This window comes from Hyla sarda, chromosome 1 (genome assembly GCF_029499605.1).
Source record: "Hyla sarda isolate aHylSar1 chromosome 1, aHylSar1.hap1, whole genome shotgun sequence".
Classification (NCBI taxonomy): Eukaryota; Metazoa; Chordata; class Amphibia; order Anura; family Hylidae; genus Hyla; species Hyla sarda.
The window spans coordinates 174,116,933-174,232,218 of NC_079189.1; the positions used below are offsets into that span (position 1 = coordinate 174,116,933).

General features: G+C 41.3%; 1 protein-coding gene and 1 non-coding gene across 5 annotated transcripts; both read left to right on the top strand.

Annotated features, from left to right (window-relative positions):
• The first annotated feature begins 17,194 nt into the window (after positions 1–17,194).
• Positions 17,195–89,244, top strand: NDNF (neuron derived neurotrophic factor). 4 transcript variants are annotated; one of them, XM_056564201.1, is made up of 4 exons: positions 17,195–17,219; positions 81,049–81,237; positions 83,000–83,124; positions 85,390–89,244. In XM_056564201.1, exons 2-4 carry the CDS (start codon positions 81,050–81,052, stop codon positions 86,787–86,789), a joined length of 1,713 nt encoding a protein of 570 aa, XP_056420176.1. In that variant the 5' UTR covers positions 17,195–17,219; position 81,049; the 3' UTR covers positions 86,790–89,244. The 4 variants fall into 4 exon arrangements, with proteins under 4 accessions (XP_056420176.1, XP_056420168.1, XP_056420161.1 ...); XM_056564193.1 differs by lacking the exon at positions 17,195–17,219 and adding an exon at positions 55,344–55,687; XM_056564186.1 differs by lacking the exon at positions 17,195–17,219 and adding an exon at positions 55,345–55,692 and having other exon boundaries at positions 85,390–89,243.
• Positions 23,292–23,484, top strand: LOC130337287 (U2 spliceosomal RNA). Its single transcript, XR_008878206.1, has one exon. It is a non-coding gene; the product is annotated as a U2 spliceosomal RNA (small nuclear RNA).
• Positions 89,245–115,286: the final 26,042 nt, after the last annotated feature.

Here is a 115,286-nt window from a genome sequence, read left to right on the forward strand (position 1 = left end):
AGGTTTAAGACCACTGCGGCCTTCGACATCATCCAGCCCCCCTCTCACCCCCTTTAGTTCTGTACTCACCTCCGCTCGGCGGGACGTTAGGGTGCGCTGGTCCGGTGCTGCAGGACTGTCCGGTGGGGAGGTCGTCCGGTGGGTTAGTGGTTCCGGGCTGCCATCTTCACAGGTTGGATAGTGGTTCCGGGCTGCCTCTTCTCCGCGCTTCGGGCCCAGCCCCGGCATAGTCATGTTGCCTTGACGACGACGCAGAGGGACGTTCATTACCAACGTCCCTCTGCGTCGTCGTCAAGGCAACGCCTCTATTCCGGGCCCGAAGCGCGGAGAAGAGGCCCCCCCGGTGAAGATGGCAGCCCGGAACCACTATTCCTCCGGACGACCTCCCCACCGGACAGTCCTGCAGCATCGGACAAATGCACCCTAACGGGGGGGGGGGGCTGGATGATGTCGAAGGCCGCAATGGTCTTCAACCTGCGGACCTCCAGAGGTTTGAAAACTACAACTCCCAGCAAGCCCGGACAGCCGATGGCTGCCCGGGCTTGCTGGGAGTTGTAGTTTTGAAACATCTGGATGTCCGCAGGTTGAAGACCACTGTATCAGACATTGACAAGCTGCATGATGAAGGGGGGGGGGGCTGAAGACATGTGGTGAGGATGACAAGGGGATGATGAAGGGGGGGTGTGGGATGATGACAAGGGGATGATGAAGGGGGAGGGGGTGTGGGATTATGACAAGGGGATGATGAAGGGGGGGTGTGGGATGATGACAGGGGGATGATGAAGGGGTGGAGGGGATGATGACAAGGAGATGATGAAGGGGGGAGGGGATGATGACAAGGGAATGATGAAGGGGGGGAGGGGATGATGACAAGGGGATGATGAAGGGGGGGAGGGGATGATGAAGTGGGGGAGGGGATGATGACAAGGGGATGATGAAGGGGGGGTGTGAGATGATGAAGGGGGGGTGTGGGATGATGACAAGGGGATGATGACAGGCGGTGATGATGAAGGGGGGATGATGACAGGGTGATGATGATGATGAGGGTGTTAATGACGGGGGTCTGGATGATGACAGGGGGGATGATGTATTTCCCACCCTAGGCTTATACTCGAGTCAATAACTTTTCCTGGGATTTTGGGGTAAAATTAGGGGCCTCGGCTTATATTCGGGTCGGCTTATACTCGAGTATATACGGTAGTAAAACTTGTATCCCCCAAGAAATAACAATTCGGGAATATCTTTTCATATAGCTCTGTGATATAATCATTCTTAGGTCATGATATATGACCCAAGAATGAGGCTTGTACACATGTGTCCATGATAGGGAAGACTTTTATTTATCCATGGAACCAAACAATAACAGTTCTTATTAAATTATAGAACTGCACACAGAAGCCCCACAAATATTCCCATTTTAAAGAATCAATAAAGAGCAGAATTTTGAAACAATCTTTGATCTCTCCTTTTGAAGACACTTCATACATTTTACTCACGCGCCTTGTGCCAAAGCCATATGCCAGCAATATGCCTGCAGTTACATTTGTATGGTGCATTCTATTATTGCATTTTAATGAACAAGTAAATATGTAGTGAATATTTAGATAAATAGAGGTACAGTCCTTTTCTCTTTCCTGTGTGGCAGCCATAGTCCGATTCTCACAGTTCCTTTGTCTCCGTGTTAATTAATTGTTCCAATATGTGATTTGCGGATAGCATTTTGTGGTATATATAAAATGTTTATGACGGGTACAGACGGCCAAAGTACATCTCATGGGAAAGCAGAAAACAAACCAATGAGCTACAACAGTGGTTGTGTTGAGCCAAGAAGGATTGATCTAAATTACTTCTCTACGACAAACAAAAAGTCCTTTACTGTGTTTATATTTTAAGCTTGCTGCTGAGTTTTTGTTTGAAGTATTCATGAAGTCCATATTGTTGTAATAAGGTTTTATTATTCTGTGTAGCCAGATTACCAGTGGTATGTTCCAGGCCAGCTTCCTCCAGATGTGAAACAGAAAGACACTGGTAAGAAAGCAGCTGTGTTCCATAGACAGTTCAACTTGATGCTGTTTGATAAAGCTTTTTAAGAGACTTATATACAGAGGTAATATCTCCAAGTAACTGAGAAGGTTTATGTTCTGTATATTGCAGCACACTTCATCTTCAATTCAATATTTCCTTTCGCAGCAGAATTATATTATGGTATAGAGCTGCTTTTTCAGGAATGTGCCTTGGAGGCATCCACCTTGGAGGTCTAGTTTGTCTTTGTGCAGTTGGTCATTTTGGCAAGCAAGCTGTTTGGTTGGTTGTCCAGAGACCCATGGAAGAACCTAACATACATTTACCTGTGTATCTGTGTCTATGAAACACCTGGTAAACTGGAACAAAAAGAGGCTTTCATTGTTAAATCCTTTGAGTCTAAGATCAGACTGCTACCCAACTTACGTGGACAAGGTTCATCTTTAAAGAGTACCTGTCACCCAAGTAAACTTTTAATAGAAATTTTCTTATGTAATTATAATACACTTTGCTATTTAGTTGCTGTTAAAATTCTCAACCTTTATTAACCTTTTAATGTGATTGAAAAACGGCCACTAGGTGGCTCTGTTCTGTTCCCTGCCGCAAGTCAAACAGTTAGTTTGGTCTCCTCCCTACCAAACTCAGAAAGTGTGTGCAGGACATGGCGAGGCAAAGCTCTCGCAGGCTTCAGTGACGTCACGCCTGTTGGGGATTGCCCCTTTCTCCTGCCAGAAGCTTACACAATGTGAGCAAAAAGAAAGTTATGATACAGAGCTTTCTAAAGGGGTACTCCGGCCCAAAGACACCTTATCCCCTATACAAAGGATAGGGGATAAGATGTCTGATCGCGAAGGTCCCGCAGCTGGCCACATGATGGCCGCCACGTCCCCTCCCATAGACTTGCATTGAGGGGGCAGGGCATGACATCATGAGGGTGTGGAGTCATATTGTCATGATAATCTGTCCCCGTGGTCAGGAGGCAAAAGATTGTGAACCTCCAGTGCTTCTGGCAGTACTTACAGGTGGGTGCTGCATGCTAGATTGCGGGGGTCCCCAGCGGCGGGACTCCCGCGATCAGACATCTTATCCCCTATCCTTTGGATAGGGGATAAGATGTCTTGGGGCCAGATTACCCCTTTAAAGCTCTGACCTTTTTTTTAAGGGCAGGTGGGGTGTTAGGAGTAGTTAGGGAATATAATGTGAGTTAGTTTACAAAATATGGTTTGATGACAGGCACTCTTTAAAGAGGGTGTCTCATCTCGGTAATTGGTGGTATAGCAGAAAGCTTCCGATATGGGTAATGTATGCAGTTTGCATAACTACCTTTGACCTTAATATAAGTTGCGCAAACGGCATAACCTCATGGGCTGTTCTGTTTACATACCTCTGGGAGTTACATAATGAGCACTGCTTGCAGGACTATGCCATTTACATAACTCCCCTTAAAGTCCAATTTAGGGTAGGGTCACACTGGGCGGATACGCAGCTATCTGATGCTGCGAGAAATGTTCTGAGCAGCAGGAAATACGCTGCATATGCGCTAGGAGCAGACACTGGGCTTTCCCTGCTACAGCTCTGTGTCTGCAATATGGTTCAGGAGCCAGCCATGCGTCAGTTATGCTGGTGCGCTCGGCCAGACCATGGAACATTTTGCAGACACATGGCTGTAGCAGGAAAGCCCTGTGTCTTCTCCTATCGCATAGTGCATTTCCTGCTTCTCAGCAGATTTATCGCAGTGTCAAATACGCTATGTATCCGCCCAGTGTGACCCTACCCTAAAAGTGAGTCACGCAAATTGCATGACTTCCTTACTACAGTTGCTTTTGGCTTTCCCAACCACCTCTGGCTGCTGCAAAACAGGTCATAGGTGGCCTGAAAAAAGCCAATAAACAAGAGGGGACAACCATTTAATATATTTTGTTAAGAGCAATGCCTAAACTTAATAAAAAAAGAACAGTATTGTTCATCCTCTTTATATATAATCAATGTATAAACCATCTCCCTATCTTCTGTATTCCAATGGCAATAAACATGGAGGGGATCCTTAGTGATAAATATTAGTCAAAGATGCATAACCAACTCTGTTACATATTAATATTTTATAATTGTGTTTCTGATAGGACTGTAGAGGGGAGCTAGATTATGGAGGCCCCTGTGTAATGGCCCTTTTATTCTCCTTGTTCTCATCATATTCAGGTTGGGTTCAGCTTCCAGTCAGTATAGGTATGCTAAGTAAATGATATCACATATAGATAGACATATCCTGATTCAACTGTACACCCTGTCCTAGAATAGAATCTAATCCCAACAAGACTTTATGTAATATTTGGGTCCTATATTAATCAGAAATAAATGGCAAACATGACTATGAAAGATACATAAAATACCCATTTAATGATTCTGGAGCAACAATTCTGTGATTCTAAAATCGCAGCATGTGCCTGGTTGTTGTATACTATTGTACAATGCTAACTGGTTTCTACAACAGTTTGAAGCTTTAATTAGGAAAACATGTTCTGCTTGACATTTCCTGTTGACCTTACCGCTGAGTTCTAGAGTGTGACAGATAAGAGTAAGGCTACATGGAGCGGCTGCACGGCCAGCTGGATTTCTATTGATTGGTAATGGCCCCATTGTCATAGAGGTAAACAATGCTGTGGGGCCAATGTATAGACCATAGAAAGATAGAATGTGTAGGCAGATAAGAACCATTTGGCCCATCTAGTCTGCCCAATAATCTGAATCCTATCAATAGTCCCTGGCCCTATCTTATATGAAGGATAGCCTTATGCTTATCCCATGCATGTTTAAACTCCTTCACTGTATTTGCAGTGACCACTTCTGCAGGAAGGCTATTCCATGCATCCACTACTCTATCAGTAAAGTAATACTTCCTGATATTACTGCAGAAACCTTTGCCCCTCTAATGTAAAACTATGTCCCCTTGTGGTAGTTTTTCTTCTTTTAAATATGCTCTCCTCCTTTACCATGTTGATTCCCTTTATGTATTTAAAAGTCTTTATCATATCCCCTTAAAGACCCTTAATGACCTGACAGTTTGGCAAAAAAAGTAGTTTTTCCCACACCACCCTTGCAGTCTTAAAAACATTTTAATAACAGTATGTCAGCAGGATTTGGGCCACATCTCACAACACTCCTGTACTCAGCCTTTTATCTATTTGGGACACAGAGTACAGCTTTTGCAAGCTATTTATTCATATCTGATCTGTAAAAAAATTGTTACACGTATTAACAAATATCACACCCCTTCCTATGTATCAGTGGCAATTGCACCATTCCCAAGCACAATAATATATATATATATTTTTTTTTTCTTGCCTCCTCTCCTTCTTTGTCTACTGGGGGAAATTAATCATTAGTGGTAGAAGCTTTTTCTTTTCTATATTTAGTGCAAATTTTTGCGCAGTGAGTTACTTCGTGTCTTTTTTTGCGTCTTTTTTGAGCAAAAAGCAAGTAGTCTATTTTTTTGTATTGTGGAATGCATTTTGCAGTGGATACTAATTTATCATGTGTGTTTTTTTTTGTTTAGATGCACTTTTTTGTGCAAATACGTTTTTTTTAGCGCAAACATACACCACCAAAAAGGACACGTAGGAAAGTGTTCTAACAAGACAGCCGGGGGATGCAGGAGCCATCCCTCAACACTGCTAAATTACAACTGAGTCTGTCCCATGATGGGAGTAGTAGTAGTACTACGCTGAGGGACGGTGCTTGCACATCCCCCGGCTGAGGGACTTTTTTGGGACAGTTAGGACTACTACTCCCATCATGGACAGCCTCTGCCCATGATGGGAGTTATAGTCCAGGGGCTGAGGGGCAGATCGCATCGGTCATTTTTCAGCGACCTGCTGCCATCCGCATTTATTAACTGTACAAGCCGGCGGCACATGCTGCTCCACTGCGCTCCACGCCGGCTCCTGTATACAGCTGTCACATTTCATAATCCCCACCGGGAGACGGGAGCTCTGATTGGTGAATAGCTATTCACCAATCAGAGGGACGCATTTCGTTGTCTGTGATTGTAAAGTTAATAATTTTCCATAGACCCGCTGTTATCCACATTTATAAACTTTACAAGCTGGCGGCACATGCGGCTCCACTGCGCTCCCTGCCAGCTCCAGACAATTGTTGGTGTCTGCCTACTGTATCCTGTATATACATTCATCTATAGACAGCTGTATATACAGGATGGCGAACAAAGACTTAACCCAGAACGGCTCAGCAGCAACGTGGGTTAACTCTTTCCTTGCTGGGCTTCTGTATACTATACATGGGTACACTATGCACTCCTATATACTATACAGCGGGTGGAGGTAAGTAGTGATGCTCTGCACCCTGTATATGTATATGCTATACATCACTCCTTACGTCCTTACTCTCCGTGGGCTGGGCGCTCTGCATCCGACCCACGGAGTGGTACCCTGAAGGCAGTGAAAAAAATTGCCACAGGGTACAAAAATGACACACATCAGCAAAAAGGCTGTGACAGTTTTTCTGGCATTTTTGCTGGTGGACAAAAAAAATCCTGGCCTCAAGGCAATAGAACAAAATCCCAGTGTCCACGTTTCCTGTGAGGTGCAGCTCAGGGGTACAAATTGAACTGTGTGGAGATATAGAACTTTGCAAAAAATTTATCATGTGCCTTGCACAAGTATGGTAAATTTGGTGCAATTGTACCAAACGATCTACAAAAAACTTCTACCTGCACCAACATTGATAAACTTCCCCCTATGTTCTTATATGATCCTGTACAATTGATCGATCATTACAATCTTAGACAAGGGCCTATGGCAGGGCCAACAAAGGTAATTGGGTGATGCATAATGAAGGTACCTGAAAAATCCTATAATTGGGAAATTTGGATGGACATGATCAAGAAAAGATAACTGCTGATCAGTCATTATTAGCTGTTATATGCAATCGTGTGTGTGTTATAAACCAGGAATATTGGGGATGTCTGGAAGAAATATTTACAGGGCATAAGCCATTGTTTATACAGACATATGCTATTGCTCTATGTGGTCAGATGGGCCTGCATTGGTTCAGTTCTAATCAAGTGATTGGGACTAAGCTCCAATACCAGACACTACTGTACCCAGAAGTGTGATGTAGACAATGTAGGGGGCTGCCTTATTATACTGATTGCCAGACCCACACCATTAAACATTGAAAGACAACAATATTTAAAGGGGTAGTCCAGTGGTGAAAAACTTATCCCCTATCCTAAGGATAGGGGATAGGTTTCAGATCGCGAGGAGTCCGACCGCTGGGGCCCCCCGCGATCTCCTTAACGGTGTTCCGGCTCTCTGGACAGATAGCGAGTGTTGACCACCGCACGAAGCGGCGGCTGACACACCCTCTCAATATAACTGTATGGCAGAGCTGGAGATTGCCGAAGGCAGCGCTCCGGCTCTGCCATAGAGTTGTATTGAAGGGGCGTGTCAGCTGCCGCTTCCCGCAGTGGTCAACACGCCCCCTTCCCGCGGGTTGTCGGGGCCCCATACAGGAGATCGCGGGGTCCCCAGCGGTCGGACTCCCCCGCGACCTGAAACTTATCCCCACTGATATCTCCTTTAACTACCAGAAATCCCCTTCACGGAATGCAAAGTATAGCCCAGAACTCTGATGCCTCGAGATCTCATGCCAGGAGGTTCAGTAGTTTAATCATTTATGTCAGTATTCTTACTAAAAAGAAGCCTAAAATTTCCTAGAACTGGCATCATTTTACTAGAATCTGACTGATCTAAACTGTAACAATGAAGAAAAACATAACAATATGCTCAGGTAACACAGGTCATCTATAACCTCATACTGAACATTATCCAGGGAGGATGAATTGAAGATAATCTGTGAGTTAAGTATAATAGTCAGAGTTACTTTAAGACTAGCAGATGGAACAAAACTGCAGCACTGGAGTAGGGCCTGACATAAACAAAACATGATACGTTACAAATCCGAGCCCTGTAGTAGACCTGTTTATGTGAAGAATTCAAGCACATTGTCATTCTTCTGGCTCATGTAACCAGAAGCAGCATCTTATTTGTTTAGTTTATAGAATTAATGTGTTCCTTTAAGAATTCAGGCTCAATGACATTACTATATAAGTCGAGGAAATCTTGTATATGATTCACTAGACAAGCTGCAAAACAATGAAACATTGCATCCTGCATACTATATTTTAGTGTGGATATTTTGTGATATTGTATTATTAAAGGAAATCTGTCATCAGTGTCTCCTATACTAACCTATTGGTACAGACAGGTAGCGCAGGTGACACTGATGACAACCACACTTACCTGATCCTGTTCCATGCTGCTGTTCTCCCACTATCTTCCTCTGTATCTTGTATCATAGAGCATTGGTGGATCTTTCTGACGTCACTGCTGCTGTTTGCTAGCAGCGGACCCAGCATAGAACAGCAGTGGTGACATCAGAAGGCTTTGCTCATGCACCAAGTTTGCCCCAGAACAGAAGATAGCAGGAGAATGGAAGCACGAAACAGGATCAGATAGGTATGGTTGTCAGATGCGGGTGACACTGATGACAGATTCCCTTTCACCCCTTAATGACGCAGGACGTATATTTATGTCAAGCGACAGGTCCTGATATGTGAAGCGCGCTTCATACCCAGCAGGTCCTGGTTGCTATCAGCAACCATGACCCGCAGCTAATACCTGATCTGGCTGATGTCCAGTATTAACCCATTAGATGCCACGATCAAAGTTGATCGTGGCGTCTAAAATGGGAGAAAACTGTTGCCCGTTAGCTCATTGGGCATTTCGGGACTGCGGCGGTGAAATCGCGGCATCCCGAACAGCTGAGATGACAGCAGGAGGCTTCTTACCTTGCTTCCCGCTGTCCGATTGTCGCTCTGCTGCTCCATGCCTGAGATCCAGGCTGAAGCAGCAGAGCACCGATAAAACTGATCAATGCTATGCTATGGCATAGCATTGATCAGTGTCGATACTCAAGGTATTGCATACTATAGTTCCCTATGGGGGCTATAACATTGCAAAAAAAAAAAAAGTGTAAAAAAAATTGTTAATAATTGTGATTTAACCCCTTCCCTAATAAAAGTTTGAATCACCCCCCTTTTCCCATTGAAAAAAAAAATTAAACTGCACGGTCGAAAAGCGATCAAAAAATACTATAAAAATAATAATTGTACCGTTAAAAAAATTCAGATCACAGCACAAAAAATAAGCCCTCTTACATCCCTGTTTATGGAAAATAAAAAAAGTTATAGGGGTCAGAAGATGACAATTGTACACATACATATTTTGGTGCATGTAGTTATAATTTTTTTAAAGTATTAAAATAAAATAAAACCAATATAAGTTAGGTATCCTTGTAACCGTATGGACCTACAGAATAAAGATATAGTGTCATCTTTACCGAAAAGTGCACTGCATAGAGTCTGACGCCCCCAAAATTTACAAAATGGCGTTTTTTTCCCCAATTTTACCCCACAAATATATTTTTTTTCTGGTTTTGTCGTAAATTTTGTGGTGAAATGATTGATGTCATTACAAAGTACAATTTGTGGTGCAAAAAAAATAAGCCCTCATATGGGTCTGTAGGTGCAAAATTGGAAGCAATTCTTATTACATTTTTTAAAATGCCTCTGAAAAATAAAAGAATCAATCTGATTGGTTGCTATAGGTGACTTCACCACTCTTCCTCTACGCAGGCTTTGATAAATCTCCAAAATATCTACCGTATTTTTCGCCGTATAAGATGCACTTTTTCTTTCCCAAAACTGGGGGGGGGGGGGGGGAAAGGTTGTGCGTCTTATACGGCAAATACACATTAAAACCTGTCCTATCGCGGCGGTCCCTGCGGCCATCAACAGCCGGGACCTGCGGCTAATACAGGACATCACCTATCGGGGTGATGCCCTGTATTAACCCTTCAGACGCGGCGCTCAAAGCTGACCGCCGCGTCTGAAGCCAAAGTGACACTAACCCGGCTGCTCAGTTGGGCTGTTCGGGACCGCCGCGGTGAAATCGCGGCATCGCAAACAGCTTACAGGACACCGGGAGGGACCTTACCTATCTCCTTGGTGTCTGCTCCGTGCAGGAAACCTTGCATGGCCGGCGCTCTCCTTCATCGGTGCGAACACCGTCTCGTCATCCAATAGGAGTGGCATGCGTAGCGACGTGATGACGGCGACGGAGAGCGAGGATACCCAGCCGCAGAGACGTTCCGGAGTGACGGGGACACCCCGGGGACGCGGCAACAGCGATGGAGGGCGACATCCAGGGAAGCGGTGACGAGTCCGGAGCGGCGGGGACACGTGAGTATTACCTCCTATACCAGTGGTCTTCAACCTGCGGACCTCCAGATGTTGCAAAACTACAACTCCCGGCATGTCCGGACAGCCAACGGCTGTCCGGACATGCTCGGAGTAGTAGTTTTGCAACATCTGGAGGTCCGCAGGTTGAAGGTTCAGAATCTAGAATTTGATCCTTTAAAATTGGGTGCGTCTTATATGCCGGAGCGTCTTATATGGCGAACAATACGGTACTCTGTTTAACTTGTCTTTATTACTCTATATTGACAATTCCTTATTTATTGTTTTCTTTTCCTATTATTATTTTCCGGCCCTTCATTAAAGAGAGCCACAAGCCAAAATTGTTCAAGACGTCTTCCTGCAATTCTGTCCTTCCAAGTCATATGCGGAGAGGGGATTTTCAAAGTGATGAAAAGCGCTGGAGAGTCCCCTTATGTCTTTTAAGTCCTTAGTTAACTCTCAACTTAAAATCAGAAACAGACATAACCATAGATGTCAAAGTGAATTTGAGTATATAAAGTGCAATATGGCCCATGCGATGATGCTCTGCTCCCACTTCATGCTGCTGCTGACAATAATTAGTGGGAGCAGAAATGGAAATTACATGTGCTATACATCAACATACCCAACATATGAAAGGCCTTTCCCTTCTTAGACTCCTTCACACTGGGTGCATCAGAGGTTTCCATCAGGACGAGAACCTCAGACATATATTTTTAATGGCTGCCATAACCCCTTTAAACTTGTTGTGTATATAAACAGAACAAATGTTCAACACAGATAAAGTGCAGATGCATATGTCCTTTATTATATAAAACCATGAACAGTGAGGTACAAAACGTATGGTGTTTCAGGTGTCAGCCACCCTTATTCATACATACATTGGGGGACATGTATCAAAGATTTTACCCCTGTTTTGTGTGTATTTTTTTGCGCAAAATTTTGCGCAAGCCCTTTTTTTTGCGCATTTTTTTGCGCACGTTTTGGTAGAGCATGTCCTCCAGATGTGGCTGAATCAGGGTACCTTGGAGTGACATCTATAGTACACATGGATTTATTAACTGCGTACTTCTTGGGTAAGCTTATAGGCCCAGATTTACCAAAGGTTGTCTACGGTAGAGCTATTTTCCCATGTTTATTTGGGTGGTGGGTTTGACTAGCGTGCATCTTATTTATCAAGAAGGTGCAGCAGGATGATGAATTTTGCGCAGCTCTGATGTGGTGGAAAAGCTCTGCCACATACACTTTTTCTAGACACTTGTGAGGGAGGGAAGTAGATACTTACCCGGGTCCTGAATTTGGCAGGTTAGGTGTTTTTATTTACTTTCACAGAGCTGCCCTGACATTTTTACTTGCATTTTAGATGCTACAATCAAATTTGATTGCATTGTCTAAGGGGTTAAAGCCGGGCATCACCATGATTGGTGATGTCTGGCATTAGAGATGGGTCCTGGTCGCAGATAGCCACCAGGATCATCCAGCTATGACCCGCACTCAGCTCCTGAGTGCATGTTATAGAAGGGGAGTCGGGCTGTCGTCCACAAGAGGTTAAAGGTTGAATCGCGGAAGGTAGAAGTGATTCTCACGCCTACTGGTAGCTTTGCACCTAAAAAAGTACCTTTGCGCACAAAATAGCGGCTGTTGACAAAAGTCGCAAATGATAAATACGTGACCACTGCATGGTTAAAAATAAAAAGTTCTACGGGTAGGCAAAAAGAGTGAAACTGTCTTTATCAAAAGACGCATAAAAGTCGCAAAATATGCTGCTTGCGCCTGAACTGCGCCAAAGCATAGACAAAAAAAAATGGTCTAAAAGCAATGATAAATCTCCCCCATAATCTTCTATTTGTGTGTATGCAAGCATTGTCAATGACAATGTACTGTATATTATGCAGTTTGTATAGTTCATGTGCGATTTGTCCATGAATATAAATAACACATAACATTTTAATACTATGAATTTTAAGGCTATAAACAGTATTACAGACAGAAACACTAATTTCTAATGTTCCAGTAGGAATGTCAGAATCATAAGCAAACCCAACAGTGTTGGGAATGCATCATCCCTAATAGAGTTTAGCCAAAGTTTCTTATGAGATTGGTTCAGAGAAAATCCCACTTGGATGACTACAGATTTCCTGTTTGCAAAATATATTTGCAAGCCATCAAATCATCCAAAAATAAAAATAAATAATTGGTGTAGTAGGAAATCTAAGTTTTAAGCATAATAACCCTTTTAACCCATTCAATCCTCAGATCACCTCCATAATCAATGGTATTGAATCTGTGCAGAGAGCTATGAAACACAAAGAGTGCCATTGCCTACCAACCCAATAACATTCCCTAAACCGAGGCTAGATCATAAGGTAAGACTTTTAGAATATGTGCACACAATGTAAAAATAAATCTGCATGTTAATACCTATTTGGGTCCAAATAACCCTAATAGGTATTAACATGCAGATTTGTTTTTACATTGTGTGTAACAAACTGTTCCAAACACTGGAGCCTGCGCTGAGAGCTCGTGACATCATAGCCCTGCGCCCTCATGATGTCAAGTCCCGCCCCCTGAATGCAAGTCTATGGAAGGGGGAGTGACAGCTGTCTCGCCCCCTCCCCTAGACTTTCATTGAGGGGGTGGGATGTGATGTCATGAGGAGGCGGGGCTATGACATCACGAACTCCCGGCTCCAGCGTTTGGAACAGTTTGTAGCAGCAGAGAACCCCTTTAAGTAAAAAGCTGTTGGCTGTGCCTTGAGGAAGTGTTCACACATTCAGGTTTTTAATGATGATCATTACGATTATCAGACTAAGCCAGGAGCAGGGCATAAATAGAGGGCATGTATAAATAAAAGACTGAGGCTATGTTCACACACAATTTTTGGTGTAATTTTTTAACAAAAAAAAGTGTAATTTTTCTTTGCAGCCATCTTTTGATAAAAAATGGACATGTCTCTACCATCTCTTCTGCAACACGGCCAAATGACTGCTAGCTTGCTCTTTGTTTTTTAATCCATTCCTGGCTTTGGATTCAATATTGCGATTAAAAACCTAACCATGTGATCATTTCCCATATTCTCAGACCCATTAACTTATTTCTTGAATATTCTTCTCAGGCATTTAACCCAATCTAATACAAGGCTAATACCATGACTAGAGCAGGATCCTTGTTCTTTGTTTATTGTCTGACCTCCATTATCTAGTTTGCTACTGTGTAGATTTCAGGAGGTGAGATGTTGATCCAGAGATTCTGATAGCTGTTTCAGTTATGGTAGGGTCGCACATAGCGCATCCGCAGCTTATGCACTGCCGGCAGTCACAGAGAGACTGCAGAGCGAGCTTTTTGGTGCAACGGGGTAGTTCTATGTGTCAGCTCGTGACTGCCAGCAGGAAATCTCCCCTTATGAGTGGACACACATATATATAAACACATACTCACTCTGTGACTGCCGGTGTAATGAAAAATTCAGTGTTTTGCGATAGAATGTGATAGATGACTCAGCACTTTTCACTGCTGGACTACCGGCAGCCCATTCAGCATCAAATACGCTGCGGATGCGCTTTGTGTGACCTTACCGTTAAGAAGGAATTCCTTTCCCTGGTATGGGGCACTTAGCATCAGCCGCATAAGGTCATTACATTTAAAATGTGATCTCTATGGCTAAGACATTGGCAAGAGTATGCTGAAAGTTGGGATTTGAAGAACTGACCTGGGAAGGAAGTGTGGGTGGTTAAGGCTAAGGTAGTAGAAGCCCTAGGGCATGTGCCATTTGTGTCCTTCCTATTATCCACCTCAAAAGCCAGTATAGATGAACAGTGTGTAGGCCACTGTCTCAAGTTAGCAATCTGTGCTAAAAGCATGAAAATTGATAATAGTTGTCAACATTGTGTTTCTCATAGTGGATTGGTAAGGAAGGTTATTGACGGTAAGATTAGAAAAAGGTTAGCTGTGTTTCAGAGAATCACTCTTGTTCAACTGAATGGGAATGTGCTAAAATAACATACACAACCAATGCGAGATGTCTCTAGTGTTTCTAAAAAAAAAAAAAAAAAAGGCATTTAACCAAAAATGTGGGCTGAATAATTTATCCAAACTACATGGGGTCCATAAATCAGAACAGAAAAACCTATCACTGGAAACTAATGCTGCTTTCACACTATAAAATTCATCCGTTTTAAAGATCCGTTTGATGTTCCGTTATGAAAACCCTGAAAATCGGCCATTAACCCCTTAAGGACTCAGCCCATTTTGGCCTTAAGGACTCAGACAATTTAATTTTTACGTTTTCATTTTTTCCTCCTCGCCTTCTAAAAATCATAACTCTTTTATATTTTCATCCACAGACTAGTATGAGGGCTTGTTTTTTGCGCGACCAGTTGTCCTTTGTAATGACATCACTCATTATATCATAAAATGTATGGCGCAACCAAAAAACACTATTTTTGTGGGGAAATTAAAACGAAAAACGCAATTCTGCTAATTTTGGAAGGTTTTGTTTTCACGCCGTACAATTTATGGTAAAAATGACATGTGTTCTTTATTCTGAGGGTCAATACGATTAAAATGATACCCATTATTACGTACTTTTATATTATTGTTGCGCTTAAAAAAAATCACAAACTTTTTAACCAAATTAGTACGTTTATAATCCCTTTATTTTGATGACCTCTAACTTTTTTATTTTTCCGTATAAGTGGCGGTATGGGGGCTCATTTTTTGCGCCATGATCTGTACTTTTTTTTATACCACATTTGCATATAAAAAACTTTTAATACATTTTTTATAATTTTTTTTTTAATAAAATGTATTAAAAAAGTAGGAATTTTGGACTTTTATTTTTTTTTTCGTTAACGCCGTTCACCGTACGGGATCATTAACATTTTATTTTAATAGTTCGGACATTTACGCACGCGGCGATACCAAATATGTCTATAAAAAATGTTTTTTACGCTTTTTGGGGGTAAAATTTTTTATTGGGGGAGGGGATTTTTCACTTTTTTTTTACTTTTACTTTTACATTTTTTAAAATTTTTTTTTACACTTGAATAGTCCCCATAGGGGACTATTCATAGCAATACCATGATTGCTAATACTGATCTGTTTTATGTATAGTACATAGAACAGATCAGTATTATCGGTCATCTCCTGCTCTGGTCTGCTCGATCTCAGACCAGAGCAGGAGATGCCGGGAGCCGCACGGAGGAAGGAGAGGGGACCTCCGTGCGGCGTTATGAATGATCGGATCCCCGCAGCAGCGCTGCGGGCGATCCGATCGTTCATTTAAATCGCGAACTGCCGCGGATGCCGGGATCTGTATTGATCCCGGCACCTGAGGGGTTAATGGCGGACGCCCGTGAGATCGCGGGCGTCGGCCATTGCCGGCGGGTCCCTGGCTGCGATCAGCAGCCGGGATCAGCCGCGCATGACACGGGCATCGCTCCGATGCCCGCGGTTATGCTTAGGACGTAAATGTACGTCCTGGTGCGTTAAGTACCACCTCACCAGGACGTACATTTACGTCCTGCGTCCTTAAGGGGTTAAACATCCGTTAGAAAATCCCATACGTCCGTTAGAAAATCCCATTATAGTCGATGGGATTTTTACATTATCCGTTTTAATCCGTTATAGTCCGTTATTAATAACGGGCGTTATTTTGTGACGGGAGAATGAACGGAAGAAATAGTGCATGCACTATTTCTCCCGTTACTATCTTCCGTCACCAAATAACGAAATAGCCAACTTTATCCTTTCCTTAGTGCTATCCCCCCCCCCCATCTCTCCCTTTTGCTTTTCTTTTTTCCTTTTCTCCTTTTTCTTTGCCTTTTTTCTCTTCCTCTCTCCTTTTCCCCTCTTTTTTCTATTCTTATTTTTCAGTTTGGGCCTTCTTCCTATTTTTTGTTTTTTTGCATATATGTGTCTCTTACGGTATTTTTTATCTACAGGAATGGACACGACACAGTTTGCCAATTTTCAGGGCTCCTTTAATTCCTATGAAATTTTTATCGCAGTTTATTATGGATGGATTTCTATATTTATTCATATATTTTTCTTGCACATTTTTTTATGCAGATAATTACTATGAATTGCACGTTACATTATTCATCAGTTATATAATTTTGTCTCATGTGTATTCTATATATATATATATATATATATATATATATATATTGTAACTTTTATATATCTTATTTTTAGCTTTATTTAGCTTGCAGGTTGGTACATAAGGCGATATTATATGCAATTCCGTATATGCACATTATTTAATATTCATCATATTTTTATACCTTACTGCACTTATGCACTTTTCAAGTTTGCACAATATGAACTTTAATATTGTATATAGATTCATTTTTTTATGCATTTTTTCAACTTATTTTCATTTTCATTAATTTCTACGGTATTTTGTTAGTGATTTGCCACTTACACCCTTACACATATTTTTTACAGGGCCTTCTTTGTCTCCATAAATAAAAATATTGTCAATACAATTGAGCACTTAGTCACTCATTAGTTTTCCACCTTTTTTATTGTGTCTATCATGTTTAGTTTTTATGTTTTTTACGTGTTCTTTCACTGCTTTGTTCTCAATTATTCTTGTCTTTCTATTGTTTTTCCCCCCACTTCCATCCTTATCTGTTTCAGTATAGGCAGCGGTGTTGTCCATTTGCAGTGTTTTAATAAAGTTTGTCAGAGTGGCTTGGCTCTATGCATGCGCCGTCTGTTCTATCACACACAGCGTTGCCGACAGTTGCGCCAGCCTCATGCTGTGTGTACGTGGTGACGTAAGTGGGCGCACTCTGTCACCTGGGGGGGGGGGGGGGCGCCTGAGCAGTCCTGACAATGATGGCTGCCGCCATGATACGCACACCAGTATTCCCTCTCTGTAGGTAGTTGATCGACTTTCTTTCTATGTTTCTTATTGGTCATGATGCATATAAATACGTGTGTACATCACTACCCATGATACTCACTGATGAAGCATTAAGTGCAAAACGGCATAAGGGTTGACTTGCTGAGTGTGGTTAAGAGAGACCTGTCCTTGAAGTGCGGTGAGTTACCTGTGTGAAAGTCCCAAGTGATTGGCTGATTTCAGTTTATGAATCCAGAGACATGTGAATCGAGCAGGCTTTTGGTTGTCTAGGGTATGCTCTGTGATTCTGCGGGGACCTATTCACACTTGTTACTCTTTCCATCATGTCTTCTTTTTGTGTCCCTCATTGTCTTACCACTTAATGTATTTATTTATTGCTAACTGACACTTTATATAGTCTATAGTGTATATGCCCATACATGGGCTCTCTATGGAGGTGCAATAGTGTGATATGTGCAATATTGTGTTACATCTATTTGTGCAATAACAATTTATGTGCAATATTACTTATGTGGTATTTTCTCTACTTCAGCAAGTCTTGCAGTCTGACTGTTGCTGGTCTTTTTAATGTTTTTATCATGTCTGTATATATTTTTGTTCAATAAAGATTCCTATTGTTAAAACATGACTTAGGGTGCATGCACACCACATTTTCACTGTACAGGTGCTGGATCTGGCTGGGAGAGGGGAAAACCGTGTGCTCCCGTATCCCAGCCGGACCAACGCTAAAATCCATTTATTTTAATGAGCCGACAGGAGTCACTGTTTTACTCCGGTCGGCTCATTTTTGACCCGTATCCGGTTTTCTGACCGGACCTAAAAACGCAGTGGTCCCTTTCAGCTCTGCTGAGCTGCCAGGAAGTATTTCTGGATATTTTTGACCGCTTATCAGATTTGATTGCCATGTCTAATGGGTTAATATCGGGCATCACTGCGAACGGTGAGGTCCAGTATTAGCCAGGGGTCATGGCCTCTCCAAAATGCCAGGAACATTACAGCTATTACTGGGGTGACCCCGATTTAGAGCGAAGTTTTACACGTCCTCCATGCAGGTTTATTTTTGTGCCATTACTTTGCTACTTGCGCAAACTTTGTTGTAAACTGAATGTTTTCATTTTAGACAAGATTGTATATGCCAAATAGATCTTTCTTAACCCCTTAAGGACTCATGACGTACCGGTACGTCATGAGTCCGCTCCCGATCTATAACGCGGGGCCACGGCTATTAGTTAATAGCATTGATCACGGTGCCGCGCGCTATTAACCCTTTAGAGGCGGCGTTCAAAGTTGAACCCGCGTCTAAAGTGAAAGTGAAAGTATGCCGGTTAGCTCAGGGAGCTGTTCGGGATAGCCGCGGTGAAATCCCGAACAGCTTGCTGGACAGCCGTAGGGTCCCTAACTGCCTCCTCAATGTCAGATCGCCGAATGAGATCCAGGCATGAGCAGTCAAGCGGCAGAATCGTCGATTACTGGTTTCCTATGAGAAACCAGTGATCAATGATAAAGATCAGTGTGTGCAGTGTTAGAGGTCCCTATGGGAGCTATAACACTGCAAAAAAAAAGTGGAAAAAAAAAGTGAATAAAGATCATTTAACCCCTCCCATATTAAAAGTTTGAATCACCCCGTTTTCCCATAATAAAAAAAACTGTGTAAATAAAAATAAACATATGTGGTATCACCGCGTGCGGAAGTGTCCGAATTATAAAAAAATATCATTAATTAAACCGCACGGTCAATGGCGTGCGCGCAAAAAAATTCCAAAGTCCAAAATAGTGCATTTTTGGTCACTTTTTATATCAAGAAAAAATTAATAAAAAGCTATAAAGAAGTTCTATCAATGCAAAAATGGTATCCCTAAAAATTTCAGATCACGGCGCAAAAAATTAGCCCTAATACCGCCCCATACGCAGAAAAATAAAAAAGTTATAGAGGTCAGAAGAGGACAATTTTAAACGTATAAGTTTTCCTGCAAGTAGTTATGATTTTTTCCAGAAGTACAACAAAATCAAACTTATATAAGTAGGGCATCATTTTAATCATATGGACCTTGAGAATAAAGATAAGGTGTCATTTTTAACGAAAAATGTACTGTGTAGAAACGGAAGCCCCCAAAATTTACAAAATGGCGTTTTTTTTTTCAATTTTGTCTCACAATGATTTTTTTTTCCGTTTCGCCATAGATTTTTGGGAAAAATGACTGATGTAATTACAAAGTAGAATTGGTGGCACAAAAAATAAGCTAGCATATGGATTTTTAGGTGCAAAATTGAAAGAGTTATGCTTTTTTAAAGGTAAGGAGGAAAAAAACTAAATTGCAAAAACGGAAAAACGCTGAGTCCTTAAGGGCTAATATTGAAAAGGAAAGAACTATTTACTCAAAAATCAGGCAAATGTTTGAAAGAAAATACTTTCTTTATCTCTGTGTAAAGTTTTGCTTGCAAAAAAAAAAGTAGTATAAACTGTGGCTTGGACATTAAATATCCACATAGAATGAGAAGACCACAAAATTACACATAACTACATAAACATTATATATACTATACTTATGTTATGTAGATGTTGTTGGTTGCTCCTATGTAATTTCCGTAGATTATGTTTTAGGTAAATGAAGGAATTTCATCAAGTCATGTTATGTTATGTGTACACCAGTAAATGAGTCTTAAACATGTTGTCCTGAAGTAAAAAATAAATGCTACTTTACTCCATCGATTGCAACACACCTATCATGTCTGGTATTGCAGCTAAGCTCCTTTGAAGTGGACTGTGCAGGTTACACGGATGATAATGATACTTATCTATCTCCGAACCGTGGTCTTGTTTATCTGTTATCTCCTTGTTTGGGCATCAGACTTGGTGTGCAGGCTCAGCTTCTTGTTTGGGCAGCAAGGCACACCAAGCCTTGCTGCCCGAATAAGGAGGATAACGATCAAAGGGTACGATGGATCGGGAATAGGTAAATATTGTTATCATAAGTGTCATCCGCACTACCAGCCTGTACCAACCGGTTAGTGTGGGTGACACTGCTGACAGATCCCCTTTAACATTTTTGTAAATCTCTTCATTTACTAAAAATTACTTATTTTCCTACCGTTGTCTGTAACTTGGCGTCAGAGTCATTATTGCCCCTGTGCCTAGCCCAGGATCCAGCGGTATACCTTCGGGTGGTATTTAGGATAAACCACTACCTGGCTTCACAAATACAAGGGGTAAATTCCATCTGCCCCTCGGGTAATTCCATCTGCCTTACATCACACCCCATACCACAACTTTTGGCATCACGAACAGGACGCAGGTGTGCACCTTATGGGACAAGTCCTCCCCAGTCTAAACTGTGTCCAGTATTGTCAGAAAATCACATGCCGATGCAAATAAAATATGCACCAGAAAGTGTACTGGACTCTGTCAGTGGAAAGTGTTTTACCCGAGGCACTTCTGAAATAGAGGGGGAGGTGAAGAAAAGACTGTTGACCACCATTGTGAAGTGTTCAAGTACTGTGTCAACCAAATGCAAGATCAGGTCTGAAGCTATGTTGTGTTACAAAGTGTTGCCTGTACCTGCAAGGGTTAAAGATGTGCCGGAGAAGCGCACAAAAATGTCCCCCACTGGTCAGCGTCCCGCCCCTGTAAAGATCCCCTTGTTGCCGGGGGAGCTTAAGTCAGCGCCGCACCGCTGGCTCACTTCCGGCCAGCGGCCATTTTCCTGAAACCCTGCATAAAAGGAGAAGCGCGGCCTTATCCTCTCAGTTTGCCGGAAGTCAGCAAGTGGAGAAACATGGTGGAACAGGCAAGCACGAGGTCGGAGAGTCCCAATATGGTGCCAGAGGCCTGGAAAGTCGCCGCGGCTGCAGCGCAAGGAATGTTCTTTTTGGAACACAGAGTTAGCTGACCATCTCCAGAGGATCACCATCCGGGCTGAGGAGGCCTACTACCAAGTCCCGCTGGCTGAGGACGATGGAGGCTGCCCATAAACCCCGGCAGAGGGCACGCCGAGATCTTAAAGAGGATCATCACCTGTAAAGTGGCCCCCTTACCACCGGACCTGCGGGTCATGGGCAGGAATCCACACCAAAGAGTCAGAAGTGAGTACCCCGGCTGAGGCCGCTTTCTCTACCCCTCCTTCTACCCCTAGCCAAGAGCAAACCCCCCAGGTCCAGAAGTCTGCTGTACAGCCGTGGTCATCACCATTACCTAAGTGGTTGTTTGGCGATGAGCCTGGACTGATACAATATATGAGGGAGCACCTTCTTCCCCTGCCAGGGAAGTCCCATCCCTCAGTTCTGACAGTCCAGTCATCTACAGATGTGCCCAGGCCTACTCCTGTGGTCAAGGAGGTTTGGCCTAATCAGCGGGCACCAACTAATGTGCCTTGGCCTACTCCTGCAGAGGAAGTTTGTCCGGCCCAACAGGCACCAACTTCTATTCCCCCAGTGGTGCAAGCTGCTGCTGTACAAATGGTGGTCACCATAAGTCCCACCATTACTGAGTCTACCTGTTATAGGGGGCACAGTCCCGTGGACCACGTTACATGTCCCAGCCTCGGAAACAGTCCGACGGGTGAGGTTGGGATGGCAAATATCCAGGCTGAAGAAGTCTACCAGTGATAATTATGCTCTATCAGTTTGTCACTAACTTTGCTTTGGGAAGTACTTTTTTTGGGATAGGTTATGCAACATTCAAGAAGAAGTACCTGACAAACTTGTCAAGAAGTTTAGTCGTAACCATATACGTAAGAATGTGCCTGGCTTTTAGCCATGATTCTTTACTGAGAACTCAGAACGTACCAGAACTGTAGAGCGGTACTAGAAAAACTGTATACTGTTAAAGTAATATATTTTCATTTATATTTTTTGCGCAAGTGAATGCACATGGTGAGACCAAAATTGTGTCGCACAGCTCGTGCGACACTTTATGCACCACGTTTCACCGACATGAACCAGCATCTCTCCAAGTGGTTTTAAAAGTCAACAAAAGGGCGTGTTTTTTGAAAAAAGGGGCGTGTTCTGACAAAAGTAGAAAATCACTCCGAGTGTGTGTGAAAATACACATAAAAACGTGTGAGTTTGTTGACACCAGTCGGTAAAGTAATTAAAATGGAGTGTTTATGTTGAAAACCTTTTTATAGACCTTTGTATATTATTTAAACCCCTTTTTTTGGAAATGTATTTAATTATATCTGTTCATTACCTATTTTTATGACTTATTAACCTTTTAGTTTATAATTAAAACTTGTACATAAGACATCATGATCATGATTGTATTTATTGTAATCTAATATTTTTTTAATGTTTTTTCAATTACAAATTAACAGGTTTCAGGGTATATTACAACCAAAGATAAGTTTATCAAGGTAGCCCCAACCATAAAAAAAATTTTTTTGAAATACTGAATCATGCCCATTCCCTTTCACACAATTTAGCGTGTGCCACACAAATTTCAACCAGTGCGACACAAAATGAAATTAACGTGGGACAGATTAGTAAATCAAAGGGAATAGTACACGGAGTAAACCTGAAATTACTCCAAGATAAACACTCCATTCTTAGTAAATGAGGGCTAATGTGTTTGTACGAAAATGTTTGAGTGTACAGTGTCTTTTGTTCATGGCAATTTATATTGGAGGTATTCTGACCAGATCAGGAGAAGCGTAGCCACTACCTCACCGCCATCATAACTACCAGCTAGGTATAAGGAATAATGGTAGTACTGTTTACAAAGTTGTCAATATAACACATAGTCTAATTCAGTCAGCCTACATAATGTATTATATAAGCTTGTCAAATGCCTAGTTAGGACTGTATCTAACATGTACATTTCCAGTCCATAATTCACCTGTCTAACATTTTTCCTGTTCACGTGTACAGGGTACTCTCCTGGCCAGAGGGTTCCTCTAGAAATATAAAGTACGTAGAATGACAGAGTTGCTGTATATAAAGGTAACACTGGTATGTTATATAAAAACATGTATAGAGTTCTGGGGAAAAGTGGTTAGTGCCGAGGGGCCCAAGTAGCTAAGGCATCATGTAGAGAGCCTCAGGCAGCCTGATCTGACTCAAGTATATTAAATGTGATAAAAGTGTAGTTATATCGCTTCTCGGCCTTTTGGCTAAGATCAAGTGTAGTATCTGTTCTTATCAGTTTAATATCTGATACGTCCCCTATCTGGGGACCATATATTAAATGTATTTTTTCTAGAACGGGGGCCGATTTCGAAGCTTGCTTCCGTCGCCCTATGCATTGACCCGATATGGCAGTATCTTCGGGTACAGTGCACAAAAAAAAAAAAAAAAGTGTAGTTATAAGGGTAATGAATTCCACATGTTTATGTCCCGTTATTGAAAGGACATGTATGGACTGTCACGATGCCGGCTGGCAGGAGGTGGATCCTCTGTGCCAGAGAGGGATTGGCGTGGACCGTGCTAGTGGATCGGTTCTAAGTCACTACTGGTTTTCACCAGAGCCCGCCGCAAAGCGGGATGGTCTTGCTGCGGCGGTAGTGACCAGGTCGTATCCACTAGCAACGGCTCAACCTCTCTGACTGCTGAAGATAGGCGCGGTACAAGGGAGTAGACAGAAGCAAGGTCGGACGTAGCAGAAGGTCGGGGCAGGCAGCAAGGATCGTAGTCAGGGGCAACGGCAGGAGGTCTGGAACACAGGCTAGGAACACACAAGGAAATGCTTTCACTGGCACAATGGCAACAAGATCCGGCAAGGGAGTGCATGGGAGGAGATCAGATATAGCCAGGGAGCAGGAGGAAGCCAATTAAGCTAATTGGGCCAGGCACCAATCATTGGTGCACTGGCCCTTTAAGTCTCAGAGAGCTGGCGCGCGCGCGCCCTAGAGAGCGGAGCCGCGCGCGCCAGCACATGACAGCAGGGGACCGGGACGGGTAAGTGACCTGGGATGCGATTCGCGAGCGGGCGCGTCCCGCTGTGCGAATCGCATCCCCGACGGCCATGACAGTGCAGCGCTCCCGGTCAGCGGGACTGACCGGGGAGCTGCAGGGAGAAAGACGCCGTGAGCGCTCCGGGGAGGAGCGGGGACCCGGAGCGCTAGGCGTAACATGGACATTTTCACAAAAATGCTACATGGACTCATCTCAGTCCTTTTTATTCAGACCTTTGAAGGACATTTGACAATAGTGCCCCAGGAACTGTCAGTCTAGGCCCCAGTGGCAACTTCCAGTCATCCGCCCTCCAGGACTGGGCGCCGAGGATGACTGTGTTTAAGAGGGGGAGTGGCCAAGTGCAGGAGTAGTTATCCTGTACCCTTGCTGCCCTGTCTGGCAGCCTCCCTGCAGTGTCCCCTGGCCCCCCCTGCATCTGTTCTACTGTAATTGTATATTATCCCCTATGTTATGTATATAAGAATGTTGCATATTTAAAGGAGATATCCAGTGGTGAACAACTTATCCCCTATCCTAAGGATAGGGGATAAGTTGCAGATCACGGGGGGTCCGACCGCTGGGGCCCCCCGCAATCTCCTGTATGGAGCCCCGACAGCCCGCGGGAAAGGGGTGTGTCGACCCCCACACGAAGCGGCGGCCAACACGCCCTTTCAATACAACTCTATGGCAGAGCCTTCAGCAATCTCCGGCTCTGCCATAGAGATGTATTGAGGGTGTGTGTCGGCCGCCGCTTCGTGCGGTGGTCGACACCCGCTATCTGGCCGGAGAGCTGGGGCCCCGTACAGAGAGATCGCAGGGGGCCCCAGCAGTCGGACCCCCCGCGATCTCAAACTTATCCCCTATCCTTAGGATAGGGGATACGTTTTTCACCACTGGACTACCCCTTTAAGAAAGGTTAACATGTGATCACCAGTTGTCATGTGAGTTTTCATATGATTGTTACCCAGGAGGTATCAGTGACCAGGTGACTTAAGGATGACCAATGGGACCCCAACAGAGTCTCCCCCATCCTGGGAGGAGTTTTTTCTCGCTCTTAGTTCCTGAGTCTTTGCTGAGGTGCAGTCGAGCTTAAGAGTGTGTCTGGAGTCATAGGAGGCCTCAAGTCAAGTCTGCAGCCACAAGTTACAAGTCTACAAGTAAGCTAAAGTCACAGCTTAGTCTGTCTCCAGTCAAGTCAAGTCAGTCACTGTCATCCATTGTCAAGTCAACATGGCCTGCACTAAATTGTCAAAAACAACTGAAAGTCCCAGCAAGCCCTTGAGGTCTCTGAAGTCACTGGTCACCTCCATGGGCCCGGCTCCACTGTATAAACTGTACCATCTGTCACTCAGTAATGCTACCATTGTCCCGAACTTGGCGTTGGAGTCATTATTGCCCCCGTGCCTAGCCCAGGATCCAGCGGTATAACTTAGGGTGGTAAGGAGGATAAACCACACCTTGGCATCACGAATACAAGGGGTTAATGCCATCTGCCCCTAGGGTAAGTCCATCTGCCCTGCCTCACACCCCATACCACACCTATATTTGTTAGTGTCCAGAGGATTAGCACTTTCCATGCAAGGTAATGGGAATGGTTTTCGAAAGTGAGGATGGGTGGGATAGGGCGATAGAATGAGATACAACCTGTTAGTTTTTGATATTATGCTGAGAAGCAATTGGATCATTGTGCAAGATTGTAGATGTGCACCATGTCTGTCTTCTACATGAATTCACATTGTGTTTTCTATCCCCTCTTTTTTTTTTTTTTTTGAACATGTGTCTGCACTCTTCCCCACCCCCTCAGCCCAACCCTATATAAGTAGTAGTTAGCTACACATGGGCCATTTCATTCCTAGCAGCCTCCCAGAATGACTGGGAGAGCATCGTGAGTGAGCTGTAGCATCCTGTTCACACTGGTGTGGTGCTGTGCAGCGTCCGTTGCTGCCGTGGCACCGTGTCTGCGGTGGGGTGCGTGGCATTGGGGCCGCTCTGCCAGTTGGGTCGTTCCCCCTGTGGGCACTGGTGTCGCGGCGGTGGTGGTCGCCGCCCAGTGCTGCGCCATTTTATGCTAGGGACGTTAGGGACCCACTCTAAATAGGTGGCCTTGACGTGGCGAGTGGGCTTTGTACTTTTTGATCAAAAATGTATACTAACAACCTGTTAGTTTTTGATATTATGCTGAGAAGCAATTGGATCATTGTGCAAGATTGTAGATGTGCACCATGTCTGTCTTCTACCTGAATTCAGAATGAGATATGTCTTTGTATGCATTGTGAATTATGTCTGTCTATGAAAAACAATAAAAAAAAGTAAATTAAAGGGGTACTCCACCTCTAGACATCCTATCCCCTAGGGGATAAGATGTTTGGTTGTGGTGGTCCGGCCACTGGGACCCCCGCGATCTTCGGGCCGACACCCTGGGGTCCTGAACATTTATGTTCAGAATGCCAGCTATGCTGGGCTTCTGGTGGCCGAAGTTGTGATGCCCCCCTCCATTGAACTCTATGGGAGGGGGCGTAACAACTGTGGTCGCTCGTAATCCCGCACGGAGTGTAGGTCTTCCCCTGCAGTGGATTACTGGGATGCTGGGCTAGAGAACGCTGGGGGGTCCCAGTCGCCGGCGATAAGACATCTTATGCCCCATCCTTTGGATAGGAGATAAGATTTCTAGGAGCAGAGTACCCCTTTAAGGCTTCCCATCTCAGCAGCAGCAGGGTTTAGTCTAACTTTCTTTACTGTGTAAATTATTATCCCAGTCCAGCACAATGCTGTCCAGTGAACTTTCACAAGCACTATGTTATGACATATCGGAGAGGAGTATGTGATGTACTGTGCTGTGATTAACCAGATATGTAATGGAGGAAGTAGTTATGCTTGGCTTCTGGTGGCTGTAGTTGTGACACCCCCCTCCATTGATGTCTATGGGAGGGGGCATGACAACTGTGGTCACGAGATAAGATGTCTAGGAGCAGAGTACCCCTTTAAGGCTTCCCTCTTATCTCAGAAGCAGCAGGGCTTAGTCTAACTTTCTTTACTGTGTAAATTATCAGCCCAGTCCAGCACAAGGCTGTCCAGTGCACTTTCACAAGCACTATGTTATGACATATCAGAGAGGAGTTTGGGATGTACTGTACTTCTCTGTGATTAGCCAGAGAAGTAATGGAGGAAGTAGTTAAAGTATATGTGTACTACTGGCAAATACCTCTGCTCTGATCCTACCCCCTGAAATGAAGAGAATGAGAAATCGCTTGGCACCATGGAAGGGACTCTCAGGTGCCTAGTAACAACAGGGACCGCACCAAAACCCCATTGTCATCATTTTAAATGAGGGGTAATCTAATAAATGTGCTTTTTTTTTAATGATAGGTACGCCTTAAAAGAGTGCAGTAGCATGTAAAAATGTTTTTTTTTTTTTTGTAAACTTCATAGTAGAAATACAGCATCAAGTACCAATAACAAGACAAGTATAAAGTAAAAAACCAGAAACAAACAAAAAACAATGGACTCAAATAAACATGCTACTGTGATTTGTCATATATCACTGTTACTGAACATACTACTACTAGAGAGGAAATACCAACCATATCAGCTCCCTGGAAAAGCTGACGTTTCTTGCAATAACTTCACAAGCTATGATATCTGTTGCTATGGACACCCTAAACAAGCTAGCATGGGAAACGGAATCAACCAGATTACTACAGCAGGGAAATGTCCTTCTGAAAAACAATCTCACATTAAAGATTACACCTTTTTTCCCCTGACATTCCAATTGGAAAAAGGCATATATTTGGAAGCGTTACTGCTATAGATACGTAAGTTTTCAGTGTCTTTAGCTTCTACAAGACATTTACCTTAGCCAACTTAAAGGGGTACTCCACCCCTAGACATCTTATCCCCTATCCAAAGGATAGGGGATAAGATGTCTGATCGTGGGGACCCCCGCAATATAGCACGAAGCACCCACCTGTTACTTCTCCGGAAGCGCTGGAGGGTCTGGCTCTAGACCACGGGGACGGAAGATCGTAACGTCATGACTGCGCCCCCGTGTGACATCACGCCCGCCCCCTCAATGCAAGTCTATGGGAGGGGGCGTGACGGCTGTCAACGGATTTTTATCGAAAAATGCAGTGTAGAAACGGGAGCCCCCAAAAGTTACAAAATGAAATTTTTTTCTTCAATCTTGTCGCACAATCAATTTTTTTCCTTCTTGCCGTGGATTTTTTGGTAAAATGTCTAATGTCACTGCAAAGTAGAATTGGTGGTGCAAAAAAATAAGCCATAATATGGAATTTTATGTGCAAAATTTAAAGCATTATGATTTTTAGAAGGTGATGAGGAAAAAATGAAAATGGAAAAACGCTGAGTCCTTAAGGGGTTAAAATGTCCATATTCTGACCCCCATAACTTTCTTATTGTTCCATATTGTTTGCACCATGATCTGTATTTTTCATGATACCATGCAAATATGACTTTATGGACTTTATGATTTCTTTTTATTCCACTTTTCTGTAGGATGTGATGTGACCAAAAATCCTTAATTTTTTTTTTTTCTCTGTTCACAGTTCAGGTTTATTATTATTATAATTTAAATGTTTCACTTCTGCATGCTGCAATACCAAATATATATTACTTACATAGCAAAGACATAAATGCATGGGCATAACACAGATCCGTAATATAGGCAATCCATTTGTACAGCCTGCCAGAAGGTAGATCATAAAAGTGGATCCTGGAAGATAGGCATGGAACAGGTGAGGGGACCTTCGGCTGCATTATTGACTCATCACACCCCCGCAGGTCATTGAGGTCAGCCCACTACACATTGTTTTGCTCAAATTGCTTTGCATTGTAGTGTGAAAGCTTTCTGAGATCTGTAGTTCCACTGCTCACTGCTCAACTTTCTCTCACAGATGGCGACCACAATGCAGTGCATTATCAGTCTCTTAGAACCACCCCTATGCTGTCTTGGGAACTGTATGTAAGCAATAATTGGCACCCCTGTAGTCATGTGATCCCTCTGCTAGCTGCAAAATATTCTGGGCTACCCTAACATCATATCTCAAAACACCAGCTGACCCTACCTGCGCGCAGGTCAGGCAGACATAGCCAACCCTTCTACCATTGCAGGAGTGCGCCGCCATTACACAAACTACAGGACAACTAATAGTCACTGCCAACTTGTGGGGTAAAGTTCTACCAGTGACCCTGGTTGGATGAGGAATCCTGTTACTTCTACCTAGCAATACATATGTTGTAATTGTGGGATTGCTAGGTTGTTTTGCTTGCTGCTTGTTTTAATGAACCTCTCATGAGTAGTGTTAGAGGGTTATATATTTATCCCCGTCTGTTAATTTAAAGACACTTCCCTGATGATGTCGTTGTTACAAGCGATAGAAACGCGTTGGAAGAATATGCATCTTTAACGTTATATTTGGGGATCTATGATGTGCATACATGCTATAGTGCACTCCAGATAGTTTATTGACATATCTTAGCAGCTTTAAATAAGGATTGTTTTATATACCATAATATCAGCACTGTAATATAACACTGAACCTTTTTTTGAGCTTTTAGAGTAATTAGGGTATATTTTAAAAAGAGTACATTTTAAGCACCTTCTTCGCACTGGTAGGGTCAGCTGGTGTTTTGAGATATTGTATATTGCAAGAAGGCATAGAACAATGGTCATATGCAGGACCAGGACTTTATGTGCACAATTTTTGCTACCCTAACATCATCTCAGTGTTCATAAGAAAGCTATGGTTAAACTAAACCTCAACGTATTTCCTCCACGGCTGCCTAAACTTGTCTTATACACAAACCTGACACATCACAGATAGAGCAGAGAAACTGAGTTATGAGTTGTGGAAATGCAAATGAACATGTCATATTTATCATTGTATTCTACTTATAGAATAATGGGGGGTTTGTATGAAGGATTTGACACAGTTTTTTTTGACTGTGATTTGTCGCAATTTTCTTTATATGTTACTTTTTTGCGACAATCAGTTCCAAATGGTTTAGAACATTATCACTGATTTGACCGTGTAAGTCGTGATTTCAGCTGAAATCATGCCTTGGTGTAAAATTAGTTAATTGCATCTTTTTGTTTTGGCCCAATTTTGGTTGCAATCATGCACGTTAAAGGGTAGCTCCCAACATCCTATTTTTTTTTCTGTCCCTGCCTATTGCCAATCTATCCCTAACCCCTTCCCTGCTTTTAATTAAAATTTTTACTATATTAAAAATAACTTTTTTTCTGCCTGGTAGTGTGCTTACTACCAGGCAGACTTCCCCAGCAGGCACCACGTCACTGATGCCTGCTGGGGGTGGACTTCCGCCCTTAGTTTATCTACACAGGGTGCCCAAACAACAAAAAACATGGTCTCAAATGGCTGGAGGTGCTCAAACCCCAAATGCGGTCGCGCATTTATACTGGGGGAGCAGATCTCGCCCTTGTAGTCCGTTGCTAAGGGCGATCCCCAGCATAAAAATGCATACAATGGAGGATGCCTGCAGCGGACTACAAGTGCCACAATAGAATCCTACACCAGATAAACGGTGTGGATGTGTAACAATTAGAATACAATACAGGAATATGGGTGCACTACTGTGGTAGATGTATACAATGACATTGGCTATCCCTCAACACTGATGTTAAAAGGCAGCATTAAGGTAGCACCTGTGAGGCCAGGCACCCATATTAGCCAACTCAGGTGGGGCTTGCAGCTTGCCTCCCTCCTCCCATTGCATGTGTGCTCAGTCACGCTGGAGGGTATCTGGGAGGAAGTTGTGAGTCGACCGAATGCTGCCGTAATTGCCCACTGGCCCCTGTTTTGCTTATCAAGCACAGGTAGGATTAGCGTAGGTCTCGCACCATCTTGAGAAACCTTGGCGTTGGTGTGCGGGCTCTGGTGTGTCCTTCATATAAGGATACACTGGCGAATGTCTCAATTTTAACATCAGTGTTGAGGGATAGCCAATGTCATTGTATACAATGTCATTGTATAAGACGCATGGCCGGATCCTGCGGCTAATACAAGACATCACCGGTGATGACCTGTATTAACCCTTCAGCGAAAGTCGGGCGAAAGTCGGGCTGTTCGGGACCGCCGCGGTGAAATCGCGGCGTCCTGAACAGCTTACAGGACACCGGGAGGGACCTTACCTGCCTCCTCGGTGTCTGCTCCGTGCAGGGATCCCCTGCATGGCGGCGCTCTCCTTCGACGCCATCACATCATCCAATAGGATCGGTGTGCGTAGCGACGTGATGACGGCGACCTGATGACGGAGAGTGTGAATCCCACGGAAGAAGACGTCCGGAGCGTCGGGGACACCCCGGGGACGCGGCAGCAGTGATGGAGCGACATCCAGGGCAGCGGTGACGGGTCCGGAGCGGCGGGGACACGTGAGTACTACCTCCTATCCAGTGGTCTTCAACCTGCGGACCTCCAGATGTTGCAAAACTACAACTCCCAGCATGCCCGGACAGCCAACGGCTGTCCGGGCATGCTGGGAGTTGTAGTTTTGCAACATCTGGAGGTCCGCAGGTTGAAGATCACTGTTGGGTGCAGAATCTTTTTTTTCTAGATTTTGCACCTTTAAAATTGGGTGCGTCTTATATGCCGGTGCGTCCTATAGGGCGAAAAATACGCTGTGTAAGATTTACCTTTATGAACCTGGCAAAATTCAAAGGTCAGATTCAACACTTTTCAACTGCTGCCACACAGTCAGAAATTTTTGCCTGGCATTCTGGAGCAGGAGTCTCCGCCTTTTGTGGGGCTGCACTTGTGCCAAAATTACAAACTTGCGTGCGACAAATGATAATTTTGGCGCAACTACGCTCCATTTGACACAAAAAAAAACATACATAAAATCACACATTGCAACACCATTGATACATACCCCCCAATGTCCATACATATGCTCCATATTTTCTCAGCAAACATGACAGGCGAGGGCTGCAGTTTTGTGTTGCCGGAGATGGAGACATGGTGATGCATGACAACATTGTCATCTATGTTCCAGATTGATGAACTTCCTCTGCTATTGTAAACTGTAAGGGAGGGTTCTGTATTAGTGTAGACTTTATAGAGAGGTCCTGTGTGGTCTGGGGTGTCACCTATGGCATGGCTCTCCAGTCCATACATCATTTTTTGGCAGCCCGAAAACAGATAAAACAAACTATAAACATATCTTATTTCACGTCAGCGCTTATTCCCAATATCATTTCTGAAAGATTTTTCTTCTTAATCTTATTTGTGCTGTTATCATTTCTGATTGGTTCAATGATTCACATTGGCATAGAAATATGATGTAATGTGTGCTGCAGAACTCCTATTAGTTTTAACTAAATATTTAAACATACAATATCTTATGAGAAATGTTAAAGGTAATTCATTGTGTTATTATTTAAGGCTTTGTTCACTGTAGATTGTTGCAGATTGTTTTTCTTTTGTCAATTTTTTACATTTTGTAATAGCCTAAAAAAACTGCGTAAACAAAGGGCCGCAAACAAAATGTGGCCATTTATAATATGTGAATATGGCCTACATCAAAATACTTACCCCTTTTAGCTATATACTGTATGTATATATATATATATATATATATATATATATATATATGTATATACTGTGGTCCCTCAACATACGATGGTAATCCATTCCAAATGGACCATCGTTTGTTGAAACCATCGTATGTTGAGGGATCCGTGCAATGTAAAGTATAGGACAGTGGTCTACAACCTGCGAACCTCCAGACTGCGAACGGCTGTCCGGGCATGCTGGGAGTTCAAATTTTGCAACATCTGGAGGTCCGCAGGTTGAAGACCACTGGTATTGGAGGTTATACTCACATGTCCCCGCCGCTCCGGACCGTCACCGCTCGTCACCGCTGCCCTGGATGTCGCCCTCCATTGCTGTTGCCGCGTCCCCGAGGTGTCCCCGACGCTCCGGCAAGGCCTCTGCTTCCCCGACATCCTCGCTCTCCGGCGCCGCCATCACGTCGCTATGCACGCCGCTCCTATTAGATGACGGGACAGCATGCGCAGCGAAGTGATGACGACGATGGAGAGCGCCGACTATGCAAGGGATCCCGAAGAGGATGCGTAGGAGCCCCGAGGACAGGTAAGTGATCGTCAGCGGACCAAACGGGGCACCGTAAACGGCTATCCGGTGGCAGCTGAAGCAGTCAGCGCTTCCGGATAGCCGTTTATGTGATGGCCCCGACATACAAAAGCATTGTATGTTGAAATGACCGTATGTCGGGGCCATCGTAGGTCGGGGGGGGGGGGTCACTGTATATATATATATATATATATATATATATATGTGTGTGTGTGTTTTAATGTCACTATCTATATTTAAGGAGATCCTAAAATCTAGCAGTTTCCAAACTGATAAATGAACTTCACAATAAAGTGACATTACCTGTTCCACAGTTATCCTGACCTCAAATCCCATCCCCATATCCTGACCTCAAATCCTATCCTCCTTTCCCATCCTCACAGTTCGAGCAGTGATAAAGAGATTGTAGGCAGAAAATAGAAGGGGACGTGAATTTGAAAGGTGTGGCTTGTGTGAGGGGGGCATGGCTTGCAAGCCGGACTGACGCATTCCCCCATTGATGCAGACTTTGCAGGGTAAGGTGGGGCTGTACTGTGATAACGAGATTGTTGTTGAAGGTCCTGTGATATATTTGTTTCAGCCTTGAGCTAAAACAAAAAAAGGGCCAAAAATAGAAGGGATGTGGCTTGTGGGAGGGGTGTGGCTTGAGTGGGGGTGTGGTTTAGGGAGGGTGTGGCTTGTGAGGTGGACCAACACACTCCCCAGGAGATGCAGAGCAGAAGTTGTAGAGTACAAAAGTCCCATAGACTTGAATAGCACTTTAGACAAGATCACCACAAATGGGGGTAGGATAGGGTTAATTTAAGTCTGATATATTTTTAGCTGACATACAAGTAACATATGTAGCAAGTATTATCCAAATATCTCCATTCCGCCATTTGGAAGTGATACTGGAACATGCATTCATGCATACACACATTGAGTGAGGATTATAAAAACCTGTGCAGAGGAAAAGCAACCAATCGCTTCATTTATTTTTTTAAGGCCTATTTTTAAGGGCTCTTTTAAAAATAAAAGAAGCAATCTGATTGGCTGCTATGGACAACTGGGCATTTTTTCCCTGCAAAGGGAACAAGCGCCAACTTGAAAAGTGAAGAGAAAAAGGCTCAAATAATTTTCCCATTGTATGATGAAGATCATAAGGATAATGTGGAAATGTATCATCAGTGGAGATCTTTGCGAAACATCTGAAACCTGCTGCGCAAGTGTGTGGTTTTCCAAGATGCTGCGCTAAATTTCTTCCAAAGTCTTTAACCTTATGGCAGCATGGAAAATAAGGAAATGTGGCATATAAAACACTCCTGTGGTGGGCTCTGTGCACCCCATAGTTCCATTTCTCTGTTTTAAAAAAAATCATGTAGCTGCAATTCACCATTTTTGCCACTAGATGCCGCTACAGCCTTAAATCTAAAAGCAATCACTTCACAGTACAGTATACAATGTAATACCATGGGTGATCCTTGTATCAAACAGTAGGACAGACAACTTTTATACACCAAGATGTAACGTGTCATTTTTATGGTAAAAAGGGTGTGCTCCTTTTCTAAATTGGCGTTTTCCAAACAGTGTGTCTCCAGCTGTTGCAAAACTACAACTCCCAGCATGCCCGGACAGCCGTTGGCTGTCCGGGCATGCTGGGAGTTGTAGTTTTGCAACAGCTGGAGGCACACTGTTTGGAAAACACTGTCATAAATGATAGAAAAGGAAATGAGTTCAACTGCTGCAATGAAGACAGAATGGTGCCTGGGGGATAAGTTAATGCCTCTGAAAAGGAGAACTGTAGATGAGGTGCTGGTGTCTGCTGTGCAGGCGCTGCCGGCCTCTGTGCGCTCTCCGTCACTCCGCGCTGTCTGTACTTGCCGCTCCGAGGGTGACGTGACCAGGTGTTTGTGGAAGCTCAGCTCTCATCAGAGACATCAAACAGATATGGAGTTTATTCACTTAAGGAGTCGCAGGCATGTTTATTAACCGCAGGAGTCGAGCTGAACTCGGTCTTCAACATGGGTGGTATACGGCATTCTTTCAGCTCAAACCAAGTGAGATCCTATGTGGACCTACAAAAATAAAATGTACTCTAGACTTCGAAATAAATTCATCAGCTCTAGAGGTCAGGATTAGGGTACGTTCACACTTAATTCGAAAAAAAATTTGTGGGAAACAGAATGCCAATGTATACCATAGCGTGCCACCGCCAGAGTCACTTAAAGGGGTTTTGAATTAACTGGTGCCAGAAAGTTAAACAGATTTGTAAATTACTTCTATTAAAAAAATCAATCTTAATCCTTCCAGTACTTATTAGCTGCTGAATACTACAGAGGAAATTATTTTCTTTTTGGAACACAGAGCTCTCTGCTGACATCACGTGCACAGTGCTCTCTGCTGACATCTCTGTCCATTTTAAGAAAATACCCATAGCAAACATATGCTGCTCTGGTCAGTTCCTATAATGGACAGAGATGTCAGCAGAGAGCACTGTGCTCGTGATGTCAGCAGAGGTCACTGTGTTTCAAAAAGAAAAGAATTTCCTCTGTAGTATTCAGCAGCTTATAACTACCGAAAGGATTAAGATTTTGTAACAGAAGTAATTTACAAATCTATTTAACTTTCTGGCACCAGTTGATTTAAAAAAAAAATAAAGTTTTCCACTGGAGTACCCCTTTAAATTGAATTGCTAAACATAGTTTAAAAGTGTTGATGGTCCGCCCATCTGTGAATGTATCATACAGCGACCTAGCAATTTGAGTAATGGTATGTTCATTTAAAAGTTATATGTTACTCTGTACCTGATCCTGATAATGTGCATATAATTTGTATGTGTCTAGCACCTATATTCTCTCACAAATACCCTTTTCCCTTGCTCACTTAGTTTGCCATTCTGTGCTTTGGAAGGGATTCATCTTCCTCCCTTTGTCTGCTGTGCTGTGCTTTGTCTCTTTATCCAATCACTGCAGGCTGCTCTGCAACCCCCTGCTCCCTTTTTTTTGCATGTTTTAGTCTGATAGAACTGGAGTGAGCACAGATGAGTGCTAGTACTGCCTTCACTTACTGGACTTTGTCCCTGCCTGTACTTCAGCTGGGAGAAAGATGATGCTACAGCTAGACAGGATTATGTTCTGGATGGTATGGGGTGTTTTTTTTATAAGCAATGATTTCTATAAAAAGGAAATAATATTGTCTTATGAAGTATATTTAACATTTTAATGTGGTACCAAGATGTACAACATATAAACACTTTTTGAATCTGGCAGTGCCCATTTAAACTATAATCTTCCCTTATTCCATGCATGCTTACTCTTGAAGAATATCCAGGAGAAATCCCAAAGTCCAAGAGGAGTCGACCTTTTACCTGAATGACAGTAGGTTTATTGGGGGTTCAGTGATATAAACAGTTGTCCCTACTATCTGCCCTGCAGCTTGTGTTTGAATGTGTAGATAGGCTGTGTAGGCCGCCGGACCCTGCTGTCAGTTTTGCATCGGTGTCGACGGTGACATGGCCACCTGGAAAAAGAGAAAAGGCACTGTTTGCACTTTACAGAAGACATTCTGCCTGCTACTTTAATGTGGAAACTCTAATTTGTGCTTCAAACTAGTTTGGGGGTACTATCACTGTGCTTTTTATTAGACTGTGCTAGAATTGTTAGGTGTTCAAAGGCTTATGGCTGGGGAAGGGAGGAGGGTGCATAGCCCATATCAGTGGTCTCTAAACTGTGGATTTCCAGCTGTTGCAAAAGGACAACTCCGAGCATACTCAGGCAGCTGTTGGCATGCTGGGAGTTAAATTTATGCAACAGCTGGAGGCCCACATTTGGAGACCACTGGTCTATATTTTGAGGAGTGAAGTGCCTAACATATTGGCCCAGATTTATCAATCTGCCTGCACAGGGGCGGACACAGACAACAGAGGGCCCCTGTGCAAAGAATGTGCCTGGGCCCCCCCCCCCCCCCCAAAAAAAAAGTAATATGCCATAAAATTGCACTGCAACTCACATTAATCTGCATTAGATAGGCAGCAGTTCCCCCACATTAGGTAGCATAGATTCCCCACATTAGGTAGCATATATTCCCCACATTAGGTAGCATTGCATAGTTTCCCCACATTAGGTAACATAGCATAATTTCCCCACATTAGGTAGCGTAGCATATATTCCCCACATTAGGTAGCGCAGCATATATTCCCCACATTAGGTAGCGTAGCATAGATTCCCTACATTAGGTAGCGTAGCCCCACATTAGGTAGCGTAGCATAGCATATATTCCCCACATTAGGTAGCATGGCATAGATTCCCCACATTAGGTAGCGTAGCATATATTCCCCACATTAGGTAGTGTAGCAAAGATTCCCCACATTAGGTAGCATAGCATATATTCCCCACATTAGGTAGCATAGATTCCCCACATTAGGTAGCATAGCATATATTCCCCACATTAGGTAGCATAGATTCCCCACATTAGGTAGCATAGCATATATTCCCCACATTAGGTAACATAGATTCCCCACATAAGGTAGCGTAGCATAACCCCAACAAACAAACACACACACACACTCTCACTCACCCACACACTCTTACCTGGCCTGCACTACTTACATTTGCCCATGGGGACTTCCTGGCAGAGGTGCGCGCTATAAGTGACATCATCGCACGCTCTGCGCTGGACGTCAGCGTCCAGGTGCTTGCGATGACGTCACTCACTGCACGCACCTCAGCCAGGAAGTCCCCATGGGCAGATGTAAGTAGCAGTTTAGTGACTGGGCAAGACTGGTTTCCCTGTCATATGTGCACTGGCAGGGCTGCCATCAGAAATTTCGGGGCCCCTTACACAACTCAAGGCCTGAGACCCCCACCGATCACCTCGGTTGAAGTGGTTCTCCAGCTGTTGGAAAGCTAAAACTCCCATCATGTCTGGAGAGCCTCAGGCAATGGGAGTTGTAGTTTTGTAACAGCTGAAGAGACACAGATTGGACACAGTTTTACCCATCATCACTGCAGAACTTACAAGTGACTACAGCTCTGATGGGACAGTCATAAGAACACACAATGATGTCAGTGACCTGAGTGACGTCTTCTTTTCTTCTTCATCTCGTCCAGAGACCAGGTCTTCCCCCAGCTCCATCTTCTCTGCAGAGTCTGACATGCAGACATCATTGGCTCCTCACTGTCAGCAGATCCTCATCCTCTGCATGAAGACAGTAATCATTATAACCTTGCCAGAAAGTGTAACCTAAATAAAATACTGCCCCACACTGTACCCACTAAATATAATACCGCTATTCACTGTACCCACTAAATATAATACTGCCCCACACAGTACCCTAAATAAAATACTGTCACACACTGTACCCTAAATAAAATACTGCCCCACACTGTACCCTAAATATAATATTGCCAGACACTGTAACCTGAATACAATACTGCTGTACACTGTACCCACTAAATATAATACTGCTATACACTGTATCCACTAAATATAATCCTGCTACACACTGTAACCTGAATATAATACTGCCACACACTGTACTCCGAATATAATACTGCCACACATTGTACCCACTAAATATAATACTGCCACACACTGTACCCTGAATATAATACTGCTATACACTGTACCCTGAATATAATAATACTATACACTGTACCCTGAATATAATACTGCTACACACTGTGCCCACTAAATATAATCCTGCCACACACCGTACCCTGAATATAATAATGCTATACACTGTAACCTGAGTATAATACTGCTATACACTGTACCCACTAAATATAATCCTGCCACACACTGTACCCTGAATATAATACTGCTATACACTGTACCCACTAAATATAATCCTGCCACACACTATACCCACTAAATATAATACCTCTTATCCTCTGTGTCCTCATCATTCCTCATCACCCCCATAACCCCTGCCAAACCTCTCCTCAACACTACTATAACCACCCCCGCACCTCTCCTCATCATTACTATAACCCCCCACACCTCTCCTCATCACTACTATAACCCCCCCCAGGCACCTCTCATCACTACTATAACCCCCCCCCCCACACCTCTCCTCATCACTACTATAACCCCCGCACCTCTCCTCATCACTACTATAACCCCCCCACACACCTCTCCTCATCACTACTATAACCCCCGCACCTCTCCTCATCACTACTATAACCCCCGCACCTCTCCTCATCACTATTATAACCCCCGCACCTCTCCTCATCACTATTATAATGCCCCCTGGATATCTCACCACCCCCATAACAACCCCCTGCACCTCTCTTCACCCCCATAACACCCTCCTGCACCTCTTATCACCCCCATAACCCCCCCTGCACCTCTCATCACCCCATAACACCCCCCCCCTCATCACCCCCATAACACCCCCTGCATCTCTCATCACTCCCATAACACCCCCTGCACCTCTCATCACCCCCATAACCCCCCCTGCATCTCTCATCACCCCCATAACCCCCCTGCACCTCTCATCACCCCCATAACCTCCCAATGCACCTTTCATCCCCCCCATAACACCCCCTGCACCTCTCATCCCCCCCATAACACCCCCCTGCACCTCTCATTACCCCCATAACACCCCCTGCACCTCTCATTACCCCCATAACCCCCTGCACCTCTCATCACCCCCATAACCTCCCCATGCACCTTTCATCCCCTCATAACACCCCCTGCACCTCTCATCCCCCCATAACACCCCCTGCACCTCTCATTACCCCCATAACCCCCCCCCCTCTCATCACCCCTATAACACCCCAAGCACCAGTTCCCCTGCACCTCTCATCACCATTGTAGTCTGCAAACAACATAGCCCCCATCCAACCCCCCCCCCCCCCCCCACACACACACACCCCGTTCACTTACTCTGCCGGGGTTCGGTGCAGCTGCTGCTCCTGTCAGAGTGTCACTGCACGGGGAGGATCCGTCGGGAGGCTGCTGGACTGGAGATCGCGCCGGGACAGGTCAGGTGACTGGAGTAGACGTGCGTGCCTGCGCGGGGCACGTCGACTCCCATCAGCCCCTGGCCTGTCCGGCCCTGCCGTAGTTCTTAAGGGGCCCGCGCCCTAGAAAGAGCGGGCCTCATAGTCCTGCGGGCCCCCCAGACTATGAGGCCCGGTCATAGTTCTGACGGTTACCCAGCCAGGAGTCAGTGAGTGACAGTCGCAGTCACTCACTGACTAGCCGGAAAAAAAAAAGTACAGGGACGTCCGGGCCTCCCTGAAGCTCCGGGCCCCATACAAGTGTATGGGTTTACCCCCTGATGGCGGCCCTGTGCACTGGGTCCGATGGTAGGACCGGCCCAGCGTGTGAGGGCGGGCCGGGCCCCCTCCCACGCTGGGCCCCTGTGCAGCTGAACCGGCTGCACAGGCGATATGTCCGCCCCTGTGCCTGCAGCAGAAATAAAGAAAGGTCCTATTTAAAGAGGCCCTATGGCCAATCCCCCCAAATATAAGATGTTACTGTCATTAAACAGCTGAGGGTCCCCTGATCGCACACCTTTTACAGTATCTTGACATGCCCTTCTGTTACTGAGATTCCCAGCAGTCAGACCCCCCCCCCCACACGATCTACTGTATAACTTATCCCCTATCCATTTTTTGGAGGTTGGCCACAGGTCCCCTTTAAGTAAGACAGAACCTGCTTGTCATATTTCTGTCCTCTTAAATCTTAAAGGAGTATTCCAGGATTTTTTTTTATATCAACTGGTTCCAGAAAGTTAAACAGATTTGTTAAATACTTAGATTAAAAAATCTTAATCTTCAAATAATTATCAGCTACTGAAGTTGAGTTGTTCTTTTCTGTCTGGCAACAGTGCTCTCTGCTGACATCTCTGCTTGTCTCGGGAACTGCACAGAGTAGAATGGCTTTGCTATGGGGTTTTGCTTCTACTCTGGACAGTTCCCAAGACACGCGTCATTAGAGAGCACTTAGACAGAAAAGAACAACTCAACTTCAGCAGCTCATAAGAACTGAAAGGATTAAGATTTTTTAATAGAAGTAATTTACAAACCTGTTTAACTTATATAAATAAATATATATATATATATATATATATATATATATATATATGAAAGATGTTTCCTGGATAAACCTTTTAAGTAATGTGAGATGAAATAGTTGGTGTGGACTATGAAATCCATCATGTCTATACCTTGAGTCAAAAACTGTTGCCCAGTAGAAATGAAGACATTTCAGAAAAAAATGATATCCCAGTTCTTGCCTCCAGATGTCAATAAGTAAGCTAACTTTTCATACTCTGTAATGGTACACTGTAGTTTGTATACTTTCTTGGGTAGTAAAATATTCCACGTGTTTTATGGGTGTATTTAAATGGGATGATCTACTAAAAAAAAACACACGTGCAGCATTATGGAGCATTAGGTGCTAAGCTGAAGCTTCATAGTCATGTTTTATGAACATCAAAAAGAAGACATTTCCCTACTGGGACCCAGGATTGTCAATCCTACAGTTCATTATGGTCCCAATTAGTTCATTAGTATTCTAGTTAAAATAAATAAATAAATTAATTAATTATTAATTAATTAATTAATAGGGCTGGTGCACACATTTAACTCACAATGCAAAATCACATTTGCACTTCTATCTTTACTGGCTCTACAAGAGTTAACAGAGGGGAAGCCTGTCCACTACTGTTCCTAGCTGTGACCCCGACTGCCTGCTGTTGTGTTGCGGTGTGTCTCAGCTGAACAATCATTTTGTCATCATTTTGTAACTTGTGATATTGTTTGTAGAGCTGACATGAACGCTGGGCTCAGCTTCTTCCAGTGCATGCCATTATTGCTCAGAAATGTGCACATTCCAGTACAATACCGTATTTTTCACCCTATAGGACGCACCGGCGTATAAGACGCACCCAATTTATAGGTGCAAAATCTAAAAAATTAAAGATTTTGAACCCAATAGTGGTCTTTAACCTGTGGACCTCCAGATGTTGCAAAACTACAACTCCCAGCATGCCCGGACAGCCGTTGGCTGTCCGGGCATGCTGGGAGTAGTAGTTTTACAACATCTGGAGGTCCCCAGATTGAAGACCACTGTATAGGAGGTAATACTCACGTGTCCCCGCCGCTCCGGACCCGTCACCGCTGCCCTGGATGTCGCTCCAACGCTGTCGCCGTCGCTCCGGAACGTCTCTGCTGCCGGCCGGGTATCCTCGCTCTCTGTCGCCTTCATCAAGTCGTTACGCATGCCGACGCACGTACGCGACGACGTGATGACAAGGAAGGAGAGCGCCGGCCATACAGGGGATCCCTGAACGGAGAAGACACCGAGGAGGCAGGTAAGGTCCCTCCCAGTGTCCTGTAAGCACTAACCCAGCTATTCAGTCGGGCTGTTCGGGACCGCCGCGGTGAGATCAGGCTGTCCCGAACAGCCGGGTTAGTGTCACTCCCCCCTCAGACGCGGTGGTAAGCTTTGATCGCAGCGTTTGAAGGGTTAGAACAGGGCATCACCGTGATCGGTGATGTCCTGTATTAGCCGCGGGTCCCGGCCGTTGATGGCCGCAGGGACCGTCACGATAGGGGTGTATTCGCCGTATAAGACGCACCGACTTTTCCCCCCCAGTTTTGGGGAAGAAAAAGTGCGTCTTATACGGCGAAAAATACGGTATATGTGGATACAATTACAAGTCTAGTTTATTGGCCTCATGGAGGGTATAGTTTCACTGTCAGGACTTGTAAATATGTTGCGCACCATTAATATCAGTGTCTCTGTCTTACTGTTACACAACAGCAAGTATCACAGTTGAACGTGACTTTCATTGGTGTTTATGCTGGTAAATTAATATGCAACTTGCGAACCACAACAAATTTGGTTACAGTCATGTTTGTGTCACAAGTTGCCACATAGCCCCATTTACAATCATTAGATGACATTTCACAATGAGATATTGTTTCATGTCACATGACCAGTTTCACCCTGTAGCCCTAGCCTAACTTATGTTTAAAAAGATTTGGTAAATAGTTATGACATTTAATTACATAATGGCCCTGATTTACTATTGTAAACCCATCATATGTTGTCAGGTTGTGCACCAGAATCAGGCGCATTGCGCCAGAATTTGCGCCAGCATTCTGTCTCATTGCGCCAGAATTCTGTCTGTGCCAGAAATGAAAAACCCGACCAACTCTCCATTTTACTGAGAAAACCCAAAAAAGGGGCGTATCTGTCGGGAAAAAGGGGGCATGGTCACATAAAAGGGGCGTGTTCCCGACATTTTCACAAAAAAACACTACATATTTACTAAGGTTTCCACCGAAAATGTGATGGATTTGACCTGAGGAAATCCCGACAGATCAGAGCATGTGTAAAAAAAAAAAAGCAAAATGTATGGAAAGTGCAAAATGTAGGGAAAGATTAGTAAATACTGTGGAAAAAAATTTGTATGGAATTAAAACCTACAAAGAACCCTACACAACACTCTTAGTAAACCAGGGCCAATATGGTGCCACCTGGTGTTCACATTGGCCCTTATTTACTAAGAGTGTTGTGTAGTTTTCTTTGTGGGTTTTAATTCCCTACAATTTTTTTTTCACGGTATTTACTAAGGTTTCCCTACATTTTCCCCTTTCCCTACACTTTGCTTTTTTTTACACCTGATCTGAGCTGTCAGGTTTTCCTCAGCTCAAATCCACCACATTTTCTGTGGAAACCTTAGTAAATATGTAGGATTTTTGTGAAAATGCTGGGGACACACCCCTTTTCTGTGACCACGCCCCTTTCCCTGCCAGTGACACCCCTTTTTAGGGTTTTCTCAGTAAAATGGAGAGTTGGTTGGGTTTTTCATCTCTGGCGCAGACAGAATTTCTGGTGCAATGCACCTGATTCTGGCACTCAACCCAACAAAATATGTTGGGTTTACAATAGTAAATCAGGGCCGGTGTGTAGCTATGTGTACTTCCACCTACTGAGCTGAGTTTAGTAGGGCACCTACTCCATCCTTATCCACACAGCTAGTACTCTACATAGTGATCCTCTGTTAAAGTACAACTGTCACCAATTTATTCCCCCCCCCCCCGACTACTACCATGAAATTGTTAACTGTTAAAAACAATTGCAATGCAGACATACTTTTAGCTGCGCTTTTCCATACTTTATCAGCCCAAAAATCCTATTTTTATGCCGGTCAGGAACAGTCGAAAAGGTGTGGCTGGGGTTCGTAATGGCCCGTCACTGCCACATCTATTCTCTCTACATCAGCGCTTGGACCTCTGGGTCTTAGACACAGAGATCCTTAGCGCAAGTGCCTCTTATGTCCCAAACTTGCATGAGCCAGGTGACTTCATAGAGCGAGCGCTCGCTCCCACCGTCTGATGCTCCTATGCAGTGCTAGAGGCAGGGAGCGAACGCACTCTCTGCCTCTAGTGATAGCACGGACACATGGAGGCAGGGAGGAGATACAGGAAAGCAAAACAGGATGTGAAAGATGATTCATACTGTATATTGAAAATCACACGTGCCATATATTCCTTCCCCTTTTAGTCAATGCGTAGCAAAATCAGCGGCATATTTTTCTACCAATTTACTTTAATGGGTAGGAAAATACACATCAGCAAACACGCAGCAAAATACGGCACATGTGACCCTTCCCTAAAAGAGATATGAACAGTATTTCTGAAAGTTTGGTGTATGCACATATGCTTCATAGGATAAACACTTTCAAGTATTAATCTGAGTTTTGCTTGGCTCTTGCTTGACTCTTGTTACTATATGTTTTTTTTTTTTTTTTTTTTAACCAAAGCCAGGAAGGGATCCAAATATAAGTATAGGCATGTGCTGCCTTAAGGTGCAACCCATGTCCATACACTGTAAGTCAGAAAAGGGAGCAGTTAAAATGTTTGGCTGGCCGCAACTTAACCTCGCGGGGATGCCAGAAGCCGAACCCATGGCGGTCAACTGATTACCACTGCGGCTCCTTCCTGAAAAGTGTAATAGTGTGGTTTGTTCCACAACTGAATGTGTCAAGAATGTGACAATTTTTGAAAAAATCTAAGTACATTTTATAAATGTTTCACAAATTTAGCATGTCTGCTTAATATAGCCTGTCTTACGTATTTATGTCTACATATTTGTTTCCACAAATCAGAAGAGTAACAATAAGTGGTACAGAGACTGCAGCTGGGACCTGGTAAGGCCTAAAGGCCTGGTAAGGCCCAGTATTACAAACTGCATATGGTTGGTGGAACAGATTTTACAAAAGGGCCCATGAGTTTCAAGTTACCGTATATACTCGAGTATAAGCCGAGTTTTTCAGTACGATTTTTCGTGCTGAAAACACCCCCCTCGGCTTATACTCGAGTGAACTCTCCGCCCTCAGTGGTCTTCAACCTGCGGACCTCCAGATGTTTCAAAACTACAACTCCCAGCAAGCCCGGACAGCCATCGGCTGTCCGGGCATGCTGGGAGTTGTAGTTTTGAAACATCTGGAGGTCCGCAGGTTGAAGACCACTGCCCGGGCCTTCGTCATCATCCAGACCCCCTCCCCCCCGGATAATGATGACGAAGGCCTGGGCAGTGGTCTTCAACCTGCGGACCTCCAAATGTTTCAAAACTACAACTCCCAGCATGCCTGGACAGCCGGTGGCTGTCCGGGCATGCTGGGAGTTGTAGTTTTGGAACATCTGGAGGTCCACAGGTTGAAGACCACTGTTAAATCAGACATTGAAAAGCGGTGATGATGAAGGGGGTGGTGTGGGATGATGACAGGGTAATGATGACAGGGGGATGATGATGAAGGGGGGATGATGACAGGGTAATGATGAAGGGGGGATGATGACAGGCGGTGATGATGAAGGGGGGATGATGACAGGGTGATGATGATGAGGGGGACGGGGGTCTGGATGATGACAGGGGGGATGATGTATTTCCCACCCTAGGCTTATAGTCGAGTCAATAACTTTTCCTGGGTTTTTGGGGTGAAAATAGGGGCCTCGGCTTATATTTGGGTCGGCTTATACTCGAGTATATATGGTACATCTCTGGCACACATAAACGGTATTATTGAGCTATATACAGTATATATATATATATATATATATATATATATATATTACAAGATTCCAACTTCCCACATATTTTTGACAATATTTTGCCATGTAAAATTTTCTCAGTGGTGCTAAAATATGAAGCGGTACATTTGCATTGCCCACATAGCGATGTATTGGACAGTCAGCACTTAAGGGTACAAGTAGTGATGCTACTAATAAAATAAATAATGTCCAATGCAATCTATGTTTAAAGAATGATATTTTTGATAATACAGATGTAAGGATTACCATCATGTATGTTCATTACAGATACAATCATTTGGAGCCTATAGCTAACTTTACTATAAAAAAACACATACATGTGCGGACATGGTGGTGAACAATATAAAAACATTCTATTGAAGGGATGTTTACAGTACAAGAAAAGTGTGTTTTCCTGTCCCAAGCAGGTTGCTCTGTGTTTGCTGGTCTGGATGAGATCTGTCATCGTCTTTGTGTGTGAGGTTTGTTAGACTGTCACCAATAGGGCAAGTGGCCACATATTCTTAAAGAGACTAAGCACCTTTATATTCATGAAAACATTTCTAAACACTTCCAAACAACCAGCCCATATTTAGACTTGCTGATGCCTTAGGCTCGGTAAAGGACTAGGCCATAAATTAGAATTTTATGCTCACGCCAGTAACAAAATTCTTATTTTTTACTCGATTGAGAAAAAAACTTTAAGAAATAAAATTGTTTTTTAAGAAAAAAAAAAAAGAAAATAAAACGCAGAGCATGTTATGGTTTGAAAATAGTTTCCAATAATTTGCTGTAGATTTTAAAGGAACATATGGCTACTTTTTTGACCAAAACTTTATAAATTTATAAAACACACACAAGGAAAGGCAGCAAAAGAAAAACAAAGTAATACACTGTCTAATGGACTGGACACCCTTAAAATACTTTTTTTTTAGCTTTTAACTTGTAGATATGGCGCTGCCATTTACGGTAGGTATTTCCATGACTCAATTAGAAAAGTAAAAAAAGATTAAGTGTATAAACTGCTGACAGAGGAAAAAAACAGCACACAATTAATTTATGAATTTATCTATTTTTTAAGCATGTTGTACAATTTATTCATAAATAGTCTATACTTACCTGTTATATCTTCCTCATATTCAGTGCCGATGATACAATCCACCCATATTGTCGTGATACAATCCACCCATATTGTCGTGATACAATCAACCCATATTGCTGTTACTACCACTACCATATAGCACTAAGGCCAGTGATTGTCTACAGTAGTGATGTATACAGATACCCTATCACTGCAGCCATGTAAATAAAGCTGACTTGGAGGACTGGAAAGGCGACACTGGACGTGATGTGAGAGTAGGTTATTTGTTTAGTTTATCACTATTGTAGGCGCTGGCAATATTTTTCAATAATTTGGACAATCCCTTTAGGACGTGAATTTTTGCGATCAGTAGTTGCCAGAAGCCACATGCAAGTCTATGTGTCTTGTGGCAAGTTTCAGGCTTAGAAGTAGCTGTAAAAATGTAAACACACATCCTGCCACCAGGACCATCATCGCAGGTACGCTTTAGTGATATGCTTAACAGCAAGCCTCATGGACATAGACACAATAAACCTCTTTAGACCCTACTGTTTGAATGGGGATGTCTTGTAAGCATATTCTGTGAGCTTTATGACCTGTGGAGAGGACATTCTAAGGGGATGGGAGGCTGAGCTGCTATTGTCTTTTCCATAAACTGGTGTCACGTTTTATTGTTACATAGAAACATAGAATGTGTTGGCAGATAAGAACCATTTGGCCCATCTTGTCTGCCCAATAATCTGATTCCTATCAATAGTCCCTGGCCCTATCTTATATGAAGGATAGCCTTATGCTTATCCCATGCATGTTTAAACTCCTTCACTGTATTTGCAGCGACCACTTCTGCAGGAAGGCTATTCCATGCATCCACTACTCTCTCAGTAAAGTAATACTTCCTGATAATACTTTTAAACCTTTGCCCTGTTATGCTGTCCAGATCACTATTCCAGAAGCCTCCAGACAGAACAGGAAGTCTCAGCTTAGTTTTAGGCATAGTGGTAAGAATGGAAATTTCAGGATTGTTTCAGAATTTCAGGATTATTTCAAAATATAGTAATAGTATAGTAGAACATAAAATAGTATAGTAAAGTAGAACATTTGAAAAAAAAAAAAAAAAAAAAACAATCACTAACAATTTTAAAAATGTGTTTAACATAAAAAAAAACCCTTGATTTAAAGAGTACCTGTCACCAAATAAAACTTTTAATATAGTGTTCCTTGGGTAATTAGCAGACATTTTCCCATTCACTTGCTTTTAAAATTATGAACATAAATATGTTTAAAATGTAACATAAAAAACAGCCACTGGGTGGCTCTGTTCTGTTCCCTGCCACAATTAATACAGTGAGTTTGGTCTCCTCCCGGCCTGGCAGGAGTCCAAACTCAGGAAGTGCTTCTCTGCACTGAACTTGATTGACAACTGCACAGAAAGTGAAAGCTCCACAGATTCTCACCGAAAGCTGCACAAACTGAAGGCTGAAGGAGAGCCTCACTGATAGCAACACAGATTGAACATGCACAGAGCCTGAGGTCTTCTATTCAACACAGCACTGCTACCATGGGAGGGCTTCAGTGATGTCATGCCTGCTGGGAAATGCCCACTTTCTCCTGATGGGAGATTGCACAATGTGAGCTAGAAGAAAGGTAAGATACACAGCTTTTTAAAGCTCAGAAATTTTTCTTAAGGGCTGGAGGGGTGTTAGGAGTAGTTAAGGAACATAGCATGAGTTAGTTTAGAACAGTTTATTTGGTGACAGGTACTTTTTAAACAAGAGGTCCTTTTTTGATGACACATCCCTTTTAAGATGAGCTCTAATTTGTAGCACACACCTAGCTACATCAAACACCATACACCTACAAAGATACTCATTGCAGCATAAAAAAATTCAATTAAAACAATCTTTCTTGAAGTACAACATAAAAACTAATATTTATTGCTTAACGTAATTAAGTTAACCTGCTTTGTGGGAGGAGTCTGATCCAGTGAGATGCAGTTGGCAGCGTGCAAGACGTCCCCACCCTCTCTTTCCTTTTTTTCTCTACAGTCACTGTAAGGTTATCCCTCTTCTTTAGGATACCCTTCACGGCTGGCCAGGCACACCCCAGGCCTATTCATTCACCCAGTGGTACACTACACTCACGGTACATGTAACTTGACCACAAATAAGAATACAAAAATGACAATGGCAACTGGCAGTGCCAGGTTCTGAAACTGGACAACAAAGAGCAGTACAGGAATGCATAAAAACATCCACCCTGGGCATATGCATATATACAATACACAAAATGTATGGGCTTAAAGTGTCTGCTATATGAGATAAACCGCAGGTGCCATGAATATATTTACCCAAACATATACACAAACAGCGGCACTGTCCACAGGAGTAAGCTTGAGGACCACAGGGATGACACTTCCTTCTACCGGGGGTGCATCAAATACCACTGGGGATAAATGGTCACAATATCACACTATGTGGGCACAAACCTGGTTTATGTATTTAAACATATAATTTCATATTTAGAAGTAGAACTCTCAATATTAAAGATTTCTATGCCACATACTATGAAAATTAAAAAAATTATAATATTTTTCTAGTTCTAGTTCGAAACTATACATTCTACACATTTACTTATTTCTTTTCAGTCTTGACTACTATATTTCTCTTTATCTGCCCCAGGGCTGGTTCTGCCTATAAGCAAACTAGGCAACCGCCTAGAGCACCTTATTTATAGGGATGCCACTCGGCCCGCTCCAAGAAAGTTAGTGGCGTGTCAGCATCCAAAGCACCCACCACTCATCAGAAGCACCCGCCCAGCCAGCACCATCGTCGCAAACCCCTCTCCCCCGGTACCATAATAATTTGCATTCTTCAGCCTGCTGGAGGAGTGCAGTGCCACCTCCGAGGCCAGACAAGCAGGTCCTGACACTGCACCCGCCTCCATACATCCGCCCCATTTGGAGGAAGTTTGCTACAGTGTGTCACCCCAGTAGTAAGGTGGGGTGTGTCAAAGGGCGGGATCAAGGGGCAAAATTGTCTTTTGCCTAGGGTGACAAAAATCCTGGCAACGGCCCTGATCTGCCCCATAACTGCAGCTTCCCAGTTGTTTACAGCAAATTCAGATATGATACAGTATATAATTTCAGGTGAAAACATGCAAAGTAGTGGCCCCCACTCTCCATATTTACCATTTTTACCCTCAAATAACACTAAATAATACTTTCATATAATGACTACAGTCTACCCTTCCGTAAACAAATAACATCATAACAAAATTCTACAAAATACAGTGAAACTTCTCTTAAAAGACCACCAGAAAATGCTCCAATAGTGGTCTTCTATGGGGATGGTGTCCTCAAAGAAAATGGCCACTATGCACAATGTATAGTAGACTGAAATTCCATAACATGAAATCAGGTCTGGACAAGGGGGTGGTCTTTTAGAGAGGTGTTACTGGACCTTCATACCAAATCCAAATAATACTACCAGAAAATTTCTACCCTACAACTACCTATACAGTTGAGTGGAACCTTTTTCTGCTCCACTCTCTGGGTGGATGAACACGCAGCATTTCATGCTTTTTTAGCTGTATTTTTAGCTTTATTTACAACCTTTTTTGTGTGATCCCACACATTTTGAGCTGTACAACAGTTGTTTTATGGCTGAAAAATGACCCAAAAACTATTTGTGAACAAAGGCACAGTGGGGGAAATCTATCAAAACTTGGGCAGAGGAAAAAGTGCCTAGTTGCCCATAGCAACCAATCAGATCCCTTCTTATATTTGCCTCTGCAAAATGAAAGAAGCGATCTGATTGGTTGCTATGGGCAACTAGGCAACTTTTCCTCTGCACGGGATTTGATAAATCTCCACCAGGTTGGATCTGAGTTTCACCTAGTAAAAGGGAAGAGTTGGATTTTGCCCAGGTTGCCCCCTTCTCAGGCCATGTTCACATGGCAGAATGTCCGTGCAGAATTCCGCATGAATATTCTGCAGGTACATTCCATAACAGCAGAGTCCTATTGATTTCAATGGGATTCTGCTGCACTGTTCACACGGCAGAATTTTTGCCCGATGTTTCTGGCTCGGAAATTCAGATTCCAGCGTCATAGTCAAATGTATTCTTTCTGCGGGGTCCAAAAGGAAATGCATCACCGCCTATAAGATGGCACATTTCCGAGTGGTCCCTGTGGTCAAATGTGCAGAATGTCCGCACCTGTTTTTCGTCCGCACATTTTCAGCCTGTGTGAATATAGCCTTGGGGGTCCATTTACACGTGCATATTTTCTGCAGGAGATTCTGCTGTAGATTTGCTGTAGCACATTTTGCTACCCATTGAAGTCAATGGGCAGCAAAACCTACTACAGCAAATCTGCAGCAGAAAATACACACGTGTGAACTGACCCTAAGGGTACGTTCACATGAGTGGACCCACAGCGTATTTTACACTGCGTATCCACCGCATGGTGGCTTTACTTGTGCCTGGTTGGAGCCGCATTATGCTGCTACGAGCAGACACACTGAAGCAATGTGGGAGTTGCTGCGCATGTGCAGTGTACTCACACACATCACGGCCGCTGCCTCGATGTCTGAGTATACTGCACATGCGCAATATCAGTGAGAGAAGAAGATGGCAGCACTCACCAGTACAGTAGATCAGTATTTTCTTTATTTGAAGTGCAAAAGTGAACACCATGTGCGGCCGGACACGGACTCCAACATCGATCAGCAGAATACTGCCCATGCGCGCTGCAACTCGCCATTTTCAAGGTGTGTCGGCTCGTAGCGGCGTATTGCTGCTCTGAGCAGGCACATGTAAAGCCACCATGCAGTGGTCCTTCAGCTGCCGATCCGCAGCGTAAAATACGCTGTGGGTCCGCTCGTGTGAAAGTACCCAAAAACTTCTATGGCAGCATTTTCCAAACAGTGTGTGTTTTGGATGCGTTCCAAGTGACCACTCTAGGTTGATGTACTGCTGCAACTTAGATATACGTGCACGGAGAAAAAAACACATTGACACAGGACTGATTAAAAATGGTTCTCTGATTTATTGTATTGCGTACACACAAGATATATCCTTCAGTAGGGCGTAGCACATTGTGTAAGCATTCTAATTGGTTAGCAGACTACTTTAGGTAAGCATTGCATCATATTTTCTCTGTGCCAAAAGGGGATGGTCCCACAGGGCGTAATACAGGATGCAACCATCATCTAACAAAAACGATCTTCATTTTGTATCTATTATCCATAACGTGTTTCCAGCTGTTGCAAAACTACAACTCCCAGCATGCCCGGACAGCCGAAGGCTGTCCGGGCATGCTGGGAGTTGTAGTTTTGCTACAGCTAGAGACATACTTTTTGGAAAACACTATTCTCAGGCATAGTCCTTCTGTACTATGGTTAGTGCCAGGACATTTTTTCGAGGTCCTCAACATGACATTGTGTATGAGTCTCAACGTAACCAGTGAGCTATAGCATGAAAATGTTTCAGCTCCTCTCGTTCCGGGGTCATGGCAGTGAAAACGGGGATCATTTATTATTGCTATTAAGAAACGCATGCCTTAAGTACACAAATGGCAAAGGTGTAAGGAGTAGGTAGCAATTTCCATTAGGCAGTAAGTGCTTACATCTGATTCGAATCGCTCCACATCGGCTTCCCGTGATTGATCAGTGTTAAGGAGCCGGTGTGTAGGGGACCTGTTTCTCATTATCCAGCACATGCAAAGCCAAAGCTGGGAGACTTTACAGTATCGCCATACATCTTTGATCTGCTTTTACAATAATATAATCCGATTTGCCAAACTTAAACAATCTATTACGGATGGCTTAAAATTTATGTTTATGATTTGAAATAAAATGGCAGCAAGTTTAAATGTCCCCCCCTTCCTAGTCCAAGTCAATAAATTACACTGTAAAAATAAACTTGGTAATTTGTGTCTTATTAAAACGAAAAAAAAAATAAAAAGATAAAAATAACTCTATACACCAATTGTGAACCGCAACACGAGTGGCCAACAGATGCCTATTACAAGACATCCTCGTGCTTTGCAGCCACATTCCTAGTGATCCCAGATAAGACGCTGGATCAAACCTATATTTTCGGGGGGGTTTGTTGTTTTTTTTACTTCCTCTTTTGGCATTTTGTACATGCCTGCATATTTTAATAAATGCACAGCGACCACAGCTTTGGCTTGGCAGAACGTTTCTGAGACGGTTCGCGTTTGGTACGGTGTCTGGAAACTGCACGGCAAAGACTATTTATTCAAAAAACAACGTTGTTTTCTTTTCCTTTCCCGTGCTTGCAGTGGCTTCTTTTTTCAATACAACCTATGTTCCATCCTAAACTACACTGCCCTGAAAAGCAAACCGGTGGAATTACTTACATTCTAGTTTCACGTTCATCACCACGGCACGCTGCGTATGTTGAAAGGGCTTTAAAGGGGTACTCCAGTGAAAACCTTTTTTCTTTTAAATCAACTGGCTCCGGAAAGTTAAACAGATTTTTACATTTCTTCTATGAAAAAATCTTAATCCTTCCTGTACTTATTAGCTGCTGAATACTACAGAGGAAATTATTTTCTTTTTGGAATGCTCTCTGATGACAACACCAGCACAGTGCTCTCTGCTGACCTTATAATAATAATAATAATAAGTTTTTATTTATTTATTGTTGTCCTTAGTGGGATTTGAACCCAAGGCCCCAGCGGTGCAAGGTAGCAGTGCTAACCACTAAGCATCAATGCTGCCCTTAGCATACATCTGCTATGCACGGTTGCTAAAATGGACAGAGATGTCAGCAGAGAGCACTGTGCTCGTGATGTCATCAGTGTTCCAAAAAGAAAGGAATTTCCTCTGTAGCATTCAGCAGCTAATAAGTATTGGAAGGATTAAGATTTTTTTAATAGAAGTAATTTACAAATATGTTTAACTTTCTGGCACCAGTTGATTTAAAAGAAAAAAGGTTTTCACCGGAGTACCCCTTTAACTTGATCCTGACTACATATAGGGACAATTATCAAAGCATTTAGTAGATTTTTTTTGCTTAAAATTGTCGCAAAAAAAGTCGCAAGTGCGACTACTCTCTTTTTTTCTGCGACTTTTTGATTGTGCAGTGTCCTAAGCAAATAATAAAAATCTTGCTTACCAAAGCAAAAAGTGATTTTTGACTTGCAGTGGTCAGAGATTTATAAAGTGCGAAAGTTGCGAAAGTGCGAAAAATGTCACATGGCATGAAAAAACCTACTAAATTTACTCCAGCTCAGACATGGAGCAGAAAAAGTCACTACCAAAGTAAAAAATAAAAAATTGCTTACGTGAAAGAAATTTATCAGGCTGAAAGCAGTTGATAAATAAGTCACACATAAGCAAAAAAAATTGTAAGAAAAAAATAACTAAAAAGAGGAATACATAAGCAAACATTGATAAATGTCCCCCATAGAGAGGCACAATTTTTCGTGCACCTTGATAACGCTTTCGTGTCATGCATTCCTATGTAAAACCGAGAGAGAACCCAGTGACAAACCCAGCTGCTACACGTGACGGATTCTGCTCTGCTACATATGCTAAATGCAAAATGCTACGTCAAATCTGACTATAATAAAAGACATCCTAAACAAATATTATGAAAACAAATGAGCAATTGTTATGCGTCCCTGAAAGAGTGCGAGATCAGAAATTTGTTTGGCAAGTTGAGAGAGTTATTTTCTAAAACAAATCTTATAAAGTGAAAGGAGCCGATCTGTCAGAGCATTCTAGTCCTGGTAACCCTTTGTAAGCCTCACAGGCAGCCCCCTCTCCCTCTTGTGTTTTACTGCTTTCCTCTACTCCATCCTTTTGTCATTCTTAGTCTGTGGTGCCTGCTTGTGCCCCTGTCTTTGTTTTTATAGTGAAGGTGGGCTGGACTTCATACCATTCAGAAAGTGAGCAGGGAAAAGGGCAGGGATTGGTTCAGGCATCTGTACCCTCCTCTCTTGGTTAGTGGGTTAGGTGCATGGGATTTATTCACAGGGGAGGGGAGGCTCTATGCTCTGCTATTGACATTCAGCACCAATGCACTACAGTATTAGAGTGAGAGAGAGCAGATACCTAACACACAGCGCAGAGGCACAACAACTTTTCTGCAGAGCATCTATGCCAAGACCTACTGCGCCCTCTTACCAGTCAGGATATTGGATATCAGGGCACGCCAGCAGTCTTTGAATGCTATCGCTTTGCAGCTTTATGTAAAGTTTAAAGAGACTGAACAAAAAAAAAGACGTGTACAAACTGTGACTGTGTCAAACTTGCGATTTGAAGAGAATTTTGGGGTACGTCGGAGAATTCAGGGACAGTTTCAGTGACGTCAGTCGCATCTTAAAGTAAGGTAAGTGGCAATGTCTCATAAGTATATGATATATCTCAGGGGTGCGTTGGTTATTTTCATAATATCGCACGTAAACGCCATAGAGGATTGTTTGGATTTTACACAGGAGTACATGAAAACGTCATCGTAATGTAAAGAATAATATCAATACAAAACCGCGTTATAGCAAGACAGTCCGTAAATAAGTACACTCAGTTTTCTCATACATTGTTCTTTTTTCTTAAAACACTTTTTTGTACTGTAACTACAAATCCCTGTTATATACCGAGCAAGTATTATTGCTTATTCCTGTCTTTGTCTTTATATCTAGTTCACTGTATCAGCATCTTAGCCAAAAATACGTTTGCGATTTATGATGCGTCCTGTTTTTTTTATTTAATTTTTTATTATAAGACAAATTCGTGCAAATATTTCAAAGTTATTAGAAAACAAATAAGTCAAGTCGTGCTCCTCTACAATGAAAGAGCCAAGCATCCCCTCTCCGGAGCGAAGCCCAAGGGCTGGGATATGAGTGAAGGAATGACTGTCTGGCCATCCGTTGAAGGAGTTAATTGGTCTCTCCAAGTTCTTAGACCTTTGAAAAGTTCCTTGCAGAGCAGACCCAGGAAATTGCAGCTTTGATATCGCTGCCAGTGCACAAGCAGGGCCGCTTTATGACATGACTTGTAACTGGAGGAGGTATTTGACTTGTATGGTAAACTTGGCAGAAGACATGTCTACTTGATATTGCATTATTGTGGCTGGCTTTGAATTTTGGGTCTTGTTTGTTTTAATAATTCAGCTTTACGCTAAGGCTAAGCCTTGCTGCCTGTTCTAAGCAGATTTGTTTGTTAGGGATGAATCAGCAGGATGCTAAAGGTAGAGCTTGATCAAAAGAGATGGATTAGCAGACAAATAATCTCTTCGTAAACATGTCACTGAGCATTGGACATATGGCTGTCTTGTTCTCATAGTGTATCTCTTACATATAGCAATGACCTTATGAGTTGGCATGCTGTAATCCTGGGGCAAATCAATGCAGGGGTCATTTTGGCCATGGCTTAGAGTTACCTTGCTCTGTGTAATGTACCGGACAGGGAAATAATAAGGGGGCATCCCGAACATGATACACTGGGAGGCTGCAGGCTTTAGAGTATTAAAACACCCCTTCCAAATAAAGACGTCATTATATTCTCAGCTTCATCTGGTGATTTATTAACAGTAATGGATAAAACCAAGATCAAATCATTAAACTGTGCAATTCATTATATATATAGTATATTAAGACAATCATTTTCCATAAGCAACCATAAAGGCGAAACCTGATGTATAGGTATACAGGTGTAGTCTGCTTGATATTTTGGTTGTTGTTACTTGTTGGTTGTTGGTGTGGGATGTGGTTGTGCTACCTAGTATGTCATATATGTATAAGTAAAAGATTTACCTGTTAATGGGGTCATTAGAGCAGCGAGAGCAACCTTCATCTCCAACAAGTCCAAAGTTGTGTGTGAACATTGTTCTGGCTAAATATATATGTGTGGATGAATGTGTGTGTATTGTATATACAATTTCAATAAAATCATTAAAATTAAAAGAAGAAGAATGTCCAGCGCAATCGCAATCATTAAAATTGAATTAGATTTCCCCCCCCCCCCATTTCATCTTCATTAACACATGATATTCTTTCTGTCTAAATCCTTATATTTCTATTACGATATTGTATAACAGTCCCAGCTCCTACCAAGGAGTTGGTCTATAACAATATTTACTATAATAATAATTACAGTTAGAAATATTCCTTTTGACTACATTTATAAGACTTGATACAATATTGTAGTTTATCAGCTTGTGATTGAAAATATTAGTTACTTGACAGCAAAATCAAATGGTAATAATAGGACGTCTGTAGTAGATGGTTTACCTCGTTTTACTGGTGGGAAATATCTCTTAAAATTCTTGTTCTCTTTTCATGGTATAAAATAGGTCAGACATAGAAATTGAGTTCTAAAGGCAGATATATCATAACCCCATGCCAGCATCATGCTGTGCCCCTTTACCACCACTATGGGTCACTCTAGGGAAATATTTGGAACGCTTACTGAACTCGCACAATCTGGAGCAATGAAGTGTATAAGGGGTAAATAATGTGTTGTGAGGCAGCACAAAAAATGTTTTATCTCTGACTGTACTAATAACCCAAATAAAGTCAGCGGGAAGATAAATCCATTGTAAAAGTTAGGATTTTTAAAAGAAAGGTATATATATATATATATATATATATATATATATATATATATATAATCATAGAGTAGTGCATTTATATAAGCCACATTTCAACTTCCAGCATTTCTTTTATCTATTTTACGTGTAGACTAAGAGGCTAGCCAAAAAAAAAGCGGTTTCATACGAAGCCATTCTAAATATAGCGAATGGAATAATCCTAACCATAATGTCAAATAACTCATTCTCTTGGAGGCCAGGGCAGATAAATGCACTAAATACCCCTTGACACTGAATGGGTTAACCAGGGAGACATCACCAGCCGTAAGGTGAAACATTTCGGATTTTGCAGGCACTGTACGGAAAGGACAGCATATGACTGAACCTCAGATAATCTGGATTGTAATCCTTAAAACAATCACTTAGGTTGCAACAATTTCTATTATTAACATATAATAAAGGAGTCAAATTGTATAATAGAAAACAGTACAAACCTGATTTTAGTTTAAACTTAAAATAAATTTGAACCAAAATTCATAACAAAAAAATTAAAAGGAACAGCTTAAATGTTTACTGAACACCAGTGTAATGGTGGAAGGAAAGGGGGGTAAAATGTTGCATGTTAAAATTGTAGCTAATGCAATAAATAGTAGTGATGTGTAAAACTGCAGAAAACGCATCATGACATCAGAATGAGTTATACCAAATAACAAACTCAACTCTGCTACATGTGACAAAAATAACTCTGCACTGATAGATAGATAGAAACAATAGGGAAGCAGCACAGTCCAATGTGAAAAATAAGAAGTGGTGCACGCAGAGCCAGACCTTGGTCAAGGGTCCATATGGTATACAAAACTTTCATAAATCCGCAGCACTCCGGATTCCATAAAAAAGTGTTGTTTATTCGATAAACAAAGCTGTGACACTTTTGTTTATGGAATAAACTACACTTTTTTATGGAATCCAGAGTGCTGCGGATTTATGAAAGTTTTAGATAGATAGGTGGATAGGTAGGCAGGTAGGTAGATAGGCGGGTAGGTAGGCAGGTAGCTAGACAGAAATAAAGAAAGAAAGAGAAAGAAAGACAGACAGACAGACAGACAGATAGACAGATAGATAGATAGATATGTAAATCTCTATAACATACTCAGCTTTGCCACATCAGTCAAAATGCATATGCACCATTCTATATGTCATTGTTTTCCAAACAGTGTGTCTCCAGCTGTTGCAAAACTACAACTCTCAGCATGCCCGGACAGCCTTTGGCTGTCAGGGCATGCTGGGAGTTGTAGTTTTTCAACAGCTGGAGACAAAACACTACTATATGCTTATACATTCTCTAGTCGGTCGACACAATATCCACCCTTCTTCAGTCTTATCTTGGTTTCCGTATACAGCAGCTAGTTAAAGTCAATTTATCTACTGTATCTTGAAGAGGAAAAGAGCAGCCTATAAATAAAAGCTTTGCTCCTTTAGATTTCATTGTTTGCTTGGTGCATTTCTGAAATAGTGTCCCTTAGACAGACGTAGCCTATGATGTCACTGGGGGATAGAAATAGATGTCAATGGGCATTTTCACTGTCTCACTCCAGTTCCTTTTCAAAACATTAAGAAAAAAACTGCACGCAAAAGAGCTTCCTCTAAGCTTTGCCTGCAGCTTGTTTGTCCTGGAGACACTGCGAGGAATGAAGAAAGATGACATGCCCTTTACAAATCCTCGTGCGGACGCTAGAACATTATTGCCATTACTTAATCTGTTAAAAAATACTTCTTTGTCAATTTTGGGGGAAAAAAATGCGAAATTCCTCACTTAACCCGAAACAGAGTTCATATGATTTACTCTGAAAAAACTGTGTCTGTGCCAAGACATGGCATTAGGGTGGTAATGCGGTGGCACAGGGGGGGTGACGGTGTACTGTCTTGCCAGCAAAGAATTAAGTTGGTAAATCTTAGCACATAGCTCTGGAACTGAAGAACTGGGGATAAGAAGGGAATTGGAAAGTGCTTCGGAATCTGTTGGTGCTATATAAATAAATATTATTATTATTATTAGTATAGAATATCTGTGAAAATGGACGTTGTCAAAAGTTCTGTGGTGACTCCAGTTTTCCTAAAAAATTACCATATATTCATCTTGCCAATTTCCCCCTTCTTAACTACTATCTGAAGACATTTATTCAATAGACATTTTAAGGCGTTCTATGCAAAATCGGCAAAAGGGCCCCATGTGTCAATTATAATTCTGGTCTCTTATGGGGCAGATGTGCTTTGGGGCCCCCTTAGGCATCAGGACCCTGGTGTGACTTCTACCCCTGCACCCCCTATAGCTGCACCCTTGGTTCTACTTCATCCTGATACCTTTTACATATATGTATATGGCAATGACATGGGGAATTTTTCTTCCCAGTTGCTGTATTGACCTCTTCTTATAGCGGCTTTTTTTTTTTTCTTTATTCAACTTGTGTTGTTAAGTATGTTTTTAGTAGTGATGAGCGGCATTGCCCATATTCGAATTTGTGATATTTTGCGAATATATAGACGAATATTTGTCCTGTATTCGCGAATTTCACGGATTCGTTATATTCACATATGCGAATATTCGCTTATTCGCGTATTCGAGGAAGAAAACAGTGAGGGGGTGGGCAACTTTACTATTGTTTGCTAGGGATGTTGTTGATAACCTCTGACAAGTGTATTTGCATCATTCTAATAGGCCCACAAGTTAAAAGAAGGAATATGCAAATATTCACATATGTGGAATATGTGGAAAAAAGTGAATATTCATAATTTCGAATATATAGCGAATATATTCACAATATTCGCGAATTTGCAATATTCGCGATAAAAATTCAACACTAGTCTTTAGTACTAGAAACAGAAAATCACAAGAAAATGTGTTTATGTGTCGATGACAAGTAGCATCCTAATAATGTATTATCAGGACATCTACTGTATAGATTTAACCTTCATTCAGTGGATCTGGTCCAATTTCAGTTCCATGTGCAATTTGTTTTAAACATAAACTATTTATTTATTTTATTTATTTATTTTCAAGAAAATGTTAAGTAAAAAGTTTCACTATAATGTAACTCACCTCGCCCCCTTGTACCTACAGTACTGTCTGAAGGCCGTTGCATAGCAACAGCCTGAGTGACAGCAAGGTGACTGCTATCTCTGTGCTGAGGTCTCCTTGTAATGTGCTTGTCACCTTGCTAGGGGGAGCAATAGCTTTTTTTGCCCACAACATTATGTAGGCACAGCTATTACTGGCTTTCTATCTTCTCCTATAATTGATATAGGCACAGATAGAACTGTCTCCCTGTCTCTCTTTATAGGTATAGATAGTACTATCTTACTTTCTGATCCTATAAATGAACTAGGAACGGATAGTGTGATGATGAAGCTGCGGCCTCGCATACGTTCCCCTGGTATTAAGCAATGAAAGCTGAAACGTCGCAATAAAGAATATATTGTAAGAAAAAAGTGATAAACTGACAGACAAGTACTTTAGAAATTAAGCAGCTTTTATAATTGAGAGCAGAAACTGTAGCATCTTCAAAGGGACAAATGCTGCAGAAATAATTCACAGACCTTTCTGAACAGAAATGCTTTTTGTTATGGAGAACATTCAACCTAGCTATTGGTTAAGAAAGACATAGAGTTTGTTGGGTTTGAATTGGGCAAAATCATTCCAAATGTTGCAAACTATCTCTCCACTTTTGACAAGGTTTGGTAGGGTTACAATAGATATCTGCTTTGCATCTGTATCAGGAAAGATTTGTTATCTGTATTGTTCCTTTCTTCTATTATTCGTCTTGTTGAATGGAGAGGACCCTCCCTTCAGGATGCACAGGAAATCTATGTTTGCTGTTTGCGCTTGGTGTACATTGCCAGTGCTTTGTTTAGTGAGTCACATGGTATGATGGGAAAAGGCCAATGTGGATCACACATACACTACAATATGCTTCTATAGAGAATTATATTTAGTTAGCATTCGATGAAAGTATTAAAGGGGTATTCCACCCCTAGACATCTTATCCCCTAGCCAAAGGATAGGGGATAAGATGTCTGATCGCGGGGGTCCCGCCGCTGGGGACCCCCGCAATATAGCATGCTGCAAACACCTGTTTCTTGTCCAGAAGCGCTGGAGGGTCCGGGTCCCGTCCACGGGAACGGAAGTCTCTGATGTCACAACTCTGCCCCAGTGTGACGTCACGCCCCATCCCCTCAATGCAAGTCTATGGGAGGGGGCGTCAAGCCCCCTCCCATAGACTTGAATTGAGGGGACAGGGCGTGACGTCACACAGGGGCGGAGTCGTGACGTTGCAAACTTCCGTTCCCGTGGACGGGACCCAGACCCTCCAGCGCTTCCGGACAAGAAACAGGTGGGTGCCGCATGCTATATTGCGGGGGTCCCCAGCGGCGGGACCCCCGCGATCAGACATCTTATCCCCTATCCTTTGGATAGGGGATAAGATGTCTAGGGGTGGAGTACCACTTTAAGAAAAATAAAGTAAAGGACAATTATTAGACTTTGAACAGTGTTGGCCATAATCGTTTCCAACCACAAAATGGGTTTTGCAGCTCTACACATCATTGCGCAAAGTATGAATGAGTCAGGCCCTGGCGTGCATGGTAGATAAAAATATGACTCCTCTTTTAAACTGGAATAGCTGTGAGGTTACAAGGATGGTTTTCTTATTGAATGTACATATGTTCTTAGAACAAATTTTGCTTGTAAAATATAGTCCAGTTCAGCCAAAGTTTCATCATTGAAAGACTTTTTATGTAGCTGCCCTCTTTAGGTGTCAGATATTCATCTGTAATGACGTGGTTGAGTGCATTCGGGTGTTGTGTTGTACATCTGGACCGGGGAGTTAAAAAGAAAGAAGCCGGGTATGTTACTGCCAGGAGGCCTGTCAGCAGCTGTAGCCTGAAACTGATCTGCTACTTCCTCAAGTACCAAAGGTGGCACTTGTTAGAACATTTGATGCCAAGTCCTCCCCGAGAGCTAAGTGCGCCATATACTGTGCATTGGGGAATCAAGGGCTGCCAAGGGATTCAATTAAAAGGGTTAAACAGTCTTCATTTTGCTATGGGACTCCTTTTTTACTACATAAAATATGTATGTACTACACATATACTGTTAAATACAAACTTTACTTTGAAGGAAAGAAGAACAATGCAGACAGTGCTGTTTCTGCTGTACAAAATACCAAACAGGATAATAGAAATCCTAAAGGGGCCTGTGAACTCCAATATAAATAGAGCCCAAGTTTTACCAGTTGAAGGCTTCCAAGCCATACGTCCATATAGTTAAAGGGGTTATCCAGGAAAAAACTTATATATATATATATATATATATATATATATATATATATATATATATAAAACTGGCTCCAGAAAGTTAAACAGATTTGTAAAGTACTTTTATTAAAAAATCTTAACCCTTTCAGTACTTATGAGCTGCTGAAGTTGAGTTGTTCTTTTCTGTCTAAGTGCTCTCTGATGACACCTGTCTTAGGAACGGCTCAGAGTAGATGCAAATCCCCATAGCAAACCTCTTCTACTCTGTGCAGTTCCTGAGACAAGCAGAGATGTCAGCAGAGAGCACTGTTGCCAGACAGAAAAGAACAACTCAACTTTAGCATCTGAAAATTATTGGGAGGATTAAGATTTTTTAATAGAAGCCATTTACAAATCTGTTTAACTTTCTGGAGACAGTTGATGTAATAATATATTTTTTTTTTTCTGGAATACCCCTTTAACATTTTTAGAAGATACATAGAATAAGAACAGGTGTGGATGCTGTTTTCAAAGGAGCTTTTGAGTTGTTTTTGCAAGTTTTTTTCATTTCTCTTGATCTTTGTATCCTAGCACTGTGGTGGAAGGGAAAGAACTCAAGGTATTTTATAGCATGTGGTTATGGATCATCTACCTAATTCATGCGTTTTGCATATACAAGACGTGTCCTCTTCTGCTCCGTGCATGTGAGGAATGCCGGCATTAGAGACGTTATGCCCAGTTTAGAGCATTATTCTGTTAATCCAAAAGTAGAAACAGCATCAGAAGAAATTCTTTGCACTTACAGGTTTATTGGATGTTACCACCTATATATTTAATAAGTAACTTTTCAGGTGGATTATTATGTTCCTTGGAAATGTTGCTGTAGCATTGAGTTTAAGGCCTAGAATGCTACAATACGGCAATACTACCTGAAGAAGGGTATATAATCTGCCCAAAGCGTTGCGTTCATACATTGGCTACAAAAAAGAAGGTTGCCGCAGCACTCTTGGTCAGAAAATGGAGGCTCTTAGCGCACTTTTTGATCAAACTGTTTTCCCCATCCACCACGCGGAGGTGGCCTCATTTCGGATGGGACCCTATCACTCATTTCCCTCACCTCGGCTGGGAATATGGCCTCTGACTGGGTGACATGCAGGATTCACTTTCAATTTAAAAAACCTCCTGTGAAACAGCGAGGAGTGCACAGCTACATAGGGTGCCACTCATACTTTATTGCACAGCAAAAATAAAAAGAGAATTTGTATTTGCCACAGCAGCGTGCACCAGTGTATTAGGTAGTTGTGCTGGATATTTCTCTTTTTATTTTTGCTGTTCATACATTGGCTATTGCTCCAATGAACCCTAATAGCAAAGTCCAGTCTATACATTGGGATTAACATTTGAAAAGGCCATGCCCATACAGGCGTAATAGTGGTGTTCACCTCCTAAGGTTTATAGAGCACTATTCTGCACAAAGATGTAAAGGAATTACTTCATAAAAATGTTATACTTAAAGGTGTACTCCGCCCCTAGATGTCTTATCCCCTATCCAAAGGATAGGGGATATGATGTCTGATCACACGGGTCCTGCCACTGTGGACCCTCACGATCTCTCTACTGCACCCAGCATTCGTTTACAGCATTGGGTGCGTGCAGGAGGCTTGTGACATCACAGCTGTGCCCTGCTCGTGATGTCACGGCCACTTCCCCTCAATGCAAGTCTATGGGAGGGGCGTCACGAGCCTCTGCCATGCATCGCCAGTCATCTGGCACAGAGCGAAGTTTTCTCCGTGCACTGGATGTCTGGGGTGCTGCAGCCGAGATTGCGGGGTCCCCAGTGGTGGGAGCCCCACGATCAGACATCTTATCCCCTTTCCTTTGGATAGGGGATAAGATGTCTAGCAGCAGCGTACCCCTTTAAGGAAGTAGAACACCATTAATGGTGTGTGGTGGAGATGAGTTTCTAGGTGTCATTGAGCAGTTTAGCATTTTTACTCAGAAATATAATATCGCCTATAGGACATATAGACAGTAAACCTACATATAAAGACAGTAAACCTAGAAAAGTTATGAACCACAAAATATCCGCTTTAACATTAAAGATGCCATAAACACTAAAATAGGCTTTTGATCACACAGTGTACACTATATGTTCTATTGCACTTTTTTCTCTTTACAGTGTCAAGAATTTTATTTAACACATGCAAGTAATTACTATTATATGTAATTCTGTTATTAATACAATTGGAAACATAAACCCTGCAACTTTACACAGCACATTACTGGCAGGACAAGTACCGTTCTCCATGCATCCTAAACAAACAGAATTACCAGTGGCCAGTAGCCTCCATCCACAGCTATTACAGGGCTCTCTTTTGATGTGAACATATGGGATGGTACAGTTTTCAGGTTCGTGTCAGGATACAGACTCACTGATGTGCGGTTCACTACAGCCTTAAGCAGAGTTTTAGATTTTATCACTATTATGATTTTCAGACAACATTCTTGCTTTTCAGACATATTCAGAACAGCTGTGAAATGTTGCTGAGCTAGATATGATCAGTGATAAATTAACCCATTACATGTTCCCTTATTGCCACACGTTCTAGGCCTGGTTTTCTAAAGTGGAGCTGGTGACCTTGAAGTAGCACTTCTCTGCCGAATATAAAAAGTATTAATATAAAATCCTGACAATCCTGACAAACATTAACCAACCTAATAGGGCTTGTGTTTACTATGTCAGTGTGATATGAATCTGCTAGAAAACAACGAACCAAATGTACAACATATAAAGATCTATGGTGCTCCAGGGTTAGCTCAGTAGACCCACAGGGATCCGGTTGCAGAAGGCCTTGTGCTAGGGAAGCTACAGTGCAGATTCCATAACCAACACTAATCGTAATACAAAATTAAACAAAATGGGGGATGGAAGCATTTTACACATCTTTAGGTTTGTAATAATTTTTTTTTAAAAAGACACAAATTTGGCACAATGTTGGTTTTGCAATCTTTGTAAGACTTTTGTTCTTGAAGAGATTTTAGACAAGCCTGCTTACCTGAACGATTTGGCCCTTTAACTTTGCAGTAGTTGTAAATTTACCAAGAGCGACTTTTCTCCAATTGTCGCAAATTTTGCTTACAACTTCACAGAAGCTAAAATTCCACACGTGGGCATGTGCGGCAAATTTATCGCACCACATTCGTCTTTTTTGTTAATTGGGTACACATCACTTTAGTTAGTTTTAAAAATGTGTGTAGTTAAACACAAAGGGGGAGATTTATCAAAACCTGTGCAAAGGAAAAGTTGCCCAGTTGCCCATAGCAACCAATCAGCTTGCTTCTTTCATTTTTAACAAGGCCTGTGAAAAATGAAAGAAGCGAGCTGATTGGTTGCTATGGGCAACTGGGCAACTTTTCCTCTGCACAGGTTTTCCTTAATCTCCCCGAAAGTGATACATTTCCCCCAATGGACCAGATTTACTTTACTAAAAGCAGACACTTTTTAATGTTTTAATATTTTTATTTTTTGCTTTTATAGTGTTTCTTGGTCTGTTTTCACTTTAGTGATGAGATTGGTGCAATCGGGTGCAAATTGAACCATAATAGCGCCACTGAATGCATAAAGGCACACATAAAAACCAACCAAATACACTAACCAACAAGTCACGTCAGTAAAGCAACAGAATTTGCAGAATTTAATAACAAAGCATATGTAGAAATTTTATAACAAAGCATAACAAATTTGACAACAAAGCATATGTAGAGTTTAACTCCTTAACGACATAGGACATAAATGTTTGCCCTGATGCCCTGGTACTTAACGCACCTGGTACTTAATATATTCATTGCTATAAATAGTCCCTTATGAGGACATAAAAAGTGTTAAAAAAAATGTACAAAAAGGTTTAAATTTCTTTTTAAAATGCCCCTTTTTCCAACTTTATCCCAAAATGGGTTACAAAAAAATGAATAAACATATTTGGTATCGCCACATACGTAAATATCCAAACTATCAAAACATAATGTTAATGATTCCATACGGTGAACAGCATTGCTGCGTTTTTGTGACATCACATTCCAAACATTATAAAGTGGCGATTATAAGCAAAAGTGGTACCGAAAAAAGTACAGATCATGGCACAAAAAAGGAGCCCTCACATATCACCATATACAAAAAAAATTGGAAGTTATAGGTGGTCAAAATAGAGTGATTTGAAACATACTAATTTTGTTTAAAAAGTTTGAGTTTTTCTTAAAGTCGCACAATAATAGAAAAGCATATAACATGGGTAACATTTTAATCGTATTGACCCACAGAATAAAGAAAACATGTCATATTTACCATAAAGTGCACAGCGTGAAAACTAAACTTTCCAAAATTGGCAAAATTGTGTTTTTCTTTTCAATTTTCCCACTCAACTAATATTTTCTTGGTTGTGCCGTACACTCTATGGTAAAATGATTGATATAATAAGAAGGACAATTGGTCGCTTAAAAAAAAAAGCCCTCATATGAGTCTTTGGATGAAAATATAAAAGAGTTGTGATTTTTAGAAGGCGAGGAGGAAAAAACAAAAATGTGGGAATAAAATTGGCTGTGCTCAAACTATTTTACTAAATCTGAGCCAATGGATAATGAAACATTACAAACATATTAAACATATTGATATAAAATCGAAGTTTGGTTGCACAGTAAAGCTTTGTCTTTTTTGTTTTTAATCTTAATCCATATTCCGATCTATTGAACATATTGTCAAAGCAATACCGAAACCAGTAAATATACAGCTCCATGGCTCAATGCTTGGGCTTTTTTGGTAACCTCTACAGCTGCCGTATTGTGAAGAGTTCAGTCTTTAATGGAGTTCAGCTCATTTGCCACCTGCTATAGAACTGACCCGACATCCAAAGCCTGTTCTTATTTGTGGAGTGTAAAGCGAGGATATAACTATTCTCCAGAACACGGACTCCCAGCATGTGCATGGCTACAAGTAACAACTAGAGCGTCTCTCAATAAACTATCATCACATTTAGGACATTATTTTACAAACACTGGGGGAGATTTATCAAAACCCATCCAGAGGAAAAGTTGCTGAGTTGCCTTCTAGACAGGTTTTGATAAATCTCCCCCTCCCCCCCCTGTGTCTCCAGCTGTTGCAAAACTACAACCCCCAGCATGCCCAGACAGCCGTTGTCGTTTGGAAAACACTGCTTTAGGTGCATAGTCATCTAGGATTTTCAGGGGAAACAATTAAAATTACCACAGTTTTAAAGAGCTTAAGAAAGTCAAATACAGGATGGATTTAAAACGGTAAGTGCTCAGTTTTGGGACTGCACTCTATTTGTATCATGGCATTTGTAATCTGTTAGAAAACATTGGGGGGGGGGGGGGTATTTAAAGAATTTAGCACCACTTCTTTTTTGCTTTAGCTGTGCCACATTTGCTTAAAACACTATTAGCGCCAGATATTCAGATATTTAGCACCAGATTAGGTGCCCTGTTAGCCAGTTATTCCTAAAATGGGCATAGCTAGGCTTTTTGTGCTGTTAAAGGGGTACTCCGGTGAAAACCTTTTTTTTTTTTTTTTTTATCAACTGGTGCCAGAAAGTTAAACAGATTTGTAAACTACTTCTATTAAAAAATCTTAATCCTTCCTGTACTTATTAGCTGCTGAATACTACAGTGGAAATTATTTTCCGTTTGAAACACAGAGCTGTCTGCTGACATCATGAGCACAGTGCTCTCTGCTGACACCTCTGTCTATTTTAGGAACTGCCAGCGTAAAAGGAAATCCCAATAGCAGCTCTATGGGGATTTTCACTCGTCGAAAGTCCTCTCTAATTCCTCAGTGTGAACATACCCTTAGACAGTCTAGACTACCCAAAACTCCTGCAGTTTTTAGTGCAGGTTTTAATGCAAAAGTAAGAAGTGGATCCAGCGGTAGGGAGAAGTAAAAGTCCTTTCTCTATATTACTCTTTCCAGCTGGCCATACACATAAATAAAATATGTGATGGTCACATGTGATCTTTTTGGCAGGAATGTCTGACCATCTAATGTTTATGGAGGGCCTTCTGATTACCTTGACAGCTAATGTTGGGGAAGGAGAACGTTCATGTATCTTGGATTATAACTGCCAAGGTCTTTTGTTCTCAAGAAGATAAGCCACTGCCAGGAGAGTCTGGCAACAGCTTTCTCCCCTCTCCCAAAGTAAAACATGCACTTTTGTTCGGGCTGCATATGCATATGTATGGGGGATTGGGAGAGATCCACCCTTTTGCTTAAAGTGCAACTGTCTCCTAAAATAGGCTTGTGAAGCTGCACACACAGGGCATTATGGCTTCACAAGCCTATTCCTGCCATACCTATATTTATAAAGCAGACTGCTGTATATTCATAAAAATAGCCTCTGTTATCTCTCCAGGAGTTGGTTGAACAGTTGGAGAGGTGGTGCCCGGGGTCCACTATGCGCCTCTCTCCGCTTATATTGTGCTGTTGATGGACACACAGAGCTCACCTGTCCATAGTGGCCCTTTGTGCTTCTCCTGCGTGTGGGCCATCAACAGTGCATTGTAAGCGGAAGGAGGCTCAAGACCCACCTCTCCAACTGCCCACTCCTGGAGAGATTACAAAGGCATTTTTGGGAAGATACAGCAGCCTGTGTTATCATCACAGGTATGGATAGAATGGGAGGCTACAGAAGCTTACATTAGGTGACATCTATCTAAAAGAAACCTACAAACATAATGGTATAATAAGCTGTAAAACAATACACCAAAATAGCACAGCCAGAAATATTTCTTTGCAGTGGTAAGGAAGAAAAAAAACCTTTTCAAAGGGCGCTGCTGTTGTCCTGGTGAGATGAAAATGAAAAGTCCGAGGCAGAAGTATTTTGCAAGATATAGCTTCTTTATTGGTGTAGAATCATAGCAAGCAGGGATACAGGCTAGATAACGCGTTTCGGGGGACAGCGCCCCCTTCTTCAGATCAGTGATCAAGGGGGCGCTGCCTCGGCGATAGGCTGAGCGCTATGTGACGCTTCGTTACACCCGGAAGTATGAAGAGGATGGACCGGAGGACCGATCAGCTGTAGTGGCGCTCCGCGGGAACCCAGGGAGGTGAGTGATGGTTCATTTTCATTTATTTTGCAGCCTGGGCAGGACGGAGCAGGAATACTCTACACTAGAGTACTCCTTTAATGTGTAGTTTAGCACAATTGCAGGAATACAAAATTTTTTATTTATATACTTTTTGATGCGGTAACTACTTTTACCAAATAAAAACCTTTGTTATAAGTAATAATATAAATAATAATAAATAATAATAATAATCGTTTTGTGTTGCCATATTCTGAAACCCATATATATATATATTTTTTTTTTTTCTCATTTTTTTGTCTATGATATTTAGAAAATTGTGTATAGGCTGGAATTTTTATACAACAAAATCAATAACTTTACTTACTCTTAATTCTGACACCGGTCCAGTGTCCTGCCAGGCCTGTAGCGATGATGTTTCACACATGACACCGCGGGCAAACACTGGCTTTACCGGGTAATTACCATACTGAGACGGCTGACGATAGTGATTGGCTGCAGCGTCATGTGATCACAGTAGGCTTGGTGGAGAACTGTGGAGCGGCAGCGGATCTGCAGTTTTGGTGGATGTATGGGTCTTTTTTCTATTTTATACCAAGTCTAGTCTTTGCACGGTTCTCTAAAAATCTTGGACTACCCCTTCTATTGCGACAATAAAATTCATTGAACAGATGTCATAAAGTCTACTTTAGGGAAAGGCAGCGTGAAACATGTTAACAGATCACTTCTTATCTTTTAAGGTCACACATTAAAGTTGTTTCTATTGGCTTTCATATCCGTTCCTTTTGTGAGATGAAAGGGTGTTGAGTCTTTCTGAAAAAAAAAAAAAAAAGAAAAATTGTACAATCTGCCACTTCACAAACTCTTCTGAAAACACCCTATTGTACTCCAAGTGGGTGCAAAACAGCTGAGCTAAGACTCTGTAAAATCAAAGCTTTCAGCTATCATTTCTACATAACCGTTAAGGCTTGTATGAGAACAATCGCTCAGGCTGAAATATTTACAGCATTATCAGATTATGTTTACACTTAAAGGTAACACTATGTCAGTCTATGTCATCTTTTTAGTTGATTTGTATTATATCTTTGTTTAGAAAAACATATTGCATTATTTAATCTTTCACAAACATTACAGCTTCAATCTTTGTAACAATAACATTTCATATATTGTCATATGTAGCAAAGAACAAGAAAAATGATCTACACTCACCACCGGAATAGGTAATAGCTGCTCCTAGCTGGAGTTCATAACCGGACGAGGACTGCAGAGACGTTGGGTGCGCTCAGAGGCTATAACTGGTCATTTCACGCATTGGAGCTTCATCCGGCCTCATTGAGTCTATAACCAGTCATTTCGCGCATTCGCGCTTCATCAGGCCTCATTGAGGCCGGATGAAGCGCGAATGCGCGAAATGACCAGTTATAGCCTCTGAGTGCACCCAACGTCTCTGCAGTCCTCGGCCTGAGTGCGGATAATTTTTCTTCTTCGCTACATATGATATTACTTGTTGTTCTACAGTATATATTGTTACAGAGAGCGCTCCGGTCCCCGCTCCTGCCTCTGTCCCGGCTTGCCGCGTCCCTGCGTGTCCCGGTCAGACACGCTGACCGGGAGCACAGAGTTACCCCCAACGGGGATGCGGTTAGCGTGGCGGGAGGTCCCCGCACACGCGCCGCATCCCGATGCTGTCCCCTACCTCCTGCGGCTCCACGTGTCTTCTCTGTTCCCTGGCACACGTGTCCCCGCTCTCTAGGGCGTGCGCGTGCCGGCTTTATGGAATTTAAAGGGCCAGCGCACCATTGATTGGTGCCTGGCCCAAAGGGATCTATAAATGTTCCCTGCCCCTTCCTGTCCTTGCCGGATCTTTGTGCCTTGTGCCAAGAGAAAGCATTCCATATTTGTTATAGTATTTCCCTGCCTGTTGCCGACCTATTGCCCGTGCCTACCGCCTCTGAACCTGTGCTGCCTTCTTTGACCTGTTGCTAGTGACTATCGCCTCTGATCCTGTGCCGCCTGCCCTGACCTTTGCTACTTCTGACTATGCTTCTGCCTATTCTTCCTGTACCGCGTCTATCTCAGCAACCAGAGGAGTTGAGTCGCTTCTGGGTCGAACGACCATGGGGCTACCTGCCGCAGCAAGACCATCCCGCTTTGCGGTGGGCTCTGGTGAAGACCAGTAGCTCCTTAGAATCTGTTCCCCGCGTACGGCCCACGCCATCACTCCTCTGGTCCAGTGGATCCACCTCCTGCCACCTGTCCGGACTGTTACATATATCTTTTCCAGCACCACCACCTGGCTAATCTGATGGTCCCGCTTTTGCTTAGTGCTTAGCTGACACTATTAACTCTTGGGATACCGAATGCATTTGGTGCCTTCCTCCGCTCTCCACTTACACATATTTCATGTATTATATTTACTGATATATAGGAGTTGACATTATCTCCATGCAAATTGATGCATTACTCTTGTCTGATATATACAAACACTTAATTTGATACTGTTGTTACAGTCTTATATCAATAGAGGTTAGGGTTGTAGAGGTTGCAGCCATAGGGGGTCTCTTTTCCTGGGATATAAGAATAGCTGCACCACAGCTACCATGATACCTGATACTAATTCAAGAAAGATGTTAGCACTCTAGACAGAGCTGCAATTCTGTATAATCCTATATTTTATAGCACGTAAAGCTCCTTTACAGAATGATATCATCACATAGCTATAACATGACGTCAATAGTTATTAGGTGGAGATCCCAGTATAGGATTGGCATTATACCCTAGAATTTATATGCACATCAGTGTTGATTTTGTGAAGTGTTACAATTCTATTTATTTTAGTTGTACAAAATATACTGTATCCGTCTGACTTTATTACGGCATTAAATGTCTGGCTTATAAAAAGATAAACACTCTCACTTATTGGTGGCAGCAAAAACAGCTTTTAAATGTGACTTGAAAAAGCTGCTCAGCAGTATAAATCTTGAGGATTAGAATATAATGCTTCTGATAAACTCCACTCTTTAGCACCACCCACACTCTTGCTTGTGCCAGTGTAGGATGAACGTAGCGTCCTTAAAATTCGGCTTGCTAACTTACAATCATGGGCTCGCTGCTCCTTGCAATTAAGTGTTGGGTTTTATTTGTTCCAGATGCATTGTTTCAGCTTCACCAGATGAATTGGAGGCCATAAATTACAATCATGTCTCTTTAACTCGATGACAGTGTAGCACTGTGGCGAATGTTTTATTCAGATCAAGGCAGGAAGGGTAATTTTGTTAAGTTTAATTTCATTAGTTTTTATTATTACAACATTGGCTTTGCATACTTCAGAATGCTGGGATTTTTTTGTGTTATGCACATAGCTGGATGAGTAACATTGAATGCTCATGTTACAGTGCAAGAATCATGTACAATAGTTTACAGTACTTTGGTTTTTGTTTTGTTATTTTTTCAATAGGTAAATTTATTTTCCTATTAGACCTTTGACTCCTTTTTCCTAAGACTAAAACACCTTCCAGCAGTTGAAAACACTCCATAGCAGTATTTTGTAATATTAAGGATAACTACATGAAATGTGAAAATAGGAAATATGGATTATCTTCGTCAAAAATAATAGAAGTTGTAGTAGATGTTAAAGGAGAACTCCAGCCAAAACTAACTTATCCCCTATCCACAGGATAGGGGATAAGTAGCTGATCATGGGGGATCTCAGGAACAGGACCCCAGCTGTTAGTGAGGAGCATGTGCCATCTACCTGTAGATGACATGCGCTCTATTCATTTCTATGGGAGCACTGGTGACGCCCAAGTGCTGCCGGGACCCCCTACGATTATCTACTTATCCCCTATCCTGCCGGCGGATAAGTTAGTTTTGGCTGGAATTCTCCTTTAATGTTTCAATGTATTTAAAGTAACACGTAACAATGTATGCCTTGCATCTCAGTATGTACAGGAACAGGGTCTCCTGTCATTTACAGGAGTCCCTGCTGCTGTACATCAGCCCATAGGTAAGCAGGGATGCTCAATGCATTGCTGCTTATTTTTAAGAGTACATTTACAAGGCTTGATGCTCTGCACCTGGCCCCGTGAGTTTACAGATGAGTCTGACTCTGTATGAAAGCTGTTAAAGGGGTTATCCAGGAATAGATATTGCCGAACAATTCAATTGAAGTGAATTGAGTCAAGTTGTTATACCAAACACAGCCTGAGGACAAGTATGATGCTGTTTTTGCAAGTAATTAATTCTCTTTTTCTATTCATGGATAACCCCTTTAAGTCTAAATTGAATTAATGATCAATTTGCAGCAAATGCCCCAAAATTTATTTCAGAAGGCTCATTCATTTCTACTCAGGAATTCAAAACGAAAGTGTGATAGCCTGGGGGAAGTAGGGTATGGGGAGTGTAGCTGTGCGGTTACTAAAGGGTGCTTGTTAACCCTTGCTATTCGTGACACCAGGGTGAGGGCTCCTCTGTAATGCTTGTCCTACCGCCACCCTTCCCAAGAGCGATAGGGAGGTATTAAATAATTGAATGTCCACAACCGGAGAGTTTTGCAGAAACTTGTCGGAACTTTACTGAAGATTTTATGCAAGCTTTACAACCAGAACAGTCTCTATACATGCAAAGTTTCTTAGAGATTGACAGTGGTCGGAACCTTAAGCATTTTAGAGTCCGTAGACTGATATGTGCTGTTCTGCTGGATTTAGGGGATTTAGTTGAGGCCCAGCTGTCACGCTAACTTTAGCAGGGATTGAGATGTTAACTCACGGTTAGGTTTTATGCTGAGGCCGGCAGGCTTCTGGCCTAGCTTGTCATTGAAAGTTGCGCAGATCCGTCCTGGTAGTCCAGCATCCACGAGAGCAGCAACCCAAGAGAGCGATAATTGGCTATAGATCCCTTATATGGCCAGGGGTTGGACTAAAGCTGATTGGTCCAATACTTCTGTCAATCATCTTTACAAAGGGTTATGGGTAACATGTGACCCAAGGACCTCCAAAGGTCCTCCAACATACCAACATTGAGGAATTAATACAGTCACATGACCGAAGGTCCTGCGACGCTAACAGGGTAAGTACACTAATATACCTTATATTAGATATTTACATTATTAAATATACACTTATAAACATTATAGAATTAGAATAGAAGGAGGCGACTAGGGGCTGTCCCACCTGGGGGACCCTACCTGAACGTAGGAACTCTGACTTTGGGGACCACTACACAAGGTACGGTATGCAATACGGTACCAGGACACCACAAAAGTGATTTAGAAAAACTAAAAGTGCCCACAACATTGGAGGCACACTTCAAATATGCTGTTTTCAATAGATTATAGTATGGAAAAAGTTAAATTGTCTTTAGCATTTTGGTTGCCCTGCAGGGTTAATTTGACAAAGCCAGCCAGTCAGTATTCATGGTGTATTTTGCAAATGAAACGGATTTAAATCTTTATTTTTCTTCTTGTCTTTAATCCAGATCAAAAAACTTAGAGGCATATCCTAATGCACAATGACCAAACAGGCGCTGAATATTTTTTCTTCTTTCCGATAATTAGACCTCCCGTATAAAAGAGGATTATAGAATTCTGTCATATAGCCTCTGCTATGGAAATATAATGACATCTGACATTGCAGAGGGTGCTGAAATCCGTGCAAAGAACATCGTACCCTGTAATGAAGTTTTAAAGCTCATATAGGAAATATCACGAGTCATTTAAAGATGACAAGGGAGAGAAAGCTTTACCACAGTCATGCAGTTCTGCTTCGCTACTTGAGATATGTCTTTGATTATTTAAAAGGAACATAATAAGAGTTAGTGGATTAACAACGCTATGCTTTATCAGTCTCTAGAAATATTCCCACAGTACAAATGACCTTCTTCCATGTTTTTCAGTTCACTGCTGAACTAATGACGTAAAACATTTCATATTCCTCTATTTCGATATACGTATGTATATTTAAATATTTTTTTTCTTTAATACTAAATACAAAATAATACTGTATATATTTTTGTAGCAGTGTCAGCCAACTACCATGTTTCTCCGAAAATAGGACCGGGTCTTATATTACTTTTAGCCACAAAAAAAAACACTAGGGCTTATTTTCAGGGTAGGGCTTACCTATTTACAGTACGGTATGCACATTAAACGACATGGCGGTTCCACGGTATTTACACCCCCCCCCCATTATTATCATGTGATGGGCGCAGCTCTGCTCCCCAATGTCCGTCCCCCCCCCCCCCCCGTGCCTGTTTATCAGGCCAGCACCCCACATCGGGGTAATAATCGTTTGTCACCCGCAAGCGCAGCTTCTCCCCCCCCCCCCCCAAATAATTATCAGCCGCTGCGCTGTATCTATTCCTGTGCCCGGGCTTCAAATAAGGTATTAAAAAACAAACTTTAACTTACCTTCGTCCTCCGTTCCTCCGTTGCTAAGGCACCGGCCTCATGGTCCCTCCGCTGTTCTTGCTGCTTCCTGGTGTTGGGACGTCACAGAGCCTTCAGCCTATCACCGGCCGCAGCGATGTCCCGCCTCGTCCGATGATAGGCTGAGCCGACTGTCATGTAAGAAGTCGGTCGGCTTCTTACATCACAGTAGGCTCAGCCTATCATCGGCCGAGGCGGGACATCGCTGTGGCCGGTGATAGGCTGAAGGCTCTGTGACATTCCTATCCCCAGAACTGCAGCGATAACAGCAGAAGACAGTGAGGCCGGTTCCTTAGCAATGGGGGAACAGAGGACGAAGGTAAGTTAAAGTTTGTTTTTTAATATTTGCAGCCCAGGCATTGTCTAGGTCAGTGGTCTTCAACCTGCAGACCTCCAGCTGTTGCAAAACTACAACTCCGGGCATGCTGGGAGTTGTAGTTTTGCAACATCTGGAGGTCCGCAGGTTGAAGACCACCGGCCTAGGTCTTATTTTCGGGGTAGGGCTTATATTGCAGCCCACCCCGATAATACACTAGGGCCTTTTTTCGGGGTAGGGTGTATTTTCGGGGAAACGCGGTAATAGCTCCAGAACAACAGCTGTTTTGCCCAACATGTGGCTCCTTAGCTGCTGGCAAAGACTACTGTACGCCAATGAAGCGCGCTTCTCTACCTGCTTTTTCTAGTGGACACTCAGACCCTGATCAATAAAAAACTTTTGTTATGTCTCTAATATAAATTGTATTGATTTTGCTCTAATTTGATCATTCTTATTTTCATGTGAATAAACACCTACTGCCACCTCTGCATGAGGCTTTTATGCTAACGTATGTTATGGATTCTATGAATTATAGTATAATCTGAAAATTACCAAAACATTTAGTGCGTGTAGAATTCCGACAAGTTTTTGTGCCTTAGGGGTTATAGCAAGATTTAAAGTTTGGATTGTAGCGTTATAACCCAAAACAATATGCAATGTGTTTACTGAAGTTCTAACACCTACCTGGCACACCTATTAGTAATAAGTGCAGTGCTAAGTACTTCACAGTAGAACACAACGCTTCTTTCATCTCCAGCCTCTTGAAGTATTTGTCACAATGATCTGATGGCTGACAGATGTCATAGTTATTATGCAGGAACTTTAATAGTAGCCAGAAGAGATGGAACTCACCTGACTGGCTTGAGTGGGCATCCCTTCTGTGAAAGCTTTTGTTAAAGGGGTACTCCGCTGGAAAACATTTTTCTTTAAATCAACTGGTGCCAGAAAGTTAAACAGATTTGTAAATTACTTCTATAAAAAAATCTTAATCCTTCCAGTACTTATCAGCTGCTTTTTGCTTCACAGGAAGTTCTCTTCTTTTTGGATTTCCTTTCTGTCTGACCACAGTGCTCTCTGCTGACACCTCTGTCCATTTAAGAAACTGTCGAGAGCAGGAACAAATCCCCATAAAAACCTATACTGCTCTGGACCGTTCCTGACATGGACAGATGTGTCAGCAGAGAGCACTGTGGTCAGACAGAAAGGAAATCCAAAAAGAAAAGAACTTCCTGTGGAGGAAATAGCAGCTGATAAGTACTGGAAGGATTAAGATTTTTTAAATAGAAGTAATTTACAAATCTGTTTAACTTTCTGGCAACAGTTGATTTAAAAAAATGCTTTCCAGTGGAGTACCCCTTTAAATATGCCCCAGGTAGTATATGTTTTTTTTTTTGTTTTTTTTTTTCTTTCTATTTTCTATATAATACATTTCTAACAAAGTTGGTAATCACAAGATTTTTCATCCATGACTGCAAGGGACAACACTGAATTGTATTTTCTTATGTCTGATACATATCATAGGGCTGAAGCCTCATTTATTACTGGCTATATATATCTTCCTTAATTAAGTCATCATAAGAATGTAAAGAGGTACCCTTGTCAATACCAAGAATAGGACATAGTTATCCCCAGAATAAATAATGCCATTTATTCTCTATTGGGCCTATGAACATTTCTGAGTTCAGCACACGGAAATATTTGGCAGCCCCCATAGACAATAAATGGAGTGCCTTCTGCCTGTAAGAGCAGACATGGAGAAACCCATTACAAGGAGACAAGCTGAAGCTGGATCTCATAGGAATACTCTTAGACTCTGCGGAGCAAATTAGGCTACTGAAGTGCCTCTTTGCGTATCTATCATTGGTTGCCCGGACTCAGCTGTCTGTGGCATCATGGGAAATGTATGCTACAAAAATCATATTATAGATAAGGAATTGAGATGCAGACAACCCATAAATGGCACATCAACTTTTAAACCTGGCTTACACTAGAACCTCTATTTTATTCTTTAAAGAGGTACTCCATTGCCCCAGCGTTTGGAACATTTTGTTCCAAACGCTGGGTGCGGGCTGTGGGGGTTGTGATGTCAAGGCCACACCCCCTCAATGCAAGTCTATTGAGGGGGCATGGCGACTGCCACGCCCAACCCATAGACTTGCATTGAGGGGGCGTGACCGTGACATCACGACCACCGCAGCATGCACCCAGCATTCAGAACAAAATGTCCTGAACACTGGGGGAGTGGAGTGCCTCTTTAATAATAGCCTATGTTGAACAATATAGGCAAAAACTGGTGCTGGAGTGCTTCTTTAAAACAAATTACTAACAGTTTGATACCATACTTTATGGAGGTAATATGCTATTAATACATGGGAATTAAGATTTCTCATAAAACTGACATAGATAAAAATCAGTGTGAAGATTAAGTACAGATTGTTTCTTATTGTTCCGCATTTTCAGTCTTTTAAGTGGATTATGCATCCAAAGAATTTAAGGAGTAATCCTATAATAAAAAAAAATGTGCCTATTTAATAAGGGGGAAATGTTCAGTAAAACAGGTTTTCTACTGCTTACATTTAGTTAGGGAAATTATTTATTGCTATTCATTATAAGGGAAGGAGACAGCCCCTCATGTGTCAGGACATCCTGTCATTTGGGTTATTGTGTCTACAAAATTGTGGAAAAGTTGCAGTGAAATGTCATGCTTTTATGACCCACAGACTATGCAACAATGTAACCTCTGGATATGTAGTTAATGATGTATATTTGTTGTCATCATCTACCTTAGGGGCTTACATAACATTCAAACAATGAGGCCCTATAACATAGTCAGAAAATGGTCCTCCCACCTGGTTGATTTCTGCACAAAGAACAACCCATATAGGATTAGAATAATAGTTAAAAGAATAATGTTCCTACAAGTGTACAGCCTCTTAGCCCCTAGGCCTCAGCTGGCTGCTACAGTTGTAGTTACCCCTTTAATCTAGCCCATGCCACTATACCCAGTATATATATATATATATATATATATATATATATATATGTATATATATAATGACTGAAATATATTCCATCAGCAGAAATAGTGGCTCCACGTACCCATGTAATTACATTGTGAGTGTTAAAATAGCTCAAGGGTACAAGAAGATGCTGGTACTTAGCTTCACTCAAGTGATTCTTGAGTTACATCCAGGCTGTGCATGCCCAGCTTCTCTCTTTATTATACTTGTCAGTGCTTGAAGTGGCTATAATATGGAGTAAGAGGGGAGTCGAGTGTTGCTAGTAAAAGAGCAATCTGTTCTTCATTAATAGTGTTGGATCTTATGTGAACCCACGCCACTAATAGTGATACCACAGAGCAGGTACAATGGCCGGCATTTATCATTGTAGGTGTAAGTGAAGCATTTATCATTGTAGGTGTAAGTGAAGCATTTATCATTGTAGGTATAAGTGAAGCATTTTTCTACACCTTTTTTTTGTGTGCTGGTAATGTGTAGGAGCACCAAATTTATTAAATGGTCGCAGAGAATTTGCTACATTTTGTGCAGATAAACCTTTTTTGCTATTTCTCCCTTAACAAACACTAAGATAAGTCTGGGCGGGTGTAGTATTAGAGACTTTTCAGTGGCTTTGCGCCTTTTTTGCGCCTTTTCAAAAAAAGGCGCAGTTCATAAAATCCTTCCATATCATGTGTATTGCCAAAACCAGTGGATTGTAACTCAAAATCAGCAGAAATGTGTAAACCGAAGGGCGCAAAAAGGCGCAAATAAACCCTGCTTGCGCCTTTTTTTGCACCTTTTCTAGACACAAAAAAACAGTCTAAAGGAAATGATAAATGTCGAACAATGTGTCTGTGGAGCTTTTCACTTTATTATGTCTATGTGGTTTATCATCCATACTAACACATCTAGCAAACATTTAGAAATTCTGTTTCCAAAGTAGCAATTTGCATTGAAAATAATGAGGTTTCACTGGATTCTGTATAGAATGTTATCCAAAAATATTGAAGTCTGATGTCATTCTATTGTTTCCTCAGGATGTTGCTGTCTCACTGGTATATTACGTTGGTCTTGTTCCCTGTTTGTTTGAGAGGCCAAAAATTGCCAACAAGAGATGAAGAACTGTTCCAGATGCAGATCAAAGATAAAGCTTTGTTCCATGATTCATCTGTAATTCCTGATGGAGCTGAGATCAGTGGTTATCTCTTTAGAGATAACCCTAAAAGGTACCTATTAGCAAAGGAGCAGTAAAGATCAGGACGCTTAAAGTGTACCTGTCATAGTGCAAAAAAAAAGTGATATGTTACTCAGTACCTAATCCTGATCATGTACATATCATTTTATGTGTCTAGGACCTATATATCCCTAACAAATAGCATTTATATCTTGCTCACTTGCCTTTTGTTCTTTCCTTGTGGAGGGGGTGGGACGCTCTCCCTTACCACGATGACTGAGTATGGGAGCAGCCTGGCAGTCTGCAAATCACTGCACTGTAGTTTTTATGCATACATTTTTTTTATCTGTTCCTAGTAAAGCTGGATGCTAATCAACATAGCTGTCACTATAGGTGTCCTTCAGCTTTCACAGACTCCTAATGCTTGATCAGCTTCTTTGTCATTCAGGAGTCAGAGAAAGTTTTAGCTGTTCAAGCATGCTAGGAGTTGTAGTTTTACAACAGCTGGAGCTGTAATGTTTATAAAGCACTGTGTTAGAGCAGTGTTGCCTTTAGCTGTTGCAAAACTACAACTCCCATCAAGCCCACACATCCTTTTTCTGTAGTTTTGCAAGAGCTGGAGGCACAATGCTGGAGAATACACAGCTCTAAAACAGAGTTTTACAAAGATTGTACCCCCAACTCCTTGTAGTTTAGGAACAGCTGAAGGCTGCATTGGTGCAGTGATGATCTCCTATACTGGATACCAACACACTTTACGGCCAGTATATAGTATGCTGCAAAATACAGAGTAGTCTGTCTGCATAAAGATAGATGACCCCTAGTGGCGACTATTTTCATTTTTTATTTTTTGTAAAATGGAAATTTTTTTATAAATGTATATTTAAAAAAGTAATCTTCTCAGTAGTACTACAAAATATAAAAAGTTTTTCATAATGACAGTGCCTCTATCTATCTATCTATCTATCTCATACCTATCTATCTATTTATTTATCTATCTCATATCTATCTATCTATCTCATATCTACCTATCTCATATCAATCTATCTATCTATCTATTTATTTATCTATCTATCTATTTATCTATCTATCTATTTATCTATCCAACTATTTCATTTCTATCTATCTTGTGAATAAATGCAGCCAAAGAAAGTCCGATAAAGTGCAGTTTATTCCATGGTGTAGATATACAACGTCTAAGTAGCCTCACGCCACCTTTTTCAAGTATCTCTACACTATGGAATAAACTGCACTTTATAGGACTTTCTTTGGTGTGCTGCATCTATCCACAAGTTATCAAGTTTGGATTGTCTTGCCAGGATTCTATGACTGCGTGCACCCGCTACAACTTTTTATGGCTTCTGGATGTGCCTTCCTATCATTTCTATCTATCTATCTATCTATCTATCTATCTATCTATCTATTTATCTATCTATCTATATCTGTCTGTATCTTTCCCTGTTTTGTTTAGCATTTCAATAACACCATAATACTGTAATGTTTATTCTTCACAGACTACTATTGTTTTTCCAGCTGCAGGGAACTAGCATAAACATTAACGTTTAACAAGGAAGTAGGGGTCCCACAAGTGGAGCCACCCAAGTATTAGAAGTCACTTGTTTTGACAAGTGGTTGGGCAACCCATAGATACAGCTGAAAAGCCTATTTGAGACAGTTGGTTGTATTTCTTATATGACACTAGTTTTTATGTGGTATATTTTGATGGGAAAGCATTCAGTTACCGATTATTTCTAGATTCATTTTATGTTTGTTTTTTTCAGAAATGTAAAACGTTTTCTTTATTTTCATTTTAGATATTTTTTTGTGGTAGAAGAAGATAACACTCCTCTATCAGTCATTGTCACACCATGTGATGCACCTCTAGAGTGGAAGCTTACTTTACAGGAACTACCCGAGGAAGCTAGTGGGGAAGGATCAGGTAATAATGCATCATGTAATGTAATACATGTATCATATGTAATATATTCTGTTACAGCTGATTAGTTTGTATAATGCTTTCTGGATTTCAAAAACAAAAGCTAAAAAAGAGACCAATAGTAACCATATTTTAATCTATGTTGCTATAGGAATATTTGTTTAAAGGGGTACTCCAGAGCAAAAAAAAAAATTAAAAATAAAATGCTTTCAAACCAACTGGGGCCAGAAAGTTATATATATTTGTACATTATTTCTATTCAAGAATCCTTATCCTTCCAGTACTTATCAGCTGCTGTATACTCCAGAGAAAGTTGTGTAGTTCTTTTCTGTCTGACTACAGTGCTCTCTGCTGACACCTCTGTTCATATCAGGATCTGTCCAGAGCAGAAGCAAATCCCCATTGCAATCCACTCCTGTGCCAGACAGTTCCTGAAACAGACAGAGGTGTCAGCAGGGAGCACTGTGGTCAGACTGGAAAGAAAAATACAACTTTCTCTGTAGTATACAGCAGCTGATAAGTATCAGAAGGATTAAGATTTGTACATAGAAATAATTCACATATCTGTATAACTTTCTGGCACCAGTTGATTTGATTTTTTTTCCCCCTATGGAGTACCCTTTTAATTTGTGGTTTACTAGAAGCTATAGCATTTTACTATAGACTCATATTATTGTATTTTAACCCCTTAAGGATAGAGGGTTTTTCATTTTTTCATCATCACCTTCTAAAAATAATAACATTTTAAATTTTTCACCAAAAAATCCATATGATGGCTTATTTTTTGTACCAACAATTCTAATTTGTAATGACATCAGTCATTTTACCCCCAAATCTATGGCGAAACGGGAAAAAAAATAATTGTGTGACAAAATGGAAGAAAAAATGCCATTTTGTAAATTTTGGGGGCTTCCATTTCTACACAGTACATTTTTCGTTAAAAATGACACCTTATCTTTATTCTGTAGGTCCATATAGTTAAAATGATACCCTACTTATATAGGTTTGATTTTGTATTACTGAAAAAAATCATAACTACATGCACGAATATTTATACGTTTAAAATTGTCCTATTCTGACCCCTATACATTTTTTATTTCTCCATTTACAGGGCGGTATGAGGGCTCATTTTTTGTGCCATGATCTGAAGTTTTTATCGGTACCATGTTTGTTTTGATCAGACTTTTTGATCACTTTTTATTAATTTTTTTATGGTATAAAAAGTTACCAAAAATACGCTATTTTGGACTTTGGATTTTTTTTGCACGTACGCCATTGACCGTGCGGTTTAATTAACAATTTAATTTTATAGTTCGGACAATTACGCGCGTGGCAATACCACATATGTTTATTTTTATTTTTATTTACACAGTTTTTTTTTTATTGGGAAAAGGAGGGTGATTCAAACTTTTATTAGGGAAGGGGTTAAATGATCTTTATTAACTTTTTTGTCCACTTTTCTTTGCAATGTTATAGCTCCTAAAGGGGACTATAACATGCAGTACATTGATTCAATATACTGATCACTGCCATTGCTTTCAATGGCAGGGATCAGTGTTATCGGCGGTTGATTGCTCAAGCCTGGATTTCAGGCTTGGAGCAATCGATCGCCGATCAGATGTGCAGGAAGCACCCTTCTGCACCCTTCTGCTGCGTCCTAGCTAATCGAGACATTGCGATTTTACCACGATGGTCCCGATCAGCCCAACTGAGCTGCCGGGAAGCTTTAACTTTCACTTTAGATGCTGCGATCAACTTTGATCGCCGCGTCTAAAGAATTAATGCTGGACATCAGCCCGATCGGCGATGTCCAGCATTAGCTACGGGTCCTGGTTGCTTATAGCAACCGGGACCCACTGGGTATGATGCTCGCTTACCTGCTGAGCGGGCGTCATACCTCAGGAGACGCTTATGGATGTTCATAAACGTTCATATGCGTTAAGGGGTTAATTATGTTGTATTATGGCGAACTGGAAGTATATTTCTCTCTCTCTCTCTCTCTCTCTCTCTCTCTCTATATATATATATATATATATATACAAACATCTTATTAAATTTGTTTTTGCAAACTGTGTTTCTATCAATATTTTATGTGCATTCAACGGTTTTCATCTGAGCACAGTTAGATTTTTTTCCACTGCTGATTCACAGTTTTGAGCAGATGTTTAGTTCAAAAGTTATGATACTTAAGCAAGGTCAGAAATGCAGACTTGCATTTCTTTGTAATAACATGTACCCTGATCTATTTTCCTGTGTCTGACTTTGCAGGTGAGCCTGAACCACTAGAGCAGCAAAAGCAGCAGATTATGAATGAAGAAGGCACAGAATTGTTCTCTTATAAGGGTAATGATGTGGAATACTTTGTATCTACAAATTCACCATCTGGTTTGTATCAGCTGGAATTAATTTCAACAGAAAAGGACACACATTTTAAAGTTTATGCCACAACAACACCAGAATCTGATCAGCCCTATCCAGAATTACCGTATGACCCTAGAGTGGATGTAACGTCACTTGGAAGGACCACTGTCACCCTGGCATGGAAACCAACACCTACGTCCTCCATATTAAAACAGCCTATCCAGTACTGTGTTGTTATTAACAAGGAACACAACTTTAAAAGTCTTTGTGCAGTTGAAGCTAAAATAAATGCTGATGATGCGTTCATGATGGCCCCTAAACCTGGCTTAGACTTTAGTCCCTTTGACTTTGCTCATTTTGGGTTTTCATCTGAGAACGATGCTAGTAAAGATCGAAACTTCATGTCAAAGACCTTATCCACAAAGTTTGTCCGTCAGATGACGACAAAACCAAAGGATGATCTTCAGAAGCTTTGCATTGGAAACAAAAATATATTTACAGTGTCTGATCTGAAACCTGACACCCAGTACTACTTTGACGTGTTTGCAGTTAACTCTGCTACAAATATGAGTACTGCTTACGTCGGGACATTTGCTCGAACCAAAGAAGAAGCAAAGCAAAAAACTGTGGAGCTAAAGGATGGGAAAGTTACCGATGTGTTTATCAAGAGAAAGGGTGCTAAATTCTTAAGGTTTGCTCCAGTTTCATCTCACCAAAAAGTCACCTTTTCAGTTCACTCATGCTTGGATGCGATCCAAATCCAGGTCAGAAGGGACGGGAAACTGCTTTTGTCACAGACTGTGGAAGGTGTACGTCAGTTTCAGCTAAGAGGAAAACCAAAAGCAAAATATTTGATCAGGCTTAAAGGTAGTAAAAAAGGTGCCTCCATGCTAAAGATATTGGCAACTTCAAAGTTCAACAAACAACCATTTCCTTCTCTGCCTGAAGATACAAGAATCAAAACATTTGACAAATTACGCACGTGCTCCTCAGTCACAATAGCATGGTTGGGAACACAAGAAAGAAATAAGTACTGTGTATATAAAAAAGAGGTGGATGACGACTACAGCGAAGAGCAAAAGAAACGAGAACAAAACCAGTGTTTGGGTCCTGACACCAGAAAGAAATCAGAAAAAATCCTCTGCAAATACTTCTACAGTCAGAACCTGCATAAAGCAGTCACCACAGAGACAATAAAAGGCCTCGAGGCTGGGAAGTCTTACATGTTGGATGTCTATGTCATGGGTCACGGAGGCCATTCAGTCAAATATCAAAGCAAAGTCATAAAGACAAGAAAGTTCTGTTAGAATCCCATGTGAACTCATGTGTGAAATATATCCTATGATGGCCATACTGACTGACTACTTGTGCAGTAGAGAGCTTGTGACCTGTCAAGTACACAATATCTAAAGTGGTGTAGAATGGCATCAACTTGTATACTTCTGTTTACATATCGAAGTGGTTGCTTGTAAGTGGCTACCCTGCTGCTTCTCTGGAAGAGACAAATATCATGTCTAAGGCACAATATCAGACTCTCGGTAGATGAAGTAATAATAATAACTAATGGAGAACGAAGAAGAGACAATTTCAGTTGCATCACCCAGTGCATGAACTGCTTCTAAATTATTTTACTAAATACATGGCCGAGGCAAGTCCTCTGGCTTTATTCATACTCACATAAATCCAATCTAGAGATAATAGACTATCTGTAAATTATTTTATAAAGTCTTGCCTAAAATGTTTATGTTCTGTCACTGTACACTGCAAAATCATTCCTTGGTAACTACAAATTGATCTTAAGTATTAACTGGAGCTTTCCGTTTCTCGTCAAATCCTTGGCTATTGTACATTCCTACTAGACAGGTTTATTTTTTAAATATGTATTGTATGTATAAAGTTGTCAAACATATATCCATGTACATAAAAAATTCAAAGTACAAGATTCTATATTTTTTTGTTTACCCAGTGTCTGACATACTAATTCAAGACCGAGACTGAAGTTTGTATGTAAACATTCTGTTCACTTGTTTTATTGTTGTATGCCAGTTTGTGTGCAAAGCATATAAATCTATAATATAGTTATATTAAACAGATATATATACATGATAAATGTAAAGAAATCACATAGCAGGAAGAAAATAGACTACAGAGCACAAGGCAGACATTTGTTTTGTGGTTGGTCTCAAAGAAACACATTCAAAAGGGCCACCCAGTATAAAGGGCAGCATAAAAAAGAGATAAAACACACAGAACTGACAGCACTTTGTAGTCTAATCCACAATACTATGCAGTTCAACCTTTTCAAGGTGCTGTTGTGATGACAAGATGTTATTAATGGGAGGCATTGTATTTCTTTCTATAGGCAGTACAGAAACTGGCTAAATGTTGGCGTTACATTGTATCACTCAACAGTACAATTTTGTAAGATACTATATAAACAGAAGGCATGATGCAGCATAAGCACCGACATCATACAATCAATCTGAACCAGAAATGGGAAGCAGATGAGTGATATATAAATGGTTTTAACATAAAAAAAAATTTAAACCACAGACATTATAATTTTTTTTTTTTAACAAGTGGCAAATATTTAGTTTACTGCCCTAGCGCTCTCTCTACCTACCTAGACCAAGGTAGTGTGACTCATTGGTCTATCCCAGCTTTGCCCCTGGTGATAACATTATAAATACGCTAAGTATAAATAAAGCGGACAATAGACATGATGCAATAGTGAACTAAATTGTTAGACTCTACCAAGAAAGCATGTTTATTCTCTAGAACTGGAAAGATATAAGCAGCACAAAAATAATAATAAATACTGTAAGATACTATAAAGAATACTATAAAGATACTATAAAATAAATTGCATATCCAATATGTGCAATCTATTGCCCCAATCAGCATCAGGTATCAGGAGATCCATAAGTCCCCATTCACATCACTTTTTTTTGAATACCAGCAAAAGATATTCTAACATACACCACAGTATATCCATGGTGCACTCATTGACTCATTGAGTTTAATAAACTCAACAAAGCCTAAGGCTATGTTCACACAATGTATTTCAGGCATATATTATCTAAAAAAAAATGATATTTGTTTTTGCTAAATTAATGTGCTCTTTGTAAGTCTTAAGGAAAGTGGTTGTCTGTTCACAAAGTATAAATGTGTATATATATATATATATATATATATATATATATATATACATTTACGGGCATGACTGTATAGATAAGCTGGTCTATTTTTTGCATCCCTAAAATAAGTGACCTGTATTATAATAGACTATACTTCGTTTCTTAAACTCAATGGGCAGGCCACAGGAATGTTGTGGTATACATAAGAACTCTCTTTTGCCACAATCCTGACATATACCGGTGATGTATCCTCAAAATGTGGTGTGAATGAGGCATAGGCTGCTATGCTTAATATAATGTTAGTTTTATCAGAATTATCGGCAAATAGCAAAGCTCTATGGGCAGCTTTACTGTATCAGCTAGTCAATTTCTGATCAGATGTGCGTTTTAGAATCTTGAAGTATTTCTGTACAAATGTCACTATCTTTGTATTCATTTCTTATTTTCATGGTTGTCTTTTTTCTTTTTGTATTTGCTACTTGTGTAAAAATGTGTGATTACAAAGTTCTCATATTTCAAATATGTAAAATAAATGATACATTTATTTATAGTGTTTAACATTTTATTCATATGGTGGTTATTAGTCAAAGTCAGAACAGCTGAGAAGTCCTTGGTTGCATATATATACATATAGGGTATAGTGTGGCCTGCACCTAACCACAAATGCGTTTGCATGCTACCTTTATTGCAATCACTAAGGATTCTATTAAACAGCATGTTAAAGAAGGATTCCAAGATTTCAAAAAATAAAAATAAATGATAATTACCTACTCTGGTTCCCCACAGTACCTGGTCAATTGATTTCAAGTCCCCTGACACTCTCCAGTTGTAGCTGCTTCCAAGACAACATTTCGGAACAGGACCTTCTCAGCCAATCCCCACCCATGAGCAATTACATTTACATACAGCAATTTGTGGATCATATGTCTCTTTTACTGCCATAAAGCAAGAATGGCGGAGTGCTGCAGTGATGGTTGACCTTCTGGAAGTTTCTCCTTGCAAACAAGATCTTTAAAGCTTAGTCAAAGTGACCATCTCATCTCTCTTACCAAGTCCCTTCTCCCCCCAATTATTTAGTTATACGGGGTGTTCAGCTGGTTGTTCCAAACTTCTTTCATTTGAAAATTATAGAGGTCACTGTGTTCTTGGGAACTTTCAGTGCAGCAGAATTTTTTTGTACTATCCTCCACATATGTGGCTCCACTTAATCCTGTCTATGAGCTGTACAGGAAGTTCTTTCCTTCTCATTGCTCATTTTATTTATCTTATATGCATTGTCAACTATAAGACCTTAGACAGGAGTGTTTTTTTCCCCAAATCATGTCCAGTTAACTGAATTTACCACAGGTGACTCCGATCAAGGTGCAGAAACATCTCCAAGATAATCAAAAGAATTGGGAGGCCCCTAGAGCTAAATTTGAAGTGTCACAGCAAAGGGCTGTGTTCATTGAAAATGTTTTCCATTTTCAAAAAAACTTTTAATAAATTAGTTTTCCATTTTTAATAAATTTGCAAAAAAAAATATTTTTACATTCTCATTATGGGGTATTCAGTGCAGAATGATTTGGCATAACATAACAAAATGTGAAAAATGAAAGAGTCTGAAAACTTTCTGAATGCATTGTGTGTAGATGTGGAGTAACATTGTTGGTCATTTCATTATATATCTTGTATACGGCTTTGTTCAATAGATTTTTGCTCTGTAGGCTTCATGTCTAAATTTCAATTATCTCTGAGCTATTGGGTAAAAAATTGCTCCGATGATGTCTACTGTACACTACACACAGAGAAAGAAGAAGCAGCTGCAGCATGGAGGACATGATAGAGCAACATTGAGCAGAGTGAACTATGAATCAAGCAATACTGCTGCAGCCTTTGTATTGTGTCTTCCTTTGTCTTACTCTGCAGCAAACTACTCTTACTGCTTACACTCTCCATACTCCTCAACAGGCAACATGCAACAATACATAAATGAGCAGATTCATCTCTAGTGAAAGAGGAAAAGAGCCAATTAAGTGTATAGAGAGGCATTTCCTTAATTAGCATATAGTAAGGGGTCAAATCCTAGGGAAAAAAAGTGTGGGAACTCACCCAAGATTTCCCCTCAAGGGCTGGTCCTGCAGGAACGGTGTTCCTGCTGTGGAAAAAGTGCAGGAGCTCAGTTCCCATGTGTTTCCTGCAGGACTTGAGCCCTGTATATAGTGATCAAATCATTTTATTTAAAGGGGTACTCCTCCCCTAGACATGTTATCCCCTATTCAGAGGATGAGGGATGAGATGTCTGATCGTTGGGGAACCGGCCGTAGGGAGCCCCCCCCACGTTCTCTGAGATGGCATCCCGGCGTTATGAACATTTATGTTCAGAATGAGGGGTTTGGGCTTCTGTGTTTGTGACTTCATGCCACGCCCCCTCAATTTATGTTTATGGGAAGGATCATGACGGCTGTGGAGCAGCTGTCACGCCCCCTCCCATAGACATGAATGGAGGAGACTTGACATGACGTCATGAACACAGAAGCCCAAACCCCTCATTCTGAACATAAATGTTCATAACTCTGGGATGTCATCTCATAAATGTTCAGAATGCCAGGGTGTAATCTGGGAGCTCACGGGGGAGGGGGTCCCTGCTTCTGGACCCCCTGTGATCAGACATCCAAAGAATAGGGGATACAATGTCCAGGAGTGGAATACTCCTTTAAAATGTTGTTAAAAACTCTAAAAAAAAAAAAAAAAAAGTAATCCTAAAAATGTTATTTAAATTTCCATTTTGCAATGACCAATATAAAAACCTCATATAATACGTTATTAGGGCGTGTAATTGAATTTTTCCCACATTTTCCCATTCTTTTTTCTTTAAACCATATAAAAACACAATTACCTTCTTGGTCGAGACTAAAATACTGAAACAATATCCCTATACTTGCTCATTTACACTCCATGGAACATATTGATATATACATCTGTGTGGTATTTGCTTTGAACTATTTGTGTGGGTGGAAATAAAAAAAAATGCCTGCAGGATTTAGAAAGAGAGGTCAAATGTTATCATCATACTTCATAAGAAGGGACTGTATATGGATAGGGCATACTCTTAGTTACTGGACACAGAAAAATCAAATTCTAGAAAGCATCTATTGCATAACATTTATTGCTTCCAGTGATATTAAAATCTCAGTGCTATGTCATGTTATCTGTGTCGTGACACTACAAGGAAGCAGAGTCCCGTGGGCTTATGTTCTGCAAGCCAACAATTTTGTTTAGAAACTGATTGTAGAGGAATGAGGGATCCAGTTTATCTGGGGCTATGGATAATTCAGGGGGATGTCAGGAAGGTTTGGGGGCCATTTCTGGGCTAAACTGATTAGGAATTGATGAAACAATTAGCTCTAGACCGAAAGACGACATCCCTGAACTGTACGGTCCTGGGAAGCTCAGAAGTATGTGGATTCTTCGCCAACATGAAAGGCAGCATATATATATATATATATATATATATATATATTTGTGTGTGTGTGTTTTTCATTTAACCCCTTGGGGACCGAGCCCATTTTGACTCTAAGGACCAGAGCATTTTTTGCAATTCTGACAAGCATTAATAACTCTGAGATGCTTGTACTTTTGAATTTGATTCAGATATTGTTTTTTCATGACATATTCTACTTTATGTTAGTGTTAAATAGTGGCATAATTTCTTGGTGAAAAATTCCAAAATTTCATAAAAAATTAAAAAATGTTGCACTTTTATAACTTTGAAGCTCTCTGCTTGTAAGGAAAATAGACATTCCAAATAAATTATATATTAATTCACATATACAATATGTCTACTTTATGTTGGCATCATAGGGTTGACGCGTTTTTACTTTTTGAAGACATTCGAGGGCTTCAAAGTTCAGCAGCAATTTTCCAATTTTTCAAGTAATTTTCAAAATCTGAATTTTTCAGGGACCAGTTCAGTTTTGAAGTGAATTTGAGGGACTTTATGTTAGAAATACCCCATAATGGACCCCATTATGAAAACTGCACCCCTCAACGTATTCAAAATTACATTTAGAAAGTTTGTTAAGTTGTTTGTAAGTGGAGGCGAAAATTCAAAAACTTCATTTTTTACACTAACATGTTCTTGTACACCCATATTTTTTTTTACAAGGGGTAAAAGAAGAAAAAGCCCCCCAACATATGTAACCCAATTTCTCTTGAGTAAGGAAATACCTCATATGTGGATGTAAAGTGCTCTGTGGGTGCACTAGAGGGCTCAGAAGGGAAGGAGCGAATTTTGCTGAAATGGTTTTTTTTTGGGGGGGGGGGCATGTCTCATTTAGGAAGCCCCCATGGTGCCAGAACAGCAAAAAACACCCCACATGGTATACTATTTGGGAAACTACACCCCTCAGGGAATGAAACAAGTGACACAGTGAGCCTTAACACCCCACATGTGTTTGCCGACTTTGCGTTGAAGTTGGACATGTAAATGAACATTTTTTTTTTTTTTTTTACTAAAATGCCGATGTTACCCCAAATTTTTCATTTTCACAAAGGGTAATAGGTAAAAATGTCCTCCCAAATTTTAAACCCCATTTCTCTTGAGTAGGGAAATATCTCATATGTGGATGTAAAGTGATCTGCGGGTGCACTAGAAGGCTCAAAAGAAAAGTAGTGACATTGGGCTTTTGGAAAGCAAATTTTGCTGAAATGGTTTTCGGGGGGCATGTCACATTTAGGAAGCCCCCATTGTGCCAGAACAGTGAAAAACACCCCACATGGCACACTATTTGGGAAACTACACCCCTCAAGGAATGTAACAAGGGGTACAGTGAGCATTTACACTCCACTGTCGTTTGACAGATCTTTGTAACAGTGGGCTGTGCACATGAAAAATAAAATTTTAAATTTTCACGGACCACTGTTCCAAAAAAGTCACCTGTGGGATGTTAAGGCTCACTATACCCCTTATTACATTCCGTGAGGGTTGTAGTTTCCGAAATGGGGTTTATGTCAGAACTCCTGAGCCTTGTTGTGCACCTGCAGAGCATTTTACGCCCACATATGGGGTATTTCCATACTTGGGAGAAATTGTGTTACAAATTTTGGTGGTCTTTATTTTCTTTTACCTCTTATGAAAATAAAAAGTAAAGGGCAACACTAGCATGTTAGTGTAAAAAAATAAATTTTTTTACACTAGCAGGCTGGTGTAGACCCCCAACTTTACCTTTTCATAAGAGGTAAAAGGAGAAAAAGCCCCCCAAAATTTGTAGCACAATTTCTCCCGAGTACAAAGATATGTGACACAAAACTGTTGCCTTGAAATAAGACAGGCCTTTGAAGTGAGAGAGCTCCATGCGCATTTGAGTCCTAAATTTTGGATTTTTATAGGGGTGTACCCGGATGCAAGCGTTACACTTGCCTCCTCCACCAAAAATACTGTACGTCAGTTCTCCCCAAACAGGGTGCCTCCAGCTGTTGCAAAACTCACCACATGCCTGGACAGTCAATGACTGTCCGGCAATACTGGGAGATGTTATTTTGCAACAGCTGGAGGCTCCGTTTTGGAAAAACTGATGGACAAAACGTTTTTAATTTTTATTGGGGGGGGGGGGGGGGGTGAGGGGCACAGTGTAAGGGGTGTATATGTAGTTTTTTACTCTTTATTTAGGGTTAGTGTATTGTAGTGTTTTTAAGGTACATTAACACAGGCCGGGGTTTACAGTGAGCTGCAGCTGAAAATTTGCGGCATCTCAAACTTGAAGCGGGAAACTTGCTGTAAACCCCTGCCCATGTGAATGTACCCTATACATTCACGTGGGAGGGGGGCAAAACTACAACTTCCATCATGCACTAACAGACCGTGCATACTGAAAGTTGCAGTTATACAACAGCTAGAGGCACACTGGTTGGGAAACACTGAGTTAGATAACATACTACCGCAGTGTTTCCGCACTACTGTTTCCTAACTCAGTGTGCCTCCAGCTGTTGCAAAACTACACTCCCAGCATGCATGGTCTGTCAGTGCATGCTGGGAGTTATAGTTTTGCAACAACATGAGGCACACGGGTTGGGAAACACTGAGTTAGGAAACAGACAATGTTTCCCAACCAGTGTGCCTCCAGCTGTTGCAATACTAGAACTCCTAGCATGCCCAGACAGCCGAAGGGCATGTTGGGAGTTGTAGTTATGCAACAACTGGAGGATAAAAATTTGGAGACCAAACTTGAAATTATTTTCTTTTTGGAATGCTCTCTGATGACATCACGAGCACAGTTCTCTCTGCTGATGTTATTATAATAATAATGCTTTATTTATTGTTGTCCTTAGTGGGATTTGAACCCAAGTACCCAGCACTGCAAGGCAGCTGTGCTAACCACTGAGCCACCATGCTGCCCTTAGCATACATCTGCTATGCATGGTTGCTAAAATGGACAGAGATTGTCAGCAGAGAGCACTGTGCTCGTGATGTCATCAGTGTTCCAAAAAGAAAGGAATTTCCTTTGTAGTATTCAGCAGCTAATAAGTATGGGAAGGATTAAGATTTTTTAATAGAAGTAATTTACAAATATTTTTAACTTTCTGCCACCAGTTCATTTAAAAGAAAAAAGGTTTTCACCGGAGTACCCCTTTAAACCTCTACCTCTGCTTGGTTATGTTACACGGATTCTGGGAATTGTCTATTGTGCCAGGAAAAATAATCTGCTACAATTTGTGCCCATTAGTCACTTTAAGGAAGTCATTAAGTGTTGTAAATTTTGTATGGAAGTGGACTTTGTCCTACACCCACCGCCAAACATTTTATTTCCTCTTGTATCTATCCAAAACTCTGTGTACCCAACTACTGTTAGACTTCATGCACCCTTACGCCACTGTTCATCCCCTGTTCCACTACAGAGTGCTGGAGCCAGGGGAGGACCACATGCAGCACCACCCAGCACATATATGAACATTACCACTGGGCTTTGGATGGCTGTAGCTCCTGGGTCTGGCTGTCTGACAGTTCACATTACATTGCATATCTTGTTGCATGCAGTAATGCAAACTTGAAAAAAATTGTGCATGATTTATTCTGTCGAAGACTTTGGACTGTAGGAAATCCAGTTTTGTAAACAGTCCATGAATTTACAGACGTTGGCAAAGCAGTTCATATATATATATATATATATATATATATATATATATACATATTGAGCCTCTAATGTTGGCAACGCAGTTTGTTTTGTGTATATATATATATACATTCAAAAACAGTGCAGCACTACTTCACCATTAGATGCCCGGTGCCAGCACCCCGACTCGATCAAAGTCCATGTAATAGAAAACAATGGCGCAGCACTCCAAAATTGCAAAAAAAGTGTAAAAATGTATTCCTTCTTGTCAAAATTTAAAGCGACGTTTCAGCTCCCCAATTGAGCTTTTTTCAAGCAATGGATGCTTGAAAAAAGCTCCACTGGGGAGCTGAAATGTCGCTTTAAATTTTGACATGAAGGAATACATTTTTACACTTTTTTGCAATTTTGGAGTGCTGCGCCATTGTTTTATATATATATATATATATATATATATATATATATATATATATATATAAAACTTGAGCCTCTAATATACTAGATGATAAAACAAGTTACAGCATTTTCAGCCTGGTTTAGATCAGTGTCAAACTTAATAATTTGGAGTTTAATAATCCACATTTTCGCCAGCTGCACATATTTTTCATGTATTTGAGGTATGTCTCATTTTTACCAGTCTGAGGCACAGATGTGTCCCTAGTAAAAGGCTAAGTAAATGCTTCCTTTAAGGGTCCCTTTAAATAGCTAGATAGAAACTCGACCCTGTATAGGATGCAATTTGGGACTTTTGATTTTGCAAGATTTAACATTTCCTTTGAAGAGTCTGCTGTTAGTATTACTGAATGTTCACTAAGCATTACATGAGAACACAAAGGAAGTGTATATATATATATATATATATATATATATATATACATATATATATATATATATATATATATATATATATACATATATTGTATCAATATTGGTTCTTTTATGGAACAGAATTACAAGTTCATCAGTTTTACTAAACATTTCAGAGAAAAAACATTAGCCTGTTAGACTATGAATTATTGGTACTGACCTACAGCGTAAATTCCTACTATTATGTCATCTCTGCGGTTGGGAATGACCCTCCTATTATTATAATGGATTAAACAGCAGAGAATGTGGGCAGTACACCTGGTTAGAATATGCGTTTGGAGACTGCGGAAGGACGTTAAAGTGAAAGGTTACATATTTATATTGACTTATTGCAGAATGTTGTAAACACTGGATTTGTCATTCCTGCTTTCTGTAACCCAGTCTGTCCATTGACCACAATGAAGGATTTCAACTGCCCAGATGGTCTTGTCAAGAATAAAGGTCATGCACAAAGGGCATGGAAGTCTTTGTGATCATGTTCTTAGAAAAACATATTTGTAGAAGATTGCACACTTGTACATTGCTATTACTGCCCAAACTCTCAAGATCTCAGATGTGCAAGCTTTCCCATAGATTCCCTAACCTAATCTTTAACAGATAAACACTTTTGCAAAGCTATATAATACAATGGTAAAATTATATATATTCTTCTACCAAAGAAAGGTAGAAGCGGCACTCCGAAATATAATCAAAAAATCGGGGGTTTATTCACACATCTGTGCAAAGCGACATTTCGGCTCAACAATAGAGCCTTTCTCAAGCATAGTTAACAGTGTATCACAGTATATATATATATATATATATATATATATATATATATATATTCATGAATATTATGCCTAAGCAGCCTCGCAACATCATGGGTTTGCCATCTTATGACTTCATATATGACACTTGCTGGATTTCTATCTTTACCAAAGAAAATATATATTAAGGGTAAGGAAGCTTAACATGTAGCACAATATTCCTATAAAATATAACTTTTATTCACATCCTCTAAAAAATACACACAAGAGTTACATGTACTTGGATTACATACAAAGCCACAAGAATTGATGCACAATGATAGATATGTAGCAGGCAATAGTATACCCCCCCCCCACCCCTCCCAAAAAAATAAATAAATTCTATTATAGGTAAGTTAGTGATATACCTGTAATGATATATCCACACTGATGTACAATGTTAAATACACGTGTGTCCTGCACATATACATAGATAAAGACCCCAGGCATATGTACGTATAACAGTAATTGATAGGCAAAAACAAATACAAGTACCAAACTATTTTTGTGTAGTAGATAGTCACTTACAGTTTTCGCAGGTGGCAACCGGAGGAAACGGTAACAAACTGAGGGACAGTAGTAGGGCAAATTCCACTGAAAATATGTTACAAGAAATAAGCCATACAATAATACAACTGACCCTACAGTTACAATCCTGCACTCACCCTGCTTAACAGTGGAGGATGAGCCCCCACTTCAACGGTTGACTGTCCACTAAACGACCCTGTATTACCCTATACAATCATAGGTTCCGGAAGAAAACCCAAAAGATGATGCATTACCACTTACAGACAAAATACTGTATATAAAAAACAAACAGTGCAGATACTGTGTTCAAAAATCATGGATGTACAAACAAAAGATAAAATCTTTTACTTCCTACGCGTTTCCCCCCATTTTAAATGGTATTGGGGTTCCTCAGGAGGGAGTCAAATAGATATGAAGCTAAATGCTATGTCGGGAACTGATATGGATGGTAACATGAAAGCATATCTCCATAGCTGAGGTGCACATAGATTTTTGCACCATTTTTGCTGAAAATGCCCCCCCTCGGCTTATACTCGAGTGCTGGGGAAAAAAATGCAGGCATGCCGGTGGGGGTGGCAAGGGGATGGGCCGGGCCATCCATTGTCGCCCATCTATACTGCAGGGACCGTCCGACTTCCAGTGGGGAGGGTGAGCCGGTCCAGGCCGCAACTGAGTATTGGATAGGGGATAAGATGTCTTAGCACCGGAGTACCCCTTTAAGAAGCCACATGCATACAAAGCAATAAAGTATATGGGATAAGAGCTCCCAATGTGCTTAGGATAAAGCTGCATTTTTGTTATCATTAGAACAGTTAAGCAGAAGATTGTAACAATATGGAGTTAGCTGAAACAGACATTTCTCCACCAATATTGAGATATATATATATATATATATATATATATATATATATATATATGTTTTATCCTTTATTCCTTTTGAGGCATGCTGCTCAGTGGGAGCTAAACATTTGCCTTTCCTCATTATATGTAAATTTAACCGACCAGGTAGAATTCAATGATTGCAGTCTTTATGTGGCTTGTAGTAAAAGGACTGGAGTTTTATTCCCCTGAACAATATCTGATTTGAGCCTTTAAATGTGCTATGTAATCTGTCTATCTATCTAAGTACAAGAAGATAACTGCGGCACTCCAAAATAGTGATTCAAGTGGGTAGCGTTTATTTCATCCAGAAACATGACAACGCTTGAGCTGCTACAATGCAACCTTTCTCAAGCAAAGTACATAGTGCAAGTTATACATTCTTTAAGGCATGGGAAGTGATTAGAGATGAGCGAACTTACTGTAAATTCAATTCGTCACAAACTTCTCGGCTCGGCAGTTGATGACTTATCCTGCATAAATGAGTTCAGCTTTCAGGTGCTCCCGGGGGATGGAAAAGGTGGATACAGTCCTAGGAGACTCTTTCCTATGACTGTATCCACCTTTTCCAGCCCACCGGAGCACCTGAAAGCTGAACTCATTTATGCAGGATAAGTCATCAACTGCCGAGCCGAGAAGTTCGTGACAAATCAAATTTACTGTAAGTTCGCTTCTCTCTAGAAGTGATGTCATCAATTAAGCAAATAAACGAAGCAAATTAATCTGGCAACTCACCGCAACCATAGGTAATTAGCGTGGTGCGGCCGCCATGGATGTCCGGGATGGTGCGTGAAGCTCAGAGGCGACGAACCGGTAGGTTTCGTGCAATAGCACTTCTTCTGGCCTCATTGTCATTAATTAATTATACAAATTTATATATTTACATATACATCATAACATATATGTATAACAGTGATCAAAGTGATCCTCGATGCAATAGTGATACTGAACCACATTACATGTTTCATATATAACCACAGGGTGCATATACAATGACATGTACCAATGTATAATAATAAAAAAAAACAATAAAAATCACTTACAGAGGCGGGGGCATGGGCGAGCGCTTCATGCTATTGTAAACAAACATGCCAACGGTGGCGGCATGGTCTGTGCATGCCACACACCGACAGGAAGTGGCAGGGATGGCGTGCGAGCCTGGGAGGCACGAGTGGAAGCGCATCAGGCTTGCGCTGGCGCACATCAGAGATAAACGCTGTGTGGCCCTGTCAAGTGAGGGAAAAAGTGATTCGCAAAGTGCGCATGTCGGTTGTGGGTACGCGTGCGCACATTAGTTGTGAGGTAGTAGAGGCCATGTTAGAGATGGTGTTGTATGCCAGTCTTAATATAATAGTTATAGCATAAAGATATAGCATAATTGGTGGCACATATGGGAGGTATGTATAGCATAATTGGCATCACAGATGAGAGGTAGAGGCCCCGATTTGAATATATAGGGCTTGCCATCCCCTTGAGGTCCACACATGCAAAAGGTACATATACACACAGGACACATCATTCTGAACCTAATTCTCTGCCTTGAGACATCAAAGATATCTTGGGGGAGATTATTGTGGTATGTCAATACTCATCTCCAGAACTGGAGCGTGTAAGAGGAACCAACATTATGGACCAACTCACTGGGGATGGGACTAAGCAATCCCAATATCAGAAGTGTCCAACATCTCACATAACACATTCACTGGACCTGTGGGAAAGGAAAAGGGAAAAAGGGATCATAATGACGGCATCCAAATGTTCAATAAAGAAGCACAGAAAAAAGGTTATAAAATATTCTGGGTAGAATGCCATCCCGCCATTGTAGAAATGAAGATGATTTTGCATGCAGGGACCGTCCATCCCCACAACTGATGTGCGCACGCATACCTTACCACGGACATGCGCACGATACAACAAGCCGGTACTTCAGAATCCTGCAGTTCGGAAACCAAACAAACAGTGGTAAATATTTCTACTATTAATTTAACGAATTATCAATGGAACTCTTATCTAAAGGTTTTAGCTTTTGCCCAGCTAGCCATGTCGACTGGTTTGAAGTAGAGATGTACTTACATAATTTTTTCTGTAAAGTTAAGGTCAAGGTGTGGTTCGCAGATTTAACACGTGTTCAATAGTGTTGAGCGGCATAGGCCATATTCGAATTTGCGATATTTCGCGAATATATGGACGTGAATATATATGGAATATATGGAATATATGGACGTGAATTTCGAATATTCGTTAAATTCGAGTGGGTTTTTAAACATTGCAAATTTTCGGCAATTGCTAAAATAATTGCGAAAAAAATGATTGTGAAAATTACATCGCTCGCGCGCATGCGCGCTATTACATCACGCGATAACAGAGATCGTTCCCTGGATGCTTGCCAGTGAGATCGCGATCGCGAATCAGCTAAGCGAAGCGAAGATGGTGAGAAGTAATTTCAGCGAAATTGAGGAGAGAGTTCTGATTTGTGTAAGTATTTTCACCACTGTTAGTTAATTATATTTAACTGCATTTTAGACTAGATTAAAAGTTATGAATCATAACTTTTAATCTAGTCATGATATAAGATCATATAGCAGTGTTTCCCAAACAATGTGTTGCAAAACTACAACTCCCAGCATGCCTGTACAGCTGGAGGCACTCTGGTTGGGAAACACGTGTGTTGCCTGGACAGTCTGGACATGCTGGGAGTTGTAGTTTTGCAACATCTGCAGGGCCACAGTTTTCAGACCACTAAACAGTGGTCTCTAAACTGTGGCCCTCCAGATGCTGCAAAACTACAATTCTCAGCCTGCTCACTGTCCAGGAATGCTGGGCATTGTAGTTCGGCAACAACTGGCACTTCAGTTGTTGCCGAAATACAACTCTCATCATGCCTGGACAGCATCTGCCTGGACAGTTGTAGTTTTGCAGCATCTGGAGGCACACTGGTTAGGAAACATTGTCTAACTTAGTGTATCCCAACCCATGTGCCTCCAGCTATGGCAAAACTATAGCTCCAAGCATGCACTGACAGACCATGCATGCTGGAAGTTGTAGTTTTGCAACAGCTGGAGGCACATTGGTTGTGAAACACTTAGTTAGGTAACAAACTCTCAGTGTTTTGCAACCAGTGTGCCTCCAGCTATTGCAAAACTACAACTCCCAGCATGCAACTCCCTGCATTCCCCCTCCCCCCCTCTCCCCCAATGTGAATGTACAGGGTACACTTACAAGGGCGGGGGCTTAGAGTGTTTTTCTAGCTGCAAGTTTGATATGCCGCAAATTTTGCTCTGCAGCTCAAACTCTCGGCGTTAAACTACTTTGATCCCCCGCCCGTGTGACTGTACCCTAAAAACACTACACTACACTACACTAACATAAAATAAAAAGTAAAAAACACTACATATACACATACCCTTACACAGCCCCCCTCCCCAATAAAAATGAAAAACGTCTCGTACGGCAGTGTTTCCTAAATGGAGCCTCCAGCTGTTGCAAAACAACTCCCCAGTATTGCCGTACAGCCATTGACTGTCCAAGCATGCTGGGAGTTTTGCAACAGCTGGAGGCATCCTGTTTGGGAATCACTGGCGTAGAATACCCCTATGTCCACCCCTATGCAAATCCCCAATCTAGGCCTCAAATGCGCATGGCGCTCTCACTTTGGAGCCCTGTCGTATTTCAAGCCAACAGTTTAGGGCCACATATGGGGTATCGCCGTACTCTGCAGAATTTGCCTAACACGTTTTTGCCTGCGGTCGGGAAACCGCATACGGCCGAAAAAGCAGCTGACCGGAGGCTGCGGTTCACTTCGGTCGGCTCATAGACATACATTAAATACGGTTCCCGAATACGGCTGAGTGCGGGCGCCACGATTAAGCCCCGCCCACCCCTCCTCCCAGCCGTATAAGGGAACCGTAATTACAAACCGTAGTGTGAACCCAGCCTTACATAGGACTGCAGGTCACATCTACTACATAATCTTTACTCAGGGAGTTATCACTGTGTTATCGCCTTGTTAATCAATGACAGGGGTCACATGACAGATTTTAGAACAGACATTTATGTCATATGTCCATAAGGGCTTAAACAAAAGTGTGACAATTTACTTGTTTCTTCATGTTGTTATGTTTCCTTGAAAAAGGTTATGACCAGACCCGCTCCCAGATTGTCAAGAAGGACATTGTCCGCTCCCTCATGCGGGAGCTGAGGAAAGATCACGGCGGCAGACATGACCGCATGGCGGTCTTAAAAAAATAGTCGGATAAATACAGGACCAGTATCACCCAGGTAAGGTATTGGTGACAGTTATGTAAGGGCAGATGTAATTAATCTTAGGGCAGATGTTGTTAACCCTATTTGTTTGTGAGTCTGACTCCAGATTGTGGTAACATATGTGGTGACCGGGTGTCTTGAAGCTATGAGGCAGCTGTGGGTCACCAGCTCTGGGGGGTGTTGGTAGGCCAGAGGCCTAGGTTCTGGACTAGATGGTACAATCAGCAGACCCAGATGGTATGAGTGCCCGTTGTCGTGACGCCAGGAAGGTTTGGTGGCTCTGGTGACCTTCCGACTGGGTGTCCCAGGAGATCCCCTGCTAGGTGTTGTGTAGCAATAAGAGACAGAGTCCCAAATAAGGATCAACGGAACTTTTACTGGCAGTCCAGATGGTACAGTACAGATCCAGGGCTCAGGAGTAGTGTTGCTCGCGAATATTCGCAATAGGAATTTTATTCGCGAATATTCGCGAATATAGCACTATATATTCGTAATTACGAATATTCATTTTTTTTTTTTTTTTTTTTTCAGTACACATCACAGTGATCACCCTCTCTGCTTCCAGCTTGTGTGGTGTAGAGAAGGCTCTAATGCTACTGTGTGAGACTGGCATGCGCATTTTCGCATATGTGAAAATTTGTATATGCTAATTTTCGCATATGCGAATGTTCGCATATGCGAAAATAAAACGCAAATATTACGAATATGCAAATTTAGCGAATATATGACGAATATTCGTCAATATATTTGCGAATATTCGCAAATTCGAATATGGCCTATGCCGCTCAACACTACTCAGGAGCGATCCTGTGAAGTGTGAGACTAGAGGACTTGCTGAGACTTATAGTGCTGGATCGGCTAAGTAACTTGCAATCCTGAAGACAAGTTCTGCGACTTGGGAGATTATAGATGAATTCTGTATAGAAGACTTTGATAGCATAGCCCTCTGCACAGGTGCAGTATTCTGCCCACTTTCTCCACACTAGCCACTAGAGACTTGCACAGCAGCCACACTAGATCTTGCCTTGGCAAAGGGTAGACCTAGATTAAACTAGAATATACAGTGTAGGGGGTTGTCTTAATGCTCAGCAATCCTGATAGGCTCACCACATGTCACATAATCCTACCAGTAACCCATGGTAACAAGAGAAGTTTCATGCTTTATGCATGTGTGGTAGCCCTTGGGGGGGTGTATGGTAGTGGTGGTATGGTATCGGTATGTGAGGGGTTAATGTTAAAGGGTACCTCTCATCAAAAAAACTTTTGATATATTATAGATTAATGTATGCAGAATAACTTCACAATTGCATGTTATTAAAAAATATGCTTCTTTCTATTTAATTTTCCACTTTGAAGAAATGACCACTAGGGGTCTCCCTACCAGTCCTGGCAGCAAGCATTTCAGACTCATGCTGGAGTCCTAAGATAAGATTGGGAACCTCTCGTTTAGAGAAAGGAAATTTTGTACACCTTCATAGAAGGAGATTCTTTACTGTAAGAGCAGTGATACTTTGGCACACTCTGCCTCTGAAAGTTTTCCCGTTTGGCTTAATAAAAGAGTTCAAAGGGGTATGGATACCTTTCTGAAGTTACAAGTGTTAGTCACTAGATTTTTTAATAAAGATTGTTGATCCAAACTTTTGAGTCAGGAAGGAATTTTCCCCCCTAAAATAAGGAAAGTTGGCTTCAATTACATAGGGTTTACATGCACTGTTGGAGATCACACCCTCTTTCTCGTCAAGTTGTCAAGCAATGGATAACAGCATAATAACTCTAGACCATTTTTGCCATACACGCACCACATCTCAATCATCTAAATGAGCCAAACGGAGTCAGATATAGTGTTGCTCGCGAATATTCGCAATTCGAATTTTATTCGCGAATATCGCATATTTGCGAATTCGCGAATATTCACAAATATAGCGCTATATATTCGTAATTACGAATATTCTTTTTTTTTTTTTTTTTTCACAGTACACATCACCGTGATCATCCCTCTCTGCTTCCAGCTTATGTGGTGTAAGAAGGCTCTAATACTACTGTGTGAGACCGGTGTGCGAACTTTCGCATATGCGAAAATTTGCATATGCTAATTAGCACGCGCGAATATTCGCATATGCGAAAATAAAACGAGAATATTACGATTATGCGAACATTCGCGAATATGACGAATATTCGCCCATATATTCGCGAATATTCGCAAATTCGAATATGGCCTATGCCGCTCAACACTAGTCAGATAGTGACTCCGGTCGGCTCATTTTTTTAACCATATCAGTTTTATTGCCAGAATAAAACAACGGCAGAATATAGAATATAGAATATATAGCACTGCGGAATCTGTAGGCGCTATATAAATAAATAAATAAAATAAAATAAATGGTTTTCAGTCCTGCAACAAAACCATATAAGGTGCAAACATGAGCCGACCCGAGTCACCCTCTAAATGGATGGGATGCGGTGCAGACTGTTTTTTACATTTCCCCACCAGATTCGACAGCTGTGTGCCCAAATCATAGTGGGAATGTAGTCTCAATTAGGTTCAACGGAGCTAATAACACATTACAAAATCATATTAAAAGAACACAAACATTTTTTTTATAAAAAATACTGCTCATATACATTCAAACAGGATGAGTTGGCAGCAGTGTTTGATACTGCTGAAGGCATTGTCCTTTCCTTGGACTCTGATAAGAGACAATAAAAATCATTAAGAAGCTTTCAACACGGCAAGGACACAAGCATTAATATGCAAAGCCGAGGGATCAGGTTCTGCATTAAGCTCATGATGTAAATCTAGTATCATTGTGTCAGCGGATAATGGTAAAGAATATCCTTTATGACATCCAATTAGTTAAAATTGTTTTTCCAGTCTCTATCCAGATCCCCATGGTACTTGTTTTACGTTCACAGCAATAAAGGAACATCTTTAGTCATAAATGGCTATATTTGCTTTATATAATATCCAACAACAATAGTTGTCAATAATGAAAAGTGACATTTTAAATGGTTAAAATTCACCTGACTATTGCAGAATGTTGACAACATTTTACAAATCTTACATAATTTTTGGAACAATTTTGGGAACTGGACTGCAATAGGTGACCAAATTGCACTTACAATTTCTGATGCATATTATCCAAAAACACAAAACACACACACATAAGGGTATAATAAATAATGATGTAAGTTAGTACTGACAAAGTATAACCCCCAAACATTATAGGCACAATATATTGTGACCTCCTGCATTAAATATAGCCAAAAAGAACAAATGGAGTCTCTAAATCATATAAAAATGTATATTTTATTGGTATGTATTAAAAATATTGAATATATTAACCCCTTAAGGACTCAGGGTTTTTCCGTTTTTGCACTTTTGTTTTTTCCTCCTTACCTTTTAAAAATCATAACCCTTTCAATTTTCCACCTAAAAATCCATATTATGGCTTATTTTTTGCATCGCCAATTCTACTTTGCAGTGACATTAGTCATTTTACCCAAAAATGCACGGCGAAACGGAAAAAAAAATCATTGTGCGACAAAATCGAAAAAAAAACGACATTTTGTAACTTTTGGGGGCTTCCGTTTCTACGCAGTGCATATTTCGGTAAAAATTACACCTTATCATTATTCTGTAGGTCCATACGGTTAAAATGAAACCCTACTTATATAGGTTTGATTTTGTCGCACTTCTGGAAAAAATCATAACTACATGCAGGAAAATTTATACGTTTAAAAATGTCATCTTCTGACCCCTATAACTTTTTTATTTTTCCACGTACGGGGCGGTATGATTTTTTGCGCCGTGATCTGAGGTTTTTATTGGTATGATTTTTGTTTTGATCTGACTTTTTGATCACTTTTTATTCATTTTTTAATGTTATAAAAAGTTACCAAAATACGCTTTTTTGGACTTTGGAATTTTTTTGCGCGTACGCCATTGACCGTACGGCTTAATTAATTATATATTTTTATAGTTCGGACATTTACGCACGCGGCGATACCACATATGTTTATTTTTATTTTTTTTTACACTGTTTTATTTTTTTATGGGAAAAGGGGGGTGATTCAAACTTTTATTAGGGAAGGGGTTAAATGACCCTTATTAACACTTTTTTTTTACATTTTTTTTGCAGTGTTATAGGTCCCATAGGGACTTATAACACTGCACACACTGATCTCTCATCCTGATCACAGGCGTGTATTAACACGCCTGTGATCAGCATTATCGGCGCTTGACTGCTCCTGCCTGGATCTCAGGCACGGAGCAGTCATTCGTCGATCGGACACCAAGGAGGCAGGTAAGAGCCCTCCCGGTGTCCGATCAGCTGTTCGGGACGCCGCGATTTCACCGCGGCGGTCCCGAACAGCCCGACTGAGCAGCCGGGATACTTTCAGTTTCACTTTAGAAGCGGCGGTCAGCTTTGACCGCCGCTTCTAAAGGGTTAATACCGCACATCGCCGCGATCGGCGATGTGTGGTATTAGCCGCGGGTCCCGGCCGTTGATTAGCGCCGGGACCCACGCGATATGATGCGGGATCGCGGCGCGATCCCGCTTCATATCGCGGGAGCCGGCGCAGGACGTAAATATACGTCCTGCGTCGTTAAGGGGTTAAAAGAGAGAAACAGCATCAACAAAAAATACAGCGACATCATCGGCACATCTGCCAAACATGAGATGGTAGTGAATGGGTATATAATCACCTAAATGGATATAAAAGTATATATAGCAGAAAATGGTACACAGTGTAGACTACAATGTCTGGGATGAAGGTTAGCATGCCGAAACGCGCGTTGGAGTGGTACCATCCCTGTCTCTGTCTTGCACTTTTCTTGTGGGCATTTTCTTGCTGCTTTTACATGCACTGATGTAGTGTGTTGTGATATAATATGCGATGACACTTTATGCCAATGGCACTTTCTTACACTATGTACTGTTGTATCATTTGCTGCTATCTATATACTTTTATGTCCACTTATGTGATGAAATACCCATTCACTACCATCTCATGTTTGGCAGATGTGTCGGTGATGTCGCTGTATTTTTTTTGTTGATGCTGTTTCTCTCTTTTAATATGTTCAATATTTTTAATGCATACCAATAACATATACATTTTAATATGATTTAGAGACTCCATTCTTTCTTTTTGGTTACAATTTTTTATGCAACAGTTTTTATTAGAAGTTAATACATAAAACATACAAACAAACAAAACAAATTGTCTAGCCACTGACTACACATTAGTCCTTGTCTGCCAACTAGTGGGCTAATCCCTGCCAGTTAAAAACACTTTTTCCTGCCACCTTTACTCACTGTTCACACTCAGCATTTGTGGCCCCTTGCAATGTGTTCTAAAACCCCTTGTCTGTCCACTTTACTGGTCTTGTCACAGTCCACTTTACTGCTGTGGGTCACTCACAGCGCCTGGCTGTGTGCTCCTTGCCTTGTCTCCCCGTCACAGCCTCCCTGCTGTCTTCTGGGGAAAGTCCAGACTATCCTGTTTGACTTCCATATATCACTCTTTCCCTTTCTGCTGGATTCATTAATTATGCAGCAGGTGGAAGACTCTGCCAGACTAGGTTAGTGAAAGCACCCTTTAGCACCCCCTAATAGAAACCATACATTTTGAGGTATATGGCTTTGCCTTGTGCACAAACCTTTAAAGGGGTCTTCTGGGACTTTTATTTATTTATTGATGGCCTATTGTCAGGAGCAGGTACTCTATACAGGTACTCAGACACTCTATACATTGCGCTGGGTTAATGCAGCCGGGCTCCTCCCATTTAATTCAATGAAGAAAACCCAAAGGCTCAGATGAATCAATCTGCCTAAAAACCAAAACTGTCTGGTTTTGCTCATAGCAACCAATCACAGGTTAGCCTTCATATCTTAACAAGCTCAGGTAACATATAAGCTAAGCTGTCATTGGTTGCTATAGGCAACAAAGACAATCCATGTTTGGTATTATATTGAAACTATGTACAGTTGCAAGATAAAGTGAGTAAACCCTCAAAAGTTCCCTGGATTGCTGTGTTATTTATGTTGAATGTTGGGCTCCGTACAACACAGAAATTGGGCTCCATTTTCCTTTCATATGCTGAGCAGTGAGCTGACTCTCCTTTCTATTCTGTATATTTACTGTTTTGCTGTTGTAGCGTGAGGAGGAATCTCCCTTCTTCCATTAGTTAGTCACGAGTGCCTGCTTGGGGTACAGCAACTCCTTAGAAGTATGGATTATACATCCTGGAGCTTAATTTCTTGTCCATTCTGAGGAATTAAGTACGTAAAAAGGAGGCAAGATACTTTAAATTTGTGCAGGAGCCCCATAGCTATATCAAAGATCCTTTAGGGCTTCAGGTCAGGCCAAGAGACTTTGTCTTTGCCATATCAAAAAATCACCAAATGACCTGCACCCCACAGTGGGCATTGCAGTTTGGATTAGTGAGTAATTTTATTGTACATAATCCACTGGGAGCCAACCAGTGTATGTCCCTCAGAGAAGCAGCAGAGGACTAGTGAGTTACTTTAAAGGCTTAAGTAGATCAATAACTGTTGCTGGGAATCCCCACATACTAACTCTTTTTTCCTTCAGGGTGCTCCCCTGTCCAAGCCATAGGACTAGTGAGTTACCTTAACCTCTTAGGGATTCAGCCTATTTTCACCTTAAGGACTTTCATTTTAGTTTTTTCCTCCTTCCTTTCTAAAAATCCTAACGCTTTCGATTTTGCACCTACAGACCCATATAAGGGCTTGTTTTTTGTGTCACCAATTGTACTTTGTAATGACATTATATATTTTATAATATAATATGCGGTAAAAGAAAAAAATATATTTGTGGAGTGAACTAAAAAAAGAAACACCATTTTGTAATTTTGGGGGCTCCCAAAAATTTTGGTAAAAATGACACCTTATCTTTATTCTGTAGGTCCATACGGTTACAAGGATACCCATTTTATATAGGTTTTATTTAATTTTATTACTTAAAAAAAATTATAAACTAATTTTTCCATGTACGGGGCGGTATGAGGGCTAATGTTTTGCGCTGTTATCTGTAGTTTTTATCTGTACCATTTTTTTGTTTTGATGGTACTTTTTGATCACTTTTTATTATAATTTTTAAGGTATATGAAGTGACCAAAAATGCACAATTGTGGACTATGGTATTTTTTTACGTGTACATCATCGACCGTGTTGCTTAGCTAACCTAATATTTTAATAGTTCGGACATTTACACATGTGGCGGTACCACATATGATTACTTTTATTCTTTATTACATTATTTTATTTAAAAAATGGGAAAAGGGGGGTGATTTAAACTTTTAATAGGGAAGGGGTTAATGAACTTTCATTAAAAAAATGTTTACACTTTTTTTTTTTAGCCTTCTGATTGCAAAGCACTGATCAGTGTAACCGGCGATCTTCTGCAGGCATGGAGCAGTAGATCTCTGATCGGACAATGGAGAGGCAGGTGAGGACCTGTCGTCCTATAAGTTGATCGGGACATCATGATTTTGATGCGATAGTCCCAATCAGTGCCACTGAGCTGCCGGGATTAATTTACTTTCGCTTTAGATGCCGGGGTCAACTTTGATCGTGGAATCTAAAGGGTTAATGCCGGGCATCGGCCCGATCACCGTGAGTCCTGACTGCCCGTAGCAACCGGGACCTACCAGGTTTAACCCACTCTCCGCCGGTGAGAACGGTTTAAACCAGTTAAATTGGACCAGGGTGTACAGGTACGCCCTGAGTTCTTAAAGGGGTTATCCAGGAAAAAAACCTTTTTTTATATATCAACTGGCTCCAGAAAGTTAAACAGATTTGTAATTTACTTCTATTGAAAAATCTTAATCCTTTCAGTACTTATGAGCTTCTGAAGTTAAGGTTGTTCTTTTCTGTCTAAGTGCTCTCTGATGACACGTGTCTCGGGAACCGCCCAGTTTAGAAGCAAATTCCCATAGCAAACCTCTTCTTAACTGGGCGGTTCCCGAGACACATGTCATCAGAGAGCACTTAGACAGAAAAGAACAACCTTAACTTCAGAAGCTCATAAGTACTGAAAGGATTAAGCTTTTTTTAATAGAAGTAATTTACAAATCTGTTTAACTTTCTGGAGCCAGTTGATATATATATAAAAAAAATATGTTTTTTCCTGGATAACCCCTTTAAGGATCGGGGATGCAGGGCGTATGCATACGCCCTGCGTCCCCAAGAGGAGAAAGGGCTACAGTAGATCATAGACTGTTGCTGGGAATCCCCACATACTAACTCTGTTTTCCTTCAGTGTGCTCCCCTGTCCAAGCCATTGTTTTCTGTATAGGAAAAAGAAAAGGGATAGAGGACGGTGCCTTGTGCGTTACCCCAGATATCAAAGTACCACACTGGGACTGAGTACAGTTCTACGGTGGTATAGATGGCCGCTCACCTTTTATATATCCAAATGCGCATATAACCACTCTGTGGGGGTGAAAATATTCCCAGGAACAACTGCTTAGCCTGAAAGGTCACAGGATGGGTGGTTCCTTGTCCCCTCAAAGTAAAGTGAAGAAATTGAAAAAATTACGCTATGGCAGAGCTGGAGATTATCTTTAGGATAGGGGATATCTCCTTTAACCCCTTAACGACCACGGACGTAAATGTACGTCCTGGTTTGGAGGGACTTCCCGCACCAGGACGTACATTTACGTCCTGTGTATGACCGCAAGCATCGGAAGGGTGCTTGCGTCAAACACGGCAGGTTCCGGCTGCTAGCAGATGTCCACCATTAACCCCTCCGATGCCTTAATCAATAAAGATCACAGCATCTGCAGCATTGCGGCACTTTGATTGGATGATCGGATCGCCCGCAGCGCTGCCGCGGGGGTCCGATCATCCAGCATGGCGGCCGGAGGTCCCCTCACCTGGCTCCGGCCGTCTCCCTGGTTCTTCTGCTCTGGTCTGCAGAAGATCACCGAAAAAACTGAGCAGTGCTGTGGAAAATATAAAAATAAAAAGTAAAAAAAAAGTGAAAAATCTCCTCCCCCAATAAAAAAGAAAATTGTCAGTTTTTCCCATTTTACCCCCAAAAAGCGTAATTTTTTTTTTAATAAACAAATTTGGTATCTCCGCGTGCATAAATGTCCGAACTATCAAAATATAATGTTAATGATCCCGTACGGTGAATGGCGTAAACGTAAAAAATTTAAAAAGTCCAAAGATGCTGCTTTTTTATCACATTTTATTAAAAAAAATTAATAAAAAATGATCTAAAAGTTTTATATATGCAAATGAGGTATCTAAAAAAAGCACAGATGATGGCGCAAAAATGAGAATAAAGAACACATGTCATTTTTACCGTAACGTGTACAGTGTGAAAACAAAACCCTCCAAAATGTGCAAAATTTTGGTTTTCCTTTAAATTTCCTCCCTAAAATTTTTTTTTTTTACAGTTCGCCGTACATTTTATGGTAGAATGAGAGGTTTCATTACAAAGTACAATTATTCATGCAAAAAACAAGCCCTTATATGGGTCTGTACATGGAAATATAAAGGAGTTATGGATTTTAGAAGGCGAGGAGGAAAAAAAGAAAACGCAAAAATAAAATTGGCCTGGTCCTTGAGGTGAAAATGGGCTTGGTCATTAAGGGATTAAGGCCTAAATGGGCTTGGCCCTTAAGGGGTTACAATATGACATTATTGATTCCACACAGTGAGTGGCAAAAAAAATAAATAAATGCCAAAAGTGATTAATGGAAAAGTCATCAGCCAACTAATCAATTAGGGACATAATATTTATTTGCAGCCCTAGTGGAAATCCTTGTGCCAATCATGACTGTGACACGACTGCATGCAGCTATCCAACAAGTTATGTCCCCCTCTACAAGTCCTCGGTGCTGCTATATGTATGTACCCTATGTCTGAGGTATCTAAAAATAAATAAAATAAAAATATGTTAAGTATTTCACAAGATTATTTACAAAATGTAATATATATTTTTTTAAAACTGTCGTTAAAGAGCTTCTATCATTCTGAATAACATACAGAGGGTGGTCTTTACCATCTCCACTGATGAAATTAATCTAACCCAATTTTATAAAACACCAGTACTGACATAATATTGCTAATGACACATCAAAACATTCTTCCACAGGAAAAGCTCTCAGTTCAATTACATTTAATAATAGCAAAATAATTTAAATTTCCCTTGAGAGTATGAAGTTAGCAGAATTATGTATACTACTGTTATTGTTTTGTCTTCCTTGTCTAGCAGATTTATTTTGCCTTATACGCTGTATTGATATAACTCTGTTTTATCCGTCTTTCAGCTTCTTAAAGCGGCTCATGATTGTCCTGAAATTAAAACCCACATGCAGCGTAAAGGAAGATTGGTTTTCACATAATTTGGTTATTAGATTTTCCCCTCTCAGTAGTAACATTTTTACTGGTTACTAAGGTAACATTATTGCTTTAATTTGACCTTAATGTTCTCTTTTGTGTAGGATATTTAATATGTTGGCCAGCAGGCATCTGCTTTGATTAACAGTGGCTACAGGAGAGGATAGAACTGGCATATAAAATGTGAAGTGTTAATCTCAGTAACAGAAAGAAAGTCTGCAAAACTTTGGTCATTGGCTGTTAAAAAGATTACACGTTGGTACAGTATTTTACATATTACATTTCAACAATGTAGACGAATGAGAAAATGTTTAGACGTTCATATTTGCAGTATAGGATACATTATAGGCCAATGGCCTATTTTTAGTATAGATGTATGGGGGGAGATTAATCAAAACCTGTCCAGAGGAAAAGTTTCCCAGTTGCCCAAAGCAACCAATCAGCGCGCTTTCATTTTTAACAAGGCCTCTGCAAAATGAAAGAAGCGATCTGATTGGTTGCTCCAACTGGACGACTGAACTTTTCCTTTGTGCAGGTTTTGATAAATCTCCCCCATGGGGTCCAAATCCAAAGATCATCACGATCAACTGCCAAAAGGGGCTGCAGAGCTCCACAATGCTATCCAGTAGTTGAACTGAATGTATATATATATATATATATATATATATATATATATATATATATATACATTATGACTTCTACTGCAGTTGTCATGTTGGGCAGGGATACGTGGATATGTGCAGCCCTAAGCTAGTCCCGAGCATCTTTAACTGCCTTGATCTGACCTAAGCGACAAACCTCCAACTGGATGACTTTAATGAGTGCAAGGCTTAGCAATGTCAAAACAGAAGGCATGAGATTCCATCACAAAGCCAGGAATTATCCAATATTCCAGGGAAGGAACACAGGACTGTGTTTAGTAAACAAAGTTAGCCTTAGAGTGATGCAGATGCCGGGACCAATTGCTATATGACCAGACTCACAGACAGCATCATGGTAACAAACAATGCCTGCTGCGTACACAGGAGGAAAAAGGACTGCTAGATCTTAGGAGAGACATAGGAAAAATAGAGTTATAGTACCAGACAGACACTGGCTAATAAGACAGTTGAATAGACAGTTATTACAGGCTAGTAGCAATCCTTGGCCACTTTGTTATGATGTTGAGAGGTTCAAGGCTGGTCCAATGTGCTGCAATGCAGTCTGGATCTTAATGAAAATTATCTGTAATCACTTATCAGCCTTTAGGCTAAGATCAAGTGTAGTATCTGTTCTGCTAGATGGTGGCGTTGCAGACTATCAAGGCATAATGGAGAACCACAAAGAGGCATCCGTCCTGGGTATGCAGGGGATAGCCCAACTAGCCCGAGGTAACACAGACCTCTTAATCTTGCCTTAAGGTTTTTAGGTAGGGTAAGAGTCGAGGTGCAGAAGTGCCCTGGGATTGGTGACCCAAGGGTGCTAAAACTCTCTGGGTATGGGAACCCACTTGAGTGAAAGCTTGTAGTAAGCAGTTTACCTCTGAGCACTCGCCTTTAACTTCCTGCTTGGGTGCACATTTTTTTTTATATTTGTTTGTCACAAGGACTGTCAGGGTGCAGTGCCCTTCTGGGTTTTCCTCTAGATTCCCCCTGGTTTACGACTCTCCAGCTGGAACTGGGGTTAATGCCCAGGTGGAAGCTGGAAGCATTGCTGGTCCTCCTGGGGCTTTGGCCAAGGGGTGACATTGATCCCAGACCCCCACTGGTGCCTTTTGGTCTGAGGGGGAAGAAAAGGTTGTTGGGGGCTTTCTCTCCTTTCAGACACAATTATAGTTTTTTTGCACTTAGGTGACTGATGCGTGCACATTGATATTAATATAAATAAATAAATAGTTAA

Bases quoted from the DNA above. Each gene is read 5' to 3' on its own strand.
- NDNF (XM_056564201.1), top strand. From the start codon at position 81,050: ATGTTGCTGTCTCACTGGTATATTACGTTGGTCTTGTTCCCTGTTTGT. The intron at 81,238-82,999 runs GTACCTATTAGC...TTTTCATTTTAG, and splicing joins TTTAGAGATAACCCTAAAAG to ATATTTTTTTGTGGTAGAAG. The intron at 83,125-85,389 runs GTAATAATGCAT...CTGACTTTGCAG, and splicing joins AGCTAGTGGGGAAGGATCAG to GTGAGCCTGAACCACTAGAG.